The 141,442-nt window shown below is 42.5% G+C and overlaps 7 protein-coding genes and 1 long non-coding RNA gene across 8 annotated transcripts in view; 2 read left to right on the forward strand and 6 right to left on the reverse strand.

The window, feature by feature from the left end:
- Positions 1-1,898, reverse strand: part of LOC308326889 — a 9,652-nt gene extending 7,754 nt beyond the window's left edge. Inside the window, exons 1-2 of the long non-coding RNA XR_013965140.1 lie at positions 1,778-1,898; positions 1,415-1,495 (exon numbers count right to left, since the gene is read on the reverse strand). This is a non-coding gene — a long non-coding RNA (uncharacterized lncRNA). The remainder of the gene's footprint in view (positions 1-1,414; positions 1,496-1,777) is intronic.
- Positions 1,899-4,667: 2,769 nt separating this feature from the next.
- slc25a1a (solute carrier family 25 member 1a) lies at positions 4,668-11,474 on the forward strand (the record flags this gene model as incomplete). The annotated part of the gene is made up of 9 exons (XM_080780249.1): positions 4,668-4,917; positions 5,289-5,381; positions 5,726-5,825; positions 6,234-6,372; positions 7,002-7,086; positions 7,745-7,849; positions 7,989-8,104; positions 8,213-8,286; positions 8,416-11,474. 9 exons carry the CDS (start codon positions 4,668-4,670, stop codon positions 8,528-8,530), a joined length of 1,077 nt encoding a protein of 358 aa, XP_080636375.1. The 3' UTR covers positions 8,531-11,474.
- A 330-nt stretch (positions 11,475-11,804) lies between these two features.
- On the reverse strand, positions 11,805-21,866 carry nle1 (notchless homolog 1). Its single transcript, XM_080780248.1, has 13 exons — positions 21,808-21,866; positions 20,640-20,792; positions 20,012-20,232; positions 19,833-19,912; positions 19,501-19,577; positions 19,001-19,098; positions 18,529-18,721; positions 18,287-18,422; positions 18,102-18,148; positions 17,765-17,967; positions 16,739-16,898; positions 15,206-15,276; positions 11,805-13,250 (listed from the first exon to the last, which is right to left on the reverse strand). The coding sequence occupies exons 2-13, from the start codon at positions 20,778-20,780 to the stop codon at positions 13,238-13,240; spliced, it is 1,440 nt and encodes a 479-aa protein (XP_080636374.1). The 5' UTR covers positions 20,781-20,792; positions 21,808-21,866; the 3' UTR covers positions 11,805-13,237.
- Positions 21,867-23,450: 1,584 nt separating this feature from the next.
- Positions 23,451-34,962, reverse strand: inpp5kb (inositol polyphosphate-5-phosphatase Kb; the record flags this gene model as incomplete). Its single annotated transcript, XM_080781135.1, has 13 exons — positions 23,451-23,501; positions 23,786-23,890; positions 24,077-24,157; positions 24,836-24,973; positions 26,812-27,022; positions 28,678-28,704; positions 29,199-29,308; positions 29,476-29,587; positions 30,076-30,251; positions 32,202-32,318; positions 32,980-33,088; positions 33,750-33,854; positions 34,736-34,962. The coding sequence occupies 13 exons, from the start codon at positions 34,960-34,962 to the stop codon at positions 23,451-23,453; spliced, it is 1,569 nt and encodes a 522-aa protein (XP_080637261.1).
- A 7,765-nt stretch (positions 34,963-42,727) lies between these two features.
- Positions 42,728-67,948, reverse strand: pitpnab (phosphatidylinositol transfer protein, alpha b). Its single transcript, XM_080780953.1, has 12 exons — positions 67,655-67,948; positions 61,025-61,055; positions 52,084-52,229; positions 51,088-51,179; positions 49,719-49,726; positions 48,545-48,619; positions 47,696-47,779; positions 47,483-47,560; positions 47,041-47,151; positions 45,166-45,288; positions 44,652-44,732; positions 42,728-43,147 (listed from the first exon to the last, which is right to left on the reverse strand). The coding sequence occupies exons 1-11, from the start codon at positions 67,669-67,671 to the stop codon at positions 44,685-44,687; spliced, it is 813 nt and encodes a 270-aa protein (XP_080637079.1). The 5' UTR covers positions 67,672-67,948; the 3' UTR covers positions 42,728-43,147; positions 44,652-44,684.
- Positions 67,949-69,338: 1,390 nt separating this feature from the next.
- On the reverse strand, positions 69,339-95,903 carry slc43a2b (solute carrier family 43 member 2b). Its single transcript, XM_080780317.1, has 15 exons — positions 95,795-95,903; positions 94,818-95,029; positions 91,606-91,939; positions 85,309-85,633; positions 84,918-84,973; positions 83,904-83,980; positions 79,530-79,622; positions 78,685-78,818; positions 77,020-77,216; positions 76,466-76,609; positions 74,629-74,761; positions 73,918-74,050; positions 73,530-73,603; positions 71,892-72,015; positions 69,339-71,566 (listed from the first exon to the last, which is right to left on the reverse strand). The coding sequence occupies exons 3-15, from the start codon at positions 91,763-91,765 to the stop codon at positions 71,405-71,407; spliced, it is 1,812 nt and encodes a 603-aa protein (XP_080636443.1). The 5' UTR covers positions 91,766-91,939; positions 94,818-95,029; positions 95,795-95,903; the 3' UTR covers positions 69,339-71,404.
- A 2,439-nt stretch (positions 95,904-98,342) lies between these two features.
- LOC308327451 (ferroxidase HEPHL1-like) lies at positions 98,343-125,763 on the reverse strand. Its single transcript, XM_080780958.1, has 20 exons — positions 125,379-125,763; positions 118,682-118,926; positions 115,935-116,147; positions 115,381-115,584; positions 114,609-114,863; positions 113,806-113,974; positions 113,120-113,250; positions 112,741-112,848; positions 111,710-111,909; positions 110,361-110,505; positions 109,587-109,799; positions 108,308-108,524; positions 107,976-108,115; positions 106,799-106,921; positions 105,156-105,262; positions 103,629-103,872; positions 102,801-102,940; positions 101,458-101,611; positions 99,490-99,504; positions 98,343-99,245 (listed from the first exon to the last, which is right to left on the reverse strand). The coding sequence occupies exons 1-20, from the start codon at positions 125,555-125,557 to the stop codon at positions 99,181-99,183; spliced, it is 3,267 nt and encodes a 1,088-aa protein (XP_080637084.1). The 5' UTR covers positions 125,558-125,763; the 3' UTR covers positions 98,343-99,180.
- A 4,015-nt stretch (positions 125,764-129,778) lies between these two features.
- Positions 129,779-131,875, forward strand: LOC308327613 (outer dynein arm-docking complex subunit 2-like; the record flags this gene model as incomplete). The annotated part of the gene is made up of 1 exon (XM_080781136.1): positions 129,779-131,875. The coding sequence occupies one exon, from the start codon at positions 129,779-129,781 to the stop codon at positions 131,873-131,875; it is 2,097 nt and encodes a 698-aa protein (XP_080637262.1).
- Positions 131,876-141,442: the final 9,567 nt, after the last annotated feature.

The following is a 141,442-nucleotide window of genomic DNA, read 5'->3' on the forward strand; positions in this document are numbered from 1 at the left end:
CTCGAGCTCACTTTGGTGTAGCCTGCTCCTCTCATTCCACCACACTCCCTCTGTGGGGCAGTGAGGGGCCAAACTGCAGGATCCGGGACCAGGATGTGCCCGACCAGACACACTCTTGCCCTCACTGCCATCTTGGCATGCTACCTGACACACTGCGCTGGCATGAGGTTGGCATACTCTGATGTTACTTACTCTCTCTCTGTTTATACACATACTCAACGGTCATTATCTATGCCTCGCTTTCATTCTGTTATATGCAAGCAGACAAACAAACGTGCATGCACACACCACACGCACACACAGAAAAATAATAATACCATCATTCTGCATGTACAGAAAAGGCCACTCCCTGGCACATACTAATTGTTTTTCTTTTTCTACAGGCGAAATGTCTGCTGTTTGATAATTTGAAGAACACAGTGATCAAAACATACTCTCTCCCCATGCCGAATGACTTAAGTTAGAAGTGAGAAACATGTTGCTTCCAGATATATCTACGTTACTCAGGAAATGAATGAACAGTGAAAATGTGCAATAGCTGCTCGGGTTAATGGCTTCTTTCTTTGTGTACAAAGTTCACCCATGATTATTTCATTATCTTTTTGTGTTCGTATTTATACTTTATACAGGGATATTTCCACAAATAAATATGTGTACAAAATAAATCTGTCTTTTTCTGTGTTCTCTAATATTCTTCTTAACTTCTGCAACAAAGCGAGTGTGAACTCATAAATCCTCCATGCCTGATAACTGTGGATGGATAACTGAGATTTAGTTTAAAAAAATCAAACCTGTGTGAAGTGAGGGGCGCTCTTATCATCGTACTGTCGTCTCATCTCATTCTGGCCAATCAGAATGCCTGTTTCCACAAATTTACGTCATATTTGGTGGACATTTGACTGACCTAATTTAACCTTTCATTGTCGTGGCCTGGTACGAATTCATTCATTTTATGCTCTAGACCAGTGGTTCCCAAACTGTGGTGCGTGCACCCCTCGTGGTGCGCGAGCGCCTTCTAGGGAGTGCGCGACATGAAAGTCTATGGTGGTGCTATGGTTTTATATTAAATATATTAACATATTATGCCAATATATGGCAAGTAATGCAGAATATAGCCTATGCTGCATATATTGCCATATTCAGGTTCATATATGTGCATGTATGTATGTGGATAAAAAGGAAATATATGTCTCTATATAGCGTCTGCAATTTATATTTTCATCAACCCCCCCCCCCCCCCCCACACACACCACCAAAAATGGTCTGTCTTACCGCCTACAATTGTGCTACAAAAATGTAATATATTACCTGTATATAACATCGAGATCAAAGTACATTACAACCCAAACTATTATCATTTTATCAATTCTTATTATTAGTATTGGCTTAAAATATTAGTAGTGACATGACTCACCTTACTGTGCATTAACATGTGTTAAACTGACTGCTGTCACTGCAAAACCATGGTGATGAGCCTGATAGACACACAGTAGGCCTACAGGTGAGGAGGAACAAAAGAAATGAGGTGTTAATCAATTGATTTATTTATTAACTGAATACTTTATTAGACAGAAATGTAAACAGCACAATGTACAGTCAGACATTTGAGCTAAAAGGATAACAAAACAGTCCTGGGAACTTGTTTTATATGTGTACAGATGGATGGAGCCCTCACACCATAGTAGGTATAAAAGGACTTCTTTATTCATTTGACGAAGTATTTTTGTACCTAATATGGTGTGCGGGCTCTTTAAAGTCTCTTTAGCCCAGCACCCACCTGTCGATGTGTGTATTCCACGCCCTATCCCAACTTGTTTTATGTGAGCATCCATGGCAGGTTCTTGGGGAAAGATGGACAAAAAAGAACCAAATGCACCCGTAAGGGTCCTTTTGGTTCCATGTATACACTCTCAGAGTTAGGGTCCATTTGGTCCTCTGGTGGTCCCCGGACCTGATTTTGAGAACAAGTGACTTTGATCAATGCTTGAGCATTCTTTCTGCTTTCTGCCATCCCACCCAGCAGTCCAGTACCTGGATGGGAAAGGAGAAAGATACATACATTCTTCAAGACATGTTCTATGTTCTGTGTTATAGTATTGCAATAGGTGGAGAGTCATTGTGGCATAATTGCAACAGTTGGCCCTTGAGAACACTGGGCACGATAAAAAATAAAAAATAATAATATGGCTGGGAGGAGGAGTAGGACTAAGGCCCTATACGTCCTCTCTGGGGAGGGGGGGGGGGTAACTACCTGTCAGTGGGGAGTGTTGGCTGATGAAGGAATATCAACATCCTAAATACAGTATATATAATTGGATCAATTGTCACACCCCTAAAGTCCTTGCATTGAGTTTGACAGATGATTAGGATGTAGTAGAGATCAGAGACAGCAGCTGGGGTTAGTGGGAGGGGTGGGGGTGGTGGAGCAGGACGGTACCGATGTTGCCAGTCTGGCTGCAGAGTGCAGCTAGACCGTGTAGGAATACTTAGAACAGTCCCTGTGAGTTCATGGTGAACAACCTAGCATGGAGTGTACAACCTGGAATTGATGGGCAACCTAGCATTGATGGGCAACCATATTTTATGTTTTATATTTGATTTCATTATGGCCCACCATTTTTGCAAATGCTACAAATTGCTACAGAACCCGGAACTAGTGGCAAGCAAACTGACACTGTGGGAGCCAACCCATGGTAACGCCAGGCCCAGGCACCACGCGGCCCAGGGGGCCCTACTACTGTAAATATGCGTGTTAGCCAATAGCCAGTCATTTTGGAGATAAATGTAACTTACATGTTGGAAAAAACATCCAATTTAATATTGAGGTGCCCACAAGGTTTATGTGCCTACTGGACCTGTATGGTCTCTTCCTGGTTTTTAGATGCTGGTGGCCAGAAAGCCAGAAACCTTTGCTGACGCTGCAAGTTGCAGCGTGGGTGGAGCTTCATTCCCATCCACCAGCTGTCTAAAAACCAGGAAGAGACTCTGCCGCGAGCGGCATTTGGCATCTTCGTGACGCAACTGTGTGAATGCAGTCCATCTGGATTCAAGCAATGCTGTAGAGAGCATGAAGTGGAAGTGCATTTAATTCAGATGCAAAATGCATGGATGCACAACTTAAGCACATGCGCAATAATGATAACAATGATGATACTGTTACCAATGATGCTGCTCATGATTAACACAACAGTGATGATAACACTGAAAAATGAAGATGTTTATATGTTACAAATGATGACGATCACGATGACAAGAATGAAGATTATAACAATAACATGGACTCAGCTAAGAGTATATAGAGAATATATAGAGTATATATTCTGTGAAGTATAGCAGTGGTTCTCAACCTGTGGGTCGGTCGTCGGTGCCCCCACACATGATTTTGGGGGTCCCCAGATAAGTGACAATTTAAGGACTTTAAAAGAAAAGCAGGGGGGAGAGGCCATTATTACTGCATAAAAAAATCAATCAACAAACTATACTATAAAAACTGGTCAGATATTGGCTAAATTGTCAAATAATAAAAAGAAACATTTGAAAATAGTTGATCTACAAGGCAAGCACCTCGTTGCGAGGCTTTGAGCTTATCAGCTATTTTCACAATATTTATCTGTGGAACCGAGGAAAGTGTAATGCCTGCCCTACAATCCCAAGTGTTTGTCAGTGTGCAGGGTGTCCGTCCCCTCCCCACTGCAGTTAAAATCTGATTATTTTGGGGGCTTGAAAAGGTTGAGAATGAGAACCACTTATAGGACACTGAAGAGGAACAACAACAAGAGCTGTCATCATGATATAAACCTCTGCAGAACTGCCTTGATGTTATGTAGTTGTAGGCATCATTAATGCCAAGCATACAAACACATACACTGTAGGCCTAGGCCTACTCACAAGGCATCACTGCATATGGATACAATACATAATAGGTTTTGTGTATTGTGTTTTAGATATATTTTTTAATTCACTCACTCTCTGACTGAACTGTTTCTCCTCCTGAGGGGAATGAAACACTGACCCACTTCCATTGTGCAGGGCGAGGAGAGGAGGGGCATAGTGTGTGTGTGTGTGTGTGTGTGTGTGTGTGTGTGTGTGTGTGTGTGTGTGTGTGTGTGTGTGTGTACAGTGCCTGCCTGCCCGTGTAGTGGCTGGCAATGTGGCATGAACGTCTATTTAAGGGACAGTGATTGACAGAGGCAACAGAGGTGGGTGCCAAGTTGTTTTGTTTACAACAGAAAGAAATTATGAACCAATGGTTCCGAATCGGAATGCCAGCTTCGGTCGTGTTACAAATATGACCTTTATGTTACATAACAAATTGATTAACCGTATAAATCAATGAGTCTTGTTATAACTACCTGATTTCAGATGATTTCTCGCGTGGTCACTCACAACAAATGAGGGCTCGGATCAATAACACCATCGTCGCCGCCATTGGACGCAGGGGACAGTCACGTGACTGGGTGTTTGGCATTAGGGTGAACCAATGGCAGGACGCATCGTCTGACCGCAATTTTAATATTCATGATTCTCCCGCTGCCAGCCTCTCTGTGTTATGTTGCCGCTGGAGAACTGGATTGTCTGACATTGTCCGAGTTCAGGCTGAGTGGCACGGCGAGCTGTGACTGTTTATCCCTGCAACCTGCCGTCATTCTAGAGAGCGCTGACAGAGAATGTCTTCGTTATTGGAGCCGTTTTCGGTGCGAGAAGGGCCGTGTGAGAGCTGTGCTAGCAGGCGCGGATGCTTGACCACCACCACCACAGGCACAGCTACTACCCCGCAGCCCCCACCCCAATGTTTGGGTCCGGGGCTGGGCGCCCTCCCAGCGAATAACTACCAGGCATATGGAGCCAGGAGGACACTGGCAGCTGCTGCAATCGGAGGGAGGAAAACAACACACCCTGGCAAGGCTATTCTTGCAGGTGAGGTTATTGGTGACACAATTACATGAATATAGGATTTCAATCCAGTTAGACTAGACATGTCCTGCTGCTGCTCAGCCTTTAGCAACCAGAATAGTCATCGGATCTGATCTGATCGGATGTGTGTGTGTGTGTGTGTGTGTGTGTGTGTGTGGTCATGCAAAAACCTAGAATAGATGTCTACCGTTCATTCAGTCACTGACTGGCTTACACTGAAGTCTAGCCACTGTGTGCATAGATGAGTGATGAAGGAAAACCGATGAAGTGATCAGATCGCTGTGCTCAATGGAAAATTCAAGAGCAAGCTCGTTTGAATAGTCTGCAGATACTGCAGCCAGCCAGTGGTTAACCCCTTTTTTCTTGTCTTCCAGGAGGCATCGCAGGAGGCATAGAGATTTGCATCACCTTTCCTACAGAGTATGTGAAGACCCAGCTGCAACTCGATACACGATACAGAGGAATAGGTAGGCCACTTTGGTTGTGCTGCTGTGTGGTTCGTTGACTTGTGATCGGTGCTTTAAAACAGTGTTTCCCACCTGGAAATGAAGGCAACCAAATGGCTGCCGTGTTAAGTGGTCAAATGGGTGGGCCACATGAATTTTCTGAGCATGTTTATACTTTATTTTAATGATCAAATCAATCGATTGTGTTTGGCTTGGATCAATGACAGTACACTTTAAGTTCCTATTTATCATTATCACAATGACAACTCACATTTCCAAGTTTTAAAGAAGAAATACCATAGACGTTTGTTTGGTTTTTCACAGAGATGGGTATGCTGTATGTATTTGTGTATGCATCTCTGCAGGTGACTGTGTGAAGCTGACAGTGCAGGACCATGGCCTGAGAGGGCTGTATCGAGGGCTTAGCTCTATGCTCTATGGATCTATCCCTAAGTCTGCAGTGAGGTAAGATATATCCTACTGTAATACTGATGTGTGTGGCTCAGGAGCTCAGACCATTTTGGAACTGGAAGGTTCCTGGTTCGATCCCCAGCTCCTCCTGGCTTGCACTTGAGCAAGTCTCTGTACCCCTACGGTAACTGCCAGCTAAGAGCAGGTTGGTGAGTTAAGTTAAACAATGTACTAAACAGTAATTGATTTTTTAAATCTATTCTATAGACCTGCTTTTAATTATAGTTATTACTGTATATCAGCATCTACTATATCTTGTGTCCTCTTTCTTGCTGTTTTACACACACACACACACACACACACACACACACACACACACACACACACACACACACACACACACACACACACACACACACACACACACACGTCACACACACATACACCTGCTCTTCCTCTCAGATTTGGGACGTTTGAGATCCTCAGCAACCCTATGCGGGATGCCAACGGTCGCCTAGACAACACGCGGAGTCTCCTGTGTGGTTTAGGAGCAGGCATAGCTGAGGCCATCGTCGTAGTCTGTCCAATGGAGACACTAAAGGTTGGTTTAGGTGAACAAGGGAGATGTAGTTCTACTGTAGGTCAGTGCTTCTTCAATCAAGAGTACAAATGTAACATATCATGTGTAGTTAGTTACTGTGCTGTAACAGTCCTTTTGGAACCCCCTTAAGGAACCCTGTCCCTGAGGGAGGTGGTTTAAGTTCACATTCAACCACACTGAATACGACTGAACGTGAGAGATCTTCTAGCACCTTTTATTGGAGTCTTATTCACCCCTGCTGTGGTTGAATGTGACTACAGGTGAAATTATGAATCGAATAATCGGTTGAACAATCGAAGAAAAAAATGTATTGATGGTTTAGTGATGTATCATTCTTCATGTGTGCTTTTTACAAATATGCCAAAATGTGAATGCTTGTCTTTGTTTGTTCCATATTATAAAATATAATGTTATTGACCGCTGAGTAAACACATTTTCACATTCATTCAAAGACAATTCAGTATGATGAGCATAATTTTGTACTTTAATTCACAGCATAGATTAATGTCATAATTACCAACCGATTTAAGTGATTGTGAAAATAATTGTTAGTTGCTCCAGCCCTAAATGTAAAACTTGTGCTGTCTATAACAAACTCCTCTGCTTTGACTTGATTCTCATACCATTAGGTGAAGTTGATCCACGATCAGCGTTCTCTTCGGCCGCGTTATAGAGGTTTCTTCCATGGAGTCAGTGAGATCATCAGAGAACAAGGTGAGATTATAGGACCCCCTCTACAACAAGATGCTGCATCTCAAGGGGCCATCTAAAGCTGGAGACACTGGCTCAGTGTGATGTGGCCCGGCTCTCATTTCATTATATAGACCGTATCATATCAGCAGTTTATTGTTGCCAGGAGAAATGAAAACCCATGTCAACATCCTGTCACGTGTTGACATCATTAGGAAGGAAATGGAATAGGCTCAATGCAAATTTAAATGTGACTGGACATTTTTTTGTAGGCTAGTTGGCTATCTATAACGGCGGTTTGTGTGATCATTTCTCAGGGCAAACCAGATGTTCACGAAGGTTGTAATGTTAAGAACAGTGGCGTTATCAGTTACATCCTGAAAACATCCATAATTCTCCATTTTTGTGGAACATACTAGGATTAGAGTGGGACACAAGAATATATATCTACTGCCGGGGTACTTAGACTCCTGTCTTTCTTTATCTGTTAGATGCTTATAATATTGCTCATGTAGGAATTTAATCTTTAATTATAGCCCGTAGCCAAAGTTGGCAGCAAAATCCTATAATTGTTTCTTCTCGTTTCTTCACAAACTGGTCTATATTTGTACTTGCATGTACCTGTCCTACACTCTTGCATCTGCCCATTGTTATACTGCGTGTCTCATGTATTTATTTTTAGGCGTGCGTGGGACTTACCAGGGTCTTACTGCAACTGTGCTAAAACAAGGAACAAATCAGGCCATCCGGTTTTATGTGATGAACACTCTCCGTAATTGGTACAAAGGTGAGAGAGCCAACAGGTTGTACTGTTGGCATAATTTATAACTCCAAGAAGAGTATGTTTTCTGTAAAATGTCTTGTCTGTATGTGTATCTTCATTTTGCTTTGATCTAAATGTTCAACCTAATGATTTGGTCTTCAAGGTGACGACCCTAGGAAAGAGTTGCACCCAATTGTCACAGCGATGTTCGGAGCAACGGCAGGAGCTGCCAGTGTTTTTGCAAATACTCCTTTAGATGTAGTAAAGACCAGAATGCAGGTGAGACTTTACACACAGTCACTCAGTCACAACCACACTCAGTCACAACCACACACTACACAGACACTCGGATACACAGCCACCATCATTTATAACTGTATTTCATAGGGGTTGGAGGCCCACCGCTACAAACACACAGTGGACTGTGCCTTCCAGATTTTAAAGCATGAAGGACCGCAGGCGTAAGTAACCCCTCATCCAAACACTAACACTATTATCATATTTAGTACAGTATGTTACTGCATCAAAAATAATGGCTATAAACAAATACACAAGCAAAGAAATGTCACCTCATTTTGTCATAATTGTAGGTTCTATAAAGGTACAGTTCCCAGACTGGGCCGGGTGTGTTTGGATGTGGCCATCGTCTTTGTAATCTATGAGGAGGTTGTCAAACTACTGAACAACGTATGGAAGACTAACTAACCAGGGAGTGCAGGGAGAAGTTGAAGAGAAAACACAAGTTCACACGTTTCTGACCAGTTCCACTACGGTCCCAGTACGTAGGTTTCCACATGGCTATGAAAGGTTCAAACATCTATTCAGCTTGACCCTGTTATTTACCTTGACCTTATTTTTTCCTTTGACATATTAAAGCAGTGGCTTCTCCAGTTGCTTTCGCACTGGGACCAGCATTTGTGCCTCGAGCAAAGTTATGACCCAATATGTTGAAGCAGCATTATGTTGCTGTTTTAAAAGGCTCTGTGTCCCTGTCAGAACATTGATAACCCGCTTTTGCATACCAACCCAAACAAAAACAATAGGAAACAAAAGGGTGAAGTTAACTATACTCCATAAATTGCATGACACCGCCCTTACCGGGGACACATTACAAAATAATTAGAGGTCAGTAGTCAAATTTGCATAATTTGTTTGTGAGACAATCCTACCTTTCACTGTTGACTGTGTCTGAAATAATTCACTACTCGCTACAAGGGGGGGGGGGTAAACTCACTATAGGGAGTATAGGAAATAAGTATCACTATAAATCTAGGCAGCATTACAAAATGGCAAACTCACTATATACTGCAGGGAGTAGTGTGTCATTTCGGACACAGTCCATGACTCCTGGGTAATGTATAATTTATTCCACAGCTGTTTAGAAAATTGTATAAAGTATAAATTCATCTTTACTCTCAACTCCTCAGACACATTTTGGCTCATTTTCTGGCCATGTGTAAAACGACTAGAAACAGACCCAAGAACAATAGCATTTCCCATTAGCCCATAACTCGTTTCCTATTGGTAAATTAGGACTGCATTGTGGCTAATCCAATATTTTTAATTTATGCTTGATCTATAGAGCATAAATGTGAGTTAATGTGTTCACTTGATGGCAGTGGCATCCTTGTGTAATTAGGATATATTATAGTGTCTATATAAAAAGTAATCCTTTAACATTACAAGATTTAAGCCAATGTGTCAGGAAATCACTAGAAACTGTTAACACAAGAAGGGAATACAGTATGTTACAACTTTAGCTAGCTAAGCTAAGACCATTTTTACTGTACATGGCTGTAAGGGATGAACACTTATTTGTACTTTGATGAAGCCGTACATGTGTCTTTTGATTCACCAAGCACTTACTCTTCTAAACTAGTGACGGAAATGTGAGCAGACTCAACCAAAAAAAAGCACATTGCAGAACTGGAATTGTGACTTTCAAAACCCAGCTGTACAGCACATAAATGCATATTAGTGTTATTGCTTGTTTCTGTCACTGTGCAAACCATAAGCTCTGGATTTGTCTTTGTGGTGGACTATAGAAATGCTATTCATGTGTTTTGTGACTGACAGAATATGACTGCATGTAACCATATGCAGCTCACTATGTAGCATTAATAGTAGCATTCAATAATGCACCTCAAGGTCTTAGTGCATTCACGTTTTCAATTTAACCCAACACCCTACCAGTTGATTTCTAGTGTTGGGTTCTAATGAAAATCATGCAGACTTCTCTGGCATACACTGAATTCCATTTTGTTATTTATACATGTAACATGTTGCCACGTATCATTGCTGTAGGGAGCCTGGTCCTTCAGTTTGCTGATGTGCATATTAAAGCAAATCCAAATTCCAAAATCTTCGTAAGCATGTCATAAGAATTTATAGACCGCAGCAGTGTTGCCACACTGATTTGAGAACACTACAAAATGTCACACTCTTTGAGTCAGTCTCATTATCAAGACTATGAAAGGTGTAAAGCTGTGTTGAGGTTTATACTTGGAATTTCCAAATGTTTGTGTGGCCAAATTAATTCAAAGTGGCTTACAATCCACACTATCTGACTTTGAAGGGATAACTGATATGGCAACTTGGATACCTAATTACTGTGCAGGTCTGTAAAGCCGGCACATAGTCAATTTGAGAGCTTCCAGATGCAAATCTGTGCATGTCTAAAAATATGTAGCTTTTTTGCTAACCTGCTGTTCTCAAGTGAATCAAAACTACTGTTGAGGCTAACTAGTGAAAACATTAAGACAACTATCTCTTCTTCAGCGGGATCAATGCAGGGTTAGATTTGTAAAAAAGCATTTTCTATCTTAAACATATCAGATCTACAAGCTCAATGACACTGTATGCCATAACTAACTATATAGGCAAATTCTTCATTGCGCATCGCACAATGGTGTCACTTGCCAAAAACAGATTTTTCTGCGATGGAGTATAAATAAGGCTCAATAGCATCTCAACTATCTGAAAGGCTATTTGTATTTCTGTAGCCTACTACACCACACATCCTTGAACAAGAGTCCTTAACTTAGCAGCAGTGGCCGAACGGTTTGCGGAGCGGTCTTGATATCGGAAGGTCGCTAGTTCGTATCCCCGGAACGGCACGTTAAAATTACCACTGCTGTGCCCTTGAGCAAGGCATTAAACCCCTACCATGAAATGTTCTATGAGCAGGGCCTGGCTGTAAACAAGTTATTGAGCTTAGTCCAGGTACCCTGGGTAAACATAGTAACTTTGCTTTGCCTAACTTTTATAAGCCAAACACCCATCATTTGAAATCTACCATCCTTCAAGTTGTAAACATTTATTTATCCTCAATGTTGTCTCTTCTGTATAAGTTAAATTAAAGTTGTTTTTATATTTGTTTGAATGTACATGTACGTATGTGTTGCTGCTTTTATAAATGGGTTGACGGCATGTCTACATGGTCATGCCGTAAGCGGGCGTTTTTGCTGGCATTATCCAAAGTCTACAATCACATGTACATCCATGTTTCAATAGAAAAGTAAGTAACATTTGCTGGCATGTTTAAAACGACACTTAAACATGTGCAAGACAAACCAATTTTTATGTAGCCATAATCCGTTTTCATTGGCCTAATAAACATGTGATTAGCAAGCCAAATCTGTGTGTTGTTCTTAATGTGCTGTTAAATCCAAGACCCACCACCTGTTTAGCAAGGCTGCAGGCATGTATAGTGGTTGCCAAATGTCAGGCTTGTGCAAAAGGGGGGTGGGGGTTAATCTGGTCACATCCATAAAAAATATACACAAAGGGTACCCGTTATGTGAATAAGCCTGAGATAATGGAACCAGGACCCAGAAGTATGAGATGCATAGTGCTGTGGTGGACAAGTAAACCACTATAATTTCACAACCAACATGACATGATATGTGAATAACAAAGTTGGTAGAAGCATACTGAAAACAAAGGCGGTAATTTACCATAAAACTTTATTGAATCTTAATGGAGGTAATTGTCAGATCTTGTGTCTCCCTCCTTGTTCAGCTTTGAACATGTTTTATACTTTTTGTACGATGGTGTAAATAAAATGTGTAAAATATTTTGAGCACCACCGCCATATTACAAAGAATAAATGACACTAAATTAAGTGTGTGGGTAACATACAAATGTCCTCTACAAAAGGCTGGGGCTTTACGGACTGGTTGAACAGATTAGAGGAGTTTGTCATCAGCATTAACATCACGACCATGTATTTAACCTCTCCCACCTGTTGTCTGGCCTAGTCCTTCCTGTCACCTACATACAGTAGCACACCTGGTAAGGCTTAAACACTTAAGCCCTATATACACACTTCGTCACATGACGAATAGCAAAAACATCCGATTTACAAACTCGCAACATGTCGCAATGCATTGTGAGCTTGTAGATCTGATATTTCCGCCTACATGCCCAAAACAGTGACACCAGGTTGAAATTGGGTAAAGGGGAGGTAGTGCATGGAAAAGTTAAGGTTAGTTTGCCACTCATCAGCTAGAGTTCCATTTTATTCTGTTTGAACTCTCTCAAGACTTTCATCAATTTCACCCTTTCCTTGACGTCTTCAAATAAGCAAAGTGTCAGTCAATATAGTAATGGTAATGACTAGGGTGGTGTGAGGGGTTGAGTGACGTCACTGAGTCTTAATCCACTCAGGCTGATGTTAATCTTATTAAATAGATGCTCACTATCAAACTTATGTTTTTACTTGCGCAAGCAGAGCTCACAAGTACTGCGATCGGCTGGGTAATACGTACAGTACTGTATGTATGTACTGTATTTGGTGTCCTTGTTTAAGACCGTACGTAGCCCATGGTCGGTGACGTTGGTTACGTCACCATTAACAGCCAATAAGGGACCACCATTCTTGGTGACGTAACTAAGGTACGTTTCAAGTTTGGTATTTGGTCATATCAGTTGTTTTTTTGAAGCGGTGATGCCAATGGTGAGCGCACCTCGTGGCATGCTCTGCTTGTGCACAAGTAGGCCATACATTGCCTACTTGTGTGCAAGGCGCAAGTTGGCATCTCGACAGAGTGCATTTCTAGTTAACATTTGCATTGCTATGAATGCAAAAACCTACTCTTAACATTCCTGTTCAGCTCAACCCCTCAGAGCATAAAGTTTGGCATTACTCCCATCTGGTCTTGGTCTATGGAAAGTTGGAAGCCGTTTGCATCTACTGGAGAAGCCGTTTGCATCTACACTCATGATGTAAGTCACTTTACAAAATTCCCTTGTTGTGGGGGAACTGAGGAATAAAGCCAAATGCGGTATTAGGTTTATCCTTGCCTCCTCTAGCTTTCTTTATAGAAGACAGCAGGGGGTTGACGGAAACCCTTGTGATTGGAGGCTGGGTGGTCAATCACTCGCTCGGCCATGATGAGATAGCAAGTGGTGCTACCTCCTCCATCTGGAAAGTACACAACACAGATTCAGTGTGACAGGCAAATACATCATTGTTTAAATGTAAAATAAATTAATTAATACTACATGTGCAGACACATGTGCTCAATGTACAAGCAATTAAATTAAAACTGTCAAACATCATTCAATAACTAATACATGGGTAAATCAAGACACTTGATTCAATTTCATAAAATGATATGCATCAAACCATTTAATTAAATCATAGACATGTAAATTAGTTAACATTTGGGGACAGGAAACATTGAAAATCGGAAGAATAAATGAATGAAAATGAAGGATATAATTAGTGGTGCACGATATTGATTTTTTGAAACCGATACCGATATCGAGAACTTCTTGCTTCTCAAAGACCGATACCGATACGATAACCGATAATAAAAATATATAGACATGAATAAAAAATACATACTAGTGAGTAACGGTACATGTAACACAGCTTTGACCTAAGCAATTACAGTATAGTAGGCTATATCAGTGGTTCCCAAAGTGGGGTTCGGGGACCCCCGGCCCCAGGGGTACCTGAGGGAGTTCCAGGGGGTCCCCAGCTAAATTATATAGTTAGGAACCAAATGGACCCTTATGGGTCTGTAACTCTGAGTGTACAAATGGAACATTTCCAGTTGTATACTCTCAGAGTAAAAATAACATTGATTTTACAATATAAATTGGGAGTCCCAGAGCAAATTGTGATTGGCCAGATGACGTATGATGATAAGAGTGCCCCTCACTTCACACAGGTGTGAATTTTTTTAAATGAATAAAAACAACAATATAATGTCTGTGAATGTCTGTGTGTGTCCGGTCAGTTGGCCTCAAAACTTTTCCATGTCAAGGAGCAAGGACCCCAAATTGTTAGCCCACAGACACCCATTTGAAAATATATGCCAGGGCTCTAGCAGTGATTCTCATCATTTTTATTTCAAGGACACCCAGTTTGACATGCATTAGGCTACTGACCCCCCATTTAATGCCATTTACATAAGGGACCTCAATTTATAATTTTTTATTTATATCGTAAAATCAATGTCAACTCTGAGAGGGTACAAATGGAACCAAATGGACCTGTAAGGGTCAATTTCGTTCCATTTGTAAACTCTGACTCCCCGGATCCCACTTTGAGAACCACTATTGTCTGTGTGTGTGCGTGTGTAAACACAAATACAACACTATCCAAGTTCCAGTGATAGACGTTGTTGTTAGCATATAGTCATTAGCATGGTCTGTAGCATCATGTAGCCAAACAGCTACTACTTCTACATTTCTCAACCAAAACGGTCGCGTCGCGTTTCACAATGCTACACAACTGGAGCAAATTAATAAACTACAACCGGTAACGAGTGACACGCATTCAACAGCGAGATGAATGAACGAGCACCAATACGCGCTCGTCAGCTGCTGAGACAGTCGTCACCGTTCGTATGAATGCGAGTCAGTGAGTGAAATGAGAGAGGGGAGAATGGGAGATAGAGAGGAGAAGCAGGCGGGGCTATTGGCCTGCTATGGAACTACACACTGCAACAGACAGAGTGGAGAAGCGTCTCTCTCTCGCTCGTCTCAGCCGTTCCTCCGGAGAGATTGGCGACTCGGGGAGCGTTTGGGCGCACCACAGAAATGATTGGTAGTCCCATAGTTGCTACCAACTATATTTTTAGGTCGCACAGATAAAATTTCAGGCGCATTTGCGTCCAAAATGATCGCAATTTCGAGCCCATATAAAGTATATTATCGGCGCTATTATAACGTTATCGAATTTATCGGGATGACGTCATAATTGCTAATATCGGGTCGCAATTTATCGGGACGATAATTATCGTGCATCCCTAGATATAATCGATCTCAATCCCTCAATGTAGTAAATGACGCCATTTAATTACCCAGCATATACTCTCCCCCTTGTAAATGTACTGCCACGTTTTAAGAGATAAGCTGGAAACTCACATTCTTAGACACTTGTCTTTCCCTCCACTGGCAACTCTCTGCCCATCAGGACTCCAGTCCACAGCAAACACCTGACACACACACACACACACACACACACACACACACACACATTGTCTCAAGACACATAATAGAGCAGTGACCTGACATTGTCCCACCCTGAGCAAGCATTTTATTTTTATGAAATGCACGCACGCAGGAAAATAAAAAACATCCTCATTTTGACTGAGCTACCTGAGTTTTTCAGGTCATTGCGCACTCAAAAGGACAATATACAGGGATGTTAAGGACCCCTGCCCATAAAGAACATCATCTACAGTACAAAACACCAAAATAGTGACTTGACTTGACTTGTGAGGCGAGTGGTCAAATTAAGTCACTGGTGGGATTGGGATCCTCAGAGGCACAGCAGTCTACAACACACACACCTGTCTCCCCTCACTGATAAATAGTGATTCACCCAGCTCCAGTCCTCAGGAGTGTTTTCCATCACAGTCCTTGATTAGGTACTGTATAGAGGACACCAGGTGAATGCAATCAATGTCCAGCATTACCAGGGGTCCCAAGGACCAGGGGTTGAGAAGGAGAGCTTCGTAAAATAAATCCTGACACTATTCTGCTCTTCAGTGTTAGATCAATTACTGCTCGTAAGTTGTCTTAACAGACTAATAACTGCTATCCAACACAAAGTATTGGTATAATTTGGTGGCTATAGATTAGACTTTGTTGATGTGAAAAGGAAACATGGCCATGATCTTTGACATTTAAAATAATCCCTCCTTGACATACAAACACAGACCCCTGACATCTAGACAGCCTTTTCTTGGCCACCAACAACATTATAATGATTACTACTGGACTGGTATTATTATTAATAACAATCATTATTATTCTACGTTTTTATTAAAGTCATAGTATGAAACTTTGCCCTGTGTTTACATAAAAATATATAAATGATTTTAGTTAGCAGCGATTGATCAGTTGCCATATAACCCCCCAGGGAATATACTGCAGCTGACCAATCCATACAAACCTTTCATCCTCTGTCATTTTATCACTACCCTCACTCAGGGCAAAAAGATGGTTGGGTACTGTATGTAGAATATAATGGTATGATCCCCAGGGCTTTTAAAATAGCCGTGCAGAGGATGACACACACAAATTGCTAAGTAAGTTTCAGTGAGTATGTCAGCCTATCTATGTCATTCCGATACCATGTAAATATGGTATGTAATTTACAGTCATCGATTATTTTGAATTTTGAACACTTCAGTTGATGTTGCACTACTGTACCATTTACATTATTTTTTACTCTAACTTGTAGCTTCACTTTAACCAATAATAATGGAATATTCATTTATTTATAAATCAGTAGTTATCAAACAGACCCCGATAACTCAAAATGTTACAGACCTGTAAGAGTACATTTGGAACCCCCTCATCCCATTGAGTTGTGCTTGAAATGTAAGTCACCGTTGTAATTCTGCAAACTGTTAATAAATACTTCAATCAATGATGCGTCCCGAGCCTCACCTCATCAGCATGGCCTGGTAAATCCATGTTGAGCTTGCCAGTCTTGATGTCCCAAACTTTCAGTGTGCTGTCACTGCTGCCGCTGACCAGCAGCCGACTGTCGGCCGCCCACGCCACCTGGTAAACAGCTGACACATGACCTCGCAGGGAGGTCAGGTATCTGAAAGTAAAATAATGATGATGATGATAATTGAATAATTTAGTTGTATGACGAGTTTAATGAATCAAATTACTTCAAAATAAGGAGAAGAGAAACGATGCACTATGAAAGAAAAGGGTAAGATAAGAGAGCAACACTTTCACATAGTGTTATTGTTTCATGATCTAACTAACTAATCTTTAACAAGCTTAATAGGCAGATAACCAAAATTAAGGATAGAGCACCATCATCAGGATAACAGCAGTACTACACAACTTATGGTTAAAAAAATAATCTAAATATATTCTTAAATTTGTATGCTATTCCCAAGTTTTTGGTCGCTACTCGCTAGCAGTTTTTCTTTTAGTCTACTTTTAGCACATCCATTTCAACATGCATTGCTTTTCACCCAAGCTTAGCTTTAGTTTTTATTTTAACTGTTTTTTTATCATTCAGTATTATTTTCCATTTTAATTTTAGTTAACTGGAAGAAAAATGGAAAAAGAACCACCGCTCATCCGCTGAAAAAACTTAAGAGGTTCTGGAGCCACAAAGGGAACATGAGACAAAATAAAGGGAAGCTCCTTCTTCAGGCATGATGCCTGAAGGTGGTCAGTAGGCCGAAAGCTTGCTAAATAAATACAGATTGTGCGCAGATCTGAGTGTGCGGAGCTTCCCTTTATTTTTTCTCAATTTTAGTTAACTGAAACTTGTTTTTAATGATGTCCTAAAACAACTACAACAAAACATTTCATAGACTCAATCGTACATAACACTGCTTATTCTGTAATTTTACTTTAGTTCAAATAGCTTATTCCTTCTTCACTTTTATGTAAAGCGCTCTCTAACTTACTGTATATGAATAAACATTAAAAAGGTTATATTACTTTCCGGTCCGTCCATCCCAGATCTTGATGGACTTGTCGAAGGAAGCAGAGGCTACAAGCCGAGTGTCTGGGGAGAAGAGCACTTGGTTGACCAGAGCGCTGTGTCCAGTCATCCTGGCCAGTGGCTTCTTGTCCTCTGCAGGGTTCCACAGGAACATGGTGAAATCATCAGAGCCAGACACCAAACGTTCTGGGGATTCACCCTGCCAACAGTAACAAACATACCCCTCTTTGTAATCACTGTTTTTTAGGGCTGAAATACCTGATAACCTTTGCTGCGTGTCACTCCCCTACTATAAAGGCATAAAAGCCCCCCAAAAAAATAAACAACACTTACCCTAACTTTGTTGTATCTCTCTAAGGCTTTCTCCTTCACTTCTTCCACTGCAGAAAAGGAGGAAAAAAAGGCTTGTAAACACAATACTCTGCCTCTGGTGTGATTTTTATTTTGTGTTCACATTATATACAATAATACGTACTATTATTTGTATTTTCGGTATCTATTGTGACTGTACCACTCACATGACCCAGTGATGTCCTGGGGGTTGACAGTGGCTGTGGCCGGTTCAAAGGCTCCGGTGCGGAGGACATAGTCTGTGCTGAGAGCCAGGGTGTTGACCCAGTGAGCGTGTCCCTGAAGAGTCCTACACTGGACCCCCTACACATACACACACACACAAAGAGTGCATGAGGACCCAGTAGTAGGACGAATATCACAGGTGTGCACGCACACAACACACACACACACACACACACGCACTTACATCTTTGGCTCTCCACACTTTAATGGTCCGGTCCTGGGAGGAGGTGTAGAGGAGTCCATCGCCTCCCCACTTTACACAGGTGACAGACTGGGTGTGTCCCGTCAGGATCTTCTCATAGCGGCCCAACACTGTGTCCCAAATACGGACAGATCCATCCTTTGAGCTGCTGGCCAGGTAGCGGCACTCTGGGTTCCTGTGGGGAAGGAGGTTTCAGGTAAACACATTGTAAACACATTCTATACAGTACATCCTCGTTTAGGGTATTTTTCATTGCATGTCCTTTCACTGCATGCACTCTGTGGTGCTAGGATGAGGCAATAGCAGATCACAAGATCATATAACTCACAGTTTGGGTTTATTATAAGATTAACGATGGTCGCTTGCATGTTGAGCTTGAAGATTGCCTATTTTCAGTGCGCAACACGAGGCCAGACCAAGTGTAATACAGGTATAAGGAGTTAGAGAGTCTTACAGATGTAGAGGTTCCCAGCTGAGCCAGGTGATCCATTTGGTGTGTCCTGTCAGAGTCTTCCCTATCTGCTGTCCTGTCACAGGATCCCACACACAGATCTACACACACAGCAACAAATAACATCATTACAGCCCCTCTCATGTCCAGCTTTGAAGGTAAACACAAACATTGTATTAACACAAACATTGAATGCCATCGACAATGAATGGCCAGCTTTGGGAGTTTGTGTAAACACAAACATTGAAGACGAAAGTGAGGACGCAAAATGTGATTGGCCAGAATGAGATGATGAATGAAGACGTGTGAGCGCCCCTCACTTCACACGGGTGTGATTTTCACTTTTTGCATGATGTTGAACTACTGCCCCATTAAGTTAATGACCATAACAGTTTTGGTTTTAATTTGGTTAAACAGGATAAATATGAGAAGAGCATAAGACAATGGAATTATACATTTGGTTAATGTGTGTGTGTTGCGTGTACAGTATGTGCAAAACACACCTGACTGTTCTTGCACCCTGATGCCAGCTTCTTGCCGTCAGGTGACCAGGAAATGGACAGAACCCAGTGGGTGTGGCCTGAAGCAGAAGAACGTATACCCACAATGGTGAGCGTTGCACACAAACACAATCTTGCCGTTTCGCATTTTTATTTTCACAAAAACGCTTGTCGCATAACAGCTTGCTAGGGTTATTGTGCTGACAACGCACACACACACACACACACACACACACACACACACACACACACACAACAGAAATTATGCAGGAAATCAGGCAACTTCAACTTTATAGAATAGATTATGGTTAGATTAGATTAAGAAATATGTAGACCTCTAGCTGTGTGGTGAGGTGTCTCTGTCATCAAGTCCCAGAAACGCACAGTAGTGTCACCAGAACCACTGGCCAAGTACCTGAAACAAATGCGGACAATAATGAAGTCAGTGTGGTCACCTGGGATCAGAGAGACAGAATGCTATGTGCATGAGGATGGCATGATGAGAGAAGCTTACTTTCCCGTCGGACTGAAGGCAGTTGATATGACAGCCTCTGTGTGGCCCTGTAGCGAGCTGGTACACCTCGCCACGGCCCGGACCCTGAACACAGCCTGGGGCTGGTACACCACTGGCAGCACCTGCTCTGTTTCAATCCCCAGAGCCTTCACACATGTCCCTAGATCGGACACAACCTCGGCCTCACCACGGGCGAAGAACGCCAGAGGCACTGGCTCTTCCTGCAAAAGGTATCGGAAGTTGATTAACCATTTGTACCCTTTTTGTTAATAGCTGATCTACAAGCTTGTAGAACTACTATTTTTGAAGGATTTTGAAAATCTAAATATATAATTTATTTATTTCCCCCAATTATAATAGGGACAAAACAGGGCATCCAGAGTTCTAAGAGGGTCCATTGTGAGGGTCCGTTGTAAGTTCGTAGATCAGCTATTTGGGATGCACATGTAGATCCGTAACGCCAAAGGTCCGACATGCGGAAATCACCCGTCGCTATGGTCCGACATGCGTTGCGCCCTGCTTGCAGTGCGGTTAAGGTTTTGGGTAGGGTGTCAGTCTAACGATGACTCTGAGTCATCAGTGCAAATTGCGGCTAGATATGACCCTAGTAGTACTCTACTAATCTTACCTTCTGTAAAAGTGCATTGCAGACCAGTTGCAGTTTGTCAGGAGTGATGTCCAGGGGAACATCAAAAGGTGTGCCAAGCACCTCCCCACTTTCATCCTGGAACTGGATTAGGAGCCTCTCCACGTCCCCACTCACACTCATGATCCTCTATGTCTGAAATCAGAATCACAATCTGTTTTGTACAGTCACATCACATGTGCAAGAGACTTTGCTTTATAGTCTATATGGTTTACAAGCAGACATAGGTGTTTACAGTATTGCATTGATTTTGACCGTACAAGTTTAATAAATTGCTCAAGTAAGTCCCCCATGTGCCTGTGACAATGCCTCTCAAGGTACCAAAACACACACAATGCCCCTTTTCTATCCTTGAATGAAGACTATCATAGATGTATTTTGACAAATAGGCAAATGTCAAACTCAAAATACACAAGAGTATTGAGCCTTGATCCAAGGATGGCCCTTTTCCAGGTGTCATATGTTTACAAAAAAGCAATGTATCGTCGTCAAGTGCAGGATACTTACTTTGTATTTGTTTTAATTAAAAGCAGCATTCAAATGTATCAGCAGTCAGCACGTTGGAATAAAGACTATATTTTAATGTTTTGCGTATCTATGTCTATGATAAAGCAATAGTCGTGATCCAAGACTACAGCACATCAAATCAATCTTTATGTTACTATGGTACCAACTAGCCCCGCAAGCAGAACCCGAATGTAGTAAAGTTTCTGACACTTTTATGACTTTATGTCAGCCCGGTTCGGTTCGGATTGGGCTGACCCAGGGGGTTCCGAGAGGGGCTAGGTACCAACTAGCTCTGGTCCATAGCTCTATAATGCCGTTGCACAGCATTAGAGGCAGCTATGGACCAGGGCTATAGTACCAACATGTCCAAATGTAGAGAATATACTACAAACATCCATGTGCTGCTGTGCAGCCCTATAGAAATGTTATTAAGGCAGAATAGAAGGACGATGCTTTTCATGAAACCCCAAAAGCCACATTAGCTCTCTGCTAGCCATCTTAACCAAGGTATATTTCCTTTTTCCACGCTATTAAACGTCACAAATGTATCTATTGAAACGTAACCTGTTAATCACCCTTTATCTGATTTATTCTGTTGTATATATATACTATTTATGTCAATCCAACAAGTAAAAACTCCTACCTGAGTTTAGGTTGTTTTAGCTGCTGTTCGTATGACAACTCCACACCGCTTCACACACGTGTAGCGAAGAGCATTGAGTTCCAAGAGAACCTAACACACTGCACGGAGTTGTTATGCGCGCGCAATGAATCATGGGAAAATTGTCCGGTAAGCAAGGGTAAGCGTGGTGGAAAGCCTGGTGGGCGAGGTTAAGCATCAGTGGCTTTTTCCATATTTTGTGCTCATCTTCTCCTTTGATGCTCTTTTCTCTGTATGTAGTCTGCGCGAGATATAAACGTCACAGTTTAGTTTGAACGTCACTAGAGTGAGACATTTTAGAAAAAAAGAAAAGAAAAAAGAGTGAGTCAGAATGAAGTCAGAACCAGGAGAGTTCTGGTACCTTCAAGGCTGTTGATGTTGGTCTGACACAACAGAGAACTCTGTCTGAGCAACTTTCCTATTGAAGTATGAATATGTTTATTTGTGGAAAAGTCTCTCATTGTTTATACATGTATTATATGTGATATTTTGACATACCAACAAGTCCTGATCACATGATGTTCTGTGTTGCAACTGTTACTAGAAGCAAGGCCATGATTCAGGGTTCACAGCCTGAGAAGGTTGTGAATCACTGGATTCCAATACCAATTCTTAGATGTCAATATACAATACATACATTCACTGTCTTTCTTTATCTCACTCACACAGATCATAACCATACCACAATCAACCAATATTATTCAGTTATTGCCTTATTACAGGGGGGGGAAGGAAATCCTTCAATTGGGCCCTAATGATCAACAAGTAAATCCTGAAGAAAACAAGGCTTTCTGGCATAAGGCTGATTTAGAAAGCAAGATTAAAATAGTCTATGGAAAATAAATAGCATTGGAATTCACAATACATCTAAATGTTCTTATGATTAATTATGAAGATGATCAGCTGTAATGCCATCAGATTCAAACACCATTTTAAACAAAGTGACAAAAGATAAAAAATAACAGATTTACTTCATGTAGATTTTTAGTGAAATTGTTTTGTCTGGAGAACTTCTCCATCAGTAAATCGACACAGTTTAAGTCACACACAGTAAAATCTTCAGTGTTTAGCCATTTGTAACTCTGAGAGTGTACAAATGCAACCATCACAGGTCTATTTGATTACATCTTACACTCACAGAGTTACAGTAACACTCAGATAGCAAATACTATCTGACCCATCTGACAATACATACCAAATCACAATCACCACCTCGTATAGGCCTATAACACAAAACCTTCATTATTTGAAATGGCTTTTTAAATGACTTTAAATTAATGTTGAATCTCTTAAATCCTTGCACTGTAAACCTTCCATTGTGTACAGTAGAACCAAATGGACCCTTACAAATCCATTTGGTTTAATTTGTACTAAAGATGGATTATACTATGCAGTATGCACTGTATATTTCTGTCTGTGAAGGCTAACCAGAAGAGCAGTGTTCTCCAGTGAGTATGTGGTGGTACAGTACAACATGGTTACTGATGTGATGAGGCCTATCCCGTTGATCAGTGGAGTCTTGTGGCTTGAATGTCAGTTGATGCCAGCCAGAGTAAATCAGGTGTTGAAGCTGGGCAGAAAGGTACAGTACTGTATAACATACTGTGTTTCTGTTTGATGGCATCTTATTTGTTCTTCAGCCCGTTGACATGGCCAGCACGTTTAGATTCCAGGATCTGCAGAATAAACACAGCTTTTGACATTTTTATCCCCCATAAATAACACACAATAATACCATTGGCATCCACTGTGCCCCATTATGTGAATAGATACATTTCTAAACATTGCATAGAAAAGAGTTGAACAAGTTTCAACTCATGCAGTGTGTGCCTGTTTGGTGCTCTGACTATCAGATTGCTCGCACTCCCCTACACCAATTTGCTCGCCTCTCATTGAAAATTAATTGGGGTGCAGTCGGTTTCCACGTGAAAAAGCCTTAGCTCTGGTTTCATTGTCTCACCTGAAAGTTGGCACTGAGACCAACGATGCTCTGCATGTTGTGACTGTAGTAACCCAAAATGTACTGCCCTCCCCGGAGAGGAATCCGATCTTTGTCCACCGAAATCTGCAAGTATAAACACATTAATATCTCGCCCATATACTGTAGTATATGCAGAAACAGGTACAAACTAACAGATATACTGTACTACAGTACTGATGCAGTAACACTAGTACTTCAATTCAACACATCATACAAATGAAATAAAATGATATGCTACATTTCCAAACAGCCTGAGTCATTAGTTCTTACCTGTATGAGTTGATTAGTCTCAGGCAGATCCTGTGTCACCCACACAAAGGCCTCATAGTTTGACGCACTCTTAAAGCCTACCTGATGACCCACAAAATCACATCATGTACTGTTAAAATCATCATGTACTGTTAATATCTTACAGTATGTCAATATGTTATCCAGTAGTGGTTTTCAACCTTTCTGGTTGATGGCCCACTTGAAAATCTCAAATGTGTGTGGGTACAAAAGTGTTTTGCCAATTATTTTGGGGCCTAATTGCAATACCCTCAAGGCCCACATGTTGAGAATCATTGTCATATAGTAGGCCTATAGATACCTTTGTGTTTCTCATCCAGTTTGTATTGTTGTAATATTGCTTTTTTTAGTTTTTGTTGATGTTTCTGCTATTTGATTGCACACTTTAAATATAAGATAAGACAAAAGAGGAGGTAAGGTAAGGTCACTTGTGCGAAGTAACGAACTAACGATGTACATTATACTTTATACTATTACTCCACTACATTTCAGAAGCAGATATTGTACTTTTTATTCCACTACATTTGATGATGAATACAAAACAAAACCCATTACTTCAATTGTATTCTGCTTCAGCTATTCGAAAATTGTGTGAAAATGTGTGTACTTTTGATGTACATTTTGATGCCAATACTTTAGTTATTTTACTCAAGTAAAAAAAGAGGACTTTAAAAAAGAAAAATGGGACTACTTCTTCCTCCACTGGGTAAAATAAGTTGTGTGCATAGTATGGGGCATCACCTTGTAGAGACCTATCCAGTCCCATGTGGAATACATGAAGTCCTCCTGAATGGTGTAGCTAATGGCTGCGTTCTCGTCGGCGCTCCACACGCCTTCGGGAGACACGTCCACGGGTTGCATGTCAGAGCATTTCCTCAGCTGTGCACATGACAGACAATTAGAAACGGGGAGATACGTCAGGAAAACACTGATGTGTACCGGATACATGTATTCTTTTCTGGCACACTGCCAGACTCGGACTACCGGCCAAGGTGCCTGGACCGCTGAGCCACGGCCCAGGCCAGGTTATATGTAACCTAATAGAATAAATATACCGTCCATGCGGAAAGGTAAATGCATAAGGCCAAGTTTATTTGATTACATCTTCCCCTAACCAACACCACCGTTCCAGTATGCAAGGTAATAGCTGCCCAACCATCTTGCAACTCAATATTTATACACCAAAAATGGGAGGAGTTAGACATGACCCAAAATAATACCCTGCACTCTCTTTGGTAGAGTAGGGCAACACGCCGAGGGGGGCAACAAAATGTGACAAAAAGTGCCAAGCCGACCCTCATAATATATATCGAATAGCGAAAATAGCCGATCTGAATGAGTAAATGCAGCGCTCTCGTCGGGAGGGAGAGCAGCACAAATATCCTATGGCAACCAAATGGTCAGCTACGTCCCTGCAGAGCATATTAATGAACATTACATATGAATGTATCATAAAAACACTTTTTGGATTTAGCTGTGATGCTAATTTCCATCCGTAGTCTCCAGACAATTAACACTAAACAATACTAACAAAAACAAACAGGACATCAGTGGACAGCATACAAAAACATACATTTTAAGTAAAAGGAGAAAAGGAGAAAATACGAAATTTGAGAAGAAAGAAAAACACTGTTTCAATTGTCCTTTAAAGCTGTGAAAGTGGGGACAGGAAGCTCATTCCAGTATTTTTTTTTTTAAATATATTTTTAACCCACGATTTTGTAACCCATTTTTCACCCCTGTGTCAATCATCTAATGTGATCCTGGGCTCTACACACCCTCCGCCAACCTGGGGAGAGCAACGGACTTAACTCATGCTTCCTTCATGCTTGAGTGTCCAAGTTGCTCCTTTACACCTGACAGGGGGAGTTTCCCTGGTTGGACGTAGCGCGTGGAAGGAACACGTTATTCCAACCAGTTCCTTTCCCCTCCATCAGGCGCCCCAGCTGGCCAGGGGGAGGCAGTTTAGAGACCAGGATTACTGCATGTTTTTGTGAGGGTATCTACCCTAGGGGACACGGGGAGAACATGCAAACTCCACACAGAAAGGCCCTTTCGCCAACCCCACCTTCGGGTATGGGCACTGATGACGCGGAGGAGGAAACACGCCGCCAGCACCCACAGCGTCCCGAGCGGGAATCGAACCCAGGACCTTCTAGCTGTGAGGCGACAGCACTACTGACTGTGCCACCGTGCCCCTCGCTCATTCCAGTATTGACAACCTTTGATGGAGAGAACATTTTGACTGAAGGTAGATTTACCAAAATGATGCAATGATGGTATGAGTTTGGTCTCATTCAAACATTTAGTTCTTTGATATATACAGCTTAATCAAAGGGCTCTCATTTGATTCCATCTGGGTGATTGAAGATGGCAGGAAGTCACAATTGCCTAAAACTAACTTGAGTATGAAAGCTTAAAGCAAATGGAATTACTATTTTCCATTATATGTTTTGGTAAATTGTATGATGTACAGTACACTAAACTAAAAACATCGCATGGATACCCCTGGGACGTACAGTATAATAATACTAACGAATATACAAAAAGGAAACAATATGTAATGAAATAATTTGATAAATGATATGACATTAAAAACCTACTTTCACAAGTTGTAGATTTTGTTGTTTTGTTTTGATTGAAAAATATTAAGTTTCAGCCTTTAATCAGATCTACTGTATTTGTTTTTCCAAATGTAACTTATTTGTTTTACTTACCTCCATGCTGAAGGTCGCTAGGACAGGCTTGTGGTCACTAACTCCATAGCTGGGGTCACAGGTATAGCTGTCCTGTATGACTTGGATTGCACTTGGATCTTCCTGGCCGTCATCAGTGCAGGTCGATGCACTTCCATCGTCGTCCGACGCTGTTCTGGGTTGGATTCTCCAGAGGATACGATCCGTCCAGGCTGGCTTCCTCTTCTTACCACTAAGCAATCAGGGACAAAGAAAACTGTACTGCATATTGTGTAACACACACACACGCATGCACGCACAGAGAACTCTAGTACATGTTCGATGTAGAGAAAATGTAAATGACAAACAGTTTATGCATGCAGCATGCATGCATGCATAGACAAACTGTGTACACAGTACACTCACAAAGGCACACATGCATTGTGCAGGAACAAAATGAAGAAGGACCATTAGTATTTAGCAGCACTGCCAATTTAACCTGAGGAGACATGACCTGTGTCTGATATTTGCTGTCTAACATCACTGCGATCTAGTTGTGACTGTAATTGCATGATATTGTGATTTTAGCTTCTGGGATAGCTAATCAATTTCCTTTCTTTCTTTTTTTTTGCCTTTTATTGATAGATCACAGTAGGTTGACAGGAAACGAGGAGAGAGATGGGGGGAAGACACACAGCAAAGTTCACCGTGATCGGGACTCGAACCCGCGACACACTGTCATGCTGGATTACCAGCCAAGGTGCCTGGACCACTAAGCCGACCCAGGCCAGCTAATCAATTTCTAAGGTCAGACACTTCTTTTCACCCAACCGTGGAGATTCACCAGGACAACGGCTCAGATCAACCTGCAGGAGCTGAGTGCGGCGACAGAGAATGGCCTCCAATGCCGCCTTCCCACTCACAAACATGGAGAATTAAGTTCAATGGAGCACCATGGAGCCCAGCCTCCATGGTGCTGTGCAGGAACTTTACCCCATCCACCATCAGATATGGTATGAAGTTCCACTCTATCAGGCTTTTCACACCATTCTTAACACCAGTGATAATACATTCTTATAGAGAGGGTTTATGTTTGTATGCCTGACAAACATAACAGACAAACGTTGCTGTCGGGAGGAAACACCTAACTCCATTTTTTAGGTTTTTGATTATTATTATTATTATTTTTTGCATAAATCAGTGCTATTGAACAACCTTTACGTCTGTGTGTTGTTGAGAAGTAGTAAAAAGCTCTTGGGACAAAACTAACTTAACTCCATTGGCCCCTCAAACTGTCTGCTAAGTCCACCACCTCTCCCCCTCTCATGGAAGTAATTGACAATATATAAAGTCACAACACAACACCAACTTTAATGAGGCATTATTGATTTTTTTTCTCTCCTTCATGTCCTGACAAATTTATATTTTTCATTTCCTGAAAAATGAACATTTTGGAGTTAAGTGGTTTCTTCCCGACAGCAGAGGTATACAGTATACACTACAGGTATACATGCACTAGCTAGCCAGAGCTAATGTGTTAGATTTCTGGTCTAGAGGGGCAGGTCTAGAGGGGCAGGTCAAGGCAGAGATTTGCGCATGCACTGATTGGATCTCACCGATCTATCAGTCGCCCCTGGCGCCTCCCCCCCTCCCCTGCCCCCTAGTGCAGCACTACGTCAATGCGGCCAATGCATTCCTCCAGGCATTCATTTTTTGTGCCGACGAAAATGAGTACAAAGGCTATCTGTGCACTAACTGGCTGAGCCACATTTAAGGAAAATGGTGTAATGTTTGGGTATGGGAAAGGAGTGTGGTGCATGCAACACACACACACACACACACACACACACACACACACACACACACACACACACACACACACACACACACACACACAATACATCTTACGTGAAACCCAACCACGTCCTCGAGGTGCTGAGGGAATTTAAAAAGGAAAAAGCCACAGATTAAGTCTATATAATACTGTATATTGATGGAACGAAACATTAGATATCTTTTTTAGAAAAATGAAAAGCCTTTAATTTAAAGTAGCTAATGCATTGCAAGACTTTGCAATGCATGGATATGTCAACTAGTGTGTTGAGTGGTGACAGCTGTCTACGCCAAATGGAAATATTGAACTTAAGTACAAAAAGTGATGTACAAATGTGCTTCACAAGAACAACATTCACAATCAAAACAAACCTTGACATGCTTTTACTATGATCCAACATTCATACTCTTGCAGTTTCACTTTCAATTGATTGATTAGTCTATTTTTGAGGGGCATACCAGACATGTACTGTTGTAGTACGTACAGTATATGTACTGTATGTCCTCTCAAAACGTTGCTCTACATATATACAGAAAAGCTATGTCATTAGCCATGCCATACAAATATTAATATATAAAATGATATAAAACATTACCTGGAATCATAGGTGTCAGAGTTGCGGTCAAACTTATAGCTGGGCTTAAACCTCAGCGGCCCCTCTTCAAACTCCTGGAGGAACGTCTCCTTTTTCCTCATCATAATCAGCTGCAGGAACATACAGTAGTGAATTCATAAGTCAGCATGGTCACATGTCTGTGTCTGAGAGCCTTGCTCAATTGTACTGTATGTTTAGATTATAATGCTTGTGTGTATTTGTTTCCCCCACACACACACACACAGTTAGAGTGCATGTGAATGTTCTCGTCTATTACCTGGTCTTTGCTCCACAGCAGATGGAAGCGCTCAGTGTTGATTGATGAACGGAGGAAATGCATGCCATAGTCCTCAATACGGAAGTTCAGGTCACCAAACCAGAACACAACCCTGGAGAAAAATACCCAAATAACGTACTGCAAGTGCAAATAGAGCATGTGTGTGTGTGTGTGTGTGTGTGTGTGTGTGTGTGTGTGTGTGTGTGTGTGTGTGTGTGTGTGTGTGTTTCAAGATTAAGCATTTTGATCTCCTGATAACAAGCATGCAGCCTATACTGAATGTTTATTATACCGTTGGCCAGCATCAGTTTTACACTGTGCCAAAATGAACCACTTTAACGTTCAGTCAATTCACGCATGTGTGTGTGCGTGTGTGTGTGTGTGTGTGTGTGTGTGTTGTTTTTAAATAGCAAAGTATCTAAGTATTGAGTGAATTGATAGCAATGATTGACATTGTTCAGTCAACATACACGTGTGTGCGTGTGTGTGTGTGTGTGTGTGTGTGTGTGTGTGTGTGTGTGTGTGTGTGTGTGTGTGTGCGTGCGTGCGTGCGTGCGTGCATGCGTGTGTGTATTTGTGCCTGCGTGTATAATGACTGACTTGTGATCCAGAACACAGGGTGTGTTGTACATATCAAACTCCTGTGTGTCCAGGATGTACTCAAACTCGTCCACTCGGTACAGGGCATATTTCATGTGAGCAGCCAGGTGACAGTTCAGGAAACACACCATCTGACCATAGAAGGAGAATCTCACCGACACTGCTCCTTTATTGCCCTGAGAGAAAGACACCGGCAGAAGAATACTAAACTCTTTGACTTTAACCAATTGACACCTATAGCATACTGTACCTATTTTTGGCGTTGAACATGGTGAAAATAGTTACACATTTATGAGATTGTAGAACTGCTATTTTCAGTGAAGAGATTTGGTATAGAGGGGGAAAGGCGGTGTAGTATAGAGACAGACATATACTGTAGACACTGTGTAGAATGTAGATAGTCACTCACAGGGCTTCTGTTTCCTTTGTTACCCACTAGGTGTCCCCGTTGTTTCATTTGCATCGTTCTTTTTATTTAAAAAAAATGTATCCCCATTTTGTAACCCATTTTTCACCCCAGTGTCAATCATCTAATGTGATCCTGGGCACCCTCTGCCAATCTAGTCCCCATATATGGGGGACATGGGGAGAGCAACGGACTTAAACTCATGCTTCCTTCATGCCTGAGTATCCAAGTTGCTCCTTTACAACTGACAGGGGGGATATTCCCTGGTTGGATGTAGTGTGTGGAAGGAACACGTTATTCCAATCAGTTCCTTTCCCCTCCATCAGGCTGGCCAGGGGGAGGCAGTTTAGAGACCAGGATTACTGCATGTTTTTTGTGAGGGTACCTACCCTATGGGACACGGGGAGAACATGCAAACTTCACACAGAAAGGCCCTTTCGCCAGCCCCGCCTCGGGTATGGCATTTGCATCGTTTTTAGCTCATCAATTTCAACTGCACTAGACTAGACTAATCTAGTGTCTTGTTTCGCTTTTGTTCACTTTACAAGCTCACATTTTACCTGTAGTAGATGTTTACCGGTAGTAGATCTGCTCATCTACCTGGACGGTCATTCTCTGCTTTTATTGTTTATTAATTAATTAATATTAATTAAATATTAATTCATTGTACATGTATTTTACCAGCAAGACCTGGTCAAATGGCAGTATTTAAAAAAGGAGAATATTCAAGACCCAGAAGACCAGAAGAACATAAAAAGGGCAAATGATTGGGATGGATGTAGATTGGAGGGTAGGTGTGCTGGGGGGAAATGTCACATTGAAATAAATGGGCTGTCAACTTTAATCAGATTAATCACAGTTTAAAAAATAATTAATCAGGAGGAATAATCACCATTCGAACTATGTGCAAAATATGCCATGTTTTTCCTGTATAATGTATTATTCTTTGAATCTATCAGAATATCAACATTTTAATCTAATTAATTTCACAAATTAATTAACTCAGTTAAGTCAGTTATGTTGACAGCCCTACAACTCCACATTACAGTAAACAGTCCAAATCTAATCCTTTAGCATGACTATAAATTGAGCTTGAGTAATTCATTCCAGGCATTCCAAAACTCTGGGTAATGAGGCATGTCATTATTCCTGTCATCCTGTGAACTGTGACAGTGTGGATATAGTACTACGACAAACAGGAGCACATACTTTAGAGGGGGTGAAACATATTTGTTGGTAAAAAGAAACTCACATACCATATAATTCCATCTAGATATAGATAGAAGCTACTCAACCAGCATCTTTTCTATCTAAAATAAACAATTATCTCAAACAAACAAACAAGAAAGAAAATATAAGTTGAGTTTTGGTTTTTGGTGTGACAGTGGTGTCCCAATTTATTTAGAGTGTATTCCTAAATATAATCTTTGTCACTGGTTGACACGATTTGTTGCATCACTGAGACTTCACTATGAAGTGATTGCACTTTGTCAGAGCTGTTGCATACTTCACTAAACAAATACAATAGGGTCTTTCATAGGCGCTTTAATCCATTGTCTAATCCAGTGCAGAATTCCCAGTGGGTGTTGGTTGTTGTAATGCGCAGTGCATTGCCGGTATATAATAGCATAATATATTCCCATACCGGCAAAGAATATATCACCCATTTTTCAACATATATAAAATTATAGCCTATAGATAAGAGTACAGCATGTATTACCCAGTAGCCAAAGATGCCAGTGCGGGTGTAGGTGGTCTTGATGTCTCTGATGAAGGGAAGATGGACTTGCTTGGCAAACAGCAGCAATAACAGACCCTGCATTCTCACAGATATCACCTACAGAGAAACAGAGACAAGCCAGCCAGCCAGATCGATAGATAGAACGATAAACTGATAAACATTAAGTACTGCATAACAAAGAGGGTCCCAGACTCAGACTCACTTACTGTACCACATATCCATCAGCCACCAGTCCCTTCTCACCTTGACATATCCCCTGGGTCTCTCTCTCTCTCACCTTGACATATCCCCTGGGTCTCTCTCTCACCTTGACATATCCCCTGGGTCTCTCTCTCACCTTGACATATCCCCTGGGTCTGTCTCTCACCTTGACATATCCCCTGGGTCTCTCTCTCACCTTGACATATCCCCTGGGTCTGTCTCTCACCTTGACATATCCCCTGGGTCTCTCTCTCACCTTGACATATCCCCTGGGTCTCTCTCTCACCTTGACATATCCCCTGGGTCTGTCTCTCACCTTGACATATCCCCTGGGTCTGTCTCTCACCTTGACATATCCCCTGGGTCTCTCTCTCACCTTGACATATCCCCTGGGTCTGTCTCTCACCTTGACATATCCCCTGGGTCTGTCTCTCACCTTGACATATCCCCTGGGTCTCTCTCTCACCTTGACATATCCCCTGGGTCTCTCTCTCACCTTGACATATCCCCTGGGTCTGTCTCTCACCTTGACATATCCCCTGGGTCTGTCTCTCACCTTGACATATCCCCTGGGTCCCAGGGTGTTCATGAAGACATGACTCCATGAGTCCTCCGCCAGCAGGTCAGAGATGAACCTCAAAGGTGTAGCTTTGACTTCCTGCAGACTTACAGACGCACGTATATGCGCGCACGCACGCACGCACGCACGCACGCACGCACGCACGCACGCACACACACACACACACACACACACACACACACACACACACACACACACACACACACACACACACACACACACACACACACACACACACACACACACACACACACACACACACACACACACACACACACACACACACACACACACACACACACACACACACACACACACACACACACACACACACACACACACACACACACACACACACACACACACTTATTTTTGGGAACTGAATTGAATTGCCAATCGGCCAGTCATTCATCCACCACTCCCAGCTCCTCTTATCTCTGGACATCTCTGAATCGTGTACATTGGCAGGTCAACCAGTTGATCGCTTAATCTATTTATTCATTCAACAGTGTTAATGCATATTAATCAACATTCTAGTTTCCACATCACTGCAATTGCGCAGGAGTTAGATTAACTAATGAGCCAATTGTCATCCAATCCACTGTGTCTCGAGTCCTGATGTGTACAGTACATGCGTCTGCCCTCCCGTTACTGTGTCTCTGCGCTGTTCTGTGTAAGTGAAACAGAGATGACACGTCAGGTGTTCAAATCCACTCATACAACATTGCCACTGGTTACTCTCTCACCCAATGGCATAGATGTCTGTAGGGGGCTGGGCGTCCAGCTGCAGCAGGGAGGTGACATCTAGAGGAGGCTCCGCTGTTGCCACATTCCATGTTACCATCTGTAACCTGGTATGACAGAGAGACATTCCATGTTACCATCTGCAACCTGGTATGACAGAGAGACATTCCATGTTACCATCTGTAACCTGGTATGACAGAGAGACATTCCATGTTACCATCTGTAACCTGGTATGACAGAGAGACATTCCATGTTACCATCTGTAACCTGGTATGAGTCGACAGAGAGACATTCCATGTTACCATCTGTAACCTGGTATGACAGAGAGACATTCCATGTTACCATCTGTAACCTGGTATGAGTCGACAGAGAGACATTCCATGTTACCATCTGTAACCTGGTATGACAGAGAGACATTCCATGTTACCATCTGTAACCTGGTATGACAGAGAGACATTCCATGTTACCATCTGTAACCTGGTATGACAGATAGACATTCCATGTTACCATCTGTAACCTGGTATGACAGAGAGACATTCCATGTTACCATCTGTAACCTGGTATGACAGAGAGACATTCCATGTTACTATCTGTAACCTGGTATGACAGAGAGACATTCCATGTTACCATCTGTAACCTGGTATGACAGAGAGACATTCCATGTTACCATCTGTAACCTGGTATGACAGAGAGACATTCCATGTTACTATCTGAGACACGCAGAATAGGTACACTGTGGGGGTGTATCATTGAATTGACATTCACAATGTGTCGTCGCATCATGAAGTGTGTGTTTGGTATGCAGCTGCAGCAGTTGAAAAAATACTGTAGTGAGAGAGAGCAGGGCATTGATATTCTTCCTTGTATTTTGTTAGATCCTGTAAAAATGATTCAAATGATTGCTTCACAATGCATATGAGACAGCATGCGTGCATCTGTATGGTGGTGAGTGATGTGTGTGTGCATGTGTGCATATCAACAGGTCAACCTGAATGTGTCCTCCTCGGGACGTATGCGTCCACAGAGATTGAAAGCCTCGTCCAGTGTACGGGACACTTCATCACCGGCGTCGTCATCAGAGCTCAGGTCCTCCACGCAGGTCAACAGCTGAGCCAGTTGCTGGCGCAGGAGCAGCTTGGACCTGGAGCCCTGAGACACTGAGCTGCTCTGGCTTTCCGAACGCACACGAGGGCCGTCTTCTAGCATGCAGGACATTGTAACCTTTGGTGCTCGCGTTTGTATCTGATAATTATCCTTCCCAGAATTATTGTCTGTGACCACCCGGGACTGTATTTGTTCTGTCTTTCCAGGTTACGGGCAGGTTACGTTATCTTGAAGCAGTGACCTCAAAGTTCTTCTTTGATGCTCCTGGAGTGTTGAGTAATTTGGAATAATACTACCTGTATATCACACAAAAAATGTGTGACAATAGAAAGCCTTTTCCTTGTGTTACTTTATTGCTGTCGTCTGGCTGCAGAGGCTCCGCTTGCATCGAGAGGTAGAGGCCCAGGACAGTCGCTAGAAATAAATGATGATTGCTTATCCAAATCTCTCTGCGTGTGTTTCAGCTCCACTTTTAGATGTTCTGAGTCGGCCAGGATGAGAAGCTACAAAGCTGAGAGTATAGGGTCCTCCTGACATCTGTCCTGGTACAGTCCATTTCCGATGCTCCGCGCTATACCCAGTCTGGTACCGTTCGTGGGGAGACCACAAGTGACAGAGTAAGAGGGACAGAGCAGTGACCCTTGACTTAGGAATGTGGAGCAGAATGAAACAGATTTGGTCTGTAATCACAGGCAGGGGAGAAGCACGTGGACATACAATTCAATTCTAAGGAGCTTTATTGGCATGAGAAACATATACATACCTGTGTGTGTGTGTGTGTGTGTGTGTGTGTGTGTGTGTGTGTGTGTGTGTGTGTGTGTGTGTGTGTGTGTGTCTGTGTGTGTGTGTGTGTGTGTGTGTGTGTGTGTGTGTGTGTGTGTGTGTGTGTGTGTGTGTGTGTGCATGCATGCGTGCGTGCGAGTGTGTGAGTGTATTTGTTTGGTCAGAGTGTAGTAATGGCATGGCTGACCCTCATGGCCTTACCATCATTGAGAGTATTGTTACAGGACTTGGGTAACTCTCTGGGGGCCTAAGAGGCTTAAAGGCTGCAGCTCAACCAGCTGCACTGAGCAATACATGCAAAAATGCAATTACGGTTGTGCATTAATTAGGGGAGCCAAAGTACACAATTGTATTGTGTTATTTTGGGCTGAATCCATTCTCTGATCCATCCATATGAAACAGGTCATGGGGGGTGTAACTCATACCCAGCTTGGTCTGCTACAGGGGGGCAGAGACGTAACGTTGGCACAAGCAGTCTCTGTTTCTTCACAGTGAGTGATGATTCTAAATTAACCCTTAATATAAAGTTATAACCACTTTCACTCTGGCATCTTTGTGTGACTTCTGGACAAAATCGGTAGGAGTAGTACCAAAAAAGTGTGTTTTGAAGAAAATTCTAAATGGATACAAAGGATACAAGGATACAAAAAGTTATCATCCGATAACACCACAAAAACAAGATCTCCGCCTCCCGGCGTTGCGGAACTTGCGGCCTGGCAGAGATAATTAATACTTATCAATGATAATTTGATTCCTCAAAATTGCTTATCATCGCAGCCCTATCTTCAATTATTAATAGGAGAACATGTACTGTATGAAGAAACGCTAAGAAGTTATGTAAAGAGACACAAGAGAGAGAGAGAGAGAGAGAGAGAGAGAGAGAGAGAGAGAGAGTGAGAGAGAGAGCGAGAGCGAGAGCGAGAGAGAGAAAGAGAAAGAGAAAGAGAGAGAGAGTCCGTGAACATGCCCCTTGCAAAGTAAAAGCTGAATTCTTCTAATCCCAAGTAGGCCAATTGCTTCATTTCATCTGTAAGTATGCAACTGTCACATGCAGACTCTTATGGAACAGTATTTTGGTGTGAACCGTTAAGTGGATAAGCACAGGGTTCACTTGGTTCGTGCGTGAAAGGGGGGAATGGGGTGGGGCCACACAATGCAATGTTCTTCATCAAATCAAACCACCTCGTATCAATACAGCTCAATTCACCTACAGTATAAGCCACTTACACTCAGTGGTTATAGGCAATGAGGTGAGGTCCCAAACATTCACGTTCTCCTTCACCATTGGGACCCATACTTTATAAGCCCCCCCTCCCTCTCTCTCTCTCTCTCTCTCTCTCTCTCAATCTCAGCTGGTTTGTTTCACGATATTGTCAATTATGTCTTTATAATGTCTGAGAATGGAAAAGAGATTGAATTGGGATTGTGAAAATAATAAAAATGTTAAACATTGGTCTTACCTGTACTTGGCTCCCCCGTCATTTCTATACCTTGCAGTAGTCATAGTATCCTCTGTTGACACACACACACACACACGCACACACACACACGCACACACACACACACACACACACACACACACACACACACACACACACACACACACACACACACACACACACACACACACACACACACACACACACACACACACACACATCAATTCAAAGGGCTTTATTGGCATGAGAAAACATACGTTTACATTGCCAAAGCAGAAAGAACAATACAACAATACAGCAATACAATCAAACACACACACACACACACACACACACACACACACACACACACACACACACACACACACACTTTGTAATGTAGGCCTAATAATATCTACTCCTACTCAACACCAGCCCTCATCTCCGAGATCAATGCCAGAGGCAGCACAGAGCAGAGCATTGAAACCAGACAAACTGAGATCCTGACAGGGACTGACTGAGAGCCATGCATCTCTGAAATTGCTTTGCAATCAGATGTCAAATGGAACACAACAGGCACATTGGACAATGCTTTATTTACCAAAATGAGTGCAGAGGCCTAATGTATAGTCAGATTTTAGTAGGGAGACGAAGATAACATGGTAATTGACTAAACATTACTCTGACATTGTTGTAAGTGTTCTGGTAACGCATGTTGGCCATGTACAATGTAACCCATACAAAGATAATCCAAAGTGGATCTTTTGGGATCCAAAACAATGATTTCAAGGTGAATGTATATTGATGACATAGTAGGCTAATATCTCCAGCACAAAAGAGATGACATATTGAACTGTATTGACAACTTACTCACAGCAACAGAAAGCCCTAATTCAGCCATCCTTCGACTATGCTTGCACCTTTTGATTCTCCAACATCTCAATGTCACTAAAAACTAAGCTCCAAACCTCCCAAAGCAAACTAATTTGACTACTTCTCGCCTTCTCAGCCTGCATGGGGCCCATGACCCATCTTTTTGCAACCCATTTTGGAGGTCTAGGTTGGCTATATAGGGCCTATGCCCTTATACCCGGCTCACTAACTAACTCAAAAAAGTGAGCGACACCCACAGCCAGTAGAGGGAGCGTGAACAACGATCTTGTACCACCCACTTTTCAAATAAACATATGGGTCGATTCTCCTTATACAGCACTGTAGTGTGTCTGTCAAGTGTCTGTGGAATGCCCTGTCTTCTTCCCTAAAAAAATGAAAATGCTTCCTTCAAAACAGCTGAAAATCCACCTTTCAGCAGGCCAAAGGGAGAGGAAATGATTGCTCCTCCTACCCCCAACCTCTTGATGAACCTGTTATTTATTGTGATGATTTGAATTTTGTTTCATGATTATGAATTGAATACCCGCAGGACCTGAAATTCCTCAATGGAAAATATCCTTTTAGACTAAGTGTTTGAATGTAGGCTACTCTGTTACTGTTTACATTTCTGACTATAAATAAAGTATTCAATCAATCAATCAATCAATCAAAACACCACTCAGTTTAAACTTTTTTAGTCTATTAATTTACTTCACCAGTGATAGATAGAACTATAGCCTATATACAAGTCTGGGCTGATCCAATCTTGTGACATGCATCGTACGTGCCGCTCAATGAGGGTTCACCAATAACAAAGCTTCAAAATAGTTGGACTTGAACCACAAACATTGCGACTATTTTCCCATTTTCCCCTTCAATTCAGTTTCAGGCTAGACTACTGTAACGCATGCATGGTTGAAAACAAAACAGAAACAAACAAAGAGTGCACCTTCACATAGACTAAGATTTAGACTTTCGTAGATGTATTTTTCGATTAAAAATCTACGTAAGATCTACGAGAGTCAAAATTTTAGGCTACATGTACCTTCACCCATAATCCGTCTCTGACGTACCCGTCTGTCTCTGTGTCACTGTGTGTCTCCCGCGGCGTCCCGGGGCAGGGGAGAAAGCGGCAGAATCAATTTGTCTTCCGTACCGTGACTCAACCGTTGTAACTTGTAAGGCTGTTTATTTACCTTAGGCTTACTATATGCACAAGTCAGTTGTTAGTTCTCTCAAGGCCAATTACTTTGAACAGCTCCGGGCGGGGACTGCATGCACCATCGGATCAACTTCAAATTATCTTGGGCTTCGACCGAGAGAAAACGCATTATCAAAACCATGAATAGACATGCCTGTTTACGGCTGTATCACCGTGACGCACAGTATTGGTGGGCTAAAGCCCGCTTTGTAGGCTATAATCCGTAACTTTCTTAACGGTCGGTATGGAATGCTATTGCTGTGATTTGATGTTGCCACTTTACGTTTGTGCCACAAGGTGTCCCTGTCCCAGGCGAGCTGTGTGTGTGTGTGTGTGTGTGTGTGTGTGTGTGTACATGATAATGTATTTGATAAATTAATTTGAAATATACCTACTTGATGGGAATGATGGCTGTGATTGTTCTGAATGCATTGAACTGAAGAAAAAAAAAATTCAAATAAAACAGCTATATAGTTGCTTTACTTATTTTTATTCATTTCTTTACTTCTCCAATGTACAGTAGTGTTATTGGAAGATAAAATGACAAAAAGGCACAAATTCACAATAAAAGAAAGAAAAAAAGGAGACAGGTCAACAGGAGTGAGACAGAGAGAAAGGGGTTTAAAAACAGCTTGTGGTTCTGGAATCATTTGGTTTCATATTCCGATTATAAATCAAGGAATCTAACAATGAGATTGTCTCTTTTAAACCACATCTCGCACAAGGAATCAAAATGCACCTATTTTTTGTATATCTCTTAACAATCATATATTCCTTTTCTTTTTACAGTACTTTAAGCACAAACCCTCAAATATCAGACAAATGGTTAACCCCACCCCATTGCCTAATGAAACCAGAGGACAAAACAAAACACAGCAAACCAAGGTTCATTTCATGGTCAATAACGATGGGCTAACTACACTGACCCAGGCTGCTGCCATGTTCGTGTTCATTAAGAGAAGTGTGTGGTACAGAGACCAACAAGGTACAACAACATTCAGAGAACAAAAATATATTTATACACTACACTGTCCTGCCAAGGAGAGGTGGTCGCTGGGAGGGAAGAAAGAGAGTGAGAGAGAGGCAGAAGAGAGATGTACAGGATCTGGCCTCATCTTTCAATAGTGTCATTTGTTATACTCCTTCACGATGAGCAGGGGATGTTTAAAACCTTAATATCTACAAGCCACGCTCTTTTGCTGTTTTCTGTCGGACTGGCCAAGTCTGAACAGAACATTGTGCATTTCACTGAACACACACACACACACACACACACACACACACACACACACACACATACAAGACAGACACTGCTTTGCTGGAACATATCGTAGCCCTGAAATGGCCACCAAAATTACCTCTATAAAAATATAGAGTAATGCCCTGTTGTCCACAGAAACACAAAGCGTTCAATATTTCTCAATAATCGATTAAATGTTACCTACACAGCAACCAGCCAAGCCTTCTAGTCCGCACTCCTTGCCCCACCAATAGCAAGCTATTGAATGTGGACACTACAGTGTGATGTCTTGAGTTATAGCTACAGGAGCAGAGCTTTGAGTATGGATGAGAGTGTGCTGTTGTTTTGGCAGGACAGTCTGACTTATATATATATTTATATATATGTGTGTTCATCTACATTAATTTATATACTATTTACAATATCGATACATACAGTACATCCACAAATTCCCATGTTTCAGTTGGGAGCCCATGTCATCACAGACACTAAGTGAGAGAAGTTTGATGGGCGCACAGAGAGAGAGAGAGAGAGAGAGAGAGGGGGGGGGGGGGAGAGAGTGAGAGGTATGATAAAAAGGCATGACTTGAGGGCTAAAACATTGTTTAAAGAGAAAGCAACAGAAGATTCTTCACAGTAATGACATAAACACATTTCATTTATGTTCAGAAGTTTGAGAGAAAGTCATTCTCATCTGTGTGAGCTACAGTCAGCAATTGATGAAAAGTATAACTCAGTCATACAATAGTGCAGCAGCTACAGTTAAGCAGTTTCCTCCCACATCAGACTCGTGGTGAGTTTACGTTAGTAAAGTTTTTTTTTTTTTCAAACCACAAGAAGATTTTGGTTTGTTTTTCATCCACTCTGTGATTCAGCTGCCCGAAATTCAGACTGGAGCTCGGCACTATTCCGCTTCAAATAAATCTGTTGCTTGCTCTTTAAAGTCGTCAAACTGCAGAGAAAGGTCTGAACGGAACAAAAATATATTCAAGGTATACAGCATTAAGTTCTGCTTCTCATCGTTCCCTCCCCACCTGACCTGGCGAGCATCAGAAAACTTCACAGACACGCCACATCACACGCATGTACACTCATGCATAATAGATACACACCACACACTATTACAAGTCTTCGATCTCCAACAGGAGAAACATCACCGAGTCCGACCAAAGTCCCAACAATATCAGCAGTTGAACAGTTAGTCTCCGCCAATTCATCTTCTTCCAAAACCCCCAGTTTCAGCTCCTTTGTTGACTACAAATGCTCTCATGTTGGAAACAACAGTGGCCAACAACAATAACAGAGACGGAAAGAGTCATGGAAGTTATTGCTATCGCTGGATAATACTGCTTATCCATTAGGAGTGAAAAAATGGCAGAAGGGGGCAGGAGCCATTAGGGTGCAGTCACACTGAACTATGTGACAGATTCTGTTTTTTGCGGAAATCCGCAAATGGCAACAAAACGCTCAGTTGATTGGCGGTTTGGTGTGACTGCACCCTTAAGGTTGCCTATCATTCGTTGAATCTTGACAAATTGGAGAGGAGGAATATGAAAATAGAAATGATATAGGTGAAATATGATAGGAAAACTAACACATTACAAACACACACATTAAAGGCGTACTGTATGTACACGCGCACGCACACGCGCGCGCACACACACACACACACACACACACACCAGGCTGGTAGGTTAGTAGCACAGTAGTCTCTCTAGCCACACAATGTTCAAATCCTTTTGCCGAACGGAAGTACTGAAATTTATTTTGGAGTAAAGCCGTTTCGTCTTTGCAGTTGCGTAAATCAAATTAGTCGAAACATGTACAGTATATTGTTGCTTAGCAGAAAGGACATTAAAAATATATTTGAAAGATATTTTGAAATTTTATAACACGGAAATGACGAACAGATGACTGCTTCCGTTCTTGGCTTTCAAGTGGCGTAGCTACACACTCTATGTAGCATTCAGAGATTGTGAAATAGTTGACTGGCTTGAGAGAGTAGTAGCAAAAACCTGTCAACTCAACCTTGAACCCACAGCTGTTATGTGTGTTTGCAGAGTTGTATTTCTGATCTGAGTGAAACAGGAAATTATCCCCCAGAGCGAGAATGTTAGGAATGGAGTGAAGGAGTACTCAAGATTATGGTCAAGTAAAATAAAAATCCTAACGGAACAGTATGAAATAAATTAAAAAAAACAACCCCACAAACTTACAGAAGAAAAACGAATCATTTAAAAAACCCTGTTTATATACCTCAATACATTTACTCCCTGTATACTATATATATAATATATATAAATATATATATATATATATATATTATATATATATATATTTATTTTTAAATCCTAAATACACTAGACTCTGTAGTTTAGAAAGGGTATGCAAAGAGACAGAGAGGGACAGAGAGGGACACAGAGAGAGAGAGAGGACCGACTGACATCTGAAAGGTTTTAGACTGTTGCTACTGGAGACTTCTGAGCAGCATGCAGAGACTATGCAGGATAAAAAGGCAGTGCTGTTTTCTTTCTTCTTTCGGGTATAGGGACAGCAGGAATTGATCTGAGGACACGGTGGTCGGAGTTGGACATGGAGAGTAGTATGGGTCTAGTTCCCTGAAAAATGAACACATTGTACCTAGAAGGGCTTTGCTGAGTCGGGGGAAGGCTGGGGGTGGGAGTTTGAGGTGAGACTAGAGATGTTGGACCAGGTTGACCGATGTCAGCTGGAGTAGGAAATGGAAGTCAATCCGCTGGTGTCTGGGTTCACTGGTCTGATCTAGATGGGAGAGAGAGGAGAGAATGGGGGAGAGATATTATTTTTCATAATACACAGTTTTTCACTGTAAAAAGCTTGAAATATAAATGGAACTAGAAAAAGTGCTCGTCAGAGCACAGGTGAGGTATAGGTTATTGTGGCCTCCTGGTGGCGCTATAAGAGGCCAATGTGAAAACGCTGCATTCATGATTTGAGGCATTTTATTTAAAACTGAGAAATCCTGCAAACTTTGGAAGCCAATCTTAGCCAATCAGGAATGGACAATAAATGTTATTCTTGCTCTAACCTTTGTCATTTATTATTTAACCTGCCTGTCAGACTCTTAATACGTCAGAAACCAACACGCTTTCCATGCTCACCGCAATCGCATCACGGAAAGGGAAACTGCAAAAACTGTCCCCGCTGTGGTAAACTAAAGCTGTGCGCGGTTGTAAACCGAGAGGTAAAGTCAGTGACGTATCACGGCCACAAAGCACAGGTGTAAACAGCACTTCCGCATACTCCGCATACGTCACGGACGGTCTATGACTTGGCCAACCAAACGCAAAAGTTGTGTGCACACAAAGTGTGTTGTAATAACAGAAGAGGTGACTCACTGTTGTGAGGAAATTGACTCAGCTGGGACTCGTTTATAGGTCGTTACCAGAGCTCCTCCCACTTGCTGGAGTAGGAAGGGTAGGCTAACTTTTATTCCAAGGTTGATGAAGATACTGATGTATCTAAAACATATTGCCCAAAAATATAAATAAACACTACTTCTAATTTAAACCACTTCCAATATTTTGGTCATTACAAGCAACAATTTCCCCCCAGACATGGTCAATGCGGATGGCTGTGCTGTCCACCACAGAGCCTGGTTCTGCCTGCATGTTTCTTCTTACTTGTCACCATCGCAACAGGGTGGGGGTGACAATGTGTCTTGAGATACCTTGTTGTCATACAGCACTATAATCAAATTGAACTGAATTCAAATCTTCCCCCCCAACAATTAACACAATTCTACATTTTCAAACAATTTGAAAATAGCTGTATTGTTTTTAATATTGTATTAATCCCTTCTATATTTGAATATGTATATTTGTATGTGCCTTTTATTTCAATTTATCTTTGTTAATGGTACGAGATACCAGGGTTGTGGCTCTTTCGGAGCGGGAACTCTGGGGGGTGAGAAGGGTAAAATACTAATTTTTGTATGTTATTTGTATTTGACTCATATGTGACTTGAAAATATGAATAAGGAAAATATAATAATAACACATCTACAAGTTCAGAACATGTCACGATCGATGCAACGTGTTGGACTGAGCTTGTAGGACTGCTATTTTCACTATTTCTTATACAAAGTATACAGTACAAGGCGGCATAAGTGGTTAATTGTGGCTAAGCAGGATAATCAATGCTGTGTTATATGGTTATGGAAAGAATCATTCTCTCTTTAGAGCTAAACCTCTAATGCAAAATGTAGGTGTAATTGCACTTATCATTATTACAGATGTTGTCCTACCTGATGGGCGGCAGCGTTCCTAATCCAACACACTCAGTCCTCTAGAGCCACCATTCCTTTCACTGGGTCCTTAACTCTCATCTACGTGCGCACACCACACACACACACACACACACACACACACACACACACACACACACACACACACACACACACACACACACACACACACACACACACACACACACACACACACACACACACACACACACACACACACACACACACACACAAATAATGTGTCAGGGTTCCTGACGCATATATTTTAATCAAGTCTGTCTTTGCTTTGCTTTGTTCCTCCCGCTTTCATGTAAAATGACACATTGAGTATGTTCCAGTAGGCTTGAATGAGAGCAGATCTTTCATGTAAAATGACACATTGAGTATGTTCCAGTAGGCTTGAATGAGAGCAGATCTTTTATGTAAAATTACACATTGAGTATGTTCCAGTAGGCTTGAATGAGAGCAGATCTCCAGACGGTCATTGTGTTGTTGTTGTTGTGGTGTTGCTCACCTCATCTAGCTCCCTGCGCGTCTCCTCCTCCATGCGACGAATATCCTCCATGTTCAGTTCGATCCATCTGTCGATCCAACAGAAGAGCTGACGGTGGAAGTTAGTGAACAAGCGCTTCTCTTGCTGAAAGAAAATAAAAATAAAAATAGAGATACCAATGAGCTATATAATACACTACCGTCAAATAAAATAAAACAATGTAGAAATACAAGATGTAGAAATGTAGCTGCGATAAGACAGGGCAAAGCCATGAAAGCAATAAAGCGAAAAGCTATACACAATATGCACAATAAGCCATAGAAACACTGATGGTTGGAGACTGGAGATGACGTCACTTTTTTGTTACGCTGATCGGCTGAAGGGGTTGTCTGTCAACGAAAGTTTAGTTTATGCAATCTTTGACGTCACCTTTTAAACGTCAGGAGTGGATAGAGTTACAATCATGTAATTGGGAGATCTAAAGATCTTAAGGTCAGAAGTCCTTTGACGAATGACTGTGAGCCTCAGTTCTTGACCGTTTCCCATGACCGTCTACCATAATATTGCTGAACTTCATGGAAAGCGACAGCACAGAACTGGCAGAACTTCAAAAAGTGGCGGAAGAAGAAAAGATGGTAGAAAAACAATAGCCCTACAGGGCCCTTTGGGGTGAAAGTTGAAATAGTACAGTCTATGCTCTTGGCATTGACCTGTTCTATACTGTATGAACCAGGGATCCACTAGTCTCCCCAGCCCAGTATGATGCTAGACTAGTTCTCAATTCTATCAGGTATTACTGGTGTTGCAGTCAGACCGTCCCAGGTCTACACATTAGACTGTGATTAAGAGAGCATCAGGGAATAATTACACCATGCAATACCAGGTTGTACCACTAGAGGCCACCGCATGCCAATGTGCAGCATCGTGCAGAGCAGTACTTTTCCACTGTCATGACACCCAGAGCTGACAGCACCTCAGGACAGGTACAGGACACACTAAGACACTGTGTTACTGTCGTTATTGTGGGTCAGACATAAACTTTATGCTCAATAAGGCCCCGTGAGAAAACCAACTGAGACGCAGAGGCGGTACCGCTAGTGATATCTCGACTATTAATATGCTGTCCAACACGATGAGGAGTAGAATATCAATGAGGGGTAGAATATCAAATTGAAGTTGTCTGTTATCTCACTTGTCTTTTATCTGATCTTCTAATATCACAGGAAGTCAGGGGCATGTTTCTGATCTTGGAACTTCTTAAGAATAGTTGCATGTATTAGCTTGTGTCAGGTCAGCTCAATATCGATTTGGGCCCTGTCTGGACAACCGGTAATCCGACGGACTTGACACTGGGCACTGCACTCCCTGTGGTGTGTGGTGGTGTGGAACGTGTGTGTCAAATTTGTTCTCGAGTTACGTGGTTTACAGACGTACACACACAGAGACTTGGTGCATTTATAATAGACTAGAACAGTGCCCATTGGGGGGTGATCAGGTGTGATCAATTGGCTAATAAAGGGCGAGGTTGCGCACCATTGTGATGTCAGCTCCATATATGGAGATCTAGAGGTGATCTGGATTTGGGCCCTGTCGGTGATCAGGTGTGATCAATTGTCCGGAACCCGGGTAGAGGCTTTTGTGCTGGTTCTGGACAACCGGCTATCTAACGGACTCGACACTGGGCACTGCACTCCCTGTGGTGGTGTAAACGCGTGTGTTGAATTTGTCGGTGGGGCGAACGGTTCTTGAGTTACGTGGATTACAGACGTACGTACACACATACGTACGCACAGAGACGTGGTGCAGATAGATGTGGAATGTAATGTAATGTACTGCACACACAAACCTGGACCTGACCCTGGAAGAAATGCATGGGTTTCCAAACAGCAGACAAACCTTTTGAATGAAGTTCTCCACTTTGTTTTGCAGGCCCCACCATTTGAATTTAACGGTGACTAGTTTGTAGGCACACATGTGTGGGCATTCCGTCTTCTTGGGGAGCTCCTTCTGCAAGTGTAATTATGACATTATGTCAACACAAGCGCATGGATCATGTAACAGAATATGGTTTATATATGTACAGTATATAAATACCCCTGTCTGTCTGTCTATCTGTCTGTCTGTCTATCGATCGTGTAAGCGATTCCCAAACCACTTGTCCTCAAAAGTCCCCAATCATGATGTGTGGAGGGTTCTTATGATTGGGTTTGAAGTGATTTAAAAGTCATGGATTTGTTTTAAAAGTGAGTCGACCTAAACGAACACTTCCCAACATGACATGACATAAATCCATCCATCTATTACTGCATCACACAACGTTGTTTCATTTTGGCTTTACCCTCCAGTCTGGTCCTAGAGGGCCCCGGCCTGTTTTCACTGACTTGAACTTGGAGGGATCCTCCTCTGGTTTGTAGTCCTGGACAGAGAGGGAGACGACATAAAACATAGGGCTAAAGAAAGCCAACAATGATGTGTCAAACTGTCAAGGCAACTTTCTTAGTGGTGAAAAGTCAAAGGTATTGTTTTGTTCAAAGGTTTAAAGATTATTCACCTTAGCATCCACTGCGGTCCTGTCTCCAATATCAATCCAGACTATATCCACTTTTTTCCAAGCGTCTGCATCCAGACCATGAACCTGTAAGGTTATACGTACACGCACGCACACGCACGCACGCACGCACACACGCACGCACGCACGCACACACGCACACACGCACACACACACACACACACACACACACACACACACACACACACACACACACACACAGCATTAACTACATAAGCCCTATTTAATAATTAATTTCATGAGCTTGCTTATTGGCAATTATTAATATATATATTCGCGGCCCAGGCGGTGGTGTAACCGTCTGGGCACCCGACTGGTAATCCAGTTGCAGTGTGCCGCGGGTTCGACTCCCGAGCCCGACATGGCCTTTACTGCATGTCTTCCCCCATCTCTCTCCCGTTTCCTGTCAGCCTACTGTCTGTCCCTTCAAAAAACCAATAAAAGGCGTAAGCCGCAAAAAATATCTTAAAAAATATCTTATTCGCCTATAATAACATGCTAACAGCACACTAGCCCCAAGACAATCCAAATAAATAAAGTGTGTATGAATTCCCACGCGCAGACACACACACACACACACACACACACACACACACACACACACTAACTACATAAGCCCTATTTAATAATTCATTTCATGAGCTTGCTTGTTGGCAATTATTTATATAAATATTCGCCTATAATAACATGCTAAAAGCACAATAATATAAGATCTGAAGGATTGCCTAGCCCCAAGACAATCCAAATAAATATACAAGTAAATGTGTATGAATTCGCACGCGCGCACGCACACACGGTTACCCATGTAACTATATCACTGTTACTACTCACATTTTCAAGTTGTCCCATATCTGGTTTGTGCCACGTCTCAATCTTAATGAGGAAGTTGTCTTTCATATATTCATTCTGCCAAGCAAAGAGGTGAATGAATGCATTAGGATTCATGTGCATGCTGTGGAGAAAATCTATTTCTATTTCACTTGCACAAACTGTTTATTCAAACTTTTACAGTTTTATAATGTTAATTCAATGTAAGCAACCCAGAGTCAAATTCAAAATATAGATTATACGCAATTACACACACAACCGCAGCATAATATTTGATAGGTCTCTCAGGGCCAGTTTTACTCAGGAGACGGTAAAATAGTTTCTGTAAACAAACATTCAACACACATGTTCAAGTTGTCCGTAATCAAATGACTAGTCTCTCGAGACAGACTGTTGACTAGGGCGCTGTTTTTATTTTGCAAATGGGTACCAGATTGTCAAATAATGACAAACGTGAAAATATCTTGTATTCTGATCTAACACAATCTGCGATTCTGCTTTCAGGTACGTATACTGTAAAAGTGTCATGAAGGCAGCATTTAACACATTTAGATTTGTTGTAACCTATACATTTATTTTTCAAATAAGAATTTGAAGGTTTTCAGAAAACTTAGGTTAGGTTTTAGTCAGACCCATTTTAGCAGGCAACATTGCAGCACTATCCCTCTCCATTTCTGGCACCCCCTACTGGTACCCTATAGTCATATACTCATGCTCATGACCACATGCCACACACATGGGTACATGTACACGGACATTGCTGGTTGTAGGAGTGGTTGCACCACTCAAAAACACATTTTCACCCAGACATGCACATACACAAACCCACACACCTGCATGGTATGTATATACGCACACGCACACGCGCACACACACACACACACACACACACACACACACACACACACACACACACACACACACACACACACACACACACACACACACACACACACACACACACACACACACACACACACACACACACACACACACACACACACACACACACAGAGCTGTTGCATGCGTCTGTCTGACTGCCTCTCCAGTTTCACTGGAACAGATAGAATTTCTTTCTCAGCTTTCGGCTGCAGTCAAGAACAACCCGTCTATGGACTTCAACGGTCTATGTGTCGGTGCATTGTATGGTATGTCCAAGAACTTGAATGATACTTACAGTGATAACTGCACAATCCGCCGCAGGGAGAGAGAGACACAAAAATAAAACATTTGAGATTATGACACATTTATATGCAAACACAGTAAAATCCTGAACTCTGAGGGTGAATTTGACTTGTATCTTGGAGCTACAATTGGATGAATTAACACTGGGAAGGCAAAGGGAGATTCTCTAAAATATAGAGTAGCATGCCATGGGCTCGCCTGTGTGTGTGTGCGTGTGTGTGCGTGTGTGTGTGTGTGTAGGCAAGTGCACAAGTGTAACAGTGTGCGTGTGTGGGGCATTTATATAGTGCCTTTATCCAGGGCGATTTACATAGATTGTTCACCGATGGTGGAGGAAACCATGCAAGGCACCAACCTGGTCATTGGGAGCAATTAGGGGTTTCAGCATCTTGCTCAAGTACACTCCGACACTAACTCTGGGAAAGCCCGGGGTCGAACTGGAAACCTTCCGGTTGCCATGTGGCCCCTCTACCCCTGAGCTGCTGTGTATGCATGTGCGCGTGCGCGTGTGCGTGGGCAGGGGGTGGTGGTGGGGGAGGGGGGTTGTCAGTGTTGGCCTGTAAGCCTCCAGTAACCCTGGACATACAATAAATTATTCAATCACTCCTTCAAGGTGTTTGAGAGAGAGACGATAGACAATATGAGAGAGAGAGAGAGAGAGATGCCACTAGGAATAAGAGAAGCAGAATTTGTGACCTCTAAATAATTTGGGTCAGCGGTACACATATTACAAGAAATACTGAAGTCCTATATCTGTGTCAAGGTTTGGCAGCAAGGTTTACATACAGTAGCAGCCTTCTGTTTTAGACTCATGGTTTCTTATTGCGAACGCAGTGAGCAATTACTATGAGACCTAGCAGATCATGTCTGTCTGTCTGTCTGTGTGTGTGTCCCCCCTTTGTGCCCATATATGGAGCTACGTCCAAATATGGAGTGTGTTGCATCAATACGTCACCATGACTCAGCCATAACCATATAAGGAGTCCCCAAAGCAGCTATATGTCCAAAACCCAAATATGTACGAGCTGCGTTCGCTTCCCGCGTTTGCGCGTCTTACTGGTGCTATCACTATTCGTGATATCACTAGTGCTTAATAGTCAATATACAGTATATGATACTGCAAACTCTACAACTAGTAATAGCATAATAATAATAATTATTAAACACACAATTTAAGCATAATGCAGTATTATTTAGTCATTTAGTCATTATCATAAGCTATTATTATAGCTTTCATATGGGAGTGTCCACTGCATGTGTAAGTGTGTGTGTGTGTGTGTGTGTGTGTGTGTGTGTGTGTGTGTGTGCGCGTTTGCCTGTGCGTGGGTGAGAGAGAGAGAGACACAGAGAGCAGCAGGTACCTGTGCGACAATATGGGTAGGCATTCCAGGCCTTTTCGTGGATGTTGAGAGCTGAGGATGGGGCCAGCATTCTAACAAACGATGGCACTTTACTACAGGAGACACAGACATGGAGAAGCAGTTACTGTATCTCCATAAATCTTTCATCACGTTGAACATCTTAAGCCAGTGGTTCCCAAAGTGGGGTCCGCGGACCCCCAGGGGTCCTTGAGGAAGTTGAAGGGGATCCCCAGCTAAATGATAGTTTGGAACCAAATAGACCCTTATGGGTCTGAAACTCTGGGAGGGTACAAATGGAACCAAATAGACCCTTATGGGTCTGAAACTCTGGGAGGGTACAAATGGAACCAAATGGACACTTTGTACACTCTCAGAGTTGAATTAAATTAGATTTTACAATATAAATTGGGGTCCCAGAGATAGAAATGTCATTAAATAGGGGACCGGGGGCCATAGAGTAATAAAAGGATAGAGACCAAACTGGAGCGTTTGTTTGTTATTGATGCACATGCCCGCACGCACGGCACACACGCACGCCACGCACGCAATCAATCAATAATCAATATAGGCAAAAGCCCCAAAAATATCACAAAAATAAGAAAAAACATAACTTTAAAGTGACACTAGTAATGGCCAGCTGTTTGTGAAGTGTCTTTTAAGCATGTCCCTTGGCAGATGTTTCATCTTGAAATGCCTGTGCATTGAATTTGTTATTGATTTGTGGTGGTAAAAACACTCCAAATTTCTTGTGTATCGCCATCTCGTTTGAAAGTGTCTGTGACGTGTGAGAGAGAGAGAGGGAAAGACAGAGATAGAGAGACACACACACACACACTCCTGGCGGAGATAATCATACATGATAGAAAGGGGATTCATTGCATGCGAAGAGGCTTCTATATTTACTATCTATCTTCTATTTTATTATTCATGAATAATTGCATGCATACATGCAAAAGCATATTTCACGCATTTTCCACACTTGTGTGCTTACTGTACCTCTGCAGGTGGTAGATTTTGTGTGTGTACTGTCCCTTCTCCCCATCCTTCTCGTACGGCTCATTCTTCAGTACCTCCACTCCTTCTCCACCCCCCGTCTCGTTCTTGCTGGCCTCGGCCACAGAGTACAACTGGCCGACTTGGTACTGAGAGTCAGAGTACAAGAGAGCAGAGGATATGACAGGGAACTGGAGGCATGCAGTAAGAACATGCATCTGTACTTAGACATGACAGACAGAACAGAAGACCATATACAGTGGACTATATACACTTTATACAGTGGACTGAAGACAGTGGACTGAATACACTTCATACAGTGTACTGAAGACAATGGACTGAATACACTTTATACAGTGGACTGAATACACTACATACAGTGGACAGAAGACACTTCATACAGTGTACTGAAGACACTTTATACAGTGGACTGAAGACAGTGGACTGAAGACACTTTATACAGTGGACTGAAGACAGTGGACTGAAGACACTTTATACAGTGGACTGAAGACAGTGGACTGAAGACACTTTATACAGTGGACTGAAGACAGTGGACTGAAGACACTGTATATAGTGGACTGAAGACAGTGGACTGAAGACACTTTATACAGTGGACTGAAATTGAATACACTTCATACAATGGACTGAAGACACTTTATACAGTGGACTGAAGACAGTGGACTGAAGACACTGTATATAGTGGACTGAAGACAGTGGACTGAAGACACTTTATACAGTGGACTGAAATTGAATACACTTCATACAATGGACTGAAGACACTTTATACAGTGGACTGAAGACAGTGGACTGAAGACACTTTATACAGTGGACTGAAATTGAATACACTTCATACAATGGACTGAAGACACTTTATACAGTGGACTGAAGACACTTTATACAGTGTACTGCAGAGACATGTCATATATGGACTGAAGACAGTATAAAGTGGTTCAAAGACTGTATACTATGTGGACTGCAGACACTACACTATACAGTGGACATACAGTGGAGAGTTACAGTACTGTTAAAGTGTGGATTGATTCAAAATCTCAAGACAAAAAACAGCCTAGTCCCTGCAGAAAAGATTGATTTCTGAACTAAATGAGAATGAAATGTCAATTGTTCAGGTAAAAAAAAAGTAAGTAACCTTGCAGAGCCATGAGGCCCATAGGGCAGGAGCCTATCTCCTGTTTCTGTAGCGTGAGGCAGCTTGATGTACAAGTACACCCCCTGGACATGACGCTAGTATGTCGCAGGGACTTACCCCCAATCCAACCCTTGATGCCGAGTGTCAAGCAGGGAGGCAATGGGTCCCATTTTTTGAGTCTTTGGAATGACCCGGCCGGGGATTGAACCGCGACCTCCCAGTCTCAGGGCAGACACTCTAACGACAAGGCCACTGAGCTGGTACTAAATTGTTCAGGTAAGTTAGCCAAATCTCTTAACAAATCTGTTTTTGTTTTAGTGGAATTTAAAACATTTTCCCCTCAATCTTTCTGAAAACGACGTGTTATGTCTTGTTGAGGAAGTTAGCGCACGCACGCACACACACACACACACACACACACACACACACACACACACACACACACACACACACACGCCTTGTTTTCATTTTTCCCTTTTGTGAATTTGATCAGCTTATCACGTTTTAACTCCAAGCGATTACGAGCTCTTCGAGCAAAGGATTATAGATCTGTTACTTGTTCAGATCCCTTCACTTTACCTTCTCTTCTCCTCATCTTGTGCTGCATGTAATCCCCCCCCCCCCAACACACACACACACACACACACACACACACACACACACACACACACACACACACAAACTCCCTCGTCTCAAATAAAGTCCTCACAACCTACTGTAGGCTTTCGATGAGGACCCTCCTCTTGTTTTAATTCCCTTCAACGCCAAAGCACCCCCCCTCCCCCTGTTTCTCCTTCACTGTGTGAACGTACTGTCAGCACAATGGACGCTTTCATTCATTAATCATCTCTAATCCTTCGTGGAATACCAGATTTCTGCTATATTTACACAGGCAGAGAATGTGTACGCACACACACACACACACACACACACACACACACACACACACACACACATGCACACACAGATTTTTTTTGTTAGATTTTAACTCTGGAGTTCAATCACCTGCTAGTAAGTGAAGTAGCCTACCTTCCGCAACTCTGATATCAAATATAGCATAATATCAAATCTTGACCACTAGCTGTCACTAAATTCTCACTCATAACAAAAAACAACAACAAAGCATTAAGGTCTTTTAACACGTACAGGAAAGGACACTACGGCAGTGTCTTTGCTTTGTTGAACTGCGCTCCTCATTAAAATTTTAGTGGTGCTAAAAACACATTTGAAATCTGGCAGTGCACAGTGTGTCAAACGGGCACAAACAGTTTCATGCCTACTTGTTTCTCTGCCTGTCAGATTGCTCTTGCCTCCCAACCTCCCCCCTCTTTGGAAATGAATTACTAGGTAATTATGTTTGGATTGGGAAGTCCTTGGGTACTATTTGAGATGCTATTAGTTCTCAAGGGGGTTTGTAAAGGAAAGGTGTATTGCAGGCTACATTGGACATATTGTAAACTCAAGGTCAACTTATATGGGATGCTTTGTTTTCGTTTTTATTGTATGGAATGCCATATTGTCATATTGGTTTGTCATAATTGAACATGGCTCATGACCAAAATAAACTAACTAACTAACTAAATATAATAGTTGTTGGAAATCTATGTCTAAAACGGTTTCTTTATTATTATTACTAGACCTGTACGTGCCCGTCACAGTCGGCCACCAGCCTACTTGGTAACGATATGAACCTAATGATATACGTTGTCTTATTATTATTATTATTATTAAAGGACCAAGCAGTCCTGAAAGTCCTTTATTGTATTTGTCTCTTTTTTTCCTTCTTCTCCTTCCGCCAAAAATAGCAGTTCTGGCTGAACCGTGCAGTTGGTTTTCGCCAAATTTGGAGATATGGTAGAGGGCCATGCCAAACGGGGAGGATGCGAACAACCATTTGCCAAAGGGTGGCGCTATAGCACTCAATTGAAAATGCTCATGAACCGTTTGACCGTCAGCAATGAATCGATGCACACATACACACTCCTCATGCCGAACAAGTATCGTGCTTTTACTTTTGACCTCTGACCTCTAGATCACCCACCATTTTGAATTATATGAAAATCAATTAAAAATGCATCTCCTCCCAGGATCTTTTATCAAAATGCACGAAAAGTTCGACCAGTGAACTACTACAAAAATGGTTACAAAGCTGATCTGTGATGTGACGTGTTATAGAGCATGTGTAGCAGAGTGGCTCAGAGCCTCTGCCTGATAGCCTCAAAAGTCTAATATCTCCCCCAATCTAGAGAGATATCCCTTTGGTCTAGTGGTTAAGACCTTCAGGTGGAAGGCCTGAGTTTGAATCCCGGGCATTACACATGTAGATGTGTTTGAGTACTTACTGTATGCGTTGGTACTCAAAGTAGATTTTCTTATTGCCTTCTTGAATGATTTTGCTGTTAACAAGTTAACAGCTAAATCAGTCTTGAGTCATGAGTATGAGTCTTCAAGAATGCTGCCCCCCCCCCCCCCCCCCCGCACACACACAGAATTAAAACTGACCCTGTCACAATTTCATGGTCTTTTTTTTCCACAAGTTCACTCTTCCATGTTTCTATTTCTTATTGTGCATATTATTCTTATTGCTTATTGCCTTCCTGCTTGGTCCTGCCAAGTAGTTATTATTATTGTTGTTATTATTATTTTATTATACATGGTGGGATGCATTGTGATCTTGTAGGTCAGCTATTTTCACAGCCTTTGTGGTGGTGGGAGAATCATAGAAAATTGATTGAAACAATGTGAGGATCATTGACAGATACAATTAACTTGTGTGTGCGGCTGTTCTGCTTAACGATTAACAATTTGACACTTTCACCTCATCATGTTTCACTGTTTTGTTTTACTCACACAATGGATTCAGTTATAGTGTTGCCAAATCGCGCGCGCACACACACACACACACACACACACACACACACACACACACACACACACACACACACACACACACACACACACACACACACACACACACACACACACACACACACACACACACACACACACACACACACACACACACACACACACACACACACACACACACACACACACACACACACACACGGATGAGTACAGTAAAGTAGGGGGAGAGGGAAGTGAATTATGTATTATAATATTCTATAACACAGAAAAGGGAACTAAATAGTGACTCCCTATCCATAACAAAGTGTACAGTGTTACAAAAGGAGAGAAAGGTTTTAAAATATGTGTCCAAATAATAGATGAACCTGAAACCCAAGAGGAAAATACAACAAAGAAACTGGAGGACAATAGCTGTTTTGTCTTTTTTTTTCTTTTCTTTTAAATAACAATGTTTGTAAACTTTCAAAAAGTTCTAAACAATATTATTATACATGTAATAATATGTCATGTGCCATGAGCAAGGCAGGTAACTACTCAAAAACAGTGAAAATAGCCGAACTGCAATCTCACACTGCTTCACATCGTGATTCATTGAGCTTGTAGTTTTAGGCAATTTTGGAGCGATTTTGTTTGAAATCTTTTAAAACATTTTGCCTATGTTGTAGCCTCGGCAGGGAGGCGAACCCGGGACCTATATAAATCCTATAACACAGTCGGCTAAAGAGCCATGGCCCGATAGGCGAGCAGCAACGCAGCACCGTATAGCCTATACAATGATGTGCCCAAAATAGGGATGCCAGGTTGAAAGTGGTCAAACCTGCAGTACTTCTCAGTGTCAAACAGCAGATGTGTGTGGTTGTAATGGTCTGTTCCGGTTCCCCAATGTCAATGTGTGTAAGAGCATAAACATGAGCCAGTTCGGCGCTCAGGTGGTGCAGTGGTAAAGTGCCTGTCCACGGTCTGTCCGGCTTGCTTTGTCCAGCGTCTACTCTATACTAACATAATTGGAATGTTTCTGTGGGAGAGAAGCCCACAGATGCGGGCTAGGGCAGCACCTGTCAGCGGGGAGTGTTGGGTGGGAGGAGTAAGATGAAAGAGGGCTCTATGGCAGATAAGCCAGTAGGACACGACAGCAGTGACGACGCACACGCACACACACACAGTTACTGTAAAAGAGCAGGTGCTGCCCGATCACACAAGGCACCACCCTGTACAGATAAACAAACACACCCAAACCTTTATCCACTGTGCTGCCTGGGAATAGGCTACCTGCTTATTTATCTGTGGTCAGTGCCGGTTCTAGGAGTCAGGTGGCCCTATGCAGGCACGGATTGGACGGTCTGGCAATTCTGGCATTTGCCAGAAGGGCCGGGCATGCAGGGTGGGGGCGACTGAGCGCCCAAAAAATAATTCTAGGTTCTATACCAGTTCTACCTTATCAAACCGAAACTATTTGGTTTATTACGGTAGCTTGGATAGTTGGTGACATCTTGATGAGACATCCTAGAGTCTTAGACCTTGCATAGTTGTGATGTCATGCATAACAATGGAACAATGGAAACAGAAAGTCAAAACCATCATGTATGTACATGATGAGTGATTAGATAACGATAAAAAGAGCATGCCAGGATTTAAAGGAATGCACTGTCACAACTAGTTCCATGCAAGGGCTACTAACTTTGATCAGAGGTGAACAAGCTTCTAAGTGGAGATTGTGGACGCCCAGGCTGTGGATCAAGGGTCTCCACGGATTAGGATTGTGGATTTGTGGAGTTATTATAGTTCCCACCAGTGGTGCTGGGGTGGTGGTGGGAGCAAACATCACATAACAACCAGGAACCATATGCAGAGGAAGGCAGGAAGAGCATGCAGTCTAGTGAGCTTAAGTAGCTCACCCAATTGGTCAACTGACTGCCCATCAGCGACGTGTGGGACTTACACACGCCTTAGTCCACGTGCCTTTGAGCACGGCATGAACCCCTCGAGTATATCTGACTGAACTAACTCTGCAAGCTACGTATCATTTATATATTGTTACACCACCAAGATCAAGCTACGTATCGTTTATATATTGTTACACCACCAAGATCAAGCACAATGAGCAGATGGAGGTTCTGGGTCTTTGTTGTTTTTCTCAAAGCCTGTATCTGCCTAAGCTTAAGAAAAACAAAAGAAAGACTTTCTCTCAATGGGGATCCTTCTAAACTGTTTAGAAGGATCTGTTATATGTACTGTAAATAATACTGTACATATAATAGGCCACAGACATAAACAAGTCTTGCCACAGACACATTTGGCTGTGTACGGACATGTTGATGACCCCTGGTCAGGAGACTGATTATAATAATAATGTTGCGGGCGGCTGAGGTTGTGATTGGTGGAGCTAGAACGGCCCAAAAAGAAGCAGGTAGGCCTAATTAAGTTGTTGTAATAGTTCAGTCAGACAACTCAAGGAGGATGTAATATATATATTTATTGAATATAAGATAATCAATGCAATATATTTATTATGGTTTGGCGATGTATTGGATCTGCTTTTTAGGTACGGGTCAAGCGCATCAGTCCCGACCATAGGGACTCCGAATCCCCCGTACCTAAAACAGTAGATCCAAAACGACAGGTGGTAGCTGGGGTGGAGGTGGGTGAGCACGCACTTGTATACAGCAGCGCACAGTATACAATAAAGCATTAGCAAGTAAGCAAGCAGAATGAGCGCAAGTTGTATGACAGCAGCACGCTGATACAGCAGCAGTGGGCAAACAAGAAGGCAGAGGAATGCAAACCTCTGGTTCAAGTAGCCGGTATGAGAGATGGGGTGAGCTGTGATTGGCTGAGTGAATCATGTGGATGATGCTGTGGTGGCCCAATTAACGGCCGGCGCGCTGACTGAGGTTCCCTGACTGAACTTGCTCTGCGCATGTCTACGACAGGCGCAAATGCTCATTTCTTTCAAAAGGAAAATGCATGTGGTCTCCGAGGTCTAACTAATCATGATGCAGAAGCAGCAACCATGCAGAGCCATTTACCAATCAGATTAAGGCTAGTTAAAAGATTTGACAAGCAATAATCAAAATACAACTAACACAATGATATGTTTCATTTGATATGTATTTAGAACACACTATTTGCACTGTTATTTAAACTAGTGGCTGTGGTTTTGACATAATGACGTCATAGGGCCGGTAAAGACCACAAATCCCAGGGCCAATTTTCTGAGCCAATCCGTGCATGGCCCTATGCAAGATTATTGCATTATTATTATTGCAGTGTGTGCAACGATTGGCGTGATGTTTGGACAAAATCTATAGGAATAATATCAACAAATGTGTAATGCAAAAAGCCGCCTCCTGGTGGCACAAATTTGGCCTCTAGGGAATGTTTCATTTTTTGTATTGCATTGGTGTCATTTACAGTTGTGCTAGTTTTCTCCCTTCTTCTCCTCTGTTCTCTGTTTTACAAGAGAATGGGCCTTAGCCCCAGACACACAGACAACTAGACTCGTTATTACACGTAATAAAAGTTTAATGAGAGCCAAAAGAGCATATGCTCTTGTTCATCAGCTTCAACAAAACACTGAACACAAGCGAGGACTGTGACAGACTGAGACTGTAACTGGTTCCAAGTTCAGTGCGTGCTGTGTAGAGCTTAATGAATGGTTTTAACCTAGTTTGGAAAGGTGGGGGACTTTACTGTAAGTACTTAGGGTAGGGTCAACATTTCAGAGCAATGGAGAGTGTGGAAAAGAGGTGAAGAAACAAGTGCAAGCAGGTTGGAATGGGTGGAGAAAAGTGTCAGGTGTGACAGGAAAGTATCAGCAAGAATGAAAGGGAAGGTGTACAAGATGGTGGTGATACCAGCTATATTGTATGGTTTAGAGACAGTCGCACTGAGGAAAAGACAGGAATCAGAGCTGGAGGTAGCAGAGACTAAAATGTTGAGGTTCTCTCTGGGAGTAATAAGGATGGATAGGATCAGGAACGAGTACATCAGAGGGACAGCAAATGTCAGATGTTTTGGAGATAAAGCCAGAGAGGCCAGACGGAGATGGCTTGGACATGTATAGCGAAGGGATAGTGAGTATATCGGTAGAAGGATGTAGTGAAAGAGGACATGAAGTTAGTTGTGACAACACAAATATATGAATATCTGAGAAAGTGTTGCATGGAGACAGATAAGTCGGTGTAAGTAGGTGTAGTTTGTTTACTTTTCTCTATTAAGGATAAAATACTGCCTGGTGAGATCTGGGGAAGTGTCGTGTGTGGAGCTAGATCAGTATAACGTAGGTGAGGTTTGTTTACTGTTCTCTATTAAGGTTAAATGCCACTAATGTTGGAATAAAATAATGCTTGGTTTTACAGTTGATCAACTGTTTCATTTCTATCTACAGGTCATCAGTCAGCATATTTGTGCAATATAAACAGCTAAACATTACAGCAATCAAATATAAGTTGTGAATACAATAAAATGTAATAAAAGTAGGAAGTGTAGTGGAGTGCTCCAGATGTAAAAATAGTATACACTGTAGTATACACATACCAAAAAAAACATTGGTCGAGTACAAGAAATATGCATTGTTCTAAAATATGACTCTTTAATTAACTGAAATTAACTGGGTTTGCAGCAGCACCAACAACTGGCCCATTCTCATCTAGCCTATGAGTGACAAATAAACCCTTTTGAATCTTGGATCACATAATCACATAATCACATAATCTTAACTTTACACATACCGTAGTGCACTGCTGCACAACATTACTGACAAAGACTATTTGATTCACAGTAGTACGGCGTGTCATATGCCAGAAACGAAATTCAAATTGCATGCACCTTGGGTGTAGCTACTGTAGCAGGGATGTTCGACATTAGAACAAATGCTATTCCCCAAAACACACACAGACACACATACAGACACGCAAAAATGTGGCTTACCTCCTCCACAGATATGGGCAGGATCACTCGACTGAAAAAGAAAAAAGCAAGAGGAGAAGGTTACTTAAAAATATGCTTTTTCAATCAATACCCACTGTTCCTGACTCCTACACAGCCCCCCCCCCCCCCCCACTGTTCCTGACTCCTACACAGCCCCCCCCCCCCACTGTTCCTGACTCCTACACAGCCCCCCCCCACCCCCCACTGTTCCTGACTCCTACACAGCCCCCCCCCCCCCCACTGTTCCTGACTCCTACACAGCCCCCCCCACCCCCCACTGTTCCTGACTCCTACACAGCCCCCCCCCACCCCCCACTGTTCCTGACTCCTACACAGCCCCCCCCCCCCCACTGTTCCTGACTCCTACACAGCCCCCCTCCCACTGTTCCTGACTCCTACACAGCCCCCCTCCCACTGTTCCTGACTCCTACACAGCCCCCCTCCCACTGTTCCTGACTACACAGCCCCCCTGCCAACAATTCTCACACATTTGGGTTTGACACTATTGCAGAAAGATGTCTGAAGGAAGTTGGCTGCATGTCTGAAATTTTGACACTAAGCAGCAAGGTGTTTTGATTGATCGATACATCATCTCATTCCGGCCAATGAAAATGTGCGTCCTCAAGACCTCAACACTGACATCATCATTTGGATCATCTGGTGGAAATAACGACACATCACTCTGACAATATCTGGATGGATAATGGCATTCTGACAGCAGAATAAACAGCATAAAAGAAACCTCTCATCTTTCAACCAACGCACATGGTATTTTTAACGATCTCAAATCCTACAGGACCCAAGCAAGACACAGGATACAGGACACAGGACTCAAGACACCACACCCAAGACAGGGGCTGATGTCTTGGGTGTGGCAGTGACGTCGGGCGAGGTCGCGTGCACGTATCCGTGCACGGTGACGGCAGACTGCTGGGCGAACGCTGGCGCTTTGGCATGGGGGATCAGATCAAATTGGGAAGATGACACATCATTTCTTAGCCATGGTTCACATGACGCTCGTACTTCACAAGTGTCATGGCGCAACTGCAGCCTGTTTTACGCTATCGCTACATTTACAGAGCAAACGTGTACATAAACATTCAGATTTAAAATATAAAGTACTCACCACGTGGGCCACGGCCCATGGGTGTTAGCGATCAACTTTACTGCATTAAAAGGTATTTTTTATCCGAGCTGTTTTTTGTGGGCTTAGGCTTTCAACTTTCAAAAATGCCCTTTATTAAACAACGCAGAAAAGCTAATCGCTGTCCCAACAACACCCGTGGTACACGTGGTGAGTACTTTATATTTAAAATCTGAACGTTTATGTACATGTTTTCAGTGTAAATGTAGCGATCGCGTAAAACTGGCTTCAGTTGCGTCATGTTTCAGGGCTAATCATTTCTATGCCCTGGTTAGATGCACACAGCTGCAGTCCTGGTCCAACATGTATAATACTGTACCTACAGTATTTAAATCGTCTTTATCGTTGAGAACATTCAATCCTAAATTAAATATATCATTCAAATATTACAAACCCTGTGCTGGTCTATTCTGTTTCTAAGAGACACCGAGTCCCATTGGAAAATACTACTACTCACTGGATCTCTCCGCTCTGGTGTCTTTTTTCAGTACCCCGACATATGAGGTCTTCTGCCTGCCGCAACTCTTCTTGCTCTGAGTTGTACTTGATGGGCCAAGATAGAACTCCTGCAGGACGCTGGCAGTGACCTGCCACCTGCATGCTGCTATCTTAAAGGATGATGATGTTCACTTGTACCCACCAGGAGATGCCAAGTGCCACCTGCAACATGTAGGGTTAGCAGCCATTACGGGTGACGGGTGCATGACCCACACAGCCTGACCCAGCATGACCCACAGCCGGCTGATTCATTTTGATCATCAGCCGCAGAGCAGGACAGATTTCACGTGGCGAGCAACAGGGGTGATTTTTTTAACCCTTTTCGCCATGCTGGAGCACCAGATCTTCTTCATGTCATTGATACAGCAAACCACACCTCTCAGCTACATTATACCACACAGCACAACTCATACTACTATGCCAATCACAGCTCAACTCATGCTGCTAATGTGCATACAGCGAACCACACAGATCAGCACATGATGCTTAGGCATGTAACAATTATTTAAATCGCGGAAATAACAGATCTACAAGCTCATCACAGCTGAGCACATGATGTTACGCCTATCACAGCAGAAATCAAAGAGAAATCGTGATTTTAAGAGAGTAAGACAGACAGAAAGAAAAACATATAGCTGCAAGCAGCGATAAGACAGGACCAAGCAATAAGCCCTTTTAGGGTGCTCAACACCCAGCGGTATTGCAGCTGTTCGTACCCCAAACAAACAGACAGGCGAGGCATGAGCTGTGGCGGAAATATCAAAGTTCATGTGTAGCAGGTTTCGTGCATTTTGATCAACTTAGATTCCAGGAGATCAATCGTTTTTCATATAATTCAAAATGGCAGGTGATCTAAAGGTCAGAGGTGAAAAGTCAGAACACGAAAGTTGACGCAGCAGACGCATACCGGTATGCGTATCGACGTTTTATTGCCGACGGTCAAACTTCATGAGCTATGCCCGTTCAAAGTTTGCCGTTTCAACTGAGTGCTATAGCTCCACCCTTTGGCCAACGGTAGTGGGCTTCGTGTCCTCAGAATTTTGTGGAGAAAATAATTCAACTTAAAAAGGCTCATGTGACACATCCATAGTGTTGTGGAATACATTTACTCCTAATAATCGAGATAATCGTGAATCTGTGATATTATTTCTCACACTATATATATATATATTTATATACCATCAAAATCCATGATCTACATGAATACAGACAGTGGGCCAGACAGCACAGCTCACCCTGCTAGACCAATCACCGCTCAGCTCACGCTGCTACTGTACGTGCATAGTTACAGTGAACCACAAAGCTCAGCTCATGCTGAGAACTGGGGGTTGTCACAAAATGTGGACTCATCTTTTAGTCATTTCTGAATTCAGGTAAGCATTTTGGACACTTTTTAGCCTCTAGAGATCTGACTGCTCCAGAGTTAGACCATACTCAATAACTGCTTGCATAACATCTTCAAACTAGGACTTAAGTCTATGTACAGGTCATCACTCATCACTGGGTTTTCAGTTTTCTTTGTATCCTCCAAAGACGATGATACAATCTCCCGCCATTCAACAGCTCCTCAACATCAAAATACTCAGGCCTTTTCCCTTTGAATCAACCTTCTTCCAGGAGAAAGTCTTTGGACAGAATTTCCACATATCATTTCTGTTTCATATCATGCAAGTCTCAGAAACAGCAGAAGCTAGTTTTGCACCTTGCAATATCTCTCTTTATTGTGTGCATTTATTGTGTAGCTTATGGCTAACTCTGGCCCATTTACATGGATGTGAAAACGGACATGTTGATTGAGCATTGTCCCTGTCAAATAAATAAATAGCGAGTGCGTACATAAATGCCAAAACTCATAATCCTCAACCAGTCAAAGGGGGTGGGATAACAGATGCTGCAAGCAAGTGCAACAGTTAAAGATACTGTGGAGCATATCCACAGACAGATTTGTTTCAATTACTTACAGTAGGTTACTATTGTCACATTTTACTTACTACTGTATAATGACGTGTTGCAAGGTTACAGTACTTGTCAGCCTCATAAACAAGCAATATACAGTAGGTAGGCCATATCTCCTAAATTAGGTGCAAGCTTAAAAACAGAATAAATGTGGTATAATGAGTAAAACAAAGTCTAGGGTCACCTTGATATTTCTTCTCTCTGTGTATGTGTGTGTGTGTGTGTGTGTGTGTGTGTGTGTGTGTGTGTGTGTGCCAAAGATCTCTAAAGGTCTTAACGGGAAGATCAAATGTCTCAGTGTTCCTTCAGAAAACAAACACCCCTCTCTCCTCTCCTGCCTTTCTCATCTGTTCTGCGTTCTCATCTTCTCCTCTTTACTTGCTCTGAAATGCATGCAATTGAGAGAATTCCAAGCCCACACATTTGTGCCCGTGGAGAGCACAACTTTGTGCGGCAGGTGGGCAAGTCATCGACCATGTGTCGTATGCGTATGAGTATACGGAAGTGCTGTTCACACCTGTGCTTTCTGGCCGTGATACACCACTGACGTTACCTCTACGAGTCTTCAACCCAGCGTTGTTGCGTCTGCGACTACTGGCCAATCACAGCGAGCCTTTCCTACAAGCAGCAGTCTGTCACTCTGTGTTGAAAGTAAAAGTGTGAAAGAGACCTTTTCTGTATCGCACGCATCGAACAAGGGAAAGGTACCCAGCACAGACCAAACACAGTCAGTGGCCAAAGACACATCACGAGCGCCCTGCACACAACCTGCCTGTTTCCTGAACTGTTTCCACAACTCTCTTAAGTTATGAGACACAGACCAAGTATAAAATAATGGTACAATTTTATCATGAGCATTAGTGAAGTCTCCTTTAAGCCCTACAGTAGACTATAGGCGGTATACATGCATAAACTGAGTGGCAAAGTGAGTTTAATGTTGTGTGACGTCGTTTAATGCAATCAAATAGGACTTTTCTGTTTGAATGTATGTCGAGGCCAGAAATTAGTTTTTTGCCACTCAGTAGGCATTCCCGCATAACTTCCGGGTATGGTGATGATGTCACGTGCATACGAACTATATCAAAAACTGAAAATAGCAGATCTATAAGCTCACAATGTGTCACGACTCACGGTGCAATGTGTAGTGAACTTGTACATAATTTCTTTCTAAATGAAGTTGATTTATTTTGGGAATATTGAAATTTCAATAGGCTACAGCAACACGTTAATATTAAAAAGGAAAAAAGGAAATTTGTAGCCTACTCTGTAGGCTAACTATAGTGTTTCTAAAAATAATGTTGTATGCTGTGTACAGTAAGTAGGCCTATACTATTTTTAAAGGCAAGAAGGCTGCGAGTATAGCCTACTTTAACTAAAGTAGGCTACAAATTTGACAGAGCATTGAGAGCAATAACTTTCACTTGCAGTGCATGGCAGGAGTATAGTATCTCTATAGCCTTGAGTTAGCTCTGGTCCATATATCCACTGTATCAGACCATCTTTGTGGCCAAACAAACTGACATGATCAATATTGTAGTTTCACTGCCTAAAATACACTGTTACACATGTAGGCTACAGTAGTCTACAGTGTACATATGCGTATTGTAATGTACACTACACTCAGCCCAGGTGTGCAACTATAACTGCTCATTAACATATAGGTGTAGCCAGGCCAGCGTGCGCGTGCGTATGTTTGCAGGCATATGTTTGCGTCGCACGCACATAACACACGCGCGCGCGTGTGTGTCAGCGTGGAGGATGGAACATGGAAGTGGGTTCAGTTCAGCGGCGTTTAATCGTGACCGATTTAATTAATTCCCACTCCCAGACAGGCAGCCTCACGCTGAGAGGCCCGTGCTCTCCCTAATCACTTCTGATCTGATCTTTAGGCCGAGCCACGTCCACAGCGGCATTGGTCCCCGCGCGCGGCCAGCGCCGAGACATTTGACTTTTAATGTGACACGTCCAAAACATGACTGGGGCATAAACAGAAAGCATCAATCATTGTCTAGAAATGTCTACTAAAGCTCTTTCTCAAATAGAAACGTGTGTTTAAAAATATATATTATCCTACTAATAAGGTGACTATAGGCCGGGTCCTTGTAAGTCCGAACCTAGCACTGGACCAGGGCTAGTCCGAACCGAACACTCTCAGCAATAGTCAAATTGCACCGGTCTCGAGTGTGGCCATTCATTCATGGAGATAAGGCAGCTAGGCTACTGTAGTACTGTATGTTATATATCCTTAATTCTCTCACTTGTAGCAGGCTATAAATCCTCCCATGATCCACCCTGGTCCGTGTGTTCCCTGGCTGTACATTCATTCCTCCAGACCGGAGGAAAATAAATGCAGGAATGCTACATCAGTCGTTTCACCTTCACTGCGCTTCAACATGGCTACAGTGGCTGAAGGAGTGAAGGATGGATGGAAATGGATGCAGGGGCGAACAGTTTGCGATTGCTTATCGATAAATTATCACTCCATCGTCACCATTCCCTTCAAATATTGGTAATCTATAAAACAGACATTGAAAAGTGGTACTGTTCGCTCGACGGAAAGGCCCGTGTGCCCCATGGTTTGAGTTACAATGTGAAGGGCACAGCCACAGCCAAGCCTATATAGCCGGCTGCAGCTGAGCCATAGTAGGCTGCTACTGTATAAATAAGCTACCAAAACGCATCGTTATCAGACAACATTAGCCTATATCGATGTAGCCTACAAACCGCAAGTCATGTGCAAACGACAGAAAATGAATTATGTGGCCAAGAAGTCATTTTAGAGATGTCGACAACAATAACCCTGCTGGCTGCACTCGTGTAATTCCACTCTGCATGGGGCGAGTGGCCACAATGTCAGTGATGCTGCCGCTGGATCGCTTGCTGTGCAACGCGCACACACACATAGAAACGCACGCACGCGCGGGCGCGACACACACACACACACACACACACACACACACACACACACACACACACATACAGGTAAAACACACACACACACACACACACACACACCGACAGCAGACACTTACAATTCCTTTATCAGCATGTTGAGGCTGCAACAAATTCCACAGAGGAGAGAAGAGCTCGATAGGGATCCAGAACAGCGTCTATCAGGATCTCTTTCTGTGGTCGTTCCGTCCGCGCGGTGGGTCGCACCTCTTCTCCTCTATGTCATTCTACCTCCCGGTTTAGCTATTATAATGTCACTTCCTTCCCGGCTGCCGTTTCGCGGTGCCGTAGTGGTGGAGCCTCGTACTAAAACTAAACTACACCCTCTGCTGTGGCATCATCATCACCGGCGGTGTGTCGTGTCGTGACGTCGGAGCAGCAAACGGTCATCCACAAATATGCAGAATACAGAATGGTACAGCCTGGATCCCATTACCCCGCCCGGAGGGGGCGGCCAGGGTGCGCTCTGATTGGCTAGTAGGTTGTCAGGCAACCGCTGGTTTTAGCTACGCGCCTCATCAATGTATTTTACGCACACCTGTGTAGGTATTTACAGGTATTTTGAAAACTAGGCCTACTGGTTGCCAAATAACTGATAACTAATTGGATAACGAATGAATTAGATAGACCTATACTTAGTAGGCCTATTTGTGCCAGGGACCCCCATATCTTGTATCAAGAATTCTCATGATTTGTCAAAAATAATATATTGACAAGTCAAGTTCACAATAGGCTAGATGTAGATTGTTGAATAAACAGCGGTTGTGTTGCCTACAGATTGTTACCATTTCTTTCCACTGTGGGAACGAACATCCAACTCAACTGAAGCTGACAAGCAGGGTGGCTGGAGAATGAGCCCATTTGTAGATGCTGGTAATTTTGGGAAGAATAGGCCTACAATTAACGGTATGTGTGATGCTTGGAAATAGGAAATATGATGGTTGGAGTTGGAGAATGAGGGATGTTCATAAAAAGGTTGTGCATGTGTTTTGGCAAGGACATGGTTTTGTTTTTGCTTGCTTTGGCATGGTGTGGCAAATTGGGTTGTTTTGTCATGCATGGTTGTTGCATGCTGTGTTTGGGTTGTTTGGGCATGGGCATGGTTGTGGTGGCACACACATGACACATTTGTCTTGTGACCCAGCATGTATGCGAAACACATATACACATTTGATAGAACAAAAACGAGATTACATACATGATACATGAAGACAAGAGCAGTGTCCACCTCTTAGCCTACCCCTGGCCAAACTCCTGATTAAGCCTCCAAATCGACTGGTGGACAAAGGACCTCTTTAGTGTGACTACTGGTATGTTATAATCATGAGTTGCCCATGTCTGTGTACTTGATCTTGAGATACAGTGTACTTGATATCTATAAAGTATGCTACGTACAGTTCAGGCATACTTTACATATCAAGTACACTGTATCTCAACTTCAAGTACACAGACATGGGCAATCCATGATGATTATAACATAACAGTGACCTTATTGTACAGTATTGAAAATATGCTCTCCATACAACATGGTTAGTGTTTAAGGTGAAATGCCTTGCCAATTACAGAAAACTTGGAGACAAAGTTTTTGAATATTGAAATCGAAAATTTGTGTTTTGTGGAATATCGTGTTATGGATTTTTGTGCTGCAAGAACCTTATTTTTTATTTATTTTTTTAAACTGTAATAGGCTCGCTAACTGATGGAACAAAAATAATGGCGGCCATTTAAACAAGTCAATATATCTTTATTTTCAAATTCATCCATATTCAAACAGTAATGCCTTTAGAACAAAAACAACATACCAATAAATGGATCACTACTAACCACCCAACACGTACATTTGCCAGCGAAAGGAAGATTTAAACACATTGTTTAGTTCATGATAGCAGAATGAAATAAATAGAGGTGTCTCAACATTACAATGGGATTGTGTTCAAATAAGTCATGTGACTCAAGTGCTGAACTTGTGACAGCTTGGTCCCGAATCCCTGATTGCTCAGTGGTTTGCATTTTTGCACCTGAATTCGAACCTGAAAAAAATATAACGAGGCCACAAAATGACCGAGCGTGTGCACGAAAATAATGATAATTTCATTATTTACACCTGTAAATCTGTGATGTGACAAATAAAGCAGATTCAGAATGGGTCGCTGTCTGTGTGGGAGTTTGCATGTTCTCCCTATGTTTATGTGGGTTTCCAGTTTCCTCCCACACCAAAACACATGCGGGACATCCTCCTCCGGCTGCTATAGAGCCCTTGATCAAGACACTGGCCTTACGAGTTAGAGCTGTACCCTGGGTGACGGGTGTGCTGCACTGTAAAGCCCTGAGTGTTCATTTAACCCTGAGTGTACAATGTAACCAGAATGGACTTGACCACACTCAGAGTTAATGGATAAATGAACACTGAGGATTTTACTGTGTGCTAAGTGGCTTCCCCCTGCTCCTAATAATTGAGTTAGGATGGTTCAAATAGAGAGGGCAAACTTCTCCACAGGGATCAATAAAGCACAACATAATACCTTAAGTTTAAAGGGTGAAGAGGAGCTAAAGTGCTGCATTTTACAGTGTCAGTATACTGTAGGTAGATGGATGTGAATAACCTTTCATGTGTGTTAAATATATCCATCACAATATTTAGAGGGCTATATACTGTTTAACAATAAACCCAATTTTAAAACAATAACACACAAAATGCCACTGCCACTCAGAACAGAGAAATAGGCAGGCATCTTTGTAGAAATGTGCTGTTCTGTAGCACTTGGTGATTTTTTTAATAGGTCTTCACTTCCGAATGACATCATACTCATAAGGCACGTCTGGTTAATAATAATATTAAATAATAAATATTAGTTAAGAGAAGAAGATTCTTAGAGAAAGAAATACAGTAAAAACTCTAATGAGCCCTATGTATTTTCTGCTGTTTTTTGCCCTGTGTTATTTCCTCCCTCCAGTAGAGGACAGTAAAAGCCACTAGGAAAGAGACGCTACAATGCTTGACACTAGCATCTGTGATACAGTATTTTTCTACTGCAGTGTAAAGTTCACTCATTGATGAAAGACAACATTTGCCATAATTACTTCACTGTACCTACATTATAAACCTCCTGTACTAACAACCTATGATATCACAGAAACACTCTGCAATCCCATCTAGGCCAGATGTCCTCTACTAGGATTTGCATTAGGATTTGACTCTAATACATGTATGCACAATATTCTACAATAATATTGGTTATGTTCTGCAACCCTATCAGAACTATTTCAGGACTAACCGACCCATGGTTGCAAAGACGAGATGAACTACACCATCATATTTTGAAAAAACAAAACAAAACAAACAAATAGGCACAGTAGCACCATAATGGGTACAAGACATGGTGATGAAGTGATGAGCTGGTGAGGGACAGTCTACAGAGAGCTGTTTTATTCTCCGTTCTCTTCTTGGAAGTGTTGATGGTGCTTTTCTTTTTTTTTATGAATCCAGAGATAAAAAGAGGTGAGGTGAAGGATTTTGGGGGGGCAACACAGAGGGGACAAACCTCTTCCCTTTCACAGTCTTTCCTTCCTCTCTCACACTCTCTGTCTCTCTCTTTTTTAAATAGTTTTTTAGTTTGTTTTACCCTCCACAATTATAATTTCTCTCCTTAGCTGGCTCAGCAACAACTGTAGCATCTGGTCCATCCATGGTGAGTCTTTTGAGAAGAGATATGACAAGCTGTTTGTGTGTGTGCGTATATGCGTGTGTGCGTGGGTGAAGGTGTAGGGGGATAGATTCTCAGTATAAAATCTATCTTTCTTTCTCTGTGTCCGTCTTTCGTTCACCTGGTCTAGACAAAGGCCTCAGGCAATTCAGAGCCATTGATTTTCATGTAGATCTTGGCGTTGTTTTCCTTTTCGTGTTGTTCCCTGTTGAGCACGCTTCTGTAGAAGATCAGGTAGAGAGGAAGAAGGAAGCCCAGCATACTGACTCCCAGAAGTCCAACATTCACCTGATAGGAAAATTGAACTTTTAGTGAACCCATTGCAAAGTGTGTGTGTGTGTGTGTGTGTGTGTGTGTGTGTGTGTGTGCGTGTGTGTGTGTGTGTGTGTGTGTGTGCGCGCGTGTGCGTGCATGTGTGCGTGCGTGTTTGTGTGTGGGTATGGTGTTTGTGTGGGCGACTGGGCGTGCATGCATGACAGATTGATTGAAAGAATGTCCCCATTTTACACAAATGTTCAGACACTGTGGTCCGCTCTTATATTACATAGGACTATGTTTCCTGTTGCTACTGTAGCCATGTACTGTATGTATACAGCACAGTGTGAATTCTTACCCATAGCGGGTCTCCCTCCAGGGGTCCCATCATGGCCATAAACAGGGGTTGTTGCAGCAGAGAAAAGAGAGCGCTGACCAGGGACTGCATGCCTGTTAGACTACCGAACTGATCTGAGGGATACCTGTAGAAAAAGTTATGAATTATTAGTTAGTTTGCTATTAAACTCAGTCATTCTGGGGTGTCTGGTGGCTCAGCCAGTTAGTAGCCTACAATTAAAGACCATGTGCTCCTTGTGAGCTTGAATCTGACTCTGAATCCGGTCTTGACATCTCTGTTTTCTAAACCTAATAAAAACTACTATTCAGGCCCATTTTCCACTGGTTGGGAACCAGTTCAGTTCTTTTTGGATTTTAGTCCAAAAATTGGAACGTTAATTATGAATTGAGTGTGCAAAACCATACCTATATATATAACAGTTTGACTGCATAACCCGCGTTCCACGCTATTTCATCCATTGTCTCCCCCTGCGGGTAATACGTACGCTAAACCCGCTATTTGTTTTATGTGATTAGGTAATTAAAGGTAATTAAACAATCCCGGTAGCCCCGGTATATGTCATATATTAAAACACAATCAGTGCCGGAAGTTCTTCAAAATAGGAGCTCTGGGGTGCCAGAGTTGTCTGCGCGCTTTTACTCTGAAAGCCACGACCCGGAAACAATCTACTAAAAGAAGTTGACTTTACATTGCTAGCTTACATTGCGATCATTTTAATTTATATGATATATGATCCACAAAATATGTGATAAATATGAAAAAGCTATACTCCTGTGGAAGGGTTATCATATATAAATTGACTTATATTGACCCTAGACAATTTAATATAGGTATGGTTTTGCAAACTCAATTCATAATTAACGTTCCAATTTTGGAGCTCTGGCTCAAGAACCAAAAAGAACTGAACCGGTTCCCAACCGGTGGAAAAGGGGCCCCAGTCATCCTGCTTTCTCAGCATAAATCCGCTATTCAACTAAACATTTGGGTCACGAGAATTAACTTCCTTCTATGCACCTGACTCATCATGAAACCAACACTCACCAACATTCTCTAGATAGCAGACTCGAGAGTCTCTAAGTCGGCACTTTGTCAGCACTGCTGATAACATGCTGAGTTGTTGTAACCAACATTTCACTTCTTGTACCCGTCACTGAATATTACATATTTTATTTTCACATCTGTCATGTTTCGATCATATTTTGCTCCTTGCTTCTCCATCACGCTGTTACGTGGGAGTATGTGCGTCTACCATTGCTCTTCGCCTTATCAAACAGACTATTTACTGTTTTGTGTAAACACAGCTGTTTGCTTGGTTCCTACATGTGTGAAAGGCCAACACCGGATAATGTGATTCTGTAACACCTGATTCTGCTGACATTTTCCTATATCTAGTGCAATAACTATGCAAACAGTAAATGTAACTAAAATCAACTGCAGTTACAGTAAAGGTTCCTGGTGCCTGAGCATATCTTAAGAATCCACACAGAAATTGAGTATGGATTGTGTCTTTACTATGGTGCCTGTATTGTGACTGTGTGTGTGTGTGTGTGTGTGTGTGTGTGTGTGTGTGTGTGTGTGTGTGTGTGTGTGTGTGTGTGTGTGTGTGCATGCATGCGTGCGTGCGTGCATGTGTCTTACACAGCAGCGTAGAGACCTCCGACAGAAGAGTGGACAAATCCTCTGACCACAGTGTGCAGGAGGAAGGACAAAATCTGAGGAAAACAATATGAAGCAAATTAATGAAAAATAACCCAAATGCATTAATTAGGTCACTCACTCCAGACTGCCATTTAATAGACTTGAAATGAAAGTCTATATGGTGGCCATCAGCTGTGGATATATTCTGTTACTCAATATGAACATTTATAGAAACTAGAACTGAAACAGAAACAGAAACCGGTATTATTGCTAGCAGGCAAGCTGTGTCCCCACTCCCACTCCCAATTTCATTTTTGTTTTAAATATAATTTATACCACAACCCCCCCACACACACACTCCTAATTCCAACTAAAGTGGACCACTCACCTGCAGAGGAAGGTTGGGCACAAGACAGGTGACTCCAAATCCTACCAATAGGACGTTAGTGAGGACAAATGCTCGCAAGGCATTGGTCACCTTCTGGATCTTTTTGTCTCTGCGTTGTTTCTTGGGCTCTCCCCTGGATTGTGGGAAGAGATTAAGATGAACTTGACTGCCATTTGATAAAACATCCAAAAAGAAATATAATAATAATCATCATTATGGACTTTATGACTTTCTCTACATCTTTAAAACCTTCTTTCATGTGTGGGTGAATGGGTGATTGTAATGTATATTGTAAAAAGGATCCCTGGCTATTTAATAAGAGCATTTAAAATACTTTATTAGTTTGCACATGCATTCCATACATTCTATAGGACTGGACCACACATGGACAAATTACATCATCAACTTGTGACGGGAGCTGTCCATTATTGAGTGAAAGATTAACCATTTCTAAAATAAATAAAATATTTAAGGTGTTATACAGAGCAATTATAATGCATTAAGACACATTTGGCTTATCAGCCAGGGATCCTTAAAGAGTTTTGGATAAAGGCACTACAGATAGGAACCATTCATTTTTGCACCATTTACTTTACCCCCTGTGGGTCCTTTCTAATCATCTCCTCGATTAATGATCCGTACCTGAATGAAGTCCCCAACAACCGCTGCTCTTCCCATTAGGACTTAGAGATTAGAGATAAAGTGACTCACTTGCTGGAGGGCTCCTTCTCTTGTTCTCCGTCGTCACATTCCTTTAGTTTCCAGTCCATGATCTGTCCGATCACTGGGGTGGTCATCAAGCACAGCAGCTGCAGCATGCCGAAGATGGAGGAGTAGAGACTCACTGAGAGAGAGAGAGAGAGAGAGAGAGAGAGAGAGAGAGAGAGAAAAGCATGAGTACATTATGTAGTAATGGGAAAATATTTAAAGATATAAAACTTGCTGGGAAGACACATGCCTTTTCCTGGTGACACCGTGTACCATGAGATATACATATAATAAATACTACTCGGTGGCCGAGTGGTTAAGGTGCGTACCACATTGTCTCTGATGCAGCCTGACATGGAGTCCCTGGCCCAGCAGAGTGGCCCCCCAAAATATCATAAATAAATAAATAAATAAATAAAGTCAAATAAATACTACTGCATAACAAATACTCCTTTCAGGAGGTTTCATTTAGAGCTCAATGACAGGCCATTAGCAGGACAATAAACAACAGCAAGGGGAAGATGGGGTGAAATTATGTATAGTTAATTGGCCCGGTTTCCCAAAGGACACATGATGTAAGAGGTGTACTATGGTGTAGCACATGCTCAGATGCCCTCTAGGCCGCACACAGAAGCCTGTGAACATAGACATTCCGAGCATAGATGTGCCACGCAATGGTAGGCTTTAGGCTTCAGCCTTTTAAGAGTAAAGAGAGCCTACTGTCAGCTGTCCAGCAGTCCAAATATTATTAAATTAAATGGTAGATGAGGCCTACCATTGCGTGGCACATCTATGCACGGAATGTCTATGTTCACAGCCTTCTGTGTGCGGCCTAGAGGGCATCTGAGCATGTTCTACACCATACCTCTTACACCATGTGTCCTTTGGGAAACCGGGGCCAATGTCTCAATGAAAGTTTTAGTGTTAGACAGTGATGGTGAACTTGGCTAGAGTTACTCTACTGAATATCATATCTGTAATCACAAATGCTATGGTTAAATGCTAACTCTGAAACAATGTTTTTCAACCAGTGGACCGCGACCCACATGTTCCATAGAGGGGAAATTGTGTTATCAGTGGTTCTCAAAGTGTGGTCCTTGTAGAGGTTCCAGGGAATCTGGAACTCAGCTAAATTATTGATAGTTAGGAACTAAATGTACCCGTACGAGTCCCTTACAGGTCCATTTGGTTCAATTTGTATACTATCAAAGTTATGGGGTGTGTGCGTGTGTGTGTGTGTGTGTGTGTGTGTGTGTGTGTGTGTGTGTGTGTGTGTGTGTGTGTGTGTGTGTGTGCGTGCGTTGCCTTAATGCATACAGTGCCAAATTGGGAGTCCTTGAAATGAAAGAGTTTGAGAACCACTGCTTAATCGTTACGTAATGAAAGATGCAAAAAGGAGGTCCACATGACATCTGGTTGAAAACCACAGGTTTAGAACACTGGTGTTAATGCTAAATGTAATCTACTGTAGTCTTACCGAGCTCCATTCTCTCCACTGCAAATGAAATTATAACGCAGTGAGTCCAGTTGGTCTTACACCATGAATCATAATGACTGCTTCTTAAAGCAGCCCACTGTATTCTTGCATACATTACCAAACTAGTTCAAAATGCCATTAAATAACAGAATGTGTTGCAGAAAACTATTTGATGAAAATGTACTGCTAACACACACACACGCACACGCACACGCACACACACACACACACACACACACACACACACACACACACACACACACACACACACACACACACACACACACACACACACACACACACACACACACACACACACACACACACACACACACACACACACACACACACACACACACACACCTGTGTTGAGATCTCCACCACTGAGGGACTCCAGTATGTTGTTCATGGCTCCCATGTAGAAGATGAGACGTAGCTGTGTGATGGACATAGTGACCAGGCTGAGGATGAAGATGGGTGTGGTGATGGTCTGCATGAAGGACGTCGCTGCACGCACACGCACACGCACACACACACACACACACACACACACACACACACACACACACACACACACACACACACACACACACACACACACACACACACACACACAGGTTACTTTTTAAGTGAACCCTTCAGTATATGTTTGTTTGTTTGTTTTTGGCATACTGTACCAGCATACCCTGAAGAAGGCAACCTGTTTGCCGAAGCGTTGGAAAAATAAAGTCTATGGCATCGTGACTACGAGCTGTGTGGCCTCTTTCCTTTCTCAGTCAATGTTTTTGGCAGTTAACATAATGTTAGCTAATAAGATAATTTCTTTGTTATTTAGTGTCAGAGTAGAAGAATGTTTTATTGCTTTCACTGTCTAATATATATTTCATAGGATGTAATACGGACTGCATTATCCTTACATTCCGCCTTGGGCTTGCACTCCACCTCCAGGTCCATGGTAGAGAGGCAGAGCTTGTTGCCGTCCTTCGTGGCCAGTTCGTTCTGCTTCAGGCTGTGACCCACGCTGAGACGGCGGCCCACGGTGGTCACCTGACTGTAGAACTGCTTCCCTGTGATCTTGTGGTCGAAGCCCATCCAGCTGAACTTGACCTTGATGCTGTGACGAAGAGGAGGTGGGAGAGAGGCGGGGAGGGAGGAAAGGAGAACAAGAACAGAGTGAGTCAAAGGAAGGGAATAGAGGCCAGAGCAAAAAATGTAGTGTTGCTCCCAGGATTAAATCGCACTTAATGTGATGAGTCATTTTACATTTTGCAATACTATGATACTAAGGCCATAGTTTTACCGTAGGATATACAAATATATCACTTTATACGATCCGTGTCACAAACTCAGTTCTGACACCTGTGTTGCACCTACAAGACAATGTTGGACTTGGCCACGCCCCCAAATACCAGCATTTCAAACAATTGCTATGGAATCATTTTCTGGTGTTCTTTACTTCCTTTTCAAGTCCCACCATACGCAGCTCTACTGCATTCTCCTACAGTATGTTTCCTTATGTTTCCATCTCAACACAGAACAAATAAATAAATACAAATAAAATAATAATAATAGAAAAGGAAGATTTTCTAAATTTATGTCAAGCTATTCTTTGTATAGTATATTTTGAACCCATTCTAACGAGGGCTGTAACTCCTGTAGTTCTACCAGACAGCTGTGCTGTTGTACAGTAGCAATCAGGAGCAAGACTGAGCTGGTTCAGGTGGAGCGTGGCTCAGAGCCATGAGGTCAGTGATTGACAGTAACAAAGTGCATTTACTTGAGTACTGTGCTTTTAAGTAAAATGTTATGTATCAAGTATCTGTACTTGTACTCAAGTATTTGTACTTTTGGATAACATCGCTCCATTTCTAGGAAGAGAAAGTGTACATTATGCGATGCGAGTGTCTATAGTCAACACCAACTCGGGACTCGGGACTGAAGCGCTGCCTGCCCTCCACGCTCCACAATCTAAATCCATTGTTATGGAATGTAAATTATGAATTAACCACTTTCTGTAAGCTCTGCTTTCAAGTATAGTAAAGATAGCTGATCTACAAAGTAAAAACATCGCCACAACATGCAACATGTGAAATGTTGTGTCAAGCTACTTCCAAAGCATGCAGTTAGATTAGTGAGTGTAGCATTTCTACCAGTAAAGAGTTCCTCTTTACTGACCTCTGTTACATTATTTATCAGCAGTCTGACTTTGACCTGGAGTTTCACCTGCCATTACACTGCATGCTTGATTGCACATATTGCACAAGAATTCTCAACCAAAGGGCCTTTAAAAACAATAATGAGGTACAAGGAACATAAAATGAAACAAGCCTGCTTTTCATTTAAAAATAAACTGAAAAATATATGACCTAGGTTGAAGATAGGCTACACTTTGTACAGTTCTTTCTATACTACACCACGTGTTCACTCGTGGGACTTTTGAATGTAAATAATATGTGTATTCTGGATAAACAAGACATATTTTGTTTCTTAAGATGCACGTTTGGCCTATTTTGACCCCATGCATGTTCTGTTTGTGCCCGCCTCCCTGAAGACTGCAAGATGATAATAAAAGAGATACTAACGTGTAACACATGTCCTCTGGTCCTGGGAAGGGCTCCATGGGCCAGTTTAAGAAGCAGTTTAAGAAGACAAACCCGGAACACAGTGACCAAGCCACCAGGATGGTGATAAAGGGTACACCAAGGTCATAGATCACCTACACACAAAAGATCAGGCCCAGTGAGTCAACTACTGTACATTCATGTCAAAGTTGAATTATATATTACATATTTCATATAAAGGGAACGTCAATGTGCATGGCTGACTAGAAAATAAATGTCAATTAATAAAATGTTCACATAGATGAAAGGATGATAGAACATCAACACACAAGGAAATGAGCTAGTGTTCTCTTCATAAGAGGCACATCTTCTAGTCTATATTCTGGGGAGGCCCACATAATATTGGTATTTATAAGGAGCAATAGACACCATTCAGCCACTAGATATTATTATTATTATTATGCAATTTAACCACAACAATTTCAAAGATCTACCAGCTCACGATGAGACAACGCACTATTTTCGGTGCATAGCAGTGGCATGCCCTGTATAATTCTGGCTTAAAGGGATATTTCACTTAAAAAAAAACTTTGTCATTTCATCGTCTACTCAGGCTTATGTGAACATCCCAGACAGTTTTTAATTTGCTCGATTCAGTATTTAGATATTTCATATTAATTTCAGCTGCCCCACCCACTTCCTAAACCCATTGTATCTTCAAACTCCATTTTAACCATGATAGATTAATCGAAAACACACATCCTTTTTTCTGGTGACTGATCTCAATAGGGCTTACACTTTGAAAAAGTTCAAAAGGTGGTCTAGCAATACCATTTAATTTATGATAACTATGGGCTGTTTGTTACCTTAAGACCAGGGAATGTGACAGCTGAGGATGCATAGGACCCAATCATCAGGGCAATGAAGGTGGAGCGCAGGTCCCCGAACATGTTTGACACCTATGGAGGAGAAAGAAAAACAAGGGAAAACTGTGAAACAACAGATTTTACCTTTATGTTATATCAACAACAACCCTATTGGTTCTCAAAGTGGGGTCTTGGGACCCTCAAGGCCAATACATGCTCCTTCTGAGGTTGGGGTTCGGATAGTCGAACTATTCCACAATCTCTGAATGCTACAGTATATATAGTCTGGAACTACACATAACTACACACAAAACATATTTTAATCGTTAGAGATAATTTTTTAATTTCCTTTTCTGCTAAGCAACAAGCTATATATGCTTAGATTATTTCAACTTATATTCGGATAAATGTGCACGACTGTAAAGACGAAATGCTAGAACTTCTGTTGCAGCAGACTGTATGATGGAAGTACGTTGTATTTGGAAATTGTGAGAGGCAACAGTCTGGCAACGCGAGACTAGGGTTCGGACAACTCAGGACTTCTGGGGACCCATGCACGAGTTCTGAGAAAGGTTTCTGAGACTGTACATCAGAAGTTCGAAATGAGGGGGTTTCAAGGGGGTCACCAGCTAAATGACGAACACTTAAGCCTATTGAATATTTCGGCTATATAAAGATATCCGATGTACACGCTCAGAAGGTGTCATCATGCGACAAAATGTGAGCTTGTAGATAGATCTGCTATATGTGAAAGATTGTGAAACATCTTATGATCCTCTCTTACGGGGATCCCAGGCACAAATATGAATGTGACCATATTTGGGTCCTTGACATGAAAATGTCGTGTCCGGGTAGCTCAGTCGGTAGAGCTCTCGCCTTTGGACCACAAGTTCAGCGAATGAGTAGCACGGCTTGGTGCAGCAAGTCGTGCGGCAAGTACTGGGAGGTGATGGTAGGTGTGGTGCTCCACCTCAGCAATCCATCTCCCAGGGCTCTAGCGCATTGTAACGGGGATAGACTCCCGCGTGTTACTGGCTGATATCGACAATAAGCCACTCCCGACCTACTTTACATGAAAAAATTTCCATTATTTCCTTAATTTGGGAGTCTGTCTAGTCTTCATAGTTTTCAATAATAGGACAATGTTGTTGTTCTTTTTAGCATGTATGTCCACTGTCCAGAGAACATTGTGTGCTATATTTGTTTGGAGAGACCTTTCTGGAACTTGGTTGTGTTTATGTGAGCTCCATTTAGGCTGGAGGCTGGTGACAGACAAGGGGGCTATGGTTAAGTACCCTGTGTCACACAGTGCAGCAAGTAATTAGTAGCACGTCTGCACTGCTGAAAGGCGACCACGCATGCATGCATGCACGCACACGCCCGCACGCACGCACGCACGCACGCATGCCGGACCAGTCCAGAACCAATCAAACAGGAGTAGGTGAGAGTGCGAGAGCCAAGAGAGAGACGTGCCAACAAACTAGGTTTAAGTCTGATATTTTATTTCCCCCCTCTTTTCAGAATGGAGTAACTGTTTGGACGGGAAGAGAGGGAAAACAGACACTGGGGTGTTGGTGGTGGGGGGGCAATTACGAAGGTATTCACAAACTGCTCTGTCTTCAAGCGGTTGATCAACAACAAGACCAACACTCAATTACATAACTATGAAAAAGAGAGAGAGAGAGCTGCAGAGAGAGAGGGGGGGGGGGAGGGGGAGGGTGTAACAGACTGTGGGACAGGAGAGAAAGAGTCTTCATTAAAGAAGATAAAGAAGAAAGAGAAAGGGGGAGAGAGAGAGAGAGAGAGAGAGAGAGTACTCTATGCACAGTAGAACACTGAAGAAGCAACTATTGCATCTTTCCTACTCAAAACAAGTGTTGTGAACTTTATAGACCGTTTCTTTTCACAATTTTCAGAAAATCTTTGAAAACAGAGACAAATCTGCCTAAGGTTTTTCCTACAGTCTTTCTAATACACTTCAAGCTAGCCTATCTATTATTTTGGAGCGGGAAGGTGACCTCACTGTTCTTTTGTTAGGCAACAACACTGCAGTCGGCTGGGCATGACGGACTAATGTACAATGGTCCCCAGATAGATTAATGAATATAGATGATTAACTTTCAAGGTACTGAACACATCCTAACATGAAGGGGAAAATATATTACTCAACTCCCACCTCTCACCATGTATCCCTGTATTCTTTCATTATTCCTGCATTCTTTCCTTATTCCTGTATTCTTTGAATATTCCTGTATTCTTTAATTTGCATTATTTTTTATATGTTTTGTGTGGACACGTGTTAGACAGTGACCATCTCCCTCTCTCTCCACCTCTTTCCCTGTTCTTTCTCGCACCATTCTCTTTTTCTCTCTGCCCCCAATTCTCTCTCTCTCTTCCCCATTCTCAGTTGCTCTGTCCCCATTCTCTCTCTCTCTCTCTCTCTCTCTCTTGTGCATTCTCTCTCCCCCTCCTCCCCCCTCTCTCCCTCTAATCAGACCAGACACTGAGTTCCTGAAGCGTGAGATGTCCTACAACACATAAAGTTGGTCTTGACCTGACATTTGAGGAGTACATCAATTCAACAGGGAAGAACGAGAGGAGGGTGTTTAATAGGTAACAGAGATGCACGAAACTGTTTCAACACCCATGCAGGAAAACTCTCTGGAGACCGTTGTACAAAAACAGTCCCCTAATTCATGTTTTTTCTCTATCACTGACAGAGGGGGGGCAGCCACTAATACTGTCCCAACAAAGCATGAACTTAGTAGAGGGAGATTTAGGTGCAACAGTTACAGAAGGACATAAGGGATGAATCTTACAACCCTAAAGCGATGCGGCAAGTGAGCAGTTTATTGGGAGATTTACTGGCACTGCACCCCTCTCTTGTGAACATCGTCACCATGGTACAACCCAGGATTGTGGTATGGGTCACTGCAGACTGAACCACTGACAGAAAAGAGGGAGGGGACAGGAGAATGAAAAGGGAGGGTCAAAGGAATGTGAAGGAAGGAAAAAAAGGATGGTGTTGACCCTGTGAACTTGTGTGAATCCTACCAAGCCCCTCTGTTTCTTTCTTTCTTTCTTTCTTTCTTTCTTTCTTCTTTTTTTTCCTTTTTTCTTTTAAGGCTTGAATAGGTTAATTTTAGGTTATATTCAATTCTGGGGTCCAGGGTCCTTGACAGGGTTCCGGGGGGGTCCCGAGCTGAATGAGTGATAGTTACAGTAGGATCCAAAGGGACTCTTACAGCTCTTAAGCTCAGAAAGTGTACAAATGGAACAACATTTCACTTCACTCTGTGAAGTTGTTTTGATTCTTACAGTAATTCATTATGTTGATGTTTGATATCAATCCTGTTAATTATTGTGACGACTGACCTTGGACAATAATTTATATTCTTTCTCAAACCTGAGGCTCTGAGCAATTCCTACCAAGACCAGCGACGGCTCCAGAAAATTGTGACTGGGGGTGCTATGGAGGGGCTGGCTATTTAGAGGGGGGGTTAATGAATCTTGGTTTACATAGAAGTCAGTCAATTTGGCTTGTTTGGAGGGGGGGGGGGGGGGCTTAGGGGGGGGGGGGGCCTAAGCCTCCACCAGAGGGGGTTAAAGCCCCCCCCCCCTTGCCCCCCACCCCCCTGGAGCCGTCCCTGACCAAGACTAATAAAGAATAGTCTATTGGGATCAAGAATTAGACAATTTCAACCCCCCCCCCCACTCGTGTGTGTGTGTGTGTGTGTGTGTGTGTGTGTGTGTGTGTGTGTGTGTGTGTGTGTGTGTGTGTGTGTGTGTGTGCGTGCGAGAAACTGTGAGATACAGAGACAAATAAACAAGGGATAAGCTTTCATGTTGTTCCTATGAAACCACAACAGGGAGAGAGGATGGATTTCTTATTGAAGAGTGATAATGAAGCACACCATCCCTCCCTCCCCACACTCCTCCTGTCCAAAGTCAGGATGTGTGTCGTTGTCAGGAGGACAGAGTACACTACAGGGCAGCCAGTCAAAAACAAAACAACAACAACAGCAACAGAATATCAGACAAAGATCTCAACCCAGTACTGGAGTCAAAGTAGAGACTACTCCTAGTCAAATAGTACTTGCTTTTAAAAACTACTTTCGCATTCAAAAGTGCATGCTTTTAGTATTAAATTATTAAAAACTATAAACTAAAGTACATTTTTCTTTTAAATATCAAATGCATTGCTGTATTGTAGATTGTCTATTTTCACAATTTGGCACGCACAAGCGCACGCGCACGCACACACACACACACACACACACACACACACACACACACACACACACACACACACACACACACACACACACACACACACACACACACACACACACACACACACACACACAGACTTACCGTGAGAGAGGTAAAAGTCATGCACATGCCCCCAAAGCCATTGAAAGTCAGAGCGATGAATATGAGCACAGAAAGTTCTGTGAATTAAACAGATATAATCAGATTACAAATAAATTAAATTAATGCCATGAACCCTATAGTATCCCTATTCTGAGGGTGAACATTCAGCAAAAACATCTGACCACCTATCACCGCAGCCGGGAAGATGCCAAGTTAAGTGGTCAGATGTGTGGGCCCCCTGCATTTTCAGAGCATGTTTACATTAATGATCAATCAATTGATTGTGTTTTAGTTTGGATCATTGGAACCCAGGCCCAGCCCACAGGTTGGTAATCGCTGGTAATACAGTATGGTTAAGTGGTTACAGGAAGTAATGAAACACATGCTGTCAGCCACTGCACACCAAAGAAAATCAACCAAAGTGGGGTTGAGGAAGCGTGGGGATTGTATTTGTCTGTGATAGGCTGGCCAATGCTTAGGGTACAGTTTATGTCACAAAACAGTACAGTATGCCGTTTTGGAGATTGTCATTTGTTTTGGGGTGCTGCAGGGTGAACATTCTCAACATGAAGTTGGCAACATTGACAATTAGCCTGGATTTAAAGGAAAACTTTTGTTTTTTTCAACCAAGGTTCAAGTTTTATGTTGTTATTAGAGAAAGTAAAACGGGAAAAACGCTAAAACGAAAGAAAGCAGAAAATTAACGTTGGTTGAAAAAAAAAAGTTGTCCTTTGTTGTTTTATGATCTTCTTGGAAATGTTTAAATCATGGATTCTTATATAATTCATAAAAATATGCTTACAGCTAAAGTAAACAAACAAACTAATTTAAGTATATATTTTGGATGTTTCTAAATGACAGATATGTTTTAAGTGATCATAAGTGAGTCCAAAATTATATTTATAAAAAATCTCTGTTTATTTATAAACATCCATATCAAATATATTGAACACCTCACAAACATAGCAACATATAAGATGCAAATCAAATTATCCATAGAGAGAGTCCACTTACCATTAGGATTGTAGGCTCCATATGCGATGAGCAGACAGGAGAAACCAAAGCAGGTACTACAAAGAGATAAATGGTAAATTTATATAGCGATTTTATTCAAAGCATTCTACATAGATTGTGCATTTCATTCACACACATATTCATACACCGATGGCGGAGGAAACTATGCAAGGCACCAACCTGCACATCGGGAGCAATTAGGGGTTCAGAGTCTTGATCTAACAGGCCGGCTATTTTTGGTAAAAGGATTTGGTGTAGACAGAAAGAAGTAGTCCGAGTACAGTTGCAGCTCACGTCCATTTCATTTACACTAAGACTAGAGGGATTGGTTAAAGGGAGTGGTTAAAAATGGTGCTTTGAAATGTCATTTGATTGTTATGGCTGGCTTTACCTGCCCAGCAGTCGTAGCTTACGAGGTCCGTATTTGTCCATGACAATACCGAGCGGCAGCGTGATGGCGGACAGGAGGAAGGAGCCCACGGTGAAGGCCATGTTCAGCATCTCATCCTGCTCCTTACAGATCAGCCAGCCGTTCATCCTCAGGTTCCCGTCCATGGGGACCAGGGGCCTCATCTCCACTCCGTCCCCGAGACCCACCACTGCACCTTGGGGTGACTCCTCGTCACCCCACAAGTAACTGTAGTCACCATCACCATCATCAGCTGGAGGGGTCACCATCGACAGGGACTGGTTGTTGTAGGAGGAGGAGCTGTTACCTGAAGACACAGAGTTGGGACGGAAGAAGGAAGAGGGAAGGTTTAAGGTTGGATTAGGTTTAAGGTAAATAAAGTTAAGCTAAAATAAGATCAGTTAAGATATTTGGTTCCTATTTCAGTGAGTCAGTAGACAGCAACAGGTTCAGCATGCCAACAGAAGCTCAAAATCTCTAAATGTAAAACAAGGGGAAAAAGTTAAGGTGCTGTAAGGGATATTCTGTTATAATCGAAAAAGACTCAAACAAAAGGTTAAAGCTCTATATTCCAATAGTAAACATTGCTATATTGTAAACGATGCAACGTATAGGTGTGAGGGCCATGTAGCGGCCCGAACCTCTATATTACTTGGCATGATTCAAGTGTTTCTTGATTCTGTGTTTGATTGTGAAGTGTGAAATCTTTTGGGAGGGTGCTACAACTGAGCTGGTTCTCATGGCACGATGCTGACTGTTCTCCTCAGAAGTCATGAAGCTCATTTGCCTACCTGATACAGAGATGTGATTCACATCACAGTGATGCACGTGCATAGGACATTAGGACATATTGTGTGTTTGTGTGTGTGTGTGTGTGTGTGTGTGTGTGTGTGTGTGTGTGCCTGATTCATACTTTGCATGTTGACAATAGCAGATCTACAAGCTCACAGCGTGCCAAGGTTGTGATGCACTGTGAGCTTGTACTGCTATATTTGGCGAGCAGCACCGTTGTGCGACAGAGTACACAATTAGGGTGACAGCTCTGCCTATTCACAGGGTCCTGCTACTGTACATCCTAAGCTGGTCGTCATGTGCACATGTAGTACACTGCTGCACACACAACACATGTGTATACAGTGAAGACACACGTGTTCTCTCACACGTGCTCACACACTTCTCACACAATCCTAGTTAATAGTCCATGACTCACACATTGTCACTATACATTGACTCAAGTACTGGCACTGACTAATAAAAAAAACGAAAGAGCCAGACCTTGACCTTGTAGTATGCAACAAAAAGAACACAACGTGGATAAAGACAAAGACAAACTGCTGCCCTGGCAGTACATCATAAAAACAGCAAGCACAGGGCAAAGATAAGATAAGTAGATAAGAAATAAATATCGTGTGTAACATCACTATGGGCTTATACTGTTCCTGGCCAGCCAGCACACTGCATCCCACATGTGACCATGCTTGCATTTTAGCTAGCAGATTTGGTATTTTGGTCAACAAGGCCTTCTTAGTTCTTCCTGCCTTCAGTTGTCCACTGGTGGTGCTTAATGGCCCAGGCATGCGTCATTTTCTTATTTTGCCATCTTAGAAAATAGAAATGACTTCTTACTGCCACTGGACTTGTCAAACCTTCACCGATATCTTCTCCTACAGTGTAAATTGAGACTTCATGCGTACTTCAAACTGTGCTTGAAGCTGTTGAGCTGGTGAGCCACCGACACTCAGAGACCACCGACACTCAGAAACATTAATTAATTAATCATTAATTTATTTATTTTTAGATATTTTTGTTGCGGCTTACGCCTTTTATTGGTTGGACAGGAAACTGGAGAGAGATGGGGGATGACATGCAGTAAAGGCCGTGTCGGGCTCGGGAGTCGAACCCGCGGCACACTGCGACTGGATTACCAGTCGGGTGCCCAGACAGTTACGCCACCGCCTGGGCCAGAAACGCTCATTCTGATCATTGCTTTGGGTCTACCAGCTGATTGGTAGATTTAAAAATGTGGCCAGTCAGCTGGTGTAGGTCAGAAACTAGCTGTAATTTTATATAATGTTAAGACCTATACTTTAAACTGTGTTTAAACAGTGTTATACTGTTCTGTCTTGTTTGTTGTCCTTTGTTTTGTTTTTCTTTAGGTTATGATAGCAATATACTATCTGTTCCAACACTGCTTTTCATTTACAAAGACAGGTAGACCTGTAAGAATTGTTTGCATCAACTTTAAAGGTTTCGTTTAATTTGCTGTAGAACAGCTGTATGCTACTGTACGTTGTTAACCCAGTAGTGTTCAGGGCCAGGGGGTGAGGGTTCCCTCCTCAGTTTGCACCACAGTTCCCAGCTTTGTGTCCAAGCATTTATTGGTTTCCTCTTACACCCCCATGGCATCATGTCTCTATTTCTTTGTCCAAGTACTGACTGGAGGCAAGTGTGTGCTGTGCGATACAGTAGCCCCTGTGCGAAATGTCATGACGTGCTTATAATAACAAAGCGTTAAAAGCTTCCTCAGAAACCAGTTCACACTCCGGCACAGATTGAAATGGGATGAGGGGATGGGAACCACGGTATTAGTTTAGCCTGGTGTTGTGTACAGCAAGCAGATGGATTCGGACAAGCTACAGAGTTTCCTTGAATGGCCCAGAGCAACAGAAGCACTTGTTCAGTGAAATGACGTGTGGGTGTCACCATCTCATGTCTCCCCTATAAAAACTCTGATCAAAAACATAAAAACATAGCTCAAAGCTGGTACCATCAGCAAACCAAACCATGTGGCAGCTACGGTATATAATTATTTTGAATGTGTCTGACTTACTGCAAAAAACATACATAAAGGAGAAGGCAGAAAGAATTCTCAGCGAAAATAAAAACAGGACATTATTGTCCAAAGTCCTTGCAAAGCACTAAAATTGCTTTAGGCAGTGGCGTTTTAATTATCACCTTAAACTTTATTAGTAGTTCATAATACTGTGATAGTGTTTACTAGAGTATGTGGTTTATCTAGTGCTAGTGGGTACATCTGATCTGACACACCGTGGTGATATCACATGGAATTATTAAACTAAACTGTGGAGCCTGCTGTGCCCTTTCTTGGCCAGGAGAGTCACTTGCCTGAAATTGTTTACTGAGTTTACTGTCGGTCTTGACTTGACTTATTTGAGAATACTTGATACTTGATATGCTAAAAGACTTGGAGGTGCTTGTGTTTAAAAACTTACATAGTGATGACTTGCTGACGTCTCTTCCTCACTCTCTTTCTATTCATCTTTGTCATTTATCTTGACCAGCAGAAGTAGACATTGACCGTCTCTGACTCAGTAATTAAAAAAAGAAAAATCTCTGCTGATCTGCCTTTGCTTCAACCACATGTCACATGTCACATGCTGGAGAGCAGCTGAGTGGGTGCTTCTCTCTGTTCACTATTTGTGAGGTCATCAGAACATAATGCTGACTTGACCTACGATCCAGGAAGTTACCTACGTATGACTCATTCAACATGTGTGTGAGTGAAGCCTCTTACATCCTGTACACTTTGTTGTATAACGAATAGCTAGTTCACAACATGTCATCATGTTGTTCTTTTTTTTAATTATTCTACTATATTGTAACGCCAGGTTGAAATTCCTCACTTTTATTCAATGTTCTCAATAAGTGAGACCCTTATATTTGCCACTGCAAAAATACACAACATTTACGCAACATTTCAAAAGTAGTCTATGGAATGGTGTTGTTTTGTGTTTAAAAGCTTGGGTGCAATCAATGCCACTTATGATGCCATGTGTTTTCTGGTTGTTGGCAGTTAATGAAATCAATGAAGCAGGGTGGGGGTTTTGCATCGCAGATGACTATAAAATATTAGCAATATTAGCAAGAGAAAAACATGCATTTGCAAATCGGCAGTCAGATAATCAGTTGTGTAAACCAACATGAAGATAAGCCGGCAATGAGACTGAACAACATGACTCCAGATGTCAAGGTGCAACGTGTGTGCGCTCTGCCGTGCACACTGCACACTGCTGTTTCTCCTTTAAAGTCACCTGCCTGGAAGGTCACGACAATGAGGCTGGCACATCAGGCCTCGCTTCCCCTTTCTCACGTCTATTTTCCGAGGACTCTGTCTGCTTATCTTCCTCCAAAGACATGTCCTGACTGGAGCCATTGTCCGTATCAATCACGCCATTGTAGTTTTTGTAAAAGGAGAGTGGGCAGTCCACTCTCTTTTGTATTTTTGTTTCTTATTTTTTATTGTGATAGCCAGTAGGAAGGTGGACAGGGAGATAGTTCATGGGTAGGGAAGTGTGTGTACAGTATGTGGGAGGAGGTACATGAGACTACATGGCTTGGACCTGTGTATGTACAAAAGGCATGTACCTTAAACACCACTATATAAATCACTGGCATTCCTTTGTATTGTACATAACCAAACACTCCCAGCTTAAGGCCATTATACTGTGCACTGGCCAAGAACGGTGCATTTAAAAACGGCTGCCAACATTATTGTCAATGTACCTACTACCTACCCCACACCAGCAGCGTAAGACGCATGCCAGCGTGTGCTGATGTCCTGCGTTACGAGATATCTCTGTTCAGGAAAACAATATTGTGTAAGTGTTCTCAATTGGTGTTCTCCCAGCACCACTAGGGGTGGGCGATATGGTGATAAATATCGTATTGTGATACAATGGGCTGTATTTTGCGTGTCCAGGTCTTATTCCCTAACTTGAGTAAACTAAAGACCTGGAGGCGTGATCAATGCTCTTTGGCCACTCAGAATAGCCAAATGGCATTGATCACGCCTCCAGGTCTTTAGTTTACTCAAGTTAGGGAATAAGACCCGGTACTTAAGACACGCAAAATACAGCCCAATGTCTCCACGATATGCCTTTTCAGAGATATCGTATATATCGTGATACAGTGAATGAGCATTCTATGATTTGCAGTTCTACACCTTAATTTACAGTATACTTTACGGTTTCTTTAGCCAAAATGACTTCACTCGTGTCAATACTGCGTCGCTGTGCTGTGCTAGCTGGTGGTGTGAATTGGCCTTTACTTTTTTGAACAAGAGAACTGTACGCTGACTACAAATCGGAGACGACAGACTTATAGAATGCCAGACAACTCCAAGTCAAATATTTGCAAATCAATCAAACAACCAGTTCCATAGTCTGCTGTTTGTGTTATTGCTTTGAATTGATTATGTTTGCTGTGTCATAGGAACTGTGACTCTGAATGCATTTACATAATTATTGAAAAATAGTATTTGCAATAAATATGTACATTATTATTTTACTGTTCTTGATAAGGCACCTTTATAAAGTTGCTGTCTCTCTAAGTACTACATAGAAGTGCTTCCCAAATCTTTTCAGCTCCAGACCCAAAATAGACCTTTGGTATCCCTGAGAACCAAATTTACAATAACCCAATTATTCACTTAAGTCCTATTTGATGTTATTTCATGGTAATTTCAGATGAAATATGTGGACATAATTTAGACATATTAGACATAAAAAAGGGCATAAATCCTCCAGACACATTGTTGGGACCACTAGTATAGCCACCAAAACAGTTGTCTAATCAGGGAACCAGAACCACATGGATTAAAGTATGTACCATGCATGACCCTTTGATAGGCCATTATACTATATTTAAAGCACCTTTTTCAGTTTAATATAAAACCTTCAGTGAGAGAGTTGACTGTGATATACTGTATCTAATTTAACTAACTCTAGCCACCCCCTCTCCTGTCCTCTTCTCTTTAATATTCCCTCAGGGCCCCCTTTGTAAGACACTCGTCTTCCCTTAACCAGGAAGGTAAAATGGCAGTGGTTTTAAGTTCCATTCACAGCACTAAATGGGTTTATACAGACAAAGCATTCTCTACATGTCTAGAAGACATGAGCTCTGATAGAACTGTTCAAGTTTCGATGAAGACATGTTATGTAATAACCTGCCACACACGTGAGCACACGCGCGCGCACACACACACACACACACACACACACACACACACACACACACACACACACACACACACACACACACACACACACACTTTTTACGGCCTAAATTCTTCTCTTACATCATAGGACTGTGTTTTTCAACATTCCTTGTTTTCCCTAATAGTGTGTTGACTCTTTTTCTTCATCTCTCTTATCTTATCATAACGTTCTGTTTGGAGTTATTGGACCTAGAGCCCAGACTTTCTTTGAAGGGTTGTCTCAGAGAGCAGACAGTGCATTTTAACTGCCGGTTCTGACTCACCCTCTTCGTTGCACATGTAGGAGTAGTAACCCTCGGACTTGAGCATGATGAGGAGCGAACCCCATCCCAGGAGCACAGCAGAGAAGAGCAGGTTCTCAATGATGGCGGTCACCGCCATCCACCAGCGCCTGGCGAACGCCGTAGACAGGGTCGGAGCCATGGTTCCCGGGATGGAAACTGAAGTCGGAGAGCAGAGGAAGAAGAGACCCAGAGGGAGATAGAGACAAGCGACAGAACAGGTAGGCAGAGTATAGGAGGCAGAGGAGGGGAAGATGGAGGAGTTTCGTACCCTCCCCGTCAGAGGCTCAGGATGAAAGGACCGTTAGTCACTGATCTGTGGGGAGAAAAGCAGAGACAGGGGGAAGGGGAGGTTTTACTCTCACCCTATTGCTGAAGTCATGCAGGGCTGGGCAGAAGCTGCTTCCAGCACTATAAGATCACAAGATAAAGGCCCTGACCTTTGATCACTAACAAAACACAAGGTACAGCACTGACGAGGATTAAGTGCACAACAAATCCTTCCGTGATAATGTCAGCCTGAGTGTGAAAAAAGCCCTCAAAACACCAAATATTATATATTCTCACAATTACAACACTAGGGATATAGTTTTTTTATTCTGAAAGTGTAAAACATCTCCTCTCTCAGAGTTAAGTTATCACAGAGGTCCCTCCCTGTCACCGTGCCAGCCATACTGTTTGTTTGGTCTCATGTCTCCTCCGACACACATGTGTGCTGTGGAGTCCCCAGCTGCTTCTTTTCACCTGACATTGAGGAGTTTCACTAGAGTGCAGATCTAGGAACATCCTTAATCCTTCACAGTTCCGCTCTCTGCTGAACAGGCATCCTAACAAACCTGTACGAGTCACTAATGCAGCAACAAAGGAAGGACACAATCCCGTACTGGCTTTTCACCCATGAACACAGCTTGTGTTCTTTGGCACACAACCGTCCAAGGAAATGGCTTCATGAAGTCTCAATGTTGGTCATCCGTCCATCCGTGTGTGTGTCTGTCTGCGAGTAGCTAATCTCTGGCATTGTGGGCCCGATAGCAGCGAAACCGTTCACACACACTCCCTGCAGGCCAGTGCAGAACCTCAAACCCTATTTTTGGCCTGTTATAGCGCCACCAGGAGGCCGAACAAATGTTTTGATATTACTCCTACAGATTAGATTTTGTTCAAACATCACTCAAATCATTACACAGTGTCTCTGAGTCTATAGTCATGTGATCAATGCGGATCTGTCCGATTTTATCATATTCCATCCTGATTAGCTTACAGGATTGGTCCGTTTTGAACAAAATTTCTCAAATCATGAATGCAATGCGCGATTTCAGTGACATTTTGCACACACATTCCCACTAATCAGCATCATGGTGGTGCTATACTGTAACAGGACATTTCACATTTTTACCTATAACTGCACCGATCTGTGTGAAATTTTGCAAAACTTTGCCAGTAGGCAGAAGAAGAAATGCCACCTTTCATATAATCTTATAGCGCCACCACCAGCAGGTTTTAAACACATTTTTGGAACAAAATGCCTCAAATCCATAGGCGGCGGGTGCGTTTTACCTTTGGGTAGGCTATAGAATTGCGTTGGGGGGGGGACTCTCGCGGCCGAGCGAAGCGAGGCCGCCGCCGCGGATTTATTTATTTATTTCTTTCCCAGATGGTCTAAAAATGAGTTATTTAGCATACTTTTACCAATGAATTAGCCTATACAGACAACGACTTTTGGACGTCTTTTTCTCAAGTCTCGAGTCAGTCAGTGTAGATTACCCGGCGGTGTTGCTGCCCCTCCGGGAGTCGCGGCTCATGGCCCTTCACAGACGGCACAGAGACAGCAGTCACTCCGCTGAACGTGTCAGTGTTGCTGCAGTGGTGTGAACTGTGAACCGTGCGGGCACTGAGTTCTGACAGCCGACTCACAGCTTCTTCTTCTGAATTAGGCTACTTTATCTTTGCCTTGAAAAATACATTTTGCGTTTTGCTGTTTCCCAAAACAAACCAGCGTGCGCTACTCTTTGCTACAAAGCGACTGGAAGGACGAGGTTTACAGACACACCAATAGTAGTCAATCATATGCTGATTAGGCCAGTTGCTGTAGTGTATAGCCTATATCCGATCAGCGATCACCAGGGGGCAGCGACAACACACACACACACACACACACAATAGCCTTCTATAATGCTGCGCACATATATTATATATATTTAAAAAAATACCCAGGATAATTTTTGGGAAGGCTAAGCCTTCCCTAGCCTTATGCACCCGCCGCCTATGCTCAAATCATGATTGCGTGAAAGGCCTAGGAAGAAACTGCCCCCTTTTCACATTGGCCTATTGCAGTATAGCGCCACCAGGAGGCCACAATAACATACCTGACCTGGCGGAGACTGAGCTCTGAGGAGCACTTTTTCTATAGTCTCATTTCGCTCATCAAACAAGATGCAAGAGATGCAAAAGGATGTTCCTAATTATATTGAAACAAATTGCAGGGAAATCTTAACACAGACAGCATGTGCTTCAATTCCTTGGTAAAAAATATAATGACAAGCAACCTTATGACAGAGTCCAGTAGAAGTTCAGATAAGTGGGGAAGCATCACTTGAATAATTGAGACAGCCAGACAGGTCACAGACACAGACTATATATGGGCAAGAACTAAGACAAGCTGTGCAAAGACTGGCCTATGTTGAAGAGGCAAACTTGGACACACACACACACACACACACACCCCCTGTCTAAACAGGCTCATCGAGCCATGAGCTTTCTCTGTAATTACTGCATGCAAAACATGAAAGAACTGGCAGAGGCAGAGATGGACAATAAACAAACAGGCACACAGATTGTGTCCCCTTTCTGTCCCTCTCATCTCTCTGACTGTATTTTCCTCTCTCATGCAGAATGCCTCTCAGGCTCTCACCCTGTCTCTCCATGATATGCCTCTGCTCTGTCCCCACCCCAAACACAAAATCTGGACATATACAGAAGAAAACTTCATTTTGAGATAAATCCCAAATTATTTTTGAGGCCATTGGACCATGTTTGAGACACGTTCTTGTCATTTTCTTACAACAAATATAATTTTCTATTACAATATAAATGAATTAATGATCTATTATCTGTAGGCAACGTTTGTGTTTTACGCTGAAAAAAGCAGAAAGAAAGAAAGAAATAATGCTCACAATATGCTCTACTACACATACCTTTTCCTTATAGTCCCAGCATGCAGACAACTCAAAAGCCTGTCTTGAAATCTTGCAGTTGCAGTGGACGCTGGTCGGCTGGTGTTCAGCTGAGCCTGACATCCAGTAATTTAGGAAATGAAACTGTGTGAAGCTTCCACTTCCACATTTATAATGGACTTGAGCCATCAGCAGCATCCCTCGCCTCGCTGTCCATTGGATGTCCCGAGGTGCTGAAAAACACGTATCGGCCAATCGGCAGTAGGCTAAAAGTCAACACACACTGGACAGTAGAACAACGCCCGCTGGACGCAAGACCACCGGCTGACCCATTAATGAGTGTGATTTCTACCGTAGGGGTTAGTCGATCGGTTCTAGAAACGGGAAAATAATGGAGCATTTTAACTGTCTGATAAGATTATCTGCCTGCATGACGTTCAGACTGACAAACAGAGTTTCCTTGGATAAGGTGATGAGTTAGAAGGCTAGCAGTGTTTGTTCATCATCATCACCCTCTCACAATCAGTGTATTGATCGTGTGGCAATGTGGTTGTCCGAAGAATGACTGATAAACACAACCTATATTGTTTACAAGTTTACTAGTCTATTTTCCAAGTAGCCCCATGTGCCCTCTCCCTACACTCATTCTCGGAGCTACAGAATGAGCGTAGGGAGAGGGCACATATGGGGCTATATTCCAAGTAGCATATATGGTAATGAAACTTGGCTGTCGAATCCTATTGCAACATATATGTTTTATGTAGATATGGACAACTAGATTACCGGTATACATAGCATAGGCCTAATTAAAGTGCGAGCTTAGTAGGCCTACCTACATTCCGCAAAAGAGAGGGAGAGATCGAGACCATAAATAAGTAGGCGCAATATGCGCAATGATGCATGCCAGCCACACAATCTTAATCTCAAGCAACTGTTGGCTCAACATCACCCTCTCTGCCCTGTCGCTATCCAAAATAAATGTGTATTACCATACTCACAGTCACACTGCTGTTTATATGCTATAAAATGCTCCATGCGTGATCAGAACTGCAGTTCCCCATTGCGCAAAACATGAAATTAAACGACTTCGTAACTGAAAGTAATTTAGGCTGCAGTAACTGGTTCAACTTAAATCAGCGCCAGATGAGTTGACGTAGCCTGCATTTTCTGGTCAGTAGCAGGATTCCTGTAATCGGGCGGAGTGACACGTGTGTTATCTGCTGTGTGTACAGTAGCCTAGACTACTGTACTATCTATAGGCCTATATACGCACGTGCATGCAATAGATCATAGATGAGACTGCATGGTTGTTTAACTTGTTTGTGGTATGCTACAGCAGTTATTGTTTCAGTTATTACAAGGAAATTATACAGTAGGCCTACTGTAACCCAATTAAAATAATACATGTAAATAATAAAACACAAAATTCTGCTTCAACAGTGATATATAGGCCTACACAAAACAATTAGGATAGTTGTTCTGTGTACATGAGGCACAGCAGAAAATCCACTCCATTATCAATTTCTCTTTCTCGGTTTCTCACACACACACACACACACACACACACACACACACACACACACACACACACACAAGCACGAGTTGGGTCAGACTCAGAACTTTGAAATGCAGTCTGAATTCAAATTACATGGCAATGTTTTATTGCAAAACAATTGTTATCTAATCCGATTACTTTTGGATTAGGTCTACTTCAAAACCATACATGGGAGTGGCTTCAAGACATATTCCTTTAAAAAAGCAATTTGGCAATGAATGGTATTGTGACCCCATTTCTATTTACAACCATAAAGGTAAAAATGGGTTCTTAACAGAGTCCAATACCTATTTTGAGCCAGAATAAAAACCTGGTTTTATACCAGCCAGAGTGGATGGTCTCTATACTCAGTAGCCTATACTCACCATTACTTGTATCTGGTTATAGCCTACTCCCTACTGGGTTCCTGTAGCAGTTTTAACCCATTTAGGCCTGACATAAAAATAAATAAAATAAAAGTAATTATATATATTCAAAGATTTGAGGCACATTTTCACGATTTTTCAAAAATAGCAGACCTATACAAGTGCATAGCGCGACACTGTGCCGCGCTATGAGCTTGTAGATCTATTTTTCAATAGCTAAAGTATAACATAATGCTTTAAAACACCAAAAGGGGTTCCCACCCAAAATGGACAGTCCCCCCTGACATGTTAATTTGGAATCCTGCATGAGTGAGTCACAGTTCTGATTCTAAATAGTAGGCCTACATTTTATCCATATCTGTTAATGGTTAATTTACAGGGGGCATGTGGTCAGAAGATAAGGTGTGGATTGGGATGTAATAAAAGGTCAACCAAAGAACAAGATGTGTACAGGATCTCCTCACTGGTCAGCAATATACCTTTTTATACCCTAACAGGAGCCCTCATACAAGGTTTCTGCGACTATGCATGCAACTCATGATGCCACCTCAAATGCCCTTAAAACAAGGTTCCAAACATCCCAACCAAACTTGTCAGGCTACTACTTGGCCTAACTCCCAGAACCCACCACACCCCTGCTCATTTTGATAGGTTGGAATAGGTTGGGTTGACGAGCCTACACTACTAGGATACCCATGTGTACCTGTCAAAATACGTTCAACCCAGATTCAAACAAGGGGTTAAACTAATTTTGCTCCTATATGCTACTAAAATGTAGCACGCCCTACCAACAGACGCTAAGAAATGTGAATCCTTTAAAACCGCTCTCAAATAGAACTTACGGGCGGCTGCAATTTGAAACTGGCCCCTATTTTTCTATACTGTACATTTTCCCTTATTTTAATAAGGGAAAGTGTGAAATGTGTATATATGATGATTTCCTTTTTTTGCATGTATAAGTATAGCATCTTTATGTCTTTAAATGTTCTGATGAATTGGAGGAACATGGAGGACCCTTATGTAAACAAGTCTTAGTGCTTTTTCTGGTGTTACTCTCTTTGCAGATTTTGTGTATTGGCCTGTACTTTCGTTGAACTGTACACATTCTACAAACTGTTTTCAATCAATCATTCCTTGAGACATGTAACTGTGCTCTAAGTAATTACACATCTTCCAAATCTAATCTGGGATGATCATTTTGATTACATGTAGTATACCAAACCTTGCATGCACCCGAGTGTGCAACCTACAATAGTGCAGTGATAGCTCCCTGGGCACTTGGAGCACAGAAAAGCAAAGTTACAGGGTCCAAGGCGGCCATGGGCTTCTCCCCTCTCTTGTCCACAGCTGGCTCATACAGTCCTAGGCTTTTGAACATGGGAGCACTGGAGGAGTATAGGCAGTTAGAGAGGGTGGGGTGAGTCCTGGTTTGAAGACCTCCATGTGGTGCATGTGTGGCTATCACCTCTGAGGTAGGTAGGTCTACCAGTCCAGGCCCATATAGGTGCCTTGACTCCAGAGAAATTTGACATTGTGGAGCAGTATCTAACAATGTAACATTTGAGAAATTTAAATAAACAAATAAAGCAATTATTTTGCCTTTATTGATAGAGTAAGTGGAGACAGGAAAGCGGAGAGAGACGAGAAGTGACAGGCCTACAGCAAAGTTCGTCAGGATCAGGGTCTGGAATCTTTTTATGAAATTCTTCCTAGTTCATGTCATTGTTACATTGGCAACTTTTAATGAATGCATTAGCGTGGCCCAGAACCATAGAATAGAGTAAGAGTAAGTTACGACATTGAGGGGGCAGAAAACAGCCCGGTCACATGGTTCATGCACTCGTGCGAGCCCATAGACTCCAATGCATTCTGTAAACTTCCAGTTGTCCCTTTTAAAGGGACAAACCAATAGATGTAAAAGAGCCTGGCCCCATGAAGTGAATAGAGTTGTCATAACTCTGTCACGTCTATGGCTCTGGCGTCGCCTAGTGGTGATATGACATACAAACACATACAACTACTTGTACAACAGCAATAATGTTATTGCACATTCACACATACTTAAATCAATCATACATATTTGGTCCAGTAGTGCTTTGCACAAAACAAATCACATGAATATTCTGTGAAATATGCCATAATAGCAACAACAATCCACATAAGGATGTTGTAAATTTAAAACATTAAAAAAAAGTTCTCCGTTGCGAGAGGGACAATGGACATAAAACCTATGCATTGTAGCTTTAACTATACATACCTGTGTTCTCTTCGATGGTTTGATTTTGACTTGACCTTCAAAGGCACAATAGGCAATTAATTACTTTGCATAGGAATACGTAAACTTTCTCTCTCACAGTGACAGTGATAAAATCCCTGGAATTATAGTGCAGTCAATGCCCTTGTTGCATAGATACAGTCAGAGTCAGGGTCCTTGTTGCATAGATACAGTCAGAGTCAGGGTCCTTCAGTAGTGCAGCATCACTCCTACAGCCAGAGACAGCAGCATGGTGGCTATTGAGCTCAATAGTGCTGCAGGATGTGAGGATGACAGAGAACAGTATAAGCATCCAACAAGTGTTATAGTTGGGTTTAATAGTTATAATTTCATTATAACGATTATCTAAAAACAAAGTTTACAAAATGCTTTATACAGTACATCACTTGTAAAGATAAAATAAATATACATTATTACAGAACAATACTTAAGTATAACTAGCATCAATAAAACAGTAAGAAAGTGTCAAAATATAAAATAATGTGTACAATGTCTTACCATGTGAAGAATTTTCTGAAATAAAAACAAAGACAAAAACGTTGTTAGCCCAAATTCCACATGTATACAGTACATCACTTGTAAAGATAAAATAAATAATATACATTATGACAGAACAATACTTAAGTATAACTAGCATCAATAAAACAGTAAGAAAGTGTAAAAATATAAAATAATGTGTACAATGTCTTACCATGTGAAGAATTTTCTGAAATAAAAACAAAGACAAAAACGTTGTTAGCCCAACACAACATAACAACATAACATAACACAACCCTTAATTATAATGACTGAGTAACCATTTGAGGTGTTGTGGCGCATGCCATTTATCTCTTTTATCCCAATTTCCACATGCCCACATGTCCCTAGTGCCCAGTTGTCCATGTGATGTGGCCCTAGTGCCTAGTTGTCCATGTGCCCACATGTCCCTAGTGCCCAGTTGTCCATGTGCCCACATGTCCCTAGTGCCCAGTTGTCCATGTGCCCAGGTATCTCTACCCCTATGTGTCAAGTTGTCCAGGTGCCCACTTGCCCTGTTACCGGTACAGTCATGTCTAAATGGAGGCTCACCATGTCAGCTGCTGTCCGCTAGAGGGCAGGATAGGACAACAAAACAATCTCATATGAAGTACATTACATTCATTTTGTCCATCTTACAGGGGATCACTACTGCCCCCAAGGTTTCCTGTGGTACAGCACCTTACAGAGATGTACAGACCAGACTTGATAATAATAATTGATAATTGATAACCTTATCGATCGATTAACCGGTTAGTTAATAAGAGTTTTTTTCTCTCCATTTCTAACATGAAAATCTACATGATTTTGTAACCCATTTTTCACCCCTGTGTCAATTATCTAATGTGATCCTGGGCTGACCTCATGCTACCTTCTATGCATGAGGAGTCCAAGCTGCTTCTTTTCACCTGACAGGGTCCCTGGTTGAACGTAGCGCGTGGAAGTGTAACGGCGGACGCCGTTACTATACCTAATGCAGATGCTAACACAATTCTACATGTATGGTATAATGTAAATAAGGGGGGGATTGGGATGGACTATAATGAATGTAATCCTGTATGGGTTGTGTATATATTTCTATGCTAACTGCTAACTGTGAATAGGTATTGAGGGTGCATATACATGGAGTAGGTTTATATAACATGTCATTGTGTGATTCTAAGAGTGGGGAATATTGTTATTGTCACCTGGGGAATGGTATGGGCTAACCAGGTAAGGGACTGCCCTATAAAAGGTCAGTCAGTTGTATTTAATAACCAGAGTGATGACAGGTTGTCTTGAATTTGACTGTCAAAGTGATTGAGAAAAAATGGAAGAAATAAAGCCTTATTGAAGGTGCCCTGGACTGGTCTCTACTCATTTGTTGCCTTGGCCGCTCGACACTGGAAGGAACACAGGAAGGAACACGATATTCCAACCAGTTCCTTTTCCCTCCATCAGGCCAGGGGGAAGCAGTTTAGAGACCAGGATTACTGCATGTTTTTTGTGAGGGGGACACGGGGAGAACATGCAAACTCCACACAGAAAGGCCCTTTCGCCAACCCCGCCTCGGGTATGAGTACTGATGACGCAGAGGAGGGAACACGCCGCCAGCACCCACAGCTTCCCCAGCGGGAATCGAACCCATGACCTTCTAGCTGTAAGGCGACAGCAGTACTAACTGTGCCACCGTGCCCCTCAATCCGAATCCAATTTAAAGTCATGTTGTGTAACTTCAATGAAACTACAGTGAGATCCGTCATAGTCAACATAAATAAAAGGGGGTCCTCGGCATCAGCACCGTGTAAAGTATCAAAATTTGAGATGGGAGTGAGAATGCATTGACATAAATGAGAACATCATAAGTTCATATGTAACAATAAGCATTTACATATCTCATATCAATATGATACAACGATATGGTCCACAGAAGCCACCTGGTCCTCACAACAATAGAAGTACATACGGTACCTCTGATGGTGAACGTGGTCTCCATGCCAGCATGGATGTGGTCAGTGACGTGACAGTGCAGCAGCCAGGTGCCAGGGTTTCCTACCACCATTTCCACAGTCTGGAACGTCCCGGGGAAGAGGTCAAACACATCAGCACGATGCACACGGTCCATCTGCACACGCACACGCACACACACACCGAGAAAGGTGGAGGAACAGAGCTAAGAATTTGAGGAACGGAGAGTATCTTCACATGATTCATTGCAACATACTAGGAAAGGATGTCACAGGTCAAGAATGTTTCCACACAGATTTTTGTACAAAAATGACAAAGCAAAAAATGACAGATGACCTCAGTGTCCTTGACCTTTAACCTTTGACCATCAAGCCATTATGTTCTGACTTGACCACACACACACACACACACACACACACACACACACACAGTAACTGTATTATGTAGTCTATTTATTGGACGGAAAAGTGATGGAAATGTACTGTTATGATGACATGCTGTCTAATGATATGTATATAATGTCTAGTCGTGTTAAATCGAGGATCACAGTGACAACTGCCGTGTGAGCATATGGCAATTATGTGGCAGCGATGATGATTATGAAATAATAAAGAAGGTGTAAAGTAACTTTACTTAAGTACTGTAATTTTGAGGTATTTTCACTTTACTCGAGTAATTACAATTTCCAATACTTTAACTCCACTAAATCTCAGATACAAATATTGTACTTTTACTCCACTACAATTATGTGAAAACATTCATAAACCACTTCAACTCAACAGAATATACATGCTCACAAACTCACAATCTCGAGCTTGTAGATCTGCTATTTGTTATACATTTGAAAACTTGAAATGAGACATTCTGCATAATGACTTACTTTTCGTCGTACATTTTGACGACAATACTTTTGCACTTTTAGGCCTCACTCACACCTTCGCAACAGACTGATGTATGCTTGTTGTATACAAAGGGTGTGATACATCTTGCCCCAATGCATTTCCAATGGGAGTCACATGGTTTGACACAACATTTGTGTTGTATGAGGGGGAGGGGGGCAGTCGAAACACAGCCGAAAGCCATACAACAGCTTGTAATCCAAAATGTTGTATCAAAACATGTGACTTCCATTGGAAATGCATTGGGGCGGCCATGACACTTACATCTTGCTTACATCTAGCATGCATCAATGTTGTACGCTAGATCGAAAGGTGTGAGTGAGACCTTACTCAAGTAAATTTGGAATTCCGGACTTTTACAACGGAGTTGTTCTACTGTACATTGCAGTATTGATACTTTTACTCAAGTGTTTTTTCCACCACTGGAAGAAGGAGAGGGGTGGGTACCTTGTAGAGGAAGGTCTCTGCGTGGAAGTGGACCGTGTGCATGTCCACCTCGTTGCCCATGCCCAGTAGGTACCAGTCTACCTTCTGGCCCTGCGTCATCAGCAGCCCCTGGAGGTTCCCATACAGCCTGCCGTTTATCCCTGCAATAGACAAACACGCACACATGCACGCAGGCACACACGCACGCAGGCACACACACGCTCGCGCACACACACACACACACACACACACACACACAAGCATGCACGCATGCATGCAACCAGACACATGTACATTTTGTAAGGACATAACACAACCCTTAATTATAATGACTGAGTAACCATTTGAGGTGTTGTGGCGCATGCCATTTATCTCTTTAAACAGATTCACCTCAGACACACACATGCGCACGCACGCACACACGCACACACACTAGTGAGATAACTCTGTGTCTTATCAGGCTGGACCAACAGTGCACTACATTATATTAATAGTGGACAGGACAGGTCGACTATAGGCTTATTGTTTTTTAATGGAATGAGAGTTAGCGAAAGAAAATCGTTTACGCCCTGTGCAGTACTGTCTGATTCGCGACGGTCGAGGGCTGCACACAATGTGATGATGAGATGATTTTTATGTCTGCTGCTTGACAAAAAGCAGAAGCGGTACCATAGTAGCATCATTTCCCCTCATGATAGTTTAATGTTTTGTATTTTATTTGGGTGGTGTGTATATTGATCAGTCGAGGCGTCAAGATCGTGTTTCGAGGTGCAAAATGGTCGAGGCGAGTTGTGTTACACTCAGACCCAGAAAGCGGTTGAAAGAATTATGATTGTGATGCTTGCTCACCATGCATCTTGTTGCTCTCCTCAAAGTCCGGGTCTTTCTTCAACAGATCAGAGGCCGCAGGGTCTTTGCCGGTGTAATTTCTGATGTTGTCGTCAATGTACCAGGACTGGTTCTCATCAAAGACCATGAAGAGCAGGGCAAACTCCATCTCCACATCTCCCCTCTGTCTGTCGCTGCCCTCGCCCACACGTAAAGTCCCAGGCCTGCACACCACCAACGGTCCCAGCAGGCCGCTGTACAGGTCCTGAACGAGGAAAAGAGGAGCTGTGATTTACCATGGTCAATCATTGGTAGTTACAGATCAACCAGTTTGATTTCCTGGGGGGATGGGGATTCTTATTGGCGGTGTTTTTTTTGTGGCTTTCGCCTTTATTTTATATTTTTCATGGAGGGACAGACAGTAGGCTGACAGGAAATGGGGAGAGAGATGGGGGGGGGGGTGACATGCAGTAAAGGCTGTTTGGATCGGGAGTCGAACCCGTGGCACACTGCCAGACTGGATTACCAGCCAAGGTGCCTGGACCGCTGAGCCACGGCCCAGGCCGGGGATATGTTTTTATCCTTGTTTCTGGTAAGACTGAATTAAATACTAGTAGACTGTCTGATATGGTTGATATCAAATAGTCTACAACAATTTAATTAATTTGTTTATTATTATGAAACCTAACAGTTTAATTTAAAACATCTACGCCCTCCCCTCCCCACACACAAACCGACCCCTGTTCTTAACTTCTTACTCAGGGGGTGAGAAGCCCAATCCAATTATTGTCAATTAACCTTGTCAACTGTGCAGGCGGTTCAACTTTTGTGAAAAGCAAGCAGTTAGTGGTATGAGAGATTTCGTTCAGGACCCACACACACACACACGTGAGTCCCAGTTGCAGCACAGTTCAGTGTGAAAGGGGTTTGTTTCAATCTTATGAACAACGTGCACACCTCTTTGCCGAAAATAGCCGATCTACAAGCTCACAACACCTCGCAGTGTGTGTTTGTCTTGCAACAGTTATTGGATGCAAGCCGTTGTGTTTAATCTGAAACGCAGGCATAGCCTAAATTTGATAATGTTTCGGATTGGAAAATAGGTGAACATAATTGTTTCAGTCAGTCCAAAGCATTTAAATCTCCCCATCTGTAAATGTAATTGGCTTAACCGTACACATATACCCAGTCTTACGGAATACTCTCATGTGTGAATGCATGCATTCTAGGCCTGCTATTATTATGATTATTTAGTAGTATGCCGTTAGTGAGTGTACACATGTGTACTGTACAAGGCTGAGAGGATCACTGTGTATCCTCAGCAAAAACTAGACAACACCACTATTGAAAATCTGAACGCGCTGATCGACACTCCTGAGATGATTCAATTTGTTAATAGCAGAATCCACTTTGACTCCATCGGTTTCCATGCTAAAAGGGCGATATTTTTCACCATACCATGTGATTGAATGGAATCAATATTTGGACTTATATTATGTGCAGGCGGCTTGAAGACAATGCAGAGGACCACGTCATCATATACAGTACCTTGGTGAAGTGCGTAGAGGAGAAGTAGGCATAGGAGATGCAGTTAGGATCTGAGACCCCTGGACCAGAGCTTTCAGGAATGTCCCATCTAACCTCGGTTATGTAGCCTGACAGGACAAGAACAAATACATTTACGTATGCATGCACACACACACACACACACACACACACACACACACACGTTCGCATGCATGCACACACGCACACATACGCTTAAATTGTTTGAGCGAAGCTATGTGTGCTAATAAAACTGTGTGAAACTGCGTGCTTGTGCCATGAATATGTCCAATGCGCCCTCCCGCTCCTAAAATGTGTATGGCCGGTCCGCAAATTAAATGCTTTATAAGTTTGCAGCGTTCTCTGAATGATAGACTATGACCTTGGTTTCTGAGTGAAGATAATTGACTAGAATAGATATACTAGGTGACAAGAGCAGACCCAAAATCTCAGCAATTAATTACTGAGTGAGTAGGCTGCACATGGGTGACTCAGTTTACTGAGTGAGTAGGCTGCACATGGGTGACTCAGTTTAATTACTGAGTGAGTAGGCTGCACATGGGTGACTCAGTTTAATTACTGAGTGAGTAGGCTGCACATGGGTGACTCAGTTTACTGAGTGAGTAGGCTGCACATGGGTGACTCAGTTTAATTACTGAGTGAGTAGGCTGCACATGGGTGACTCAGTTTAATTAATTACTGAGTGAGTAGGCTGCACATGGGTGACTCAGTTTAATTACTGAGTGAGTAGGCTGCACATGGGTGACTCAGTTTAATTACTGAGTGAGTAGGCTGCACATGGGTGACTCAGTTTAATTACTGAGTGAGTCGGCTGCACATGGGTGACTCAGTTTACTGAGTGAGTAGGCTGCACATGGGTGACTCCGTTTTCTGAGTGAGTAGGCTGCACATGGGTGACTCCGTTTTCTGTGTATGTGTGTGTGGAATAAATCCAATGTATGGAATATCTGCCATTGTAGGTAGGCCAAGTATATTTGTGCTTCATTTTAATATTTTGACATGCATGCAAGATCTCGCAGAGTTCAACAACAATGCAAAAGACTGTGTAAAGAAATGGGAAACTAACTGTCATCTAACCACATGCTACAAAGATACGAAAATAACTACTACTCTTTACCCTCTTCCTCCCCTCTCTTTTCCTCTGCTACTTATATTGGCTCATGTGGCACAAGACACCCGTTATGCGATTCTCAGCCAATCACAGCGCACGCATTCAGATGACGCATTTTGAGGACACAATCTGTAGAATTATTAGTTATATAGGCTATAATGAAATGTTTTGTTCCCCACGTGAATTATAATTGCACCCATCTGTATGCTCTGGCAATGGGGCTGGTGTGTGGAAATACTTCGCATTACGTTTCCCCATTTAGTTTGTCAAACGAATCGGTACCCTTGTGGTGCCGGGCCTGCGGGGAGTACAGTGCTAACACACTGGATATATCTAACATTACTCTGCAGCAATGAGGTGGTTGGTGACACTGATCCATTGTGCGTGATGAAGCATGTGTCAACAAATGGAATAAAATGACCTTCCATCAGAAGCCGTGGCTAAACTGCTGTCCCTCCATAGCCACACATTAGAAACACCATGAACATTTGGCATTTTCAGTCTCTATTCTCACCAGGTTGGACTGCAGTGAACCCATGGGCCTTCAGTCCATGGGCGTGAATGGAATAGTTCCGGCTGGCTTTGTTTTTGAACGTGATCAGAATCTGTTCCCCTACTTCAGCTTTGATTATTGGACCTGTAGCAGTAAAAAGAAAACACAAGCATACAAATTATCTACACACAAAGTCCTGTCTTGCACAAATTGGAACCTTATTATAGTTGTTCAGACCATACTGGACTGTGGCACCATTTACTGGTGTTTGCGACCTCACACATAAGGATGTTGTAATTTAATATAATATTCTCTCATCAGATCATCTTAAACTGTCTTGATTTGTGTTGTTTTCTTGTTTGTGTTTGTGTTTTTTGTGTTTGTCACTGTCAATTTATTTCAGATTTTGTAAAAAAAAACATCAAAAGTGTAATCATTTACCGGTACTCTGTGAAACCATTAGACGTGGCTTGCTTTGCAGCCTAGTATAAACATACAAAGGAAGTTCTGATAATTTTGTTTGGTTAAAAGGAAATGCCTAAAAGCAGGCAATGCCAATGTCTTTTTAGTTTAGGGGGGGGGGGGGGTGATGTTGAAAAAACAACACAGGAAAATGCAGTTTGTCTTAAAGAGTACAGCAGCAACAGCAACATTGACAATGTAATGACACTTTCATTTTGAGTTAATCTTGTGTGTAGTGCAGAATATATGAAGCAATAAAGAAGCAACCTACATACTGTATAAACCCCCAGTGTTATTTTAACCTTGATAGAATATTATATAATATATAATGTAATGACTTTTTGAAAAGGGTTGGTTGCAGCTGCAAGACAGTGCGAAAGGGATTACATGTCTAAATTTCCCTTCTGATGAGAGCGGTAAGAGCAGCACATTGTGAGGTCTGTGATTGATCGCGTGAATAAATACGAATCAGGCTTTAACCCATTCTGACCGGGCACCCATTTTGGTGTTGGCATCATGTTATGCTTTAGCTATTGAAAAATAGCAGATCTACAAGCTCATAGCGCGCCACCGAGTGGCGCGCTACGAGCTTGTAGGTCTGCTATTTTTGAAAAATCGAAGAACGACTGACATTTTTCAGAATCTGATCTCAGGTCAGAATGGGTTCATCAGACCAGTGTGTGTCCAGTGGAAACCTCGTATGAATCTGATCTCAGGTCAGAATGGGTTAAGATACCTAGAATGCCCAAGTGCATCTCTTGCGGCGGTCGTTTCCTCTGCGTTGAGAAGGTGTCATCCGTGTACTCCCTGTACACCACCTTCTTATAGCGGGAGCCAATTCGGTTCTCCCCTCGCTCCAGGAACGCGTTGCCTGGACTGGGACACACGACAATCTGTCACCGCTCACAAACAGTCATACTTGTAAACATAAATAGCAATTTACCAAACCCAGGTACATCAACATGCAATTAGAGATGTAATCCCTGCAGGGTGGGAAGACATGCAAGCACACGCGCGCGCACACACACACACACACACACACACACACACACACACACACACACACACCTGCCCTCTAGTGTGCCATGGTTCTTCTCCTGTTCCCAGCCTCTGTCAGGTGCGTAGTCCCACTCCATCTCCTCAGCACTGATGAAGTACTGGACGACCTTTGAATGTCTGAATGGTTTATGAGTGAAGTTGTGTCCGGGACAGTCCCGCACCGTGTACTGCTCCTGCATTCCACCCATGAGGTGGTCTGTTACTCTGCAGCTCACTTCAAACGTGCCTGTATGAGAGCATCCACAGGGGTTAGGTTGGGGTCGGGGTTCAGATCAATTTGAATCTCTCATTGAATCTTTTGGGTCAGTGGTTCTCAAAGTGGAGTCCTAGGGATCCATGAGGGTTCCCTGTGGAGGTTCCAACTCTGAGTGTATACAGTACATGGAAACGAATGGACCCGCCATTGTACACTCCCAGCATTATGGGGGTAGTTGAAATTAAACCCATGGCAAACAACCGTTTTAGGTAAATTGTTGTATTAGTGGAGAGAGAGTGAGAAAAAAGCCATTTATCTTGGTGACAATATTCGTTCAGCCTTGTGGAACAACACATGTTCCCCTACTCTTCGCCATTGAACCCCAGCCCTAGGTAGAGCTGTTGTGAACAGCGTGGTGACAATTAGAATTTTAGTAAGCCTACAGTATATGTACAATAATCAAACATAATAAAGGAACTGGTTGGAATAACGTGTTCCTTCCACGCACTACGTCCAACCAGGGAAACTCCCCCCTGTCAGGTGTAAAGGAGCAACTTGGACACTCAAGCATGAAGGAAGCATGAGTTAAGTCCGTTGCTCTCCCCAGGTTGGCGGAGGGTGTGTAGAGCCCAGGATCACATTAGATGATTGACACAGGGGTGAAAAATGGGTTACAAAATCGTGCGATAAAAAATATATATATAAAAAAAGAAAGAATCAAACATAATATGAATACTGTGAGTAATTCTGTGTTATATAAATTATAATGTATAACAGCGTCATGCAAAAGTAAGTAAATCTGCAAGCTCATGTGATGTTGAAGATTTTTGCCTGTAATGACATTCCCAAAATAGAATGAGAATTGTTACGTCTGTCTGTGAGGTTTTATGAATATTGAATCAATCAATGAAAAGTATTTACATGAGCTTATAACAAAATAATAACTACATTGGAGTTCCTTTCAATGTCTCCACCCGAAAGCAACAACATTTGTGGAAGAAAGCAAATTGACTAGTATTATGGTAAAGCGGCTGTCCAGACTGACCAGCAGTGGACGGCTTCATGAGCACGGTAGCGGTGGTGTGTACTGACCAGCAGTGGACGGCTTCATGAGCACGGTAGCCGTGGTGTGTGGGAACAGGCTGACTGTGTCCCGGGTGGTGCCGTGCCTCTGGAAGGTGTTGCCCTCAAAATAAATGCCATGGATGTCCACCTCCGTGCCCAGACCGAAGTTGTACCACACAACTGTATCCCCCGAACATAAATCCAGGCTATGAAGGTTCCCATACATCCGGCCATTCACCGCTGAAATATATACAGTATATATTTTAAAAGATATACAAATGACAAGAACAATACAACAACACAAATATAACCTAGCCAATTGAAAATTACTTCCAGTTAACTTACTTTGGGGGAGAAATAAGATTTCTAGTGATGATGGCAACTGTTGGAGGCTAATCCGAATGTTACACAGTAAAATCCTCAGTTAATTTAACTTCCAATTGTTTTTTTTATTTGATTTTTGGATATATTATGATTATGAACATATAAGCTCTGTATATCCACATATTTTGGAATTTCTTTTGCAACGACATTGATCTACTTTTTAAGCATTAAATACAAATTCCACTGGAATTTGTATTTAATGGTTAAAGAAAACACTTTGTATGAATATTTGAATACGGGGATCAAATATGAAAGGAAATCTCGGTGTCCAAAGTGCTGATATTTCCATATCGATCCGCCCTTCCCTAAAGCATGATTTATAGTTATAGCAGGGAGAGCTGTCATCATCATGACCCTGAGGAAGAGGCATTACACACACATTTCTCCATTACACACACAAACACAGAGGTAAACTACCATGCATTTTATTGCTCTCCTCAAATTCTTCTTTTTTTGGATCGGTCTCATTGCTGCCATACTTTAATATGTTTTCATCCAAGTACCAGCTCTCTTTCTCGTCCATGACAGAAAACATCAGGAACATCTCCTTGTCCACACCTTTCTGTTAAAGAACAAACAGTACAAGACAATTAAGCCAGTGGCAAACAGTCAGTTTATTATAATATCCATTGGGAATAATTGCACTTGCACTTAGAAACGTTATCTCTGAAGAAAATGTGGTGGGGTTTTTTTTAACAGAGAAAACAATCCCACCAGTAAAGAGCCTTTAGTTAATCTATGAATAACTTTTTAATGAGTATTGGGTTATTCACTTGGATAACGAGCTTGAAAAAGGTATATTAGAATGGGGACAGCCCTAGAATGGGTTTTCAACAGGTGGTCTGCATCACTGATGGTCCATGAAGGTATTCCATGTGGTCCCTGACCATGCATTTAGCAATGTAAGAAATTGAAGATATTTTTTTATCGACCACTAGTTGAGAAACAGTGCACTAATGACCTGGTGATGATGTAATTTATGATGACACATCAGTGTTGTCATTTACTGAAAGTGAATGTGTACCAGACTGACTGCATGGTTGAGTCACCCTTATTAGGAAATGTGTCCATTTACTGTAAGCTAAATTAAACTGAAGTGAAAGTGTACCGGATTGACTGGTTGAGTCACCTTATTAGGAAATGTGTTCATTTACTGTAAGCTAAATGAAACTGAAAGTGACTGTGTACCAGACTGACTGGTTGAGTCACCATTATTAGGAATGTGTCCATATAAACAATGCGTTTATATGCGTGCTCGTTCATACATAAGTTGCAATGAATCAGTTAACATGAGTTTAATATGGAAGGTTAAGAGAACCATGTGATAGGAATAGGTCAGTGGTTCTCAATTTGCTTTTAGCTCTGGACCACTAGCATATCTCCGTTAAATAATGACTGATAAGGGCTTGATTTAATTCACCTCAAATTAACAAATTAAATTAAACACTTAATATAATTTAATTTCAAAACAATTCCCCCACACCACGCCCATATCCCCCCATCCAACACAACAGTGGTCTCCCCAGGTTGATTCTTAGTCAGGGTGGTGGTCATGGTTCATAATCACTTGAAAACCCCTGGCCTAGAACAGGGGTTCTCAACATTTTTGGCTGGGGACCCCCGGAAATGCTTTGGCAATGTCTCTCAAAAATAAGTTTTTGGGGGGGATCCCCCAAAATAATTTGGCGACCCCCTGGGGGGTTGAGAACCCCTGGGCTATAACGTTGATCTGATCATGTTAGCTTGCAGTAAAAGCTGATGCACACCTGGGTACCGTCCGTTCCCAGAGCTCCTCTCCTGCACACTAGTAAAGGTCCCACTAAACCAGAGCTGGTGTCCTTCACAGCATCAGTGCTGGAGAAGTACAGGTAAGGGATACAGTTTGGATCCGAGGGAGAGGGACCATCCAGAACCTTCCAGTTGTAGATGAAAGTCCTCCCAGGAGCTACTGCAGACCCATCAGCCCCTGTAGTATTCGGCACAGAGCACGATAATCAGTACATCTGCTACAAGACTCAGCAAGTTGAAATGGTTTCTTAGAATTATATTATTAAATTGGATTAGGTGATTGTTAAAGCACTTCATACCCTGGTGAAAACAATAAAAACTAGAAAAAGTTTTCCTTAGGTTATGGTGGGCCATAGATTTCAGTTAATTTATCATATTCTTGTCTTTTTTTTGTTCCCTTCCTTCACCATTGTGACAGTTGTTGATTCATGAAGAAATGTTCCATTCAACATGACACTTCCCATTCTGTGTGGACTTTGCATTGTTTCATGGTGTGATGTCTCTTACTGACCTCATGCTCAATATTGTTGTCTTGTTAGCTGTCGTTGGAACTTGGACAGTAGTAGTATTTAAAAGCTAACACACCGGGATCAGTGAGTGATATGCAGACAGCACCATTCATGTGATAATTTGTGTTGTACCGCTCCCCTGATATTTGGGTTCAAATTCGAACCAGCAAACCTGAATATGATTGGACAGTGAATGATACAGTATGAATGGATGTTTGGGTCTGGGATCGGCCAAAAAGCTCCTCAGTACTATTGACCGGTATAAACTGGTTTAATGGTTTGATAATGGTTGCTCATTAACATTATTAACAGTAATAACATTCCTCACTGCCCTTAAAAAGAGTATTTATTATGTGTGTGTGTGTGTGTGTGTACTGTACTTCAGCAGACTGTTTTTTACTTTTATCATCTTGCTCCTAAGTATAGGCATGAACTGGCTACGCAAATCAGAGGGATCTACAAAGGACTCAGTCAAAGCTATTCGATCTGATCTTTTTCACCGTTTTGTTCAGAGTGCAGGCCGTGAGGCTGGATGCTGTAGTTTCTACCAGCGCGGTTCATGAAGGTCACTTGGAGGATATCACCTTTCTCTGCCCTGAGGACGGGACCTGAACACACGGAGATGAACGCCAGAATTATAGGGGAATTAATCACAGTAGCTGGAGAACACACAGTTAAGAGATGAGGGGATATTTTGGATGGTTTGAACTTTGAAACATAACTTTGAAGTATATATTTCAGTGAGATATGAGGAAAAACAAAGGACTGTGCTGTCAGACAGAATTAGCATGAAAGAAGGGGAACATGAGATGCCCCAGAGGAGAGAATGAATGCTCAATTGACTTGGAACTAAGGATGCACAAAAAGAGCATGGCTCACCGAGGATTCCCAAGTTAGCAGGCTGCTCTCTTCTAGTTTTGAAGGTGCTGTTTGTGTACTCTGTATACACAACCTTCCTGTAGCGACCCCCGATCCTGCCCCCGTCTCTCCCAAAAAATGTCTCTGATGGGCTGTGAGAGAAACAGTGTGAGAGAGAGAAAGAGAAATTAAAAAGAGCCATAAAGAGAGGATGCAAGTGAGACAGACAGACAGACAGACAGACAGACAGACAGACAGACAGACAGACAGACAGTGGTCATTCCGGGAAATGGGAGTAATTAAGGGTCATAAATAGGTAGTTTCTTGTGTGTGTGTGTGTGTGTGTGTGTGTGTGTGTGTGTGTGTGTGTGTGTGAACTTGCGAGATAAAGACCTTCCTGTTTCTTTGCTGAGTCACATATGTTGGAATCTCATACTGCAGTGAAGCAGAACAGAGCAAACAGCTGGCCTGCAGTAAGATTATGTCACATCAGGGGGAAAACAGCAACCCCTAAAAAAAAAACACTAAACTGTTTACGCGGTTCTGTCTCACTCCCGGAAGACGTAAGTAGTGTATAGTAAATACACTCCCGGAAGAGCCTGTCACATATACAGTAAATACACTGCTCTGCTGAAAGCCTTTCATACATAAGCAAGGCCCTCGATTTGATTTAAAGGCTGCCTTATGCCGATCAACAGCCCACGTACCTGTTCTCTTCAGTTAGTGATTTGTTAGTGATCAGATTCATCCCTGAGGGCGCGTAGTCCCACTCCACCTCTTCCGCAGCCAGGTAGTAGGACCTGGTTACGTTCTCCACCGCTGTGGGCCTGGCCGCTGTGCCACAGGACTTCACCTCATAGAAGACCTGCATTCCAGCTGATGAACAGACACACACACACCAATGCACATTTGTAAGGACATTATGCACACATGGTACAGACGTGTGGGATGAACACACTTCCAGTCCAGTATGATTCAAGGAGGTAGGTTTTTTGTGTCAGCATTGTTGTGTGCATCTGGATTTCCTGTACAAGATGTCAGTGACCTGACCTGACATGAATCAACATGCAAGGAATGTCTCTATTTCCCCCCCCCCCCTTTTTTTTGAAAAACTAAAACAAATTAACCACCCAAAATAGAAATATTAGAAAGTAGACGTAAACGTCAGAAGAACAGGCTAAATGCAAAACAAAAAACTATCATTTGTATTAACATTTTACTAATTGTATAATTTTTTATTGTTATTAATATATTAACTATTAACTATTAACAAATATTTAGTGTAGAGACGACACTGGAGAAGCTCAGACTTTTATTAAGGTGGTGAATACAAAGTATCTGCAGTCAATTTGTACTCAGCACCTTAATAAATTGTCCAAGCTGTTTCAGTTTTTACTGTACATTAGGCTGTGTTGTCCTGCTCCTGTGATGCACCAGGCTTGCTTACATTTGGCTGAGGCGTGGTACTTTCTTCAAAACAATTTAGTGTTTCAAAGAAACTAGGTCCTACCCTGTAGGTGGTCGTTAACTTGGCAGGTGAGCAGCCACTTCCCCATCTCCAGTGGAATCATCTCAGCTGTGACAAAGGTTGCCGGGAACAGGCTGAGGACATCGGTGCGATGGCCGCGGTCCAACAACGTGTTTCCATGGAAATACGCAGAGTGAATGTCCACCTCGTTGCCCATGCCAAACAGATGCCAGGCCACTGGACGGTGCTGACACAGCTTAATGCCAGGCAGGTTACCATACATGTAACCATTAATGGCTGTCATACAGGGAAAAGACAATAGGGAGAGGTAAGAGGCGACCACGACTGATACAATACAAATAGATGAGGAAAGGGGAGAGCAGAAGGTAAACGACACCTACAGTACTTTCAGCTGCACATTGGATTACAAATGTAATGTACATTTACTTAATGTAACTTACATTTGTAATCTTACATTATGTTACGTAAGCAATCCAGCAAAGTAACTTCACACACGAAGAAAGGCAGTTTTGCATTTTCTATTTAAATTTATGTTTAATTTAGAGTTTAGACAGTACAGAGGAGAGAAACAGGAGGAAGATAATGGACAGAGTAGGATGGCATGTGACACGAGCCCTAAGGCCTAAACCACACCAGTTGCAACTCCTTGCAACTACTTGCAATAAAACAAACCACACTAATGTAACTCCTTCAAACTGCAAATAGTTGCATGTTGCAAGGAGTTGCGTGGCGAATCATTGGTGCGGTTTGGGCTTAAGATCAACTCAATCACAGCCATGGAAAAACTACCCACCATGCATCAGGTTTGACTCTATGAATTCGGTGTCATTCTGGTTGACTCCGCCTGGGTCTGAGCAGAAGGCCTGAATGTTGTCATCCAGGTACCAGCTCAGGGCCTCGTCCACCACGTTGAACATCAGGAACACATCCTGGTCCACATCCTTACGTACCGACTCCGTCAGACTGTCAGCAGGCACAGGGCCCTCCTTCAGGATACCTACAGTACATGCAATGATGACACACTCTTGAAAGGCTACAGACGTTCTGTTCCTGTTTAAAGTTCTGAGTGTGATATACTGGAAAATCAGGACAATATTCAGTGAAATACTCTTGCAGTATCTGTAAACATACTTGACCACCATGCTTGCCAAATAGTCCACTTAAAGAGGGCCTTAGATAGACCAAAATGAGAGAGAGACACTTGGAAAGGTTATTTAATCACTAAGCCAACCTGTCACCTCCAGCTGCTGAAGTTGTGGCAGAATAGGGTGCATGCACATTTGCTGGGAGAGAGAGCTGGAGACGCCAACCTTTCAAGTACTGTTACTGTATACTGTATTCTCTCACCTTTTTTACATGTCAGCAACGCCCCTATGAGTCCAGAGGATATGTCCCTGGGGGCTTCGACGTGGGAGTGGTACACCCAGGTCAAACAGTTGGCATCGCCCTCCGTGGGGGCAAATTCTGGCCTGACCTCCCAGCGGTAAGTATAGCTGCCTCCCGGGGGAACAGCGTCATCCTGCTTCAACTTTGCAGATGTCCCGTCTGGGTAGAGCGCCCCTAGTGGACAAAGATTCATTAAGATCAGTTTTGATGCCAAGACTGTATGCTACTGTATGCTGTGACAGGAAATCAGGATCAGAACCAGCTCTGTTCTGGTCTTGTAACAGCTTGTTACAAGAGCAGCACCTGATCCAGCTTTTTCCTAAATTTACAAAGCATTACTTATATATTGTGTCATATATCACAAAACAAAATAACTATTACACTGTGAGAAAATGTAATTGCCCCCCCGGCCCCCCGAGTACTACATGTTAGTTTCATGTCTGTGAGAAACTACATTTCATTCATCATTACCTATCCTATTGGTTTGGCCCTGATCCGTACCTCTCCTGTGTTTCACTTTTACTGCTGTTAAGTGCTACCGCAAATGAATTACTCCACAGGGATCAATAAAGGTTCAGCTTATCTTACACAAGTCGCACTTTGTCCACTGTAAATGTCCTTAATAATCACATTCACTGTCGACGATTTAAAGAACAAATCCGATGACATAATTTCTTCCGTATCTCCACGCCATTACCATATTCCATATGATTCGTGTGCTCACTGCTGTAAACATTAAATTGACCTGTAAAATTGGCAGCTACACCAGTGAACTTTGATTCCCTCAGTAGTCTCCTCGCATGGCTTTAACCACTTACTGTAAGTCCTACTGTATATACTTCATTGTCTGACGAATAAAGATTTTATTTCAAGCCGTTTTATTTCATGGCGTGTTCTGGATACCTCCCGAAGCTGTCCTTCTGTAACATGAGTGAATGTATTGTATATCCTTCCTGTTAAACTGCATCCTTTGACTGCATGAAAATAAAAATAAAAAATAGGCCATCGTTCATCGTCTGTCTCGACACGATAAATAAAGCTGGTCTCAAGAAGGGAAAAGGTATTTACGAAATCCCTGTAAAGCCTGGGAGATTCATAGGATAGCAAGCATCTCCCTGATTGGGTGGGAGAGTGCGTCCGTGCGTGTGTGTGCGACTGTGCGTGCGTACACTATATCTGTTCGTGTGGGGGGGTTGCATAATAACTGAGTAAGTGTGCTCAGATTTCTTAGAAACTGTAGTTGAGCATGTACAGTATCTGTTACAATAGAATGTGAGAGTTAATGAGAACGTGGTCCCTGTGTCTGTGGTTTCTGTCAGCTTTTCATCTATTAACTCCCTTATTTCCTTTTAAAACTGTCAACGTCCCAGTATAGGAGTAGTTCTGGCAATGGAGATACGCCTGTTTTCTGACCATTGTTGAAAATAGTTGGGAACCGTCCAGTTAGACATGGGAGTAGCAGTGATAATAAGGCTTGTCTCAGTGACCCAAAAGAGAAACATCGAAACTACAGATAGTTTATCAGATAAACCACACAAAGACCCTGAAGGTATCATAAACAAAATTCTGAAAGAAAAACAACTAGCAAAAAAAGCAAAGGCTGGTAGTATTCACTTACAGTAGATGTGTCTACGATTTGTAAGGGCTGTTGTGATATGATATCATATCACAAGTACACAGCATAGGCACTCAGATCATATTATGATCCGAGTGCCTATGCTGTGTACTTGTACAATGTACTTGTACGTGAATATACAATGTACTTGATATGTATTGTGTATTGCCTGTAAGCAGACTTTCTAGTTAGCCACTGGAGACATCTCAGAGAGCAAGGTCAACTTGCTGCTAGCCGATTGTTATGTCTCGGTGCCACGTCATTAGGACATTAGGATCCAAAGCTATATATGTTCTGTATGTGTATAATAAAGTGTGAACCCTTGGCGAGATACTGTCTGAGTGTCCCGTTATTATTGTTCTCCCGGGCCCGTCGATCGCCGCCGTACCAAAGGAATAATTCAGCCGGATTGTCACACACCACCCAGCCTACACACACACACTACCGGTCTGCCAGAACCGGACGAGGGTCCAGTACTTTGAGATTACAACAAGGGCCACAGTGTAACTTCGAACTATTCTGATGCCTGGGATCACATAAACGTCTCTTAATGAACAAACAAGCATATATTAATTTGTTCTAATTTGAAGACCTAAAATGATCATTCACTCGGCAAATACAGGCTCCTTCCGACGTCGGAAAAAACGTCCGGTTCAGACAGTCAAGACATCTGAAACGTTTGGACATCAGAAGGAGCATGTAGGCCATTACACAACACAAGCATTTATTATTTCACACAGTTAATTTACATGACTTAAAACCGTTTGTGTCATGAGTACATCTAGCCTGGCTTCAGCCCCTGATCGCTAGCCACGGCCATTGTTCCTGCGATTCAGGCTCTGGTCAGGTGACGCTGTCTATGGTGGGGTAAGACTCGGTTGAAAATCTGTACGGCCAATCAGTGCCGTTTCAACTCGATGACGCCAAACAACAGCACTGGGCCAAACATCAACAAACATGCTGTAACTTGCAAACGTATATATTCTTTCACCTCTACCACTGGTTGTTTGATATAATAAGATCAGATTACTGTAAGAAAACCGCTGGTCTGGAATTCGCCTGTGTGCATCTAAAAACAGGATAAGTTTAATACCTTCAGCATCCTTCTCATAGAAGACTCCGTGAGGGTGCATGGAGTAGTTCCTGGAGGCAAAGTTCTTCAAGTGCACCATTATGACATCATCAACCTCCGCCCGCAGTATGGGCCCCAGGTACCCCAGCCAGGCAGGTCTTGGGGCCTCACGGGTGTATGAGGCATCTGTGTATTGTCGGAACATGGCCTTCTTGTACGTGCTGCCAATGCGATTTGGACCTCCCTCCAAGAATACTTTTGCATGCCTACGAGACAGAGAGAGGGATAGGGGTGACATGAGTATTATAATGAATGAGTGAATGGACACATAAGAGGGTGTTGAATAATTGAATTAGGATAAGGCATGTGCCACTGGGGATCCACTCGTAATTTCCGATTAGTCCGGCAACGTGGCTACGCGTGTGGTTAGGGTTAGGGACAGGATTAGTAATGGGGCAAGTCGGACCAAGTCGTGCTGTCGGAATAATGGCGCTGACCTGTGCCACTGCATGTCACTCTGGGTTTTTGGCCTGTGTTGTTCCTCTAACTCTAACTTCAAGTGTCAGAATCACTTGAAGTTCATAGTAGGGCTTGTCAATTCGTACCGTGACAAGTTGACAAAGATGTAATACTTTCAACAAGGTACATTAAGTTTACATTAGTGTGATATTAGAATGTACATTGAGACAGACAGTACACTTAAAGGAGAATTCCATACTAGAAGGCTTTCTTACCTTTTTTTGTAGTCGTTACCACCAAAGAGGTCCAGGTGTTATTTTGTGCAAAAGCGCATTATTGGCATTATTTCCCCTACCATAAGCCCTTAATGAATTGCATTGAATTGAATGGGGCTATGGGGTGTTGGGCTTTTTTTTTGTATCTCTTCATAATGTAAATACTATAGTATCCCAAGCGGCACACTTTACTACTTATTTCGATGGAAAATGGTAGGGAAAATAGCCAATAATGCACTTTTGCACAAAATAACACCTGGACCTCTTTGGTGGAGACTACGGAGCCATGGATGAATTCGGACATACTGACTGCAATGAAAGCCAGAGACAACAAATGCTCTGAACTTCTTAAATGCAAGTCCAAGCTAGCCAAGCGCTTCGACAGTGATCTCCAAACCAAACTGTGCATCCTTAAAACCCAATGTAACAAGCTAAGAAACGGTGTAATTGCCATGACCAAATCAGCCAAAAGTAACTTTATCAATGATAAAGCAGAGGAAATCAAAAACAATCCTCGGGAGCTCTGGAAGCTACTAAACAACCAACTAGGCTGTGGTCAGAAACTTAAAACCAGGTTTACTAACATAAACATCAAATCAAATAACACCCTCATCACTGACAAGGTTGATGTAGCCAATCACTTGAACATCTTCTTTACAAACATTGCAACAATGCTGGTTAACAAACTGCCCTCCCACTCTGGGCGTTTTGGTGTAGAGCACATCAAAGGCTTCTACAAAAACCTAGGTGTTTGTAAAGATGATTTTAAAATGACAATGGTAACAACTGAGGAGGTACTTAAGAAACTGAGTGCCCTCCAACCCCACAAGGCCACTGGCCATGACAATATTCCCTCCAAATTTCTCAGAGACTCAGACATCTCCATAGCTCCAGTCATCACCCACATAGTTAACCTCTCCATCAAACAAGGACAGGTCCCCAGAGATTTTAAACTGGCCAAAGTAACCCCCCTGTACAAAAAAGGGAGTAAATTAGAACCCGGCAACTACCGCCCTATTTCTATTCTAAGCTCCATCTCGAAAGTGATGGAAAAAATAGTCTATGAACAGGTTGAAAAGTATTTTGCCACTAATAAATTGTTGTACGAGTTCCAATCTGGTTTCAGAACATCCCACTCCACTGACACATGCCTTCTCTATTTGAGCGACCACATCAAACACGAGGTGGATGCTGGAAAATACTGCGGCATGGTCATGCTGGACCTCCAAAAGGCTTTTGACACCGTGAACCACTCCATACTGGTTAACAAGCTTAAAGCTATTGGTTTTGATTTTGATAGCACATCAGTGAGCTGGATGCAATCCTACCTGGAGGGGAGAGAACAGATGGTGGAAGTGAACGGAACACTGTCCCCCCCCCTCCCAGTGAGCTGTGGCGTCCCACAAGGAAGCATACTAGGGCCTTTACTGTTCCTAATATATGTAAACGACATGACTTCAGCTTGCGACTGCAACTTGTTCCTGTTCGCAGACGACTCAGCACTGCTGGTCTCGGACAGGAACAAACTGCAGGTTGAAAAGACCCTCAGCTCTGAACTCGGTAGAATCTGCACCTGGCTCGCTGATAACAAACTATCCTTACACCTGGGAAAAACTGAATCCATTCTCTTCGGATCAAATAGTAATCTCAAAAAGGCAGATGGCTTCTTGGTTAGAGTTGGTGACGATATTATCACACGGAAGGATCAAATTACCTACCTAGGTTCCATCCTGGAGGCCAATCTTTCCGGTGATAAGATGGCCACCAACGTAATCAAAAAAGTCAATCAAAGAACAAGATTCCTCTACAGGATCTCCTCACTGGTCGACAAAAACACCTTGAAGACCTTAACAGGAGCCCTCGTACAAGGTTTCTTTGACTATGCATCCACCTCCTGGTACCACAGCACCTCAAAGGCCCTTAAAACAAGGCTCCAGACCTCCCAAAACAAACTGGTCAGGCTCCTACTTGGCCTCACCCCCCGAACCCACCTCACCCCTGCCCACTTTGACAGGCTGGGATGGCTTAGGGTCGACGACAGAGTACAGCATCTTGCAATGGGTCTGGTCCACAAGATTCGATACACCACCAAGATACCCATGTACCTGTCTAAATACTTCCTTAATGTAAACGAAGTCCACACCCACAAGACCAGAGGGAGTGCAACAAACCATGTACAACCCAGATTCGGCACAAACAAGGGGCTAAATTATTTTCGCTCCTATGCGACCAAAATGTGGAACGCCCTACCAACAGTCATTAAGACATGTGAATCCCTTGGCTCCTTCAAAACTGCTCTCAAAGGGCACCTACGGATGGCTGCAATTCGAAACTGGCCTCTGTAAAAAAAAAAGCTGAATTTTTATCTGGATTGTACTATGTTTTTGTATGGACGTGGTGTCGGGTGCCTGCACATATGCACACATGGCATCAACGCATGGTGTTGTGTGCAGGCGCCCTACACTCTGTCTTTGTACTATGGATTGTACTATGTTTTTGTATGGACGTGGTGTTGGGTGCCTGCACATATGCACACATGGCATCAACGCATGGTGTTGTGTGCAGGCGACCTACACTCTGTCTTTCGTTTTCTTTTATCCCCCTGTTCCCCTCACTGTATATATATTTTTTTCCCTTTTCGCTTCCTATATGATGAATTCCTGTTCTGTTCTTTAACTACATAGAAGTGTCTATTTGTTTGTCTCTAAATGTTTTGATGAATTGAACAATGTGGACCCTGTTGTAAACAAGTGTAAGGCTTAATTGGGTCGTCCACTCACAGTTAACAGTCTTTGTATTGAGTTTGTGCTTGAAATGTACTGTAATTCTGCAAACTGTTAATAAAGATTTCAATCAATCAATCAAACAAATAAGTTAAGAAAGCTTTCTAGTATGGAATTCTCCTTTAAGTAGACTATACACAAATCACAGACAAAGCTCATAATAATACTTAACTAAATAAATAGTACCCAAGTGTTATGGTCCAATGTAACATGAGCCTAAGCACTATAAGCACACGGTTTCGCCAACAAGTGCGTGAAAAGATCTGTGTTTTTGCAATAGCTTTATGTTTGTCTTCAGCCCATAGGAGGTTGTTTGATCAGCTTGGGTTGGACTAATTCTAACTTTTACATTCCTTTGAAACTGCTGGACTAGATTAGTGACAAGCGCCAATCTCCAATTTCAACCACTTTTTGATGAGACCTGTTCCTGGCTACATAATGAACAAGAAAAACAACTGCTTGTTCTGAAATACTTCAGTGAGCACATTTCATCAAGTGAAACTCGTCTCTTGAGACTTGAGACTGTTGACTTGAGCACAGAATACTGTACATGTCTGACATTCCTCAAAGGCCATTGGGAAATAATATTACAGATAGGAGATGTTTGAATGTTAACTTTGCACAACCTGTGTATTTTACATTGTCTCTTAGTTTACCTTTATCAGGTCGCAGGCCTGATCAGATGGCGCTAAAAACAATAAAATGACCAAAACGTGGTTAAACTGGGCCTGGGCCGAAGCTCAGCGGTCCAGGTCCTGGTAGCCCAGTCTGGCAGTGTGCTGCGGGTTCGACTTCCGATCCCGGCGGCCTACTGCATGTGACCTCCCCATCTCTCTCCACATTTCCTGTCAGCCTACTGTTTATCCTACTGTTTATCCCTTATTAAATGAAGGCGAAAGCCACAAACAAAACAAAAGTGGCTAAACTGATTGTATAGCTCATTTAGAGAGAACCACTGAGATAGATTACATCCTGTTGAAAATGAAATTTATATTACTTTTTTAAAGTGGACCTCGATCTTGTCTGGAGATAAACAGTTGTAATTCCTAGAAAGAGAGAATACAGGTGTTCAGCGGTTGTTGGACAAAATAGTGACAGCAGGGGGATTCGAACCTGCGAGGTGTGAATTCAGAGTTTAGTGACTAGCCAGTCACGCTACAAGGTTAGCTGCCTGATTGGGGTTTTCTAACTGATTAGAATGTGAGTGCCCCACCCTACTATTTAGTAGGAGGGGGCCAATCAGAAAGTATTTATTTAAAGACGTTTACGCCGCGGACAAAGCCAACTCTTGTCGTGACAAATCATGACAATAAACACAATGTTTTGGGCCAAACAAAAAAAAAATCCCCAAGAGGTAGTGGTCCCGAGCAAGTTACATCTAAGTTCACTTGAGCTAATAAGAAGAACCACTGTGCTAGATGCCTAAATTGCAATCGTGGTGCGTGTTTATTGAGGGTGGGATGTCTGACTGTGAGTCAGTTACTTGTGATTGTATTCTAAATTCTGAACTTCTTAAATCTTGCCCATGACATATACTCTGTATAGGCTATTATACATAACCAGTAAGACGCCTGAGGGTGAGAAGTGTGCACGCATCCGCCTGGTTGACAGCAGACTGCTGGGCGAGCGCTGACGCTTTGAAATGGAGGGTCAGATCAACAAATCCGCCTGGGTGACAGCAGACTGCTGGGTGAGGGCTGGCGCTTTGGCATGGGGGGCACTAATAACTTTGGGGCTGGCCCGTCTAGAGTTTAAATGGACAAGTATCAGTCAAAAGGGAGACATCGAACATATGGAATGTCAGAACAGGTCAGCTCCAAATATGGAGATATAAGGGTTTGAGGTCAGATGTAGAGTTGCTGGCCAATATTGATGACATCAAGGATCTCCATATATGGGCTTAATATTGATGACATCAGGGATCTCAATTCCTGATGAGGTCATGCCTGGGGGTGACCAACCAAACAACTGACTGACGGAAAATGCACGATTGCATAGTAAATGCAAATGAAACTCGGTTAAACATTTTGAAAAAATAAAAACCAAACTTAAATGAGCAAATCCAGAATCAAACTGAATTAAAAACACAAAAATATATGTGTGTGTGTGTGTGTGTGTGTGTGTGTGTGTGTGTGTGTGTGTGTATTTAGGTCTATACATCTCTCTCCTATCAAAGTCTCAGGGCACAATGGAGCTCCAATCTCTTGTAATCCTTACCAATGTTTACTTGTAGTCTATCTACAAAATTCAAGCCTGGCTCAGTGCATCAGCTGTATGACTAACCTGTATAATAAAAGGGACTAATCCACATATTATGTTGTGGGGAAAATGTGGAAGACACTTATTGGAAGAAAGGACAGAAAACCACCAGAACTCCTACCAATACAGACAAATTGCCATTCATTCCATTCACAGTATGAGTTTGTATGACCTTGGACAACCCATAGATATTTGACCACCCAAAACTAGCTAACGCAGTGTGTATTATCAGCTGCCAGATGGAATTCCTCGACCTGAACTAGGCCTACTGTAACTGCAATCCATAATGGGAAAATGATAGGTCTATTGGAGATTCTTATCTGAAATGTATTGTGTGTTGAAATCAACCTGAACATAAAATGATGGCTATGCTGGTTCTAAACACACACACACACACACACACACACACACACACACACACACACACACACACACACACTTCGCATTGTTACGGAGATATTGAAATACTTGGATATTTTGGATCTGTTTAATTCATGATTCCCTTTGGTAGTCTAATATAGCCTAATAGGCTACACCTGTTGACTACTTGCCTAGTATTAACTGTAAGCTACAGTCAGATATACTATGGCAAAGCCTTATTTCTACTAAAAGTATGATAGGTGAAGCTGAGTAGGTATAATATAATAATACTAGATATAGTATTGACTATCTGAAACAGACCTGTTTGCCATTCCCATAAACCAAGGAATTATAGGCTATAGCATTTAAACGCTGTGATTCAGTTTGTTGTCAAGGGGTTTAGTGGGGGTTCCTGAGGGTACGGCTGCATTGAAAGTTAACTGAAAGTCCTATAAACATAATGGTAGCTATAGGCCTAGGCCTACTATCTTTTACAGTAAAAGAAGGATACCCTGTGGCTCTCTATAGCCTGTACAACAAACTGAAAACTGTCACTGAGCACAAAAAACGCCACAAACTCACTCGTCATCTGCGATGTCTTTCCCGTTGATGAGGTTTTTCCCAGTCATATTTGTGTAATCCCACAGATCCTCTTTGATGCCGACATAGTAAACTCTCGTCCTGCCAGCGGCACCCACCGCTGTGGCAGACCAGAAGAGGATAAACAGCACGCTTGCTAGCCACTTCGGTGTCAGAGCCATGTTCAAGTCAACTGATCGCCCAGCTGCTGGATGCAGGGCGATAGGGTATGTAACAGCTTTATGTTGACGGGGAGCAAAGTAAAACCTCCGTTAACTCCCCCATACAAGCACGTCAACTCAACACTCAAAATGAAACTCCACTTGGGGAACAAACAGTTGCGCTATTCAGCCCGTGACTGTCTGAGTGTTGGTCTGAGCAGGGCATGTGGGTATGACCGCCCACCGCTCTATATAATTTGGAATAACTCAGCCTCCTCATATCAGGCAAGAAAGCTATAGGTTAGATCGGTGATTCAATCTCATTTCTCCCCTTTGATTCAATCTCTAGCGTCGCGAGACTTTTAGCTGAACGGGGGAGAGGCAGGGGACCACCTGGGATGAGATGATGGGGAGTTTGGGGACCCCGTCACCCCCCCTCCCCCAACCTATCCCTGGAGCTGGGGCACCTGCACCGTTAGATCTGATCCATATCCTTCTACTGCATGCTTCTACGATTACGATTACGCATTAGAGCTATGGACCAGAGCTACTGCACCGTACACTGACGAACCCTGCAGCGCAGTATCAGTTAAGTTTGACACTTTGCGTACTGCACTTAGGCTTTGTTTGTAGGGCAGTAGCCAGTAGGTCACTTATAAAATACTGTGATAATGGTAAAATGTGAATCACTTTTTTGATTGGCACATTTCTGAAGTTCTGTTCAACTGAATTCGGTTCACTTTAAATTATGCTCCTTTGCAGCTGCTACACTATAGCAATATGTCGGATGATGTCGGATTGTCGGCTATGCATCATCAAAGTGATATTTGCATAATCATTCATAGTTCCATTGCTGGAGTTGGCTCAGAGGCTCATCTAGCACTGTGTACTTTACAGTAGACTGACCTACATCAGTGCTAGTGTGACACCTGCTGGCCAACTTTATGCATTACAAGTCATAAGCTGTTTAATGATAGCTTTATTATAGCACTTGTAACCGGTGTAAAATGCATGAGGCTTAATTGAAACCCACCCATCTAACTGTAACGATAAAAAAGCGCCTTTACTTTTCTTTGTATGACCAGCCTACAGTTTGTATAGCCTACTGTTTGTATACTGCCTGTCTGTCTTGCTATGCTTTAGTAACCAAACTCCCCAGGTTTGTTCAGCATTCTCTAGACTGTCAGTAACCAACTCGAGATTCAAGCAGTTTACCAAATTTGTCAGAAGTTGTTCCGGACTAAGAAGTATAGCCTACTCATTTGTCAGAGCACTCAGTGTAGTAACCATTTCATTATACCATGTGAGGCTACTCTGTAATATGATCATGTCATCATAGTGATGACATCAGGAAACTCCATCTATTGTATAAGGAGACATGTAGAGATATGTGTGACACCAGCTTGCGCCTTGCGGACACAGACAGACGGAACCATGCACAGAAAGTCAGACATAGGCTAGTACACACATTTGTGTATTTTCGGACTGTGCTGGACAACTGCCAGTTCAAATTCCCAATCAGCACAACACATCCTATAGGTTACAGGTGAGGCGATCATAAATAAAACAAGGTATAAAAAATGCAGGTAAAGAGGTTTACTAAGGCACTGAGCAGTAATACGTAATATAATGTCAAGTGTGTCAACTCAAGTAGGCTATAACCAATGTCACAATGACATTGACAACTACTGCATTTGACACAAAGTGTAAGTAAAATTGTACTTGTTTGGAGGACAGATAGATAAAAATTAGATTTAGTATTGATTTATTAATTGATTGATTGTCATTGTCTTGCAAAGGCTACTGTATGCATACGTACATGTATGCTGTACTGAATTTGTATATATATTTTAATTGAATTCCTCTTATACATATTCTCATTTCTCATGCCTAAACTGGGGGCAAAGCTTACCAAGCATCCTATATGCATCTTCAAGCCATACCAGGCTTCCCCATCTGGCCCCGGTGTATAGTACAAGTCTCTTGGTTAGTCCACCTTGCTTCCCCATGGCCCCGGTGTATAGTACAAGTCTCTTGGTTAGTCCACCTTGCTTGGAGATGGCATCATAAGATGACATGCATGCCCAGGTCTGATTCTTCCTCTTACCTTGGAGAGACAAAATCCAAACCCCATCGCCATCCAAAACAGTCACAACAATCACAGCTGTCTTTTGTGCTTTGCCACGACAATCTATTATATTACACCTCTCAATTCACAATTTCCTAATAGCATGTTGCATAAAACAAATAGCTCCCCACCACGACGTAACAGAACATCCAATAAAGTCAGCGTTTGTCAATGTTTATTAAAATAACTTCCTATTAATTTAACTTTTACAATTACAATTTACAATTTAGGCATTTAGCAGACGCTCTTAATCCAGAGCGACTTACATTAAGCAAGAACAAAAAAGCATGGGAATACATCACATAAAAAGCATTTATCATGAAACATAACAAGAACGTAACAGTGGAATATCTATATAATGAAACTATACATATAAACTATACATATACTATACTATATGCTATACGTGCTATGACTACATACAATGCAATTATAGTGCTGTATCAAATGCTATCTACCGGTAAGTCTACAGAAATGCTATCTAAGGGGGGTAGGTTAAGTGCTATGGGCCATGATGGAGTCTGAAAAGGTGGGTTTTCAGACTACGGCGGAAGATTGGAAGTGATGCTGCAGTTCTGACTGCAATGGGAAGTGCATTCCACAGTTTTGGAGCCAGAAGGGAGAAGAGTTTGGGACGTGTGGAGCGTTGTCCCGGCGTTTTTAGTGAGGGTAATTCCAGCTTCCCTGCGTTGATGGCTGATCTGAGTGCGCGGGAGGGTTTGTAGGGTTCACTCATACTTGCAAGATATGGGGGAGCCATACCTTTGGTTGCTTTGAATGCCAGCATCAGAGTTTTGTATTCTGTGCGAGCAGTGACCGGGAGCCAGTGGAGGGAGCGGAGCAGGGGGAGACATTGTTGATCCATCCTTCTTCTTCGATGTCTCCCCTTTTTTTCTAATGTTTTTTCTGTGGCGTTCGCCTTTATTTTATTTATAATTATGTTTTATGGAGGGACAAACAGTAGGCTGACAGGAAATGGGGGGAGAGATGGGGGGATGACATGCAGTACAGGCCGTCGGGATCGGGAGTCGAAGCCACGGCACACCACCAGAATGGATTACCAGCCACGGAGCCTGGACCGCTGAGCCACGGCCCAGGCCCGATGTCTCCCTTTTGACTGATACCTGTCCATTTAAACTCTAGACGGCCTGCCCCAAAGTTATTAGTGCAGCCGCGCCCGGCAGCCGGCGAAAACTAGAGTTCTCAACAGGCCCCAAAATTAAGGCCCGTCCCCTACTTGGGCCCTCATCAAACCCTGTACACTCAAGACACTGCCCCCGCTACCACCCTTAGATCTCCATATATGGAGCTGACCTGTTTTGACATTCCATATGTTGATCTGACGTCATCAAACCCTGTACGCTCAAGACATGCTCCATATGTTGATCAAACCCCCCATGCCAAAGCTCCAGCACTCGCCCAGCAGTCTGCTGTCACCCAGGCGGATATGTTGATCTGACCACCCATTCCAAAGTGCCAGTGCTCGCCCAGCAGTCTGCTGTCACCCAGGCGGATATGTTGATCTGACCACCCATTCCAAAGTGCCAGTGCTCGCCCAGCAGTCTGCTGTCACCCAGGCGGATGCGTGCACACAATCTCGCCCTTTAGGGCAAGGTCGCTTCTCCTCCTTAGGCATACTGGGTGAACTACTCATTTAAGTTTGTATTAATGAATCCAAACTTTTATTTCAATGGAAGAGAGAGGAGCAGAGAAATCCCCGAGGTTGGTACCAGGTAGAAGTTAAGTATACAGTAGCATTACAGTGTTGTAGCATTACAGTGGGAAAGCTGCATAAACAAATCAATGGACTCAGTGTAGATTAAATCACATACTGAGGATCGTCACCTACATGAAAGTCCATACATTTTTCCCAACATCCAAGAAGCCATGGACAAATTCAGGACAATGATGGACAAACTGCAATGGCAACTGTACAAATCGGCATTGTCAGTCATGCATGCCAATGGTTTGTGTTGTATGTATGTGACGTAAGACCAGAGCGCTGGAGGGTGTTGTATGGTGAAAAACATTGCTATCATAACACATCACTATGAAAAAGATATTGTTAGATGTCTACCTGAGGACAAAAGAGACACATAGATAGAGAGACATCCATGAACAACAACATCACTCTGCCCTCAGAGGAGTACTGGCAGATCCAAAAGCTGGTGAAATACATTAGGATAGGCAACCCAACAGCCACTGTGATTGCTCTGTGCGCCATTAGGGATTTTAATTTATTGGAGGAGATGTCCCAACTGGCCATCTGGGATGTAGATGGCATTGAAGTCCTCGTTAACTTGCTGAATACAGAAGACATCAGATGCAAAATTGGCTCTCTGAAGATCCTGAGGGAGATCAGTCAGAACTCTCAGATCTCCCGTCTCATCACCGACCTGGGTTCCCTTCCGACCATGGTGAGGATCTTGGACTCGCCGGTGAAGGACCTCAAGGCCCTGTCAGCCGAGACCATCGCCAATGTGGCCAAGTTCGGCAAAGCCAGGAATACTGTCAGGCAGTCTAGAGGCATTAAGATATTGTTGGAGATGCTGGAATGTGTTCCCGTTTCGGCCAAGTTGACTGAAAAGCAGAAGAAAGATGTGGAGGTGGCCCGGTGTGTTTCGTTGGCGCTGTGGAGCTGTAGCAAGAGTACAAGGAATAAGAGGGCCATCGAAAAGGCTGGGGGCATCCCCGTGCTGGCACGTCTGCTCATGTCCCCCCACGAGAACATGCTCACTCCTGTGGTGGGAATTCTGGAGGAGTGTGCTTCAGAAAGACACTACCGAACAGCCATTCTAACTAAGGGCATGATCAAGGGCCTTGTCAAATCCCTCAGATTTGACAACCAGGAGCTTCAAATGCACTGTGCCCGTACTATATTTAAGTGTGCAAATAAGGACAAGCGCATCATTGACGAGGTGCGTAAGTACAAGGGCCTGGAGCCCCTAGTGTCCCTGCTGAGCCATGTGGACAATAAGCTGCTCCTGGCCGCTGCCACCGGAGCCATCTGGAAGTGTTCCATCAGAATAGAGAATGTGGCTGAATTTCAGAAGTACAAGGCTCCGGAGAAGCTGGTTGGCCTGCTGTTGAAGGAGACTGATGAAGAGGTGCTGGTCAATGTGGTAGGAGCTCTGGCGGAGTGTGCCCAGATTCCTGCCAACAGAGACATCATCCGCAAGCATGGAGCCATGGAGACACTGGTCAACCTGCTCACTCGAACCAACGATGCTCTGCTTGTGAATGCGTCCAAAGCGGTGGGTGTCTGTGTCATTGATATGGAAACCATTGACCGACAAAATGGATTTTCTCTGCTCTGGTCCTTGTTGAATGCCACTAATGCACATGTCCAAGCCAGTGCTGCATGGGCAATTTGTCCATGCATCGAGAATGCAAAGGATGCAGGGTTAATGGTGCGCAACTTTGCGCAAGGTGGATTGGAAGTCCTTGTTAATTTGCTGAAGTCACCAAAAAAAGAGGTGCTAGTGAGTGTTTGTGCTGCCATAGCCAAAATAGCCAAGGATGAGAAGAATCTGGCTCTTATCTGCGATAAGGGTGTTGTACAAATGCTTGCCGACCTGGCTGACACAATTGATGATAGTCTTCGTCGCCACTTGGCTGATGCCGTCGCCTGCTGCTGTATGCAGGCCAACAACAGGGAGTTATTTGGGGAGGCTGGGTCCGTGCCCCACTTGGTAAACTACCTCACGTCCACAGACAGTTCAGTCCAGCGTGCCACGGTGCAGGCCCTGTTTGAGCTCTCCAAAGAGCCCGCCAACTGCATCACCATGCACCAGCATGGATCTGTCAAGCTCAGAGACAGCCTAATGTCTCTAATGGGCTCCACAGATGAGGTCCTCCAGGAGGCTTCTGCCGGTTGCATGGCCAACATCCGACGCAAACTGGCCACAATCATGAAAGGCCCAACACGGTTAACGCCAAACAATCGCAAAACTCAGACACCTAACAACCCCACTATTTTATCAGTGCCAAAGGGCTGCCAAGATGACGATTCGGGACAGAATACAGAGGAGGAGTCAGAGTCTCAACATGATGAGATGGATCTGCAGCAAGCAATTTCACTTCAGGACATCACAACAGAGGCCATCACCAATGAGGACATCACAGCAGAGGCCATCACCAATCACTGCAATCAGTCAACCCCCAAAGCAGATGATCTTACAGAGGCACCTTCTGATGATTCTGGAGTTTGAGTAAAAAGTTCCTTTGTAAAGCATAAGCTTAAAGCCATGGAGAAACAGAAGAATGAACAGGAATATTCTTCGTGATGGAACAATCGATTGCACTTCTGGAATGAAATGGCTACCACCAAAGGAGCATAGCTGGCATGAGAAGAGAAAGGATCTGCTTCGACAAAAGGAGGCAATTTTTTTTCTTTTTTTTGCCATAATTACACATTAAAAGTTATAATACGGGTTGAGAGATTATGCTTGGGTTTCAGCACAGACTACTTTGATGTTGGTGGGTTAAAAAACTCATTTTTACTAAATTGTTTAATTACTGGCACTAATATGAGATATTATAGGTCTAAGTTAAGATAAGCTAAAGCTAATAGAATAATTTTCGCTACCGTTGTTCCTCTGTACAAGTCAAAAGCAAAATGTGTTTAAGGGAAATAGTTAAGACTGCTTGATTCCCAGCCAGGGAAACAAATATGACTAGAGTGTAAATCTCTTTGCAAATCAGTGGTGTAAAGTAATAACTACATTTACTCAAGTACTGTACTTAAGTACAGTTTGGAGTATTTCCAATTTTTCTGTACTTACTTCTCCACTACATAACATATACAAAACATAACCACTTAAGCCCTATTTTGTACCAATGTACACGCTCAGTAGCTCACAATGTGTTGCATTTTAGAAAAGATTTGAAGATTTTAAAAAAAGAAAAGTATATTATATATAGTATACTTTGATGCCAATACTTTTGTACTTTTGAATGCAGGCCTTTTACTTACAGAGTAATTTCAATAATAAATAATAATATAGAAATGCACTCTGTCGAGGTGCCAACTTGCGCCTTGCACACAAGTAGATCATACATGGCTGCTTACTGCTACTAACTAATTTATATTACAACTGCTGTTCTAAATCCTTTAGACCCGTTATTGACGTTATACCTACCTTGAAGGTACCTTAGTTACGTCATCATCAACAGCCAATAAGCGACCACCATTCTTACCGACTGTTATGATAAGCTGTATTCTACGTATTGGACCCTCGTCTGGTTCTGGTGTGTGATGACCCGGTTGGCATTTCCATGGTTCGGCGGCGGACAGACAGACAGGCCGGCCCGGGAGAAGATTAACATGACACGAGACTTGGTCACATCAAAACGTTCACAAGGTTTATTCCACTTACAGCAGCATATATATCTTGGATACTTCATGTCCTAATGACGTCACAGACTAGACATCACAATCATTGCCTGCCAGCGCAGCGGCCTTCAGCTCTAACACAGCTCCACTCTTATGTTACCATTCAGGCAGGCAGTACACCATACATACAAGTACATATCCGAACACAGTACCAAGTATCAGAACACTATAATACAACAGTCCACTCTTTCGTCATATAAGGACGACGTCATCTGATACTGTATTTATAATGCGGAAAAGTGTACAATCACGTATTGATACCGAAACCTGGACTTAATTCGCCAGGGAAATTGTATCAAGCTTCTCGTCATTTAATGTGATCTCTTTGCTTAATCAATAATCATTGATCAATCTCTGAGCAAGCACGCGCACGCCACCTGATTGTACACTTGAAACACAGACATAGGTGTAGAGAGAGAGAGAGATATAAATAGGAAACACAGAAAGAAAAGAGGAGGAGAAATCAACAATAAATACAATATATAATATATACTATATAATATACAACATATACACGTGGGGATAGGAAAGGGTACATTAAAATATACACTTAATATCATCTTCAGATCCCTGATCACTTAACACTTAGCAACATTACTTTGTGTCTAATTCAACACTCCAAGATCAGCCTCTTCTGATCTGTTCTTCAGTACATCTTATCTAGCACATGTTGATCTGTCTGGGACGGAAGTACAGCCTGTCTTTACCTGGACTGGACCAAGGCAACCATCTCTGACATTTATAACTGACCATTGCCCCTACATCTAACCACTCTTTTATACCACTCCACACTTGCAGTATGCCTGCCTCCCGTATCTCTGGAGGCCCTCTTTCCTACAGGGGAATGTGTGGGTGTCATGTATAGGGACAGTGTGTAATGACAGCAAATAAACACATATTTGACATTGAGACACAAGAAACCAGTCATTAATCTAATAAAAAGAAAATGTTAGAACATATGTTCCAATCGTCCAGGAACTCCGTCCAAGAACCATCGCATGACAAAACTGAAAAGGTTCCAACCGTCCAAGAACCTACTCCCAAAATGTTCCCGAACTGGCTTACTCAACAGAAAATGTTCAAGACTTACTCCACCAGTCCACTCTTACGACCCTACTCCACTGGAACCGATATGGCACAGAGCCCAAGCAACAGTTCGCACAGAGCCCAGGCAACAGTTCTCCATTTTGGCGACCGCGCGCAATTGTCCCGTACCGCATCCATCAGATAGTGCGCCGATGCATATGGACTTGTCCGCACCAGCCTGCGTCATATAGACCTGGCCGTGCATTGTTGATGATATAGCATCCCGCTTACTCCATAAACATCGCGCGCAAACAAATCTCGCGCTCATTCTGATCCAGGATCAGTATCCATGCTTGTCTCATATTGTCTGAGCAAAATAGGTCTTCGTCACAATGTGACTACTTCCTATTTCCTTCATGAGTTCAAGACCTGGAAAATGGTCATAGGACGTTGTTCAAATGGCACACTTGCGTCACTGCGGTCTAGGCCGACACAGACCCTCCTGGCCCGTGACCTGTCAGATGCAGACCCTTGCAGGACGCGGCCTGCGTCCGGTGGCTGGTCTGGCCCTCTTGCAGACCTACCGGGGTCTGCAGTACCGTCATGCTGGTCTGCTGTAGGCCGTAGTGGCGATGTGATGGTCCTGCTGTCAGACCCTTGGTCGGGCCCTGGTTGCTGTTCTATGCCCGAGGCGATCTCCCTTCCCCGGCTGAACGCTTAGGCCTTCTGGACCTGGTGATACACCAGTCCTGGGGCCGGAAACCCACTCAATTTCTGTATTTTCCCGTCTGCTGTCCGTCTTCTGTGGACAAAACTGAAAAGCACTGGGTTCCCCCCCCCCAAACAGAACAAAGATACACACGCATACTGTGTGTGTGTGCGTGGGAGCTTCATATCCCATCCTCATACTATATTGATTTTACTTCATCAATATTCCGTCAATCAATCAATCACCCATCCAAGGGGAATAATAATACAATTAAAATTTCTAAATTTTTGAGCATGTGATGTGTATAATACTTACATGAATGACCCCTGCTACTGGTGCTTCCTGCACCTCCGCCTCGTGTCTGCCCACCTGCTCTGTGTAAACAATTCCTACAGAGCTCTGTGTTCCCACAACAAGATAAGCCACTGGGCCTTGCTTTACCACAACAAGACACCAAGCACAGACACTCAATTGTTATGGGTTAATTGTTAATTCTTTCAGACCATTGCGTCACACTTGCACATGCAAATAAAATTTGTATTTGCCCTCTTGCAACACAATTAACCAGACACATTTCATGAAAAATGGCGTTTGGGGAGATAGAAACATGAATGATAGTTATTCAGCCGACTCAGGTCCTGATTCAGCATGACTGCATTCCTGTGTGTTTCTGTGAAAATAGAAATATATTAGGGTTAGAATTGTCCACTCTTAACCACGCTTGCTAAACCATGGTGGAGCCCCCTAATATTACTAATGCCCAATTCACTCACACTAGTCAGACTCTTGACCATTATTTTTCCTCTCTGGTCCTTTATACCTTGACTGACCTGACACACTGTCGATTTTCTATCCTGAATAACATTCATTTAACTCCTTGTTTCGCTGCTATCAACACTGTAGCTATTTATCACTGCTATTTATTTATTTGAACTGCACGCGGCTTCTCCCAACTTCACAACCATGCGTCCATGTGTGAAAATGCAAAGAAACACCCGCCCAGCCAAAATCTAAAGACTTCTCTCAACTGAACTCTTCTTCTCTCACTCAACTGGGGTTTCCCTACTAATTTAGTGTCTAATACAAATTATTTCAGGCCTGTTGCCTAAATTAGTGCACTGACTATATTACTACACAAAACTTGCACCCCTATTTTGTCTAAACTTAATAACCTTGTCCCAAAACACCAAAACAAAATCGTCTGTCTCAAGATCGATTTATTCGTGAGCATCTCTGCTCCTTAACAGGTGTATCTACTGACTGGGACCTACCGGTATCTGTTATATATATAGGGTGTGTGCTGTGCTGCAGCACTGCATTACATTTTAAAACACTGTCTATTGTCCACATGTTGTGGTCATAATGTAAACTTTTCTATTGTCCTTAGTGTTCACATTTGCCCTTACTTATTCAGACTTTATAGGACTAAAGTTGGTCTAACCCAATGAGACACACTTACTTGTAATTCACTATTGACTGGGCCTAGGATCTATACAGTATTGGTTTTATATTTTATTTTATTATTGGAGTTCCCTTCCCAAATGGATTACAGCTGAGCTTATAAATTGCACCAACACTTCTGGGCTAAAGAATGAATTAGCCCTTCCTTACTTGAGTCATAATATACTTGATTTATTGACTTTTAATACTGAAAATGTCAATTCTACCCTGATGCACACACGTACGCGCGTACCTCCCTTTGAACAGGCACTTCTTCCTAGACCAAACAACCCTGTTGTCTATCTTTCTGTGTGTGTGCGTGCGTGTGTGCGTGTGTGCACATTAGTATGCGCCTCTGAGCTGTTCTACCTCTAAATGTGAAAAATAACTTGCCACGTTTTTCCGAATTCCACATAAAACTGGTAAAATAAATATTTAGCATTCCCATTCCACATCGTACTCCGCTGTTGCTGTAGATATGACCCCAACACTTCCTGTAGTCACGTGATGGAAGTGACATGCAGAAGTGACATGCAAAAACACCAAATGTTCATTGTTCAATTTAGTGTGGTCTCAACACACAAAAAACGCATGACATCAATGTGTCCCCCCGGCACAAAACACTCCAAAGTTCAGTGCAAAACACATGTTCAGTGGTAAAACTCCACAAAATGTCTTTCGGCATCCACTCTTAGGACAAAAAGTCATTGTATTGTCTTTCTGGTTGAAGTTCACCCCCCCTTCGGCTGGGTGGGTGCTGGCTGGGTGCTGGCTGCATGGGCAGATGACGATTCAGCTTTTAGATGTGACAAAAAATGGGAACAATAAATATTTTTAATACACTGGGTATATTTTTGAATGTGGCAGTTTTACTAAAATGTTTTTGAACATAAATGTTGACTAAACTTACACTTCCTTTTAGTGTGTTTGTGTGTGTAGTTGTATGAGAAATGTACACACATGGCGTGCTTTGACTGCACCTATAATATGAACTGACCTACCAAGGCTGACACATCTTGAATCTGACCTGGCCTCCCAGGCTGACTCGCTTAAAATATCCTGTCCTACCTGAGTCATTTCCATTATGGCACTTACTAGTTTGATAAAATACCTATATCTGTTTCAGGCCTGTCTGATTCATATTCAACACACCCCCCCTCCATAATTGGGACTCTAAATTTGGGATCATGGATTTGGTGCAACCTAAAAAGCTGTTTACTGATTGTATTTTGACTGGAACTCCACCAAATTACTGCATTAATTTTACTTTACATGTTGCCTACATTAAGGTAAATTACTTAAACTTGAAGTAAATGTACTTAACCTGGCCAATTTTGAGCTATGACACTTAGTGAACGAGGCCCTACGGCCATTATCGAGCTTGTAGATCTGTTATTTTTCCGACAGCGAATGAGGCCTTACCGGCCTTTACGAGCTTCTAGAACTGATACCTCAGTTGGGTCACTTAATCTGTTCTATCTACCGTGACTTTTTAATACAAATGATCAGAGTGTAACCAAAGTTTGCTGTGAGAAAACACACCACAGGCTTAGTACGCAAACTGTAATATCCCTGTATTACAGACGTACCCCGTTAGAAACATCTAACAGATTAAATGAACCAAACACAGCAGGGACAACTTTCAGCTGCTGTGCTATACCATACTGCTGCGTGAAACACAGTCTTTTTTTCCAAACTCTGTCAAGTCACAAGAACTACCAGTCCAACTTTATTTAACTTTCACTGCAGATCTATTTCACTCCAGATAAATACACTTAGCTACTTTTATTTGTTTACTTCACTTAGGTCCTGTGGATAATGTCTCATCACTTCTGACCTTTGGCCGAATGCCATATATATGTTATTTTTCCTGAATAACATTCCTGTCATGTCATGATACACGTGCCTACGCATCTCAGCCCTATACATTTAAGGCGGGATCATTAATACTGTCACCTTATTCATGTTTATGGCTATAATGTGTTTTATTCTGTCCCATTTAATATCTTGACTGAATTCCATTCAGTCTCCTAACTTGGCATAATGAAGGGTCTATTATTGTCTGAGCCTACATGTATATGACCTTGGCTTAATGAGATAAGAGATAACACACTCCGTGAAGGGACTCTTTTGCTGTGTGTGAGAAACACCAACGCTCAGACAACCTCGTATCATACAGCTTCGCAGACAGAAAAATATACAGGAAGATCAAACTTTCCCTCTTGTACCAGTCATTTCTTCACGCTTTCCCATACGCACACAGGGGTGAAATCACGCACGCGCGCCCCCCCGACTCTCCCCTGTCATTAGCCACATCACCGCCCCGACAGACAGGGGAACAGAGAAGAAAACGCACACACATAGGCTCACTCACACCCCAACAGAGTACATCTACTCCCCATGCATTCCACCGATAAGACCAACAGCTCTCTTCAGCCTCAGTGTGCTGGTGCCAGGTCACCAAATTGCTATGGTTACGCAAGCCTCTGCGCTCTCCCGTCCTGTTGCTATTACCTTGGATTCGTGAGGGAGTGATTCTCTCTGACTGTGGGGGAAGTTTTTTGCGCCAACGCTCTCCCGGCTTTTCTCTTGGCTCATTGAGAATTTGTCTTCTCACTGTGGGTCAGAGAGTGCTTGTCTCTGCTGATAAGGTCTCGACAAGTTACCATGGCTACGCCATCTTGAGCGCCCGAGGTGCGGAACAGAAAAGAGGAGTTCTACGTCTCCGCTTCTATGCTACAGCGTTCATACTGAATTGCAAACTTTTTCTCAAAAAAAAACTTTATAGCACTTCTAATCCTTATTTTAAGGATATCTTTTTATTATTATATTATTTATCTATACGCACAATACATGTGCCCAATCATACCAGGCCTATATTTGCTTTTTCAGTGATTATTAGCTCTCATACTGAGAGCTACATATTGACCTTGGGCTTCGTGAGGGAGTGATTCTTACTAGCTGACTGCTGTGGGGGAGGTTTATAAACAAGTTCACAACACTGCTCTTTCGGCTTTCCTCCCTTGGCCCAGTGAGAAAAGAGATAGCTTCTCCTCTTCTGATAAGGCCAGTGTGCTGGTGAAAGAAATCACCAAGTTGCCATGGTTACACAAGCCTCTGCGCTCTCCCGTCGCGAGAGTATTGCCCGTTGATCAGAAAAGATGAATACTCGTCTCTAACGGGCTCTACCAACCAAAAACGCTTACAGCTTTCTCAGAACTTTCTATGCGCTTCTGGTCCTTACTTTAAGGCCTTCCTTTTCTTTCGAGTACGTTTGGTGTACTGACTTTTCCAGCTCCCAGGGCAGGCTAAATAGACACTTTACACTAATCAAACATTAGATTACTATATTTCTGATCTTTCTTCCCACACAGATTTTGGCTATTTACATCTTGTAGATTGGCTATTTTGCACACTCATTTAAGTGAAATGAAACAGAAACTACTCATTGTCTCACTGAATACTGATTAATATTTCACTTATTCAATCCATCAGCCCCCTTAGGTTAGGGGTTGTTTTAACTTTGTAATCGCTTAACATTCAACTCAATACACAGAGTGTAGCTCAGCAGCATGCCAGTGTTATATGAAAACCCCAGGGATAACACGTTAAACCACTCTTATATGCCCATTTCCTTGGCATATTTGGATGAATGTAGCAACTACTGTGTATTCTTAAAGCGTGACAGGGAAACACAACGTCACTTTACTTGCACATGTCCACCCCTCTTTCTGGGGGTATCTTAACTTTGACTGTCCATTTGCGACAAGACACAAAACACAAAACACAAAAGAATTGACAACCACATGGAATGCACAACGATGTCTGTTCACACACCAGCCCTTATCTCTGCTACCTTGAAATTGGTAGCTAAATCTAGCAGTGACTTTTGACTATGACCAGAGTGTAACTAAAGTTTGCTGTGGGAAACACACCACAGGCTTAGTACGCTTATCTCACAGACGTACCCTGTTAGACAACATCTAACAGATTTATAAAAACAACAGACTGCAGCGTATACTTACAGCTGTTGTGCGGACGGAAGCACTCGTCCGGCTTTGTTAACCCTAGCATGTGATGCATGCACTAGGACCACTGACCTACTACAAGGAGAGTGTAATAAACCCTGCTGGCGTACCAAACGTCAGGCTGAATATGGACTCTAACCATATTGCTGCGCGTATCTATAACTACGCAGTCTTTTGCTAATGAACCTCATTAGGCTTATATATGGACTCTAACCATATTGCTGCTTGAACCCAAACAGTCTTATCTCTTAACTCTGTCACGTCACTAAAAAAAACAAAAACTGTATAAGTCACTTAAATGTTAAATTACCCCTTAGGGTCTATACCAATGAAATTTGGAAGCATGTAATCTTGTGGGAACGAAAAAAAAGACAAGGTTTAACTAAGGTAAACCCTGCATCATAACCTACATGTTACCAGGCAAGAGGAGAGGCACTTTTTCTCTAGATGAAGAGTAAAATATGAAGTGACTCACCTCCTGCATCTGGTCCCACTAAACTGACACCATTTGTTATGATAAGCTGTATTCTACGTATTGGACCCTCGTCTGGTTCTGGTGTGTGATGACCCGGTTGGCATTTCCATGGTTCGGCGGCGGACAGACAGACAGGCCGGCCCGGGAGAAGATTAACATGACACGAGACTTGGTCACATCAAAACGTTCACAAGGTTTATTCCACTTACAGCAGCATATATATCTTGGATACTTCATGTCCTAATGACGTCACAGACTAGACATCACAATCATTGCCTGCCAGCGCAGCGGCCTTCAGCTCTAACACAGCTCCACTCTTATGTTACCATTCAGGCAGGCAGTACACCATACATACAAGTACATATCCGAACACAGTACCAAGTATCAGAACACTATAATACAACACCGACATACATACATACGGTTCCTTTTAACCACCCAACATTGAAACATATATTAATTACGTCACCATCAACAGCCAATTAGGGACATACATGCATACCACTAGTCCATAGACATACACACATACAGCCGATACATACCCCCTATTGACCTTTATACCATTTTGAAATTGAAACGTACTTTATCGAGAACAGTGGTTTCTCGACATTAGTCCAGTACCTAGCCTGTAGACCTGCTCGCAATTTGGTGTTGGGGGAATTTCTCAATTGAACTGAGTTAATGGGTCCCTAGACATGAAAAATC

Source organism: Protomyctophum bolini (genome assembly GCF_963924005.1).
Source record: "Protomyctophum bolini genome assembly, chromosome: 13".
Lineage (NCBI taxonomy): Eukaryota > Metazoa > Chordata > Actinopteri > Myctophiformes > Myctophidae > Protomyctophum > Protomyctophum bolini.

Excerpts from the sequence above, each read along its gene's own strand:
- nle1 (XM_080780248.1), bottom strand. The coding sequence starts at position 20,780 with ATGAGTGTGAGTGGGGACGTGGAGAGGCTCCTAATCCAGTTCCAGGAT. Across the intron at positions 18,149-18,286 it reads CCAGGACATCACTGGGTCAT|TGGAAGAAGTGAAGGAGAAA; the intron begins GTGAGTGGTACA and ends CCTTTTCTGCAG. Across the intron at positions 15,277-16,738 it reads TACCAGGCCATGCTGATGAG|GTGTTTGCTGTGGACTGGAG; the intron begins GTGAGGCTCGGG and ends TGTGTGTGTCAG.
- pitpnab (XM_080780953.1), bottom strand. Across the intron at positions 47,152-47,482 it reads CTCTAGGACCAGACTGGAGG|AAGGAGCTCCCCAAGAAGAC; the intron begins GTAAAGCCAAAA and ends TTACACTTGCAG. Across the intron at positions 44,733-45,165 it reads CGCGCAGGGAGCTAGATGAG|ATGAGAGTTAAGGACCCAGT; the intron begins GTGAGCAACACC and ends GTGCGCACGTAG.
- slc43a2b (XM_080780317.1), bottom strand. The coding sequence starts at position 91,765 with ATGGCTCCGACCCTGTCTACGGCGTTCGCCAGGCGCTGGTGGATGGCG. Across the intron at positions 74,051-74,628 it reads GAGAAGGAGCCCTCCAGCAA|GGGAGAGCCCAAGAAACAAC; the intron begins GTGAGTCACTTT and ends CCCACAATCCAG. Across the intron at positions 71,567-71,891 it reads TGGAGGGAGACCCGCTATGG|GTGAATGTTGGACTTCTGGG; the intron begins GTAAGAATTCAC and ends TTTTCCTATCAG.
- LOC308327451 (XM_080780958.1), bottom strand. The coding sequence starts at position 125,557 with ATGGCTCTGACACCGAAGTGGCTAGCAAGCGTGCTGTTTATCCTCTTC. Across the intron at positions 113,251-113,805 it reads TCACTAACTGAAGAGAACAG|CCCATCAGAGACATTTTTTG; the intron begins GTACGTGGGCTG and ends TTTCTCTCACAG. Across the intron at positions 102,941-103,628 it reads GGAGAGCAACAAGATGCATG|GGATAAACGGCAGGCTGTAT; the intron begins GTGAGCAAGCAT and ends TGTCTATTGCAG.